The 144179-nt window shown below is 29.6% G+C and overlaps 1 protein-coding gene across 1 annotated transcript; it reads left to right on the top strand.

The window, feature by feature from the left end:
* Positions 1-24951: 24951 nt before the first annotated feature.
* Positions 24952-143096, top strand: LOC129989337 (uncharacterized). Its single transcript, XM_056097815.1, has 7 exons — positions 24952-25059; positions 59537-61180; positions 88070-88303; positions 112324-112424; positions 118502-118590; positions 120476-120683; positions 139407-143096. Exons 2-7 carry the CDS (start codon positions 60123-60125, stop codon positions 139664-139666), a joined length of 1950 nt encoding a protein of 649 aa, XP_055953790.1. The 5' UTR covers positions 24952-25059; positions 59537-60122; the 3' UTR covers positions 139667-143096.
* Positions 143097-144179: the final 1083 nt, after the last annotated feature.

Below are 144179 nucleotides of genomic sequence, written 5' to 3'. Positions count from 1 at the left end.
ACATAAAGAAACATTTTATGAATGGAATTTCCCCAAAATTTCTCCTGAATATTAAACATCACAAAGTTTGTTTAAAGAACATATACCAAATTTCATCTATCTAGTTCAAAGCGTTTTTGAGTATCTTTTTCAAAGGCAGGCAGTCAGATATTATGACAGAAATGTGTTTTTCGTGTAAGTAGATCTGAAATGTGAAGCGTCAAAACCTCGAATTCAAATTTTTAAAAAAGACAATTCTTTCTCAATACGAGATACGAGAAAGTAACAATCAGTAGTTCTGCGAATGTTTGTAAGCCCTCAGGTGTTAACAAAAATAAACTTGTGTGAATTAAGTTTTCAATTCATAAAAGTATTATTTTTAAAAATATTGTTTAGCTTTGAAGGTCGATATAATAGTTAAGAATAAACATCTTATTATGTTAACTAGCTGTCATCCTCTCATGCGAGGCGAATATAATTTATTTTTAACAAATAAAATGCTCTGTAATTTTCTGAAGGCTCAAAACCCCGTAAAATTAATTCTTTTTCGAGTTCGTATCTGCCGGCGGCTAAAAAGCATTTTCATCAATGCCCGATATTAAGTTCAGGGCATTTTGCCAAGATGTAAAGGTCAGAAAGGTGTACACTTTGAAAGTTTCGTTATTAAGATGCCAGAAGTGACATTAAGAAATGGTTCTTGCGACGAAAACGTTTGGATGTTCATTTTCATTGATATGCTAATACGTGAAATGAAGAATATTCAATGCATTAATTATTTGAACAAAAGAAGTTAGAAACTTGAATTTATAGCCGAAACGTAGCAGAATCATTTTATTTTAGATTTGATTTGTCTAGTATTAATTTATTTTTAAAATGTATACTTAATTATAAGGAGTGATAATTATATACGGAGGGTGCAGTAATAACGCATTTAATATTTTCATAAGAGGGGGGGGTAAACAAAAAATATCAGTTGAAATAATGAAAATAATTATTTAAAGCCTTTCTAGGGCCGTGGGAAGTAGGCTTCCCACCAAATTTATCAATCTTTGTTGAAATTTTGTAGTTTAGTTTTTTTTAACATAATAACAAAATAAACTTTACACTCTTACAAAAAAAAAAAAAAATAAAAAAATAAAATAAAAAAAAAAAAGAAAAATACTTGAATTTTTATCTGAGATAACAAAAAGCAGACCATTTTCATTTTCAATGAAAATATCGTTTTGAGAGGAATACTTAATAAGCTTAATTATGGAGCATTTATTGATTTCAAAAACATTTCAATTTTTTACGATGAGTAAATGCTATATTTAGAATTCGAAAGCCATTAGGATAACTAATTAGCGACGTGCTTTAATTGCAAAATGCATTTAATGCTAGTGAAAATTCCCCAAATTATTTTCAACACTTTTTTTTGTATTCACTTAATGATCAAGAAATGTAAATTTTTGAAAAATATGCTTTTATTATGTCTTAATGATCTGAATGTTGAATTGTTGATAAAGAGACATGCGGATATATAATTGATATTTTAATAATATTAGAATTAGTGAATCTATTTAAGCAATTTCATTTTATTTCAAAATAAAAAAATGATCAACAAGTTAATAAATATTAATTAAAATTATTGAATGGTGTTGCTTATTGAATGATAATTTATTGTATGAAGTGGTAAAAAAGAAAAGCTTTGTATATATTTATTGAAAAGTGGGTCAACGAAACGTAAGAAAAATTATGTTTTTATGCTTCTTTAAAACAACGTTATTAGTTTTTTTTGTTTCTGATTGCTATATCTGATGAACAGTTTTTAAATTTTGGAAAAAAAACAAGATTTTTACTATCTCATAGGAAAAATAATGTAACCCAGAAAACTTTGACGTTAGATGTTTTGATAACTATCGATATTTTAGATTTTCAAAAGCAGAAAATATGTTTTTGAAATTATATAGGTTTATCTGTCCTTTTTGGAACATATGTAAATGGATTCAATAATTCAAGCGCAAAATGTTAAATAAATGAGGTTGAGGTATGATTTATTGCCTCAGAATTTTAAATATGTACAAATTTTTGATTTAATTCAATAATGGCAAGAGACATTATGGAACATGTTTGTGGTTCTTATTCAAACATAAGGCTCCATATAATATTTAAAAAGTTTTCAAAGCATTGTGTAACATATATACTGGCTATCTGAAGAAATTGTGTTTATCTGCATCTAAATATGAAAAAAATATGATTTAGAATACCCACTAAAGTCTTATATTTTTTCTTCAAATTCAGAATATCGACAGCTATGGTTAAAAAAGAGGTGTCTAGATGCATTAAAATGACTATACGTCATGCTATAAAATCTTTTATAAAGTCAGTTGCATCTTACCAATAATCTGATATTCGTTTTACTTAATCAATGGAGTCCTATAACTTTATAATCAGCTCTTTTTCTTGTGGCTAGTTAAAAATGCTAACTTCGAAATCCTTCTCTGCATGGCTTAATAAAGAATTGTATCTCATTGCACAAAGCTTATTTTGGCATAGAAAGGCATCATGTTCATGACTTTAGCTATTGCCATTATGAATATAACATGGTGTAGTGTTCTGGGCATTAGTCATATATGACTCTATAAAAGGTCTTAGATCACTGTGTAAAGTATTTTTTGCTATATCTAAACACTATTTTTATAACTTTAGCTGTCGCCGTTCGGAAGTTGATGTGGTGAAGTGTTCAAAGTATTCGTGAACATTTTATATTTTTATTGCTTTTGCTTATCATCTCATTGCAAAAATATAAACAGAAAGTATTTCAAATATTTTTAATATTTATTTTATTGTTATAATTGTTCCAAATCCAAAATATATTTTACTTAGTATAGTTTAAATAAAAAATATTATATTTTTTTAATAGAATTAAATGAAAACGGTTAAATTACTTTATAGTCTTATTTTGAATGCTTTTAGAAAATTTTTAGTGATGCCATTTGTAACAAATTTATTTATTAAAATACTGACACAATCATTATTAAAATGTGTTTACTTTGAAACCATATCTTTAAAAAGAGTTTTTGCACAGTTTTACTGAGTCAAAGCATATGTTAAATGAACTTCAGTCTTGTATTTGGTGGCAATAAGATTTTCTTTTTACGAAACTTGGGGGTCTTGATACCTTGCTCTCTTTCGCTTGTCAATCCCGATGTTGTCCGATACTGTATACGATGTTCGTCAGTTCCATTTAGCAAGTATGCTTATTCTTTTCATGATGCATATATTTTCTGATTGGTCTACTTTTGATTCAAAACTTAAGCCCCGCAATGAGAAATTTATTTGTTTATATCTTTAATATATAGATATTAAGTAAATTTTTCACATTTTGACTACGACTTAGCAACTTCACGATCAGTGTTTCTTTTCAAATTATCAAATTTAAGCTGCGTTTTTCTTTACATTTTTTCTTCATATAATAATAGCTGGATCTGTATTACTATTTTATAAAACAATGCAGGATTAACACGTGTATTGCTTAGGTATTAAGACGATTACTAGCCGATAAACAAAAATTCTCCAGCGTGATCTGGGCGTCCTGGGTTCGAGTCCCGGTTGGGCATGGTTGTTCTTCCGTTGTTCTATCTGTGAGATGTGTGAATGGGCCCTCCTGTAAAAATTGGTTGTGTAAGCGAATGAGTGATGCGTGAGTAGCTAAGTAGTACTCTTGGCCCTAGTCGGCGCTACTAAAAAACAAAAGACGCTCCCCCACCGGCTTAAAATCGCTGTCTTCGTAACAGCGGGCTTGTCCATGGCAAGTGCCATAAGAAACAACAACAAAAAATTTCCATCACTCGAATAAGATAAACAAACTGAAAGGATATTCATTAATAGTGCCACAAACGGTGTCTAAAAGTTGAATTAACAAATAATATTGTTTTAAACTCATTTGATGTTAATTAAATCTTTACTTTTCCTTTTTTGTTCTCATTTCATCGGCAAGTGCAACATAAATACTTACTTCGACATAATGATAATTTTCATTATATATTTCAAATTATGCATGGATCATTTGACTTGCTATCTATCAATCACAAACCGAATAAAATTAAAAATTTATATAAATTTTTTAAAGTAAAAATGAAGTAATTTCTTTTTTTGACAGACGAATTAACACGTATTTTGGCATGATTTTGATATAATGACGTTAATATGTAACTGAAGGTGAACCCTGAATGAGCTTTGGGTTAATAGAAGTGTCAAATGTTAAATAGCAACACTCTGAATGTAGGTATTGTTTTCTGTTCTTTTTTTTATCCATATTATGTTTGCTTAGTTAGGAGATAACAGCCTTTGCTGCTAAAAATCACAGATTTTTCCAATTCAATCAATCAATCATGTCTGCTTCTTATCGTTATATTAACAATTATCATTACTATTTTGGATATTTTGTTCCTATTTGCAAGAACATTTGCTCTGTCTTTTAATATTTAATTTTTAGAATAAATATAATATTATATATTAAATTAAGATTTGTGGCATGTATAATTAATTTTTTCTTTAAGTGTCATTAATAGAGACCTCGGACAAACGCATTTACTTCAAGACAAACAACATTATTTTTGACAGCTTTTGTCAAAATAATTATGTTAATAATTCATTATTTTTTAAATATTTTTATGATTTTGTATGTGTATTGTGCCAACGATTTCCGTGGCCCACCAGGCTTCAAACAATATTTTGTGTTGTGGCGATTAAAATATCAATTTTAGGACAGGGATATTAAAGAGAATAGCGAAGACACTAAAAAAAATTTTAGAATCCTATTGGGAGATTTATAAAAAATCTGTTAGAAATGGGATTTTTTTTTTTTACAAATTTTTACCTTTACTTTCTTGTAGACGAGGTATACACAAAGAAAGTATTATACTTGAAAGTATCGCTTTTGAAAGTCCAAAACTCAATTTGGAATTATGTCTCTCTATTTGTGAACACATCAAATAAAAAAATGCTTTGAGTTAGACGGATGGATTTTGGTATATAGTTTCTTGTCTAAATGTGTAATTTGTCATCAAACTTTGAAAGAAATCCATTAAGAAGAAGTCTGTCTGTGCGCCAGTTTGAGTTTAAGTTAACGGGACAACTAGTAAACGATTAGAGCTAGATGGATCAAATAGAATCAGAGTTTAATTTGATAGAAAGAGTTAATATGTTGATTGTATAAATGTATCAAATTTGTAACCATATTCTTGAAAGGGTTGATCCTCTGTCGGTCTGTACTTTCACAAACATGTAAGCGCGATAACTCATACAAGCATTGACTATAAACAGATGAAAATAGGTACATGATCTTGTGACTTCAATTCTAGTTCTGTAACAAATTTTGTATTCAATCGATCGTAAAGAAAAGTCTAAAATATATAAAAGATGTTCTAGTGCTTGTATAATAGTGATTTCACAACGAGTAACCGCCGAAAATTGCATGCCAATAGGTTCTTTCGTTATTATTGTTCACCAATAGCATGCGTTTAATAATGTAGTGTATGAGAAAGTTCCGGCGAGATCACTCCCTTTGGTATTAATAAAATATCATGAATAATGTTTTTGCCAACCAACTATTTTATAAGTTTCATTTAAAGACCAAATTTTATTTCATAATTTTTCTCTTGACTTCTTAAAAAAAAAATGGATGTTTTAGCACGATAATGTCAGTTTTAATTAACTCAAAAAAATTTCGCCCACGAGAAAGTTTCGGGGAGACTACTCCCTTTGGTATAAATAAAAGATCAGGAATAATGATTTTAACCAACCATCTGCTTCTTTATGAGATTTATTTAAAGATCAGATTTTATATCATAATTTTTCGATTAACTTATTTCAAACGGAAAATAATTGAAGTTTTGCACGATACTGTCAGTTCTAATTAACTCACAAATTTCGCCCACGAGACAGTTTCGGAAAGAATACACCCTTTGATATTAATAAAAGATCAGGAATAATGATTTTAACCAACCATCTGCTTCTTTATGAGATTTATTTAAAGATCAGATTTTATATCATAATTTTTCGATTAACTTATTTCAAACGGAAAATAATTGAAGTTTTGCACGATACTGTCAGTTCTAATTAACTCACAAATTTCGCCCACGAGACAGTTTCGGAAAGAATACACCCTTTGATATTAATAAAAGATCAGGAATAATGATTTTAACCAACCATCTGCTTCTTTATGAGATTTATTTAAAGATCAGATTTTATTTCATAATTTTTTCGCTTAAGTTATTTCAAATTAAAAAAAAAAGGATGTTCTTGCACGATAATGTCAGTTCTAATGAACTCAAAAAATCTCGCCCACGAGAAAGTTTCGGGGTGACTACACCCTTTGGTATTAATAAAAGATCAGGAATAATGATTTTAACCAACCATCTGCTTCTTTATGAGATTTATTTAAATACCAAATTTTATTTCATAATTTTTCGCTTAACTTATTTCAAGTGGTCAGAAAATGGATGTTTTTGTACGATAATGTCAGTTCTAATGAACTCAAAAAATTTCGCCCACGAGAAAGTTTCGGGGAGACTACACCCTTTGGTATTAATAAAAGATTGTGAAGAATGTTTTAACCAACATCTTCTTTTTTATGAAATTTATTTAAAGCCCAATTTTTATTTCATAATTTTTCGCTTAACTTATTTCAAATGGGAAAAAATGAATGTTTTTGCACGATAATGTCAGTTCTAATGAACTCAAAAAATTTCGCCCACGAGAAAGTTTCGGGGAGACTACACCCTTTGGTATTAATAAAAGATTTTGAATAATGTTTTAACCAACCGTCTGCTTCTTTAGAAGTTTTATTTAAAGACCAAATTTTCTTTCATAATTTTTCGCTTAACTTATTTCAAATGGGAAAAAATGGATGTTTTTGCACGATAATGTCCGTTCTAATGAACTCAAAAAGTTTCGCCCACGAGAAAGTTTCGGGGAGACTACACCCTTTGGTATTAATAAAAGATTGTGAATAATGTTTTAACCAACCATCTGCTTCTTTATGAGATTTATTTAAAGATCAGATTTTATATCATAATTTTTCGATTATATTTCAAACGGAAAATAATTGAAGTTTTGCACGATACTGTCAGTTCTAATTAACTCACAAATTTCTCCCACGAGACAGTTTCGGGGAGACTACTCCTTTTGGTATTAATAAAAGAATGTGAATAATGTTTTAACCAACCATCTGCTTCTTTATGAGATTTATTTAAAGATCAGATTTTATATCATAATTTTTCGATTAACTTATTTCAAACGGAAAATAATTGAAGTTTTGCACGATACTGTCAGTTCTAATTAACTCACAAATTTCTCCCACGAGACAGTTTCGGGGAGACTACTCCTTTTGGTATTAATAAAAGAATGTGAATAATGTTTTAACCAACATCTTCTTCTTTATGAGATTTATTTAAAGCCCAATTTTTATTTCATAATTTTTCGCTTAACTTATTTCAAATGGGAAAAATGGATGTTTTTCCACGATAATGTCAGTTTTAATGAACTCAAAAAAATTCCACCCACTTTCATGTGAGTTTTAATAATCACAGACCAAGATAGAAATATGTTAATGTAAGCAAACCAAAACTTTCATAGAATTTTTCTTCGTCGCGTTCTCCAAAAGCAAACAAAATTAGATTTTTTTTTTATTTCCCATTTTTCTTTAGCTCTCTGAAAATTCGTATCCGCTGCTTGGTAAAGCTAACAACTCCCTTTCGTCGTTTACGTGGGCTAAGATAAGTGAGTTAAAGCAGTTTTTCATAAGGAATGGCAGATACGTGGGCTGAGCGAAAGGGGAGTCGAGGACATTTATTAAGTTATTGGTGTTCAGCGAATAAGGGTTGTTTTAGTGTGAATGGAAAGTTATATATACAATGGTTGGATGCTGCTCACTAAAGTCAGTCAGAAAAAAATAATGGATAGCTATGAAATTTAAAGACAGGAAGCTACTTATTTTATACCCTTATATGATAATATATTAGCTGAAAACTTTCTTTTATCATTACTTCAAGTGAAAGATGAGTTTATGGAATTTTGCTGCTTCCTTAACGGCCGCATATTTTCTTAATGAAAATTGTTTTTACTTTGCATTATATTTTCCCACTTATTTCTCCATTTTTAGAGCCAAATAACTCTTTTCTGTTTTAAGTAAGTGCAAGTGAATTGATTATTTTTTTAAAGATAAAAATAAACAAGTAATATATAAAACAAAATTTTTAAAGTCGATTCCTACTTCGATCTACAAATATATATTTTTTATTTTAATTACTTTTTATTAAATAGTTACAAAATTGGTGATAAACTTGGCGATCGTTTGACGACATGGCGACGGATTTTTAGACTTTGGCGACCAAATAGAAATTGCTGGACAAATTTAATTAATTATTTTATATCCGAAAGAAAAACTGTACTAACATCAAGTGTCATCAACTACAAGTTTAAAAAAATGTATTTGAACTTAAGTGGATGAATAAAAAATATTTTATTAACGGTTGAAAATTTGAACAAGATATATATATATATATATATATATATATATATATATATATATATATATATATATATATATATATATATATATATATATATATATATATAGGAATTGAAAAACAAGAACAACTAGTTCAAAATAAAAGATATTAACACACAAAACAGGGACAAAGAATTGAAATGACACATAAAGCTCAACAATGATGGGAAATAGTTGAAAAATAAAAATACATAATGAGTCATAAATGAAATGTGAGAGACGTCGACTACTGGATTATTTCAAAAGGATTCGTACTCAATAGCATTCATCAACATGAACGCTATCTTTACGCTCATGAAGCGTATTGAAAGTCGAAGTCTGGATAATGTTACAAAATATCATCCAATCTGGATAATATAGCGAATTTACAATATTGCTCCGTTGCGCAGTAATTCACCTAGTAAGGAAGATAGTCTTTCAGATAATAAAAAGTCTGCGAAAAGGATGCTGAGTCAATCATTTCCGGGATTGGCTATAGAAATGAAGGACCCAAAATAATCGTGAATCTCTATAATAATTCCCGTGGTTCGAGTTCTGGCGTTTGCTCTAGAATATTCAGTACCCGTCACTGAGTATATGAAAACTTGAGAGATGAGGTCCGTAATGAGTAGTCGAAGTTGAGCTCAAGTGAGTAGTTGAGTGAAGATTCTCTTTGAAGTGTTGATTTCTAGCCATTTCTCTTTGACAATTTTCGACATATTTGCTGATTTGGCGCTGGCTGTTTTCTGCAAGTTCTGTTCTGGTGGATATGGTTTACTAGCTGTGCATTCGACTTTTCGTAAAGAATTAAGTGTCTTTATCCGTTATTTTATCCTGTTAAACATTTTAGAGTACAATCCACGAGTATATTTTGATTTTTTCTTTAACAAATAAATTATTTGTGATGGTATTTTTAAACTATAGTAGTTTATTTTCTATTATAGGAGTTCCGAGACTTTCTATGGACATTTTGTAATATAATGCCTCCGATCATTCCTTTCTCTGCAGAGACAGTTATCATTAGTTCGAAAATCGAAGCAAAGAAATTAGGAAAAAAAAAAAATTTAATATAAAATGGTGTTGAAAGTTAGATGCATTCTTCCGACTTGCTTTGGGCATCTAAAATATGGGAATCAGAAATTTCAGGTATTGATGTTGGTTCTCACTTCCTGGAATGATGCATTAAGACTGGGGCCGAGTTACTTCGAATGCCTTGATGGAACGTACATCTTCTAGGATATTGTATTATAGTCAGTGTTGAGTATTTGGATTCAACTTTAGTTCTCGCCCTCTGTGCTCTCGCAACGATAGTCATTTAGGCATTTCGCACTCTTCAGGGGATCAGGATTAACTCTCGTATGATTTTCTGGGTTATTATGACTGGAACAATGCTATTGCACCCATTTACCTTTTTTTGTAAGTTATGTAAATATGTGAATCATATGCCCGATAATTTTCAGATCATCCAATATATGTGTAAGTTACTTTTTAAAGTTTGGTTTCCCACCTTATTTTTTAAGTTTACTTCAAGTGAAAATTCCAGTTAATTGCTCCATGCTTTTCAAAGCTATCGCCGCTTATTTATATTCATTTTATACTTTCTCCACCCGGCGTCCTGGCATAGGGTAGCTCGTCTTCCCTGTGATCTGGGCGTCCCGGGTTCGACTTCTGGTTTGGGCATGGTTGTTCTTTACCCTGTGTTCTATTTATTGATCTGCCCTGGAAAAAATCGCTGACTTTGTCAACGGGCTTGTCTATGGCAAGTGCCATGAGTAGCAAAAAGTTTAAGTACTTCTTATTCTCAAGTTTTCTCAAGTTTAAGTACTTTTTTTGCTTCAACATATTCAATGGCATCAATACAATCATTCAAATAAACTTCTTTCCATTTGTTTTTTCTGGATGTAATAATTAATTTTTGAACTTTAAAAATATTTTTGTTTGTAAAAAATAGAAAGTATAATGTATTTTAATGTTCTGTAAGCCAGATAATTTATTCTAGAGCTAAAAGTTTTGGTATAAATACATGTCGAAGAATATGTGCTCATGGAAAGAGGTTTTCAAAAATTTAATTAGAGTTTAATTAATCAAAAAATTGTGCAATATTTCGATATTCTTCCATGATAATTTCAGAAGATATTATTTCACAAAGATGGCTTTCACACCATTTTAGAATATCAGAAATTATCATTTTAAGGATATCAATTTAATTGTTGGTAAACATTATCCTAAATTCTGATAGTTTCTTAAAATATTTTTTGCGTTATTTTCAGTTGTACTATCCATTGTTGTAGTCAATTATTTTCACATATAAAAATGCATCTAGGAGTATCGACATTCATTTCAAATCAATTTTGGAAGCATTAACCGCAAGAAAGATATCCTTTGAAATAGGAAAGAGGACAGCAATGAAAAGATCTCATGTGCTAGAAAAAACATTAACTTAACCGTTGTCTTACATTTTCGAAATACACCAATGTTTTTTTTTGAAAAATTGATGTTTCTTTTTTACCCGTCTCATATAATCCTGTGTAATATCAATTCGGCTTGCGCATGGAGGAATTTAAATCATGATATATGTCAATCCATTTTTGATTTATTGTGTCTGAAGACAAAAAGTCATAATTACAATCGGCGGGAATGTTCGCCTCGACACTTTCGCTCATATTCTCTAATAAGCTTGTTACTACAGAGAACACCTTATATGATCCTGGCGTATAATAGTTAAGAAATATTAAATTTAGCTTAAATTTAGCATTTTTATTGAATTTATCGAGTTATCCTTGGCAAGTTATCCCTGGAATGCGTTAATAGTATCCAAAAATCAAATTTGTGTTTTAGATCAGTTTTCCTCGGCCGATTGAAGCAAAGATTTGATACAAAATTGCTCTTGTAGTCACAAAATCCCATACGTAATTTGATACATTTAAGTCTTTCTGTTTTTGAGTTATCGCGTTTACATGTTTCTGATAATGCAGACCGACAGACAATCAACCCATAGTTGTAGTTGGCTCAAATTTCGACAGGTGTCTACAATATAGATGTTAAATCTCAGTACAGAATTTTATCTATCTAGCTTTCTTCGATTTTTAGTTATTGTGTTAACTCTTTAAAGGGTCATTTTTTTTCTATTCATATTATGTTAAAATATTTTTAGGCTTGAAATTAGAATAAGAAAAGGGATTCATTTAACTTATTAGATGAATTTTATTTGATTAATTAATTAATTTGATTAATTAATAATTAAGTAACAAATCATGACATATCAAAGAGCTGAATCATCTAAGTTTCTGTCTTTCTAAAAAAAATTTGTCGGAACTGATGTCAACCTACATAATTTCATACAGAGATTGATAAATTTGGTGGGAAGCATACTTCCCTCGGCCCTAGAAAGGGTTAACTCATATTCGGATTGCCCGACAGACCGACTTGCTCTGAACAGATTTTGCTCAAAATTGGACAGAAATCTGCAAATTTGGTGTAAAGATCGAAAACAAATTTCAATCGTTCAGCTCAAATCATTTTGAGTTATCTTTCTCAGAGTCAGGCAGACAGATGGGTATTTTTCGAAATTGTGTTTTTCGAATTCAAGGTGGTCTAAAACACTAAGATTCTTAAAATATCACAAGTTTGAATTTTTCGACGATTACTATTCTCTATACTACATTTGCAAAAAAAAAAAAAAAAACAAAAAAACAAAAAAAAAAAATGCTTTCATTGCGGAGATTTGTTAATATCGTATTGATTCTTCAGAATCCAAACGATTTTATTTATTTTATTTTTTAACGATTACAATACTTTTCCTTTCTGTCTCTAACATTGATGAGAAAATACTAATATGTATGGTGATTTGTAGTTGATAGGTCAATATTGTCATATCAAATCTAAGATTCGTTTTACTGAATTAAAATCGCAAAGATTTTTTTTACTCAAAGCTGTCGTATTTATTAAAAGCAATCCATCTTCCAGCATTTCAATAACATTTTTTTTTCAAGCGATAAAAAAAAAAAAAAATATTTTGCTAGAAAAATGCAATTTCGAACTGCGCAATAAAAAATAACATCGTGAAAAAAAAATGTAATATCGTTCGGAACTTGCAAAAATATTAAAATATTCAAGCAGAAGTTTTTCTTTTCACCTGTTTTCCCAGGCGACTTCGAAACTTCGGAACTTATCGGATGAGTAAATTTACTCTGAATCGGATGGCAACATCTCTAAAATCGGAGCTTAAAATTTAATCGAAAGGAGATATTAAATTTTTTGAAGATGGATAAGATTTAAAAGGTTGTAGATATACATCATTGATTTCGAATATGTCACTTGGTAAAAAAGAACAAATCTTAAAAATATTGAATTTATCTGTAGAGAGTTTTATAAACCTGAATCTTATTCAAATTATATATAATAAATAAAATAATAGAATTAAAAAATGTTATATTAACATAAGCGCACTTTTATTAGTGCATTAAATTATAATTTAACAAAACTCTAGACATAAAAATAAAATCGTGAAATATAAATGAAATAATGAAAAGAAGATGAGTAGTTTATTTAAATTTATTAAATACTTTAATTTTTACTAAATGATAAGAAGCTAAATTTCCTGTGACATTCATCGTTGCGAAATTTTCTAAAAGCATTTCCAGCATTTTTACCTTTACAATTTTCTTCTGAACGTTCTATTTTTATTAAAAACTTTTACTTTTTAGCACACTAATAAAGTGTATTTTTATTTTTTTGTTACTTTTTGCTTTTGCAATATTATTCTTTAATGAATTTCAGAATTCATTATTTTAAATATTATCGGATCTTAGAATCAATTTCCTTAAAGAATCAATTTCCTTTCCGCCACGCACATAAAATCAAAATTAAATTTAAATTAAGTGATTAATTGTAAACTAATAATAATTTATCAGAAACATACATTTCAGAAATGCAATCACTTTCGGATTATTTCATTTCTTAAGAGAGATACTTAAGAGGGCACTTTTGCGATACTCTTTTTATTAGGCAAGTTTTATGTATTCTTTTCATATTAGTATTTATTATCATTTCAAATCGTACTATTTTGTTTAAAATCGGAACATGTAATTTTCTACATATTATCCCACCGGTTTCTTAAGTCCTCACTGTTATTTGTTACTTTACTCATATACTGATGACATCACAGAATATTGGTACGAGCACAAATCTTCCATATCTGAAAAAAGAACAGTACATATATGCATGCAGACTACGCCAGAATAATAGGAGTTTTTAAAAATAATCACAAAAACATTCATAATTGCGTTATATTTTATGAGAGCCTTGAAAGGAAACTAATATCTTGTAGGGACAGTCCATTTTCACCTATCGGTTATATTCCACAGAATGTCTCCGAGTATAGTGAAGGGGATTCCTACATAATGCTATCAAACCCTTTCCACATTTTCTGGATTTCGGACTTTTCGTAGATCCCCGAGCGGGTTTGTTATCATTAATGAAACTCCCGAGGCAGAGATTAACCAACTTAGAATCGTGTTAGGAGATTTTGGAGTTTTGAATTTCAAGCAAAATTCATGCTGAAATGCGGCAATCGATTGATAAGCAAGATTTATAAGTCCAAAATTGTTGTTAAAGTCCGCAATGGTATGAAGCCGATTGAATACAAATAATATGCTATAAATAATGGAATGGAATGCCAACACTAAAACACTTGCCCCATTCTTCATTTCGAACATGCTATTTTACAAACATTCGTTTTATCTGCTGTATTCTACCCCCGAGAGTACCGCAGATAAGAGGATGAGAAGTTTCAAGTATGGTGGTTGATTCTCGACGCCTTGGTGTTACAAAAATTATATGGGGTGACTACTTCCTACCGATGACGGTACGTACCTCCTACGGGAGAGGTTGTAGGTCGGTGATGTCTATTGGACTCAAACATAGTTCCCGTCTATGCTATTTCGGCGTCCGATAGCTAAATTTTTCCATTTGCCATGGCAGACCGGAGTTGTCGGCTATGATTGTCTGCTGTATTCTAAGAACTGATTCGTCTCCAATTAAAGTCAGAAATTGTGTAGAAATGATAGAATAGATGGACAATAGTGTAAAAGTGATACCTTTTTATCAAGGGGCCGCGGTGGCCTGGTGGTAAGGTCTCGGCTTCGGAACTGGAGGGTTTCAGGTTCAAGACCCGCTTCCACCGAAGAACCGTCGTGTAAGCGGGTCTGGTGCACACTAAATGTTCCGGTCAAACGTCCTCCCGCTGGTGTGGCATGGTGTGGAGAGGGGGGTGCCAGCTTAGGTGTCGTCCTCGTCATCTGATCGCGGTTCAAAATTACAAGGTCCGTCCCAAAATAGCATTAGTGTTGCTTTAAAGCAGGACGTTAATGTAACTAAAACTAAACTAAACTAAACTCTTTATCAAATACTATCCAAAGTTAATATTAATGTCTGCTATGGACATTTATGTGTTAATAAGTTATTATCTGAACTTGTGTGATTTCTTGACATCCAAAAGAGATTCTTAGATAGAAAAGACACTTGCTTTTGAGGAGAAAAAAAAAGCAACGATCTTTCTCTCGATTTCTGAATGTGGGCATTTATGTGTTAATAAGTTATTACCTGAACTTGTGTGATTTCTTGACATCCAAAAGAGATTCTTAGATAAAAAAGGCACTTGCTTTTGAGGAGAAAAAAAAAGCAACGATCTTTCTTTCGATTTCCGAATGTGGGCATTATAGGATGATAATATAATAATATTTGCTTATAACTACACTTAGTTAAATTATTTGCAATTGCTGGAGTATAAATTTTGTAAAATTGAGTACATAAAAACATTTTAGACCCAACTCCAATATTTTGTTAATAATTCTATATCTGTTTTATAAACCTGTGGTTTTAAATATCTGGCTTCAAAAAGTTTGTCTTGAAAGCAGAAATCCAACAACATTATTATTTATTATATAAGTAATTTTTAGTTTAAATAAAGACTCAGGGCCTATGCCTTGCCGAAGGGCGGGGACAAGCTCCTGATCAACAGTAACTAAAAAAATTTTTTCGATTAACTAATTAGTTTATTTATATTATAATATCCATCTTATATATCTAGATTTGTTATAAATTTCTTAGAATACCTGGATAAGTGCAGCTTATTGTTTGCAAATGATCGCATACAGTAAATTGCGGGATGCCCGGGAGTATGTTGTGGTGTTTAGGGAGGGGTTAGTTGTCGCGGGGCTGGTTTTTTTCCAGGGGGTGAGGCAGCTGGATGCTCGGTAGACTTATCTCTAAGTAGATGATATGCGTGATTAATCAGCAATTTTCTTCCGTAGATCTTTGAGTAGTGAGAGTTGACCTTTCAGTTATCTGCGGTATTCTGCCGTATTCTGTAATATTTATTAATCAGTTGATGTTAATATACCAAGTTTATTGCTACCTAGCTTCAAAAAGTTTGTCTTGAAAACAGAAATCCAAGAACTGAGTATCAAATTGAATAAATCTAGAATTTTTGGAAATCCTTTGTGTAGGTTCAAATTTGTAAAAAGAGGTTTCAAAAGACAACTAACTTTTAAAGGCTAAAATTTCATAAGAGATTAATAACTAAGGGTTATATATTCATTTGAAACTTACATGTTAAATTATTTTGATGGCCAATAAAAGTCCGCAAAATTAATATTTAAAAATGTAATTTTATCGCATCAGGATTATTAAATATTTTTTTTTTTTGCGGGAATATTTTTTCTTGGATACAAAATTAAGAACATCCAGTAGAAAAATGTAATTATTAATAAGTTTTTACTATATTACTCAAGGATATTTTGCAAATTTAAATAAAATACTTTAGGACGTAATGATTTTCCTTACCATTTTTCGTCACAAATTTTAAGAATTTTAAAGAAAAAAAATTTGGGGGGGGTGGGTGGGTGGGTGGGTGGTTGGGATGTGCCAAATTTTTTAATGAGGTTATAATTTGCAGTTTAAAAATTTTAAGTTCTTTAAGTATCATATATTTACATAAATTTTTTAAAAAATGTAGATTGTAACATTTTATGAATTTCGAATTCTGCGAATTGATTACCAATGAAAATTTTCTCAAAATGCAAGCCATCATATTACCCTCTAAAATCAGGAACTATTTCAATAATAGCAAGTATAACAGATATTTATTACAAGGCAGAAAAAAGTTTCATTTTATAATTTAAGATCTTTTGATTTTCTAAATTGATTGATAAGAAAAAGGAGTTAATGTTCTAAGTCACAATTTGGTGTTCTTAAATCAGTAATATTGAAACCCTGGATAATATAGCAGATATATACCGGAAAGTTGAGAATATTTCTTTCTACAATTAATGCACTTCCATTATTTCTAAATTTTTTATAATCTATATTTTTTTTTAAATTCGGAGTTACCGTAAAATTTATATTAATCATTATATATTTAAAATATAAATTGTCAAATATTTATTTAAATATATGTAAATATATTGTTGAAAATGTAGATTTTAAAATTTCTGAACAATTGACATTGCGAATCATTTAATGACTCATAAAATCCTGATTGAAACGAAAAATCAACTCGTATGGGTCTTAAACAAAAATATTTACATCATACTTCATCAGATTTTGGCTAAACGGTAAAGAACCTCAATCTCAGCAGTTTACGAACTTCCAGTTCAGAGAATTATTTTGAAAGCCCATGACAATTTCGTTAAAACGCGATGCCATAATATATAATCCTTTTAAAACTTCAGATATTTAAATCGCTGCTTTATCTCTCTTTCGTTTTAAGCAGTCTAAATGCGAAACATGATTTTGCAATAAAAATATCCCAGCACCGACTCTCGGCGGGAAGAAGAGGATCGAGTAATTAAAATCGCTGGGGGAAAAATCGATAATCCTTCCGAAATCCTTTCCATGTACTCCCGCTTTCACTCTCTTTTTAATGAATGAGACTTTTATTCGCTCTCTTGATTGGACTCTCGGAATAAAGACGAGTGCAAGATTTGAAAGACGGCTCGTCTCATTAGAATGAGAGGAAGAACGATTCAACTAACTCTCGCTTTCAGCCAGTCGGGGAGGCTTTAGAAATGTAAGGAGGTGCAGTGGTAGGAGGGTTTATAAAAAACGCCACTAGATGTAGGTATGTATTCAGAACCGTGGGTTGAAAAAAATAAAATGGTAGCAGTATTTACAATTAATGTTTTCTATATCGTATTTGAAGTATAAGAAAAAAAAGGTGTTATTGTCAACAAAATTAAATTTCGAGATTTTGATGAATCTGATTGTTTTAGATCACCCTGTATTTACAACGTCATACTTCGGAACGATTTAATCTCCAGTTTGTGAAAAGAATAGAGAAAATGATAACAAAATTTATTGTGGTCTTTAAATTGCAGATATCTATCAAATTATAAACGATAACCAGCTACAGAAAGTCTATCTGCCTCTATGTTTTTGAGCAATGGAAATTTTTTAAAATAAATACAATTAATGTTTATATAAAATATTTAAGAAATATGTTTATATATAAAAAAGAAAATATTTTCTTTTTAGTATAAAAAAAATCAGATTTCAGGATTTTGATGAATCTGAACATTTTAGATCACCCTGCATTTGACATGCAATGCTTTGGAGTTATTTGGCAGTCAGTTTGTGAAAAGAATAAAGAAAATGATAATAACATTCATTGTGGTTTTTAAATTGCCGATATCTATCAAATTATGAACAATAACCATCTACAAAAAGTCTATCTGCCTCTATATTTTTGAGCAGTGGACATTTTTAAAGATAGACACAATTAATGTTTATATAAAAATATTTAAGAAATATGTTTATATATAAAAAAGAAAATATTTTCTTTTTAGTATAAAAAAAATCAGATTTCAAGATTTTGATGAATCTGAACATTTTAGATCACCATGCATTTGACATGCAATGCTTTGGAGCTATTTAACAGTCAGTTTGTGAAAAGAATAAAGGATAATAACATTCATTGTGGTTTTTAAATTGCAGATATTTATCATATTATGAACGATAATCAATTATGGAAAGTCTATCTGCCTCTATGTTTCTAAGCATTGGAATACTAAGAATGAAAGAAAGAAAAATAAAGGCACATAGAGTTAAAAGAATGCGGTTTTATTAATAAAGTTTAACGTTTTATTTATAAACCCATATAAGATATAATTTATTTGCTACATAAATTTTTTATTTCCAGAATTCTACCCAATTATTGACAAAATCTAGATATTGGAAGCCAGTCTGCTTTAAAGCTCTTGAGTAGTAGAATACGAAAGAAAAAATAAAACCTCAAAGAGTTGCATGAACTAAATTAAAAATATGGCTTTATTAGCAGAATCATAAATTTGCTATTCAAACAAATTGACTAATACCAGGCATACATTAAAAATTTTCTGATATGAATACTTTAATTGCAGAATTCTGTCAGTTACTATGAAATTTGTCTACGAGAAGTTTTTCTATCTCTACTTTTTTTGAGCATTTGAATACTTAAAAAAACAAATTATGAAACATTAGAAGCTGGATAGATGAAATTAAGGATGTGGCTTTTTTCTCAAAAATGCATGGTTTAAAATTCTCATAAGTTAACTTTATAAAAACCTCATAAGCTTAAATTTTAAGTATATTATTCCCTCAAACTTGATATAATAATTTCTTAATATGTTTCGAAATTCCTGGACTAAGGAATAAGACCCCCCTCCGATCATTTAAAACGCCTTTAGAATTGTTTTAATTTTTTATAATGAAAAAAAATTTAAATTTTATTTCATTTTTTTCAATAAAAAATTAACTGACTAGAAAAACTACTTATGTTTGTTCAAAAATTAGGTAATATATTTTTTAAATTATTTGAACAGTTTTGAACCAATAATGACATGAAATTATAAATTAAAAAACTTTGCTTTAAACTTCTTTTTAACCAAAAAATACTTTCGGTTGCCAATTAATATATTTTTACTTTCCCGTATACGTAATTTAGAGAAAGCATAGAAATCGTCAAAAAATTCGAACTCGAGTTTCAGACCTTCCTGAGCTCGAAAACACATTTTTGGAAAATGTCCGTCTGTCTGTCTGTGACAAAGATAACTGAAAAATAGTTTGATCTAGACGGCTGAAATTCGGTATATGGATTTAATACCAAATTTGCAGATTTCTCTCAAATTTTGAGTAACATTTGCGCAGAGAAAGAGTCCGTCTGTACGGTTATTCGAATATGAGTTAGCATGATAATTCCAATACGAAGAGAGCTAGATAGATAAAATTCGGTACACAGATTTAACGTCTATAGTGTAGAGACCTGTATAACTTTGAGACAAAACGAACTGCGGGTTGACTGTCTGTCGGTTTGTGTTTTTATAAATAAGTAAAGGAAATAATTCAAAAACTCAGATACTTAAATCTATCAAATTTGGTATGGGAATTTGTGACTGCAAGTGCAGTTTTGTATCCAATTTTGGTTTTAATCGGTTGAAAAAACTTGTTTAGAACACCAATTCAATGTTTTGATACTATTAACCCGATGCAAGAGATTAATTCCTAAAAACTCTCCAATGATGACACAATAGATTCAGTATAACGGTTAAATTCAATCCAAAAGTTAATATTTTGTAACTATTGTACGCCATTACCATGTAAGGTGTTTTCTGGCATGCCAAGTTTATTAGAGAGTATACGAGAAAGGTTTTGGGAGACCACTTCAACAGGTTGATTCGTTGGTTTCCTTTAATATATTTTACGCAAAAATTCAAAAATGTTAGTATTTTAACATTTCTCCAAACATACATCCTTAACGTATTCGCATACCTAACTTTAGAAGCAACATAGACAAAATAAAAAAGAAATTCTAAGTGATGTAATGTATAACGAAGAATTAACTAGTTTGATCGTTTTTACATCTTAATAAAAACATTCAAAAATTTGCATACAAATAATGTACATAACATTCGAATATAAAAGAACATATGGGACATTGAGAATTGGGAGTTGTGGTCTCTTTTTGAATTGGATGAGCAAAACTATACATAAAAACAAGACGCGTATTATGGTTTTTAGATCAAGTTCTTATCCACAGACAGATTCTATTTCCTCCTATCTTACAATATCTACGTCACAAAAACGAAACCACTTGGAAAAGAAATATTTGAAAGAATGATTTTTCGGGCAACGAATGCAAATGTTTCCAATAACATAATCTGATTTTTTTCCGTTTCTTAGTTTTTCCAGTTTCAGATGCTTTTATAAGCGCTAGATGGCGTTTTTTATTCGTCAAGTGTATTGCTTCAAAGCCATAAAAAAGATTCTTGCGTTTGTACTTGCTCTAAAAATTGAACTCTTCAGCCCTTTCCGAATAAAGTTCTAAAATAAACTGGTATTTATTTTACTATCCAAATGTTTAAGGCCAGGTTCTCTATAAGAATGTATAGTTGGGACGAACCAGATAGTTTTTTATGGTATTCTAAACATTAATACTGATTGAAAATTTAAAAATATAAGCGATAAGACTACTAAAAAAGTGTAAGAGATATGACTGCTAAAAGAGAATAAGAGTAAGACTGCTAAAAAGTTTAAGAATAAGATTGCAAAAAAGTATAAGAGATAAGATTGCTAAAAAGTATAAGAATACGACTGCTAAAAATTATGAAATAAGACTGCTAAAAGTGTAAGAGATAAGACTTCTAAAGAGTATAAGAGTTAAGACTGCTGAAAAAGTACAAGAGATAAGACTTTTCAAATTTGTAAGACATATGACTGCTAAAAAGTATAAGAATAAGGCTGCTAAAACAGTATAAGAGATAAGACAGCTAAAAAAGTACAAGAAATAAGACTGCTAAAAAAGTGTAAGAGAAAGAGATTGTAAGCACTATACAACGTCAACAGAAATGTTTCGCGTATTAAATATCAAATTTTCGCTGTAAACTTACATTTAGCCCAACAATCTACTGCATTTTCTTTCTTTTTTGACATAAAAAGCATTTTTTGAAACAATTATAAAATAATGAAGAACTCTGGAGACACAGTGTTTCAAAAAGTTTTATATACATTTGCAATTGAGACAAGCCCTCTTGAAATCATTCTTTTAAGGCAAAAGATTCTAAATTAAAAAAATAACATATTTTTGTGAGAACTCTAAATTTCAATGAATTCATAACATTCTAATTTCATTGTTTGACATATGAGAAATTCAAAATCACTTTTAAATTTTACACCGTCATAAAAAGTTAAAGCACAACTAAGCAATGACAAATTTTATTTTATTTTAAATGTTAATATAAATTATTCTTTGTGCCCATTAAAAATATCGGGGATTTATCATAGAATACATGTCAGCTTCAACTTGGACCATTCATTGATATAAATACAATAAGTTAAACTAAAAGCTGACCTTTAAGCGCTTTGGATCAATTTGCAAATAAATTAAAGCAGATTATTTTACAAAAATTTAAAAATTGTCTTACAATAACAAGTAAAACATTATAAATAAAAGATTTTAATTATTTTTAGCATTGTTGTAACTCTCTGAGAAAATATGTTTTGTGATCTTCAAAAATCTCGAATATGCAATGCATTTATTAGCATTCAAACATTATTATTAATTGTGGGAGAAATTCAGAATATTAATTTATAAATAAATCGCAAAAGGCAGCTAAAACTGAAGCCAAAATGTTTTGATCCTCCAGCTGCGTATCCCGCGATTTCCGTGGGTTGGCATTTAGTTCATTTTCTGTTGCATCCAGGGTTTTTCATAGTTTAGAGTGTTTATTTTTACGATTACAGATTTTTACTATATCATATTATTATTATGTAATATATAGTATCAGTTCAATTTGTTTGAAAAATATTTGAACTAAAAAATTACGCAGTCAAAAGCTTAAAGCAATTTTTATTGCTGACTAAAATCCTCTGTGAAAAAAGAATCTCGTAGCGTCATTGCCGAATATCAGATTTTTGCTTGGTGTATCACTGAGATGAAAAATGGACCAAAATGGAAATTGATCTTTTAAGCTATATAATTAATAGTCTATTAAAAGAAGTAAAGAAAACTCATTACATCGTTAAATGCAGATGATTTTATACATATTTATAAATTTCATTACAATAACATGCAAAATAATAGTGAGTAAAGTATTTTATCCTTTTTCATGGAATTATTTAAAATATTAAGACGTATACAAAACAAACAAATAAACGAAACTTAAAGGTGGGAAACAATTGACAGAAAATAAACTTGGAACGTATCCAAAAGCTCAACAAACAAGTAAACAGTGACGATTTAAACGAAATATATTTTGACAGCTCATCTACTTTTTGCCGGCGGTTTTCGGAATGACCGAAATTCATTTATTTTATGTCAGAAGATATTACGGATTGCATTTAGAGCATAAATTCCATTATTTGTTTCCCCTGAAGATGTGCGGTTTTTGAGGACTTAAAACTTTGCTATTAAAATATTGGTCTAATGCTGAAGGAACAATCAATTTGTGAAAGGACGTAATGTTTAGGTTTAATAATAGTAGTTTATTCTTACGAAACCATACATCGTTACTTATAAACGCTGTATACTATGCACAATGAATTAATCGAAGTAAAGGACGATCATAAAAACAACAGATTGCCCATTTGAATTTTAATAACTCAAAATAAGCATTCTAAGCCGGGGAAGTTGTTGATTTGGCATCCCTTCATAGCATTGAAATATCTTGGAAAAAATGTGTTAATTATAACGAACTTAACTTCAGAAGTAAACGATATTATAGATTCATAATAGTATTTTCTTATTATTATTTTTGAGGTTTCTAAGTACGGTGAGTATGTATGTTGGATCCTTATTTTTATACCTATTGGTTGAAAATTCGAAACATATTCCAATTTTAGTAACATGACCGCATAAAAATTCTATGTATATAAGTAGGTGTGTTCTTAAGTTATCATTTTCACATTCATTTTCATATTCATAAATTGTTTATTTGAGTTAGAAATGGAGCGTGGTATATATGTTGAAAACCACAACTATTTTCCTTTACTTACGAGAAAGTAGTACGTTTACTATTTTATAGTATTCTATAGCTAAAAATTAATATTTAGATTTATACGGAAAATTTAGTTCTATACTGCTGAAAGGGACGAGACCCAGTCCTTCACAGCGTCTTTGAAATCGCCGTCCAAGGTCCGATGCTTGTTGAATCCCTCGAGCACAGAACTATTAACTCCGATGTGTACTGCGAGACACTTTGAAGACTATCCAGGTCCATCAAGAACAAAAGACCGTGGCTATTCAATGGAGGGTGGGGTTCTGCTCCATGATAACGCGCGTCCACACGTCTCCAAAGTCACACATGCGGAGCTGGCCAAGTTCAAGTGGGAGCAGCGTGACCATCCGCCCTACAACCCGGACATGTCACCCTGTAATTTTCATGTCTTTGGTCCCCTGAAAAAACATCTGAAAGGGAAGTGCTTCAACTCGGACGGCGAACTCAAGCACGCTGTGAAGGACTGGGTCTCGTCATGACCCAGGAATTCTGGGAACAAAGAATCCTTCGGCTCGTTAATCAATGGGATTGTTGTGCTCAGGCGTATGGTGTATGCTTTGAATAAAGTCTTCATTTATACCCACAGTGTCATTTCTTACCTTTTCATTTGAACATCTCTTGTACCATGAATGTTATAAGCACAGAAGTACAAAGTGGCATTATATTATATGTCATTCTATTAAGTATAGACCATCCCCTTTTGGATAATAATAAGTATAAAGTACTCTTGAAATATAAAGTTACCCTTTATATTCAGGAATTAAGTTTAATTAAGAATTATCAAAAATGTTTTGATTCTGTATTCGAATAAAAACAATTTGAATTACGTATTTTCCATTAAATTTTAATAAAATAAAGATAGGTATTTCTAAATGCTCTCCTAGTTTCTGATGAAATGACAACCGAAAGATGACAGTAAAAAATTTATTCGCCATTCTTGGTTCTACCTTCCTAAAATTTATTTTGCTCCTAAAATGTATATTTTGTGTCACTTTCTTAGAGGTCTGCTTTTATGGATGACCGTTTACTTCTATTCATTTCTCTTAACATTTTTTTCATCTCACAGCCTTCTGAACCTTACGTATGATTAATATGAGGGCATTTTTTAAAATATATATATTGTTTTTCACTTATAAATCTCTAATTTATTCTATCTCCTTCTTTTACAGTCTCAAGAGGAGGGGAAAAAATTCCGAGTTCAATGGCTGACTCACACTTATGCGTCGAATCTCCAATTGAGGTGTTCTTTGACTTCAAAACCAGAGATTGTCGCCGTTTTCCCGAATAAAACATTGTGTAGGTGTATCGATCGGTGACGTCACGGTGTCACGTGCCGAAATAGGCGTGGCCGGGCACAGATTCAGCCAGCGTCTTACTACAGAGCGCCTGATATTTGTTGCTTTTGTCCGTCTGGTTCACACGTGACACAGAGCTAGAACCACTTTAGTGCGTGAGAACAGCGATAAGTCTTGTCAGGAAATCGCTGAACAAGACCCACAGGAAAAGCAGAACTTACAGGTGAGACCAGTATGGCTGGAAAAAGTATTAAAAGGATGAAATGATTGTCAATTTGTTAATTGTGGTATAATGAGTTTGTGCATGGTTACTAGCTGGGTGTGGAATTTGATATTTTTTTTGCGCAAAGCTTTGATTGCTTTTATTCAAGAGAAGATTTATTTACAAAGTTTTTTAGAAGCAGAGATTTATGATCTGATCTGAAATATTTATGAAAAGAATGAATATTATTTTTGTGGATTATCTTGGGTTATTTATTTTACGAGTATGCTCGATAGATATTTTATAGATTTTTCTTATGAGAATTGTGATACTGCATACAAATTTAAAAGTATTATGGCAAGACCATTAAGTATCAATGCCATTTTTTTTTCTTGTAAGTCATCTAATTATCGTTAAATGTTCAAGCGTTTGTTTAGTGTGGCTAATATATTTGTAATACTTATGAAAAATTCGCTAAAGAAACAAATAAGACTCAGAGCCAGGAAAACGAATATTTGCCTCTGATTAGAAATTAATGATTGTTTTGAACATGGTTTCACATTTATTTGTGATGTAATCAATGAAATAAGTAAATTTAAGCCATTTGAATCAAATTCAAATTGGTGATTTGATCAATCAATCGTTTGAAATTAGACAGTAGGAATTGTTATATTCTTTAGAGTGATTTCATCACTCAAATCAAAAAATAATTTTAAATTACCGTTTGCTGTTGCAGAATAACGCTCATAGGTAGATATATTTTAGGACATAGTAATAATTTTTCTTAGGACGAGGTATTGAATAATTTCATATATACTTATTTTCTCTTGGATTTTAGATGTATTTAAATCCTTTTAATGGTGTATCTTTTCGAAGAATTTAATGTTAATTAAATAAAATAAATTATACCTTTTTTAACATGTCCTTTTCAAAGAAAGCATGTGAAGTACTTAACACAAAAAAAACTTCTTTGAGATAAAATTTTTTTTTAAATATAACATAAATAGAAATACATTTTGTATGTTTCATTTATTTTAATCGTGATAAATAATAGTTATTTAAAATAATAATTATATAGAAAATTTATTAAGATATATAGTTTTTTTACGTCCGATTTTACAAAAATGCTCTGACATTAACATTTTCTCATTTATAAATATTTTTCCAATATTATTTTTATTGCTTTTTTTTATAAAATTGTACGTTTGTTTTATTGAGTATTTTTGTGAAGCAAATGGCATTTATTCGAGTGGTTTACATAAGAAAATATATTTATTAATATTTTCATCACAAGCATTCACTTTTATTTTAAGGTGTTTCTAATACTGTGTGGACTTAAGAATATATCAGTTTTGATAAATTTTATAAATTCTTAAATAGTTTTGGATGTCATTCACATTGGAATTCTTATAATATAAAAATTTCCACCAACGTGTTGATTCTAATAAAATATTTCCTAGTGTTTCTTTATATATGACAATTATTTGAATAGCTTCAGTAGATGAAATATTTTGATGAAAAGAAATGTTTTTATTCTGCATTTTTCAATTTGAAGAAAAATACAATAAATGTACTAAAAAACCCTTATAAATAAAATAGTATAAAATTTTTATCGATAAATTAAAAAAAAGTATAGTTCCAATCTTTTATTTTAGATTTGTTTGGTGGCAATACCGTTAATTAACAAAATATTTGTTGCTTGAAGTCAATATTTCCTCCTTTATATTTATAGACTGGCAGATAATTATTTTCAATTCTTGTTTTTAATGTGCAAAATATAATATAAATTCCTTCAATCTATGATTAATAGTATTGAAAATTAGTTTTGATCTGTAACCATGCGCGTCAAATGAGCATTTTTTTTCAAATTATTTCTTATATCCTATTTTTTTTTAATGTGATTGTTTCTGTTCTCCGAAAAAAAATCATGATTATGTTTATTATGTTTTTATTATTATTCTGAAATTTTCAAAATTTCACATCTTCAAAGCTGCGATTATTATGGATGTGCTTTTAATCAAATTTAAATGCTTTGAGGCTTAATGCTTTAACCTTGATATTCCCTTTAATGAAATAACTTAAAATTTACCAATGAGGAACTCAAAAATTTTTATTGATTAATAAATGCTGTTTTAAAGTATAAATACATGTACCTTGTAGAAATTGGTTTCATGAAATCTTTAAAAATATGTCTGTAGTAAACTTTCAATTAATTCATTAATAGTATTAATTTAGATCAAATATTTCAGATTCAATAATTGAAATATGCATGGTTATTGGATCCAATTGCAAAAGGACACAGTTTGTAAACAAAAACATTTGGAGCTGTTACAAAAAAAAATTTAAAATTTCGCTTGTGTATTCAATAATTACTCAATGTAACTTCCCCTGGTGGCATTGATAACAAATATGTGTTAGTCCCTTTTATGCCGGATCCTGTGAAACATGTTCATAGCCAATGGTGCATATTCAGTGTGTATTTATGTGGTTACTTATATTTTCTGTAAAGTATCCTGAGACTCTACTTTTTACTCGATTGCGTTTTTCAGATTTTTTTTGTTTACTTTCTTTGTTGCTTGAATTTCACTTTGCCTTTTAGTAACTCGAAATAATTGCATGATAATACCGAAGAATACATTTTTTTAGACAAATCATTTTTCAAATCACGGAAAATTCATAACTTTAATCTCAAGTATCTCCTCCAGTTTTACAGACAACTCCATGAAATTTTTTTCCTGTGTTTTTATTGATATACAGCATGCATTTTTCCAATTGGAAGTGGACTGGAAATTTTCTAATTAGGATTTCTTTTTGGCCGATGTCCTTTATTTGCTGAGTTATTTTTTTTTACTTCTCTATTTTGCGGCTAGGGGGAACTGCAACTTGTTATCAATTATAATTATTTCAGCATAACTATAGGTACACTCTCCTACCCTAACTATACGAAAAGCCGTTCGAATTCAAAATACTTCACTGATCAGTTCTGACTGAGTAATTCAGTATATAGCACCCTGTATGTATACTGAATTTAATATCTGTAAATGCTGTTACATCTTTCTAAAAAATGAATTTGGTGAAACAGATATTTAGTACTATAGAAAATGTGACGTAGTTTCTGTGAAATAATTCTGACGATGAATCTATGTATAATTACACTTTTAAAATAAAGTGATAGGTTGAAATCGGTTAGTTCTTATGAAATGTATAAAGATATAAATTGGCATAGTTTTAATTTTTATGTGTGCAATTTATATGTGTTTATAATGGTGCTAATTGATAATGCTTATTGATGAATTGCTCTTTTAAAGCTTTAGTTTATAGAGAAATGAAAATTAAGTTACATATTTGTCGGATTGAGAATCGCTGAAGGGTTATTTTCTTCAAATAAAATGATAAATCTAAGTTGACTTTGGTTTAAATAAAAGAATAAAGCGATAAATTGGCTCATTTTTAATTCTACATATATATATTTTTAAGTTCACCATTTACTAATGAATTATAAATGAGTCATCTTAGAAAGGTGCTAAATATTTATTTATGATTGAATTCAGAATAATTATATAAAGCTCTAGCATATAATGAAAATGAGACTGCATATTTAATAGATTAAATTAATCGAAATGCTATTGAACAAAAAAGATCCAAAATCCGAATTATCTGAAATTCATATCTACTCTCCAATTTTTACAATTCCTTTAGCTATAGCCTTTAAAAAATCTTTTAAATAATTTTCACAGCTTAAACTAAAGGAGAAAGCATGAAGGAAAAAAAATCGTTTTAGATCAACTTTTATTCGAAATATTGCGCCTCTATTTAAAAACATAAAGTCGATGAAGGTTTAATGAAATGCATCATATCAAAAATGTTTAAAAATGGTTTATATTCTGTCTGGGTTATTTTTCCAAAAAATATTTAATAAAAATGTTATAATGATTAAATTTCAAAATTTTGTTATTTTTTTTAAAACCAATAAATAGAAATAACACCAAAAGTCAAGTACGTAATATAATTTAAATCGGAGCCAATATCTGTAAATGTTGTTTCACCTTGTTTTCAGTAGACCTGTGACAAAACAAACTTTGTGGGATTAAGAATTTATAACTTAGTTGGAATGAGATACATGTGACGATGAGTCTATGGACATTTACTTTCTGTAATTAAAGAGATATCTTGTCATCTGCTCCGCTTTTATGAAATGCAACACATTGGGGATATTTTAATAGGATATATGTATGTTTTGTATTTTTCTTTTTAAAATCTGCCCAATTTAAATGCAGTACTGCAGGAAATTCATTTTCTTCTTTCTTCTTCTTTTTAAAATAAGAAGTTGCAATACCTCAGATTTCAACAGCCGCTTTGTGGTTATCTACCGTTATTGAAGTTGAACAATAATTGTGAAAATTACTAAATTACTATTATCTTCCACTAATTCTAAAATGAAAAGCAGAACCGTAACTATACAGTTCGCTTATTTTAACCAACATAGAATTTCACACTTATTTATTTAAAATAATAATAATTGTTTCGTTTCACTTTCGATATGCATTTGTTGTCTTTCAAATAATTTCCACTCATTTCCCAAATATTCATCTATTTCTATTATATGGATTAATAAATTCAGTAATTACAGCTTATTTTGGCATAAAGTTATTAATTTTTATAGGTATAGGTTAATTTTTATAAGCCATAAACCTCAATGCAAGCTATATATATATATGAGGTTATATTCCAGGTGAGGATATATATATATATATATATATATATATATGAAAATATTGTTGTGCGAAAAGTTTTAGCTGAAAACAAGGCACATTTAATCCATTTATGATGATTTTTATTCTTTATATTCTACGATGTTTTCTTCAACATAGCAAATAATAACCATTAATAGAATAGTTAACAAGATGTTCTCTTCTTCCACGCTATCATCAACTTGTTGTTGTTTCATTCCTGTGTTTTTTAACTTTCCGTAGTATACAGTTAGAATACACTGAAAATGCCAAGAATAACTAGATAATAAACTTGGGAAAAATAAGTAGATTTGCAAGAATTTCTGCTTTTTGGATTTTCCTGAGATAGTCTATTTTCTTTAGAAATATTTATGTTTCCATCTATCAGTTAAAACGATAAATGAAGACAAGAACGATCTCGGCGGTTAAGATTTCGTAAATAGTCTCTTCGCTTAAATTAAAGAGTTTCTTCCATCAACTCCCCCGTTCGAGTAGGTGCAAACGTGTAAGAAAAGCCGAAGATTTCTTAAGCTTTCTTTAATAGAGGTGTTATTTCTTTTCTCCCTTCCCTCCCCCCATAAAATTATGAACTTTATATAATGTAACGAATGTACAGCATAGCATTGGCGGACAATAGATATGAAATACTGACATGAATCTAGTATTTAGACTTAATCAATTATATAATATTTGGCAGCATTTTTGGCGATTAATCTCTGACATGCAGTTAATACAGTACCCTAAAACCTAATTACCCTTTTAGACTCCAATTGAAATAAAAATTTGGCGTTTAACTACAAATGTAATCCCAAGTATACATATCAAATTTCATTTATACAAGTCATTGCATTTTTGAGTTATTGCAACGATTTATGTCTCACATGCGTGAGAAAATAGACAGACGGTGAATGCTTTTACAGATTATATTCATAATTTGGTAAGAATATTTTTTTTATGCTATTCATTTGTCTAGCTCAAAGCATTTTTCAGTCATCTGGTACACAATCAGCCAGACAGACATATAGATGTAATCTTATAAACTTGTTTTTTCTGATCCAGGAATATTTAAAATGAAGAGATTCCTCAAAAACTCGAATTCGATCTTTTGTGACAATCAATTACAATATTTTTCTTTTGCAAAAAATTTGCAGTTTAAAATTTGGATATTTTCCCGGATGTGATAAAGGCAATATAAAAATTTTAAACATCATGAATAAATTTACTAACATGATCTTTAAACTACAATCTGAAATTTTCTTTTAAGTTCTGAATAAATATGTCAAAAGGCAGATTGTCAGTCACCTTGCCTTTCTGGTATATTTGCTAAATTTAGACAATCGTCTGTATCGACAACATAAATTAAATTATCTCTGTAAATAAGAAGGAAGAATGTCTGTGTGTTGGCATTCTTCAAGACAGATTCTTTGATCTAAAGAAGCCAAATTTTATCCAGATATGCTTTGCAGTATGAAAATGTACCCCTTAGAGATTCTTTAAAAAATACTTTAATAAGAATTTGAAAAATTTAGCGAGATTCTAGTGTTTTTTTTCCATTACTTAAAATAGCTCAACGCCATTTAAAATTCAAAAGATCCCTTTTAAAGAGATGCGAATTTAATTGTTATACAAAATTGTTCAAAATGTTGACAATTTTTAAAAATATTTTATTTTATTTAATTTTTAAAAGAAGATTTCATTGTTAACCTGAAATTCAAATCAGTTTCTTATTCCCTATTTAATAAGAAACCAATTCCTTATTTCATTGTTCTGCTCAATACTTAATCATGTGGTTTTTTCCCCATTGTTGTAAACTTTGTATGATTTACTTCTCGACTAATAATAAAGATGAATGTATTTGTGTTGGCGCTCTACCGACCATATTTTTCAACCCTACTACCAAATTTAGCACATATATACCATAACAGGAGAAAATGTAAACCGAAGAATTATTTTTGAAATTTTAATTAAGATTTTATTTAATTAAAACCAAGATTTTATTTAATTTTGAAATTTTACCTCGAAAACTTCTAAAAATAGTATTGTACAAAAATGAATGTTTTGACCGTTTTAATATTAAAAAAATTATCTTTTTTATTAATTCCAATTAAATTTTATTTTCTGAATTTCGGCAATTATTTAAAAAAAATATTTGTTTTCCTAATATTCAAAAATATTTTGCATTGTTGTCTTGAAATTTAATTTGCTTTTTATTGTTTCATCAAATATTTAATCTGAGATTTTGTTCCTTTGACAAAATCACAGATTAAAAAGAAATCTATTTAAAATTAGAAAAAAAAATATGTTTAATATCTATGTAGTTTTCAAGACATAAATTAAATTGAAGTTAAAGAACCGCGAATGCTAGAAGAAAGTTGAATAAGAAATTTACCTTTTTAATAACCTTATGACGTCATGGGACTGGTTTCCAGTAGAAATGCTCATGTACGTAATAAATAGAATTTAAGTCAGAAAATTAAAATAACACAATTCTAATATACGACGATTAGCGTCATCATGGATATGAAATTATATTTAAACGATTTATCTGAAACCAATGTAACCAATATTTCTGGCACATCAACTTGTTGCTTGAGGCGGCTAGTATGGAGTAAGAAAGTGGAAACAGTTCCATGAAATTAGACGGCCCGCATAATTCTGTTTTTATAATGTTATGTTATGGGAATTGATTCCATTCATTTAGTTTATATGCAGAGTCAATAAAACATTTCGAAACTATTAAAATAACTATATTTTAATACTTACCATAATTCAAAGCTTAAAAATTTTTACTATGGGAAATCATGAAAGTGAAAGTTAGCGAACAGTTGTTTACCTTTAGATATTAAAAATTAAATCCTTTAGTCGCAAAATCAGTATTTATATTGCAGCGATATAAGCGTGCAAAAATTGAATTATTTTTTTAAAAAAATGCATGACCATGTGCTTAAATTTAAGCGTAATCAATTAATTATTTGGGCCACAAAATAAGCAAATTATGTTATAATGAAGTAGATGTTGAAGGTAAGTAAATGTTGCATCATTTTTTTGGAGTAAATGGTTGCAGTTAGAGAACAAGTGTTTAAAATTAGACATCATTAATAATATTTGGACCGTTAAAAGTACAATTTGATTTCAAACGATATAAATGCAGTGATGTGTATGGATTTAATTGTTTTTTTGGAGAAAGAGTAACTTCACTGTAGTTAGAGAAACATATAATTGAATTTAGATTTACCATTTGAACATTTTATCAAAAAAACTCATAGTTCACAACTGCTTTGTTGCAAGAAACAAATTACTTTATCATTTTAAATTGTTATAAAGTTCATATCTCCTTCATCTAGATAATTATATTTTCCAAATTTTATCTATTTATTTCATATTAAATATCTTTGTTTATATCCGAAATTATTAAAAGTCTTTGGATATCTTTAGAAATCGGCTATTGCCATTTCATACAAAATTGTCTTGATGGAATTCTGCATGTGAAATGTATTATGTCTATGCACCATTTAGTAATTATCGCGTGCCAAATTTCATAATTTGGCATCTTTCTATTTTATAGTTTTAATACCTACACACACATATATACAAATTTCCTTTAAAGTCCTTCTAATAGACATTAACTAGAGAACAGCGATAGCCACTGTCCCAAACTTGGTGTCTAGTTATAGTAAAGTGACGATGGTTATACGGTATGATTGATTGCAGCGCTACTTAACGGCAAATGGCGGATTTAATGTTCTTATATCGAAATTGGTAAAAGATAGGGAGAAAATTAATTACAAAATTGTAGTGTCTTCAGCTTAGTGTAAAAAGATTCTGAAGCTCAATAATGCTTAGAACGAAATGTTTAGAATGGGCATTTGTTTGGTTGCGATTTCTAGTACTCTTAAGGTAGAAAAGTGTTTGAAATGAAACAGATGAATGAATCAACCAATGCTTTTATTTTCTATGTTAGAAAAGCTCTGCACTATTGGGTTGAAGTTTGTGTTTCAAAAGGTGATCTTTCTTCCTGTTGTCGCCAGTGGATACATTACAGATTTTGAAAATAATTACCATGCATGTGCTTTTATATGTTTTGTTCTTATTAAGCTGAATTTGATAATTAACCTTTCTTACTCTTTATAAGCGCTCAATTTTTACTTATTTCCGCATCTTGTACCATTTACGAGTTAGAAATATTAAATCCGTTGACTTACGTGAGGAAGCGTTGTAATTGATCTCACCGCATAGAGCACTGTCACTTTACTGTGCTTAGACATCAAGTTTCTGTCAATAGTTATCGCTTTTCTCAAGTTTATGTGGAGTATATTGACTTTAATAGACTCCATATAGACAGGAATTATTTAGGCAAAATGTTTTTTTAGATATAGCATGGAAATTTGAAAATAGAGTGTCAGTTCAACTAGCCCACGGTGCAAAATTACGAGATGCGTCTCAAAATGTTTCAAGCGTATGGCGTTAATCTAATTAAATCATATTTACCCATTAGCTGTCACAATCCCTATTTGGAATTTTACGCACACCACTCGGAGCCAAAAATATATTTGGTACGCATGACAGTTCAGTTTTATTCTATGTATACACTCATACGCGAGCGCGGGCGCCAGTCAATACTGTGTGCAGCAGACAGAGCGTATTCTGTGCTTCGTTTCTTAGCAACAATCGAACAAATTTGAAATTCGTCTGGAAGTTGAAAAGAAAAGAATTGTGATATTTAAAGTATTATATTTTCTGTTTGTTTTTTATATTATAATGAAATGTCATGCATAAATATGTAATTTAGAGTTTATATAAGCGATCTCTTACTGACACAATCGTCTGTTTTTTATTGAAATGATTTTATTGATTATTTTATAACGATATCCTCTTTCAAAAATGTCAAATATTTTCAAAACAAAACATAATTTGAATATAATTACATTGTGCCATAACTTTTTGTGCATATATATAACTTCTCCAGCCAAAATGTTTTAAAAAATGACTAGTAAAGTAGTAAAAAAGTAGAATTTCGTGAAATTTCCATGGTTAAAAGAAGCAAAAAATAGCTTAATAATGCAATTTTTTTAATGGACTTCGAAAAAAAACCCATCGTAAGAAGCCCGTAAAGATATCTGGGTATTAATACTAAATCCTCTATGTCTGTGGAGGGATTATCTGATAAAAGAAATCGACCAGATAAGAGCTCTCGCAGAGGCCCAATAGAAACCTGTCAAGGGACTACTCAGTAATGAGTCATCCTTTTGCCATAAATTGAAAAACAAAACTTTTAATCAGCTCTAAACAATGACAGTCAGTTTAAGTGAATTCAGCCGAAATTAAGATAAACTGTCATACTTGAAAAGAATTATATTTTAAAAAATAGTTGCTGATATCCTTTGTGATAAAATTCAGGTTACAACACAAAGAGATTATGCAAACTGTTTAATTTTCTAGAAATCTTTATATATTCTTGAAAAGTCTAGAAACACGTAACTTGTTTTCCACTTATGATTAGGTCGATAGTAGCTTTTGATGTACTGATAATCTAAATTGTTAACTTAATATTATTTTGAGATTTTCGAATACAAAGTATACAAAAATTAAAGGTTTGTTATAGTCATAAATTAAAACCTAGACATTTTGATGAACTTCAAGTGAATGGAAGAGAATTTCCAAGTTTGATAAATCAATTTCATGTATCCGAAATAACAACTCCTAAAATTAAACTTATATAACTGTATTTTGTTTTATCTCCACACATTTCACTTCCATTTATCCAAAATATTAATTCTTAAAATTATTCTTGTCTAAATCAACATTTTAATGAATCTTCATTTGTTACCTTTCTATATATCTAAAATAATGATTCTTAGAATTAGGTTTGCCGAACGACATTTTGATGAATTCCACTATTTTGCTCTTACATGTATCCAAAATTTCAAATCTTAGAGTTAAGCTTTTCTATTTCAAAATTTTGATGAATCTATATGTTGATTGGTTCATGTTTCTAAAATATCAATTATTAGAAATTTAACTAATTTCAAATTTTGAATATTATTTAACTAATATTTAACTAATTACAAATTCTGAATATTATTTAACTAATATTTAACTAATTACAAATTTTGAATATAATTTAACTAATATTTAACTAATTACAAATTCTGAATATAATTTAACTAATTACAAATTTTGAATATAATTTAACTAATTACAAATTCTGAATATAATTTAACTAATATTTAACTAATTACAAATTCTGAATATAATTTAACTAATTACAAATTTTGAATATAATTTAACTAATATTTAACTAATTACAAATTTTGAATATTATTTAACTAATATTTAACTAATTACAAATTTTGAATATTATTTAACTAATATTTAACTAATTACAAATTTTGATGAATCTTCATGTATTACACTTCCATATATCCATAATATTGATTCTTAGAAATAAGCTTGTCTAATTCGACAATTTGATGTATATCCACATGCTTCTCTTCCGTGTATCAAAGTATCGGAATTCTGCTTCTCCCTGACAACATTTTGATGAATTTCAATATGTTGCACTTCCAAATATCAAAATTTTATTTTTTAGGATCATGGTTGTGTAACTTCTTTTTTTTTATGAATCTCCATATATTGCTCTTCGATGTGTCGAAAATATTAACTCTCAGAATCTCAGAATTATGCTTGTGAAACACAAATATGGAACAAGCTGAACGAAAGAAGCATAATATGTAGTATTTGCTCAAAATTATAGAATATCACTAAAAATTTTGATTATATCTACTGCAATATGTTAAATATATGAAAAACGGTAAATGGTTTTAATACTAAAATTGCGGATAACTGATTAAAATTTGTCAGCAGTTTGATCTCTTTCAATATCCATTTATATGTTAGTGTGAGTACACCATAACTCAATTTTTATATTAAAAAGGCTCGTACAGCACTGCCTATGACGTGATAAATGATGATAAAAATTCACAATAGGTATAAATTAAAATAAAACTAAAAACCTTCCGCAAACAAATTTTCACCTACCATTTTAACAGCATTTGTTTAGAATTGTCAACCAACTTTAATGACATGCTTCATATCTCACCAAATGAAAGAATTTTTTAAAACCGTACTTGTACAATAAATATAGAGCATTTTGAATAGTTAGCTAGGGATGCAAATGGCGAAATCGGCCCACCTGTTGAGGCTGGGTAATTTGTCAAGGCTTTATTTTGAAGCATCTTTGAAAAAAATACGATGAAGGGCAGGAGCTTTGGTAGATGATTTTAGAAGTTATATATCTTCAAGTGAAATAAAAATCAGTAAAATTTGTAGTGATTGAAGATTTGGAATTTTTTATACTTATTCTTTCACTTTAGAGAATGTAAAGTGAAATACTGTTTGCAAGATTTCTAACAAAAGAGGGGAACGGCGGGTGACGGGAGACTAATGATAGTCTAACTAGAAGTCATGAGTTTTATACGAATTTAAAATGAGAAAAATCGTTATAATAGTTGGCCCTCAGAAAATGTGTCTTTTTTTTCTTTATATATGTTTAAACGAATTTTACATCATTTTATAAATAAATTGTCTTTTTTTATGATATGAATATAAGTGAGAAGAATTTTCCCTCAAAATTTTGGCAACCTTGAAAAATATATTCTTTTAGCAATTTTCTAAAACAGATTTCATTATTGTAATAAAATTCAAATCTTTTATTAAATTTTCTTTTATCAAATATTTAATCACCTGATTTTCCCAGATTGTTAAAAGCTATGTATGGAAGATTCTATTAATTATCTGCGCAATTTATATGGGGAATAAAAAAGTGAAGTTATGAAACTATGAAATGCAACGCAGATTAGAATATAAACGAGGCCACGAAGTTTGATTCTTGATTTAGAGAGATTCATTTATCGAATTAAACCAGCGGGAGTGATCACCCTAAAACTTTCTCGTAAACTCTCGAATAAAGGTGTTATCATTTAGAACGCCTTGCTTGGCATTGCCGTACAGTGATTATGAAATATTAAATTCTGCTATGAATTCAAAATTTGTGCTGAATCTTTCGTGTTATCATTGGCGAGTTATTTGGCGATTAATCCCCAACATTCGGTTAGTAATATTCGAAAATCGAATTTGTGTTTTAGGCGAGTTTCTTTCTACTGCTTGTCGTAAAAATGTTACCCGGGTTTACACTTGAGGATACAAAATCGCATACCAAATTCCCTATGTTTAAGGCATAGCGCTTTTGAGTTAGTGCTTTTAAATGTTTCTAAAAGTACGGACTAACAGACGGTCAACCCATTGTTGGACTTGGCTTAAAATTTGATAGATAGATGTAAAATATACAGATGTTAAATCAACGTACCAAGTTTCAACTATCTAACTCTTTTCGTTTTGCAGTTACAGTGTTAACTTATATTCGGTCAGCCGGACAGAATTTCTCAAAATGGATTTTGATTAACATTTGATAGAAATCTACAAATTTGGTGTATTATTAAATTTCATCTTTCAAGCTCAAAACATTTATAAGTTATCTTTGTCACAGAGAGACAGACAGACAGATGGATGTGCATTTTCAAAAAATGTGTTTTTAGAACTTAAGGTGATTTAAAACAAGAAGATTCATCAAAATCTCGAGTTCAAATGTTTTGACGTTTACAATGCTTCCTCTATACTCCGTATAGGAGAAAGTAAAAAATATGTGTAAGGTATTTATAGCATTTATGTTATCATAATTTGGAATTAAAAATGTTTTGTTAAGGACATCATAAATATCAAAATTTTTTTATAAGAAATTTAATTGAAATTAAACGTTACGAGTATTGCTGACGAATTGTTTGTCATAAGCAGTTGATGGCCACATATCGCTCATCGCCATAAGCAACTATTATACAATAAGAGTTTTATTAAGTACACTTATATATAAAGCTCAGTGTGTGTGTGTTGGCTCTCTACAGAAAAGACCATTTGACCTACAGCTACCAAATTTGGTACGTGTATACCTTAGAGGTAGGGAATGTGCACCTGGGGTCCCTTTTTTGAAATTTTAATTAGAATTTTAATTATTAATTAAAAACTTACTTTCCCACCAAAAAAATCTTTTCATTTTCCCCACCGCCAAATGAGTAGGGCTTCAGTTTTTTTCCCCAACAGCAATGAGGCTAGGGCTAACATTTTTCGGCCGATTATTTCAAACGATTCTGTTTATTTTCTTAATGTTTGATGCATTTAAAATTAAACATTGTTAATGAATCGATCTTTCAGATTCATTCTGAAGTGCTTTTGAATTAAAATAAAACAGATTAAAGGAAATTAAAAATTTGTAATCTACATAGCGTTACCCCAACTGGCATAGATAAATTCACGCATTTGCGTTACTGTAACTGGCGTTGAAAATTCATGCACGCGCATTGTGTTCTGATTGTTTACATTTGAACGGAAGCGGACTCGATTTAAATTATTTTTAGGTTAGTTGTATGCTTTTGTAATTAAATTGTATTTATGTTATTTTAAGTTCATCGTTTTTTAAGTAATTTTTTTAACCTGTTTTCGACCGATTCTTTCAAACGATTCTGTTTATTTTCTTAGTGTTTGATGCATTTAAAATTAAACATTGTTAATTAATATACCTGCTGAAGATGAATCTGAAAAAATTTTGTTGACAAATTCTTGAGATATGACATAAATTAAGAAAGATATTCTTTTTAGTGCCCATAAGGTTTAAATGCTCAGTGACTCTGTTTTCAGTAATCATATTACAAAAAAATGCTTTGTTTCAGTAAAAAATATTATTATATTAATTACAGATTAATCCTTTCCACTTTAATTTAAAGCATAAATTCTACGGGAGCTAACAGAAAATTGGAGAGATACAGATTACTCTACGACTGCAGGCCTTTATAATATTCTGCGTGAATTGAAATTTGAAGTTTTAAAATATTTTAATGAAGAAGCTATTAAAGTAGGAATTACATAAAATAGTTAATTATTAAAATTTTAACGAAATTTAAGATTGGCGGACCGGCTGGGCGCCAAAGGCGGCTAGTAATAATAATAAAGCTAAATGTTAGTCTGTAACAGGGAATGGAACAAAAGATTATCATCCAGTATAAAGTAGTAACCCTTCCTTTTGTTTTCTACTAAGAAAGACTAAAGTTGGTTTCTTATCTCTAAAACTATCAGTAGTCCACCACAGAAATTCTACTAACATTTCAACTCAACATTTTCTATTCTTTTCGTCTAATATTCCACCAGTAGTTCTTAAGCCTCCTGGGCTATCTATATTGAATTCTTTTTTTTTTTTTATCAGACTAAAAGATTGAATTCCACTTCACTGTCCATGTCATGTGCTTTTGTGCATATTGAAATCTGAGGTTCAGGTGGCGGGGTTTCAATTTTGGCTGAGTTTTCATTTTCTTTCATTTCAGCCCCAGGAATCTTTGAAAAACTCGTCTTATAGTTCGAGAGTTCACATTTCGCTGTATGGTATCTACCATTCAACTTAAAGAATCACAATAATGTATGGCGGTTTTAACATTTTGGATTTTCGAATTCTCTATTATTTTCGAATCAAAACCATTCCTTTTATATTTTCTTTAAGTTTGAAGATTCTTTAGAATTTTTTTACTGTTTTTTGTGAACATATCACTTGTATAACAATTTTATGCTGAGTTTTCTTGTGTAATTCTGAAGGGTAAAATTTTACGAACCTGCTGTAAAGTGAGATTCACTCCTCGAGGCTCTCTGTTTTTTGGATTTGAACTAAGAAACATTTTGTAATGTCTTGACAAATTTAATAACATACATATTAAAAATTTCAAACTATTCTAAATGAAGTTTATAAGTTATATGATAAAAGTTTTTTTAGTTAAAAATCGAAAGAAAATGAGGAAGAATAACATTTTAAATAAATATTATTGAAAGAAATTTGATAATTTAATTTTTATTTTTAATTCAAAATGTGACAGTTTTATTGAGAAAAAAAAATATTATCATTATTGATTAAATTTTTGCATCATAAAATGCATTTATGCAAATAAAATATATCACTATCTAAAGTTTAATATCTTAGAGTATCCATTTTGTGTTTGTATTTTATCGTTTGACTCATTTTAAAAAGTAAAAAAAATTGCAATTGCTAATGGCAACATTGCATTTTTTAATTGAAAAATGAACTTATTGAGTAAGAATGTTTGTTCTTATTCGAATGAAAAAAAACGCAATACACAGCCTTATATATTTGTTTTTATAATTTTATCCTGATTTCATGCAATAGTTAATACTTTAAATTCATATAAACAGTGATTTTTTAAAAATTTATTTGAAAGCCGTGTTAAATTTAAAATATTTTTCAGCATTATTTTATTAAAGCGAAATCAGCCTAAATCAAATTGTAAATGAAATGAAATGAAAATTTCTGATATTTATAATTTTCTGCATCAGGATAGTGAATAATTACTTGTTTATCAAAAGACTGACATTTAATAATATTTTGCCAGTGCATAAAAAATGCACGCAATTTCAACTAATTGCCCATGGTGCCAATAAATAACTATCAGGAGTTAGTTTGGGTTTCCCCAAAACTTTCTCGCATACTCTATAATAAATTTATTATGTCAGAGAACGCCTTACATGGCACTGGCGTACAATAGTTATGAAATATTGATTTTTGGCGTGAATTTAGTATGTTTACTGAATTTGTCCTGTCATCCTTGGCGAGTTATTTGGCGATTAATCTCTGGCATCGGGTAAATAGTATTTGAAAATTGAATTTGTGTTTTAGGCATGTTTTCCTCAACCAATTGAAACAAAAATTTTACATGACTTCACTTATAGTCACAAATTCTTATGCCAAATTTTATATATTTGAGGCATTGCGTTTTTGAATTATCGCTTTTATTTATTTCTAAAAGTACAGACCGACAGACAGTTGGTTTTGGTTCAAAATTTGACAGATGTCTACACTCTAGATGTTAAATTTGTATACCGAATTGTATCTATTTAGAATTCTTCGTTTTATAGTTATCGTGCTAACTTATATTCGAACAGCCAGACAAACGGACTTCCTATGAACATATTTTGCTCAAAATTTGATAGAAATTTGACAGATGTTTACACTCTAGATGTTAAATTTTTATACCGAATTGTATCTATTTAGAATTCTTCGTTTTATAGTTATCGTGCTAACTTATATTCGAACAGCCAGACAGACGGACTTCCTATGAACATATTTTGCTCAAAATTTGATAGAAATTTGACAGATGTCTACACTCTAGATGTTAAATCTGTATACCGAATTGTATCTATTTAGAATTCTTCGTTTTATAGTTATCGTGCTAACTTATATTCGAACAGCCAGACAGACGGACTTCCTATGAACATATTTTGCTCAAAATTTGATAGAAATTTGACAGATGTTTACACTCTAGATGTTAAATTTGTATACCGAATTGTATCTATTTAGAATTCTTCGTTTTATAGTTATCGTCCTAACTTATATTCGAACAGCCAGACAGACGGACTTCCTATGAACATATTTTGCTCAAAATTTGATAGAAATTTGACAGATGTCTTCACTCTAGATGTTAAATTTGTATACCGAATTGTATCTATTTAGAATTCTTCCTTTTATAGTTATCGTGCTAACTTATATTCGAACAGTCAGACAGACGGACTTCCTATGAACATATTTTGCTCAAAATTTGATAGATATCTGCAAATCTGTATAAAGACCGTATACCAAATTTCAACTGCTTAACTCAAAGAGATTTTGAGTTATCTGTTTCACAGACAGACAGACGAACATTTTCCAAGAATGTATTTTTTGAACTCAGGAAAGTCTAAAACGTGGAGATTCGCCAAATCTTGAGTTCAAATTTTTTGACGATTACTATACTTTCTCTATGCTACGTACACGAGAAAGTAATAAATGGAGACAATGTTTATAGAAAAATCCAGAAAAACAAAGTAATTTGTGTATGAAAGAGTCCATGGAGACATTTTTTACCTGCCTTTGAAAGCACTGGAAACATTTAGCTTGGAAAATTATCTGTTAAATTTTTGTGAACTTAGCTTTATTCTGTGTACGATAAGCAGTTTCTGAAAGAACCATTCAACGTGAAGCTCTTTATCTAAATGCTCCAGGAGAAGTTATAATGTCATCCAACGTTAAATTAATATCACTTATTATTAATGACAGAAAACCGGAGTAATGCAATTATTATAATGACGGCTCAATGAGAGTAATTATGATTCAGCGTAGTAATTAAGTGTTAGAGGAGTGTAATTTGCAACATAAAATGTGATATTTACGCTGAAGACAATTTACAAAGAACATGTTTCTCACTAATTATCTGAAAGATACACGGGAAAATTCTAAGAACGCCATAAAGTCTGAGCTTCAAGGCTTTGATTAAATCTCTGGCTTGAGATTTTTCGTCTGTAAGGTAATAAATTATGACCAGTGAGTATTAGAATAACTTGACAAGATCATAGGTTTTGATGTTAATTAAAATGTCAGAGAAAATGAACAATTCTTACAAGGGAACAATGAATTTTGGATCGATTAAAATAAGAGAATTTTTAAAGTCAGCTATTTTTAAATTTTATGTGCATAAACATATTTAAAGTCATGAAAATGAGGAATTTAATTACTGTTGATTTTCATGGCCAATATTTGAACACATGGTAAATGTAGCTAATTCAGAATAAGAGATTTTAATACAGGGATATAACATAATTTCTCGTTTTTTTTTAGAGCATTGTGAATAAGTTTTTAAAATTTTACGTAAAGAAATTTGGAGGATGGGAATTTTTTTTTTTGATTTAATGTCAGCAAAAATTAATGCAAGATTTCTGCATTTATTCTTAGAGATCATCTTAAAAGAATAATTTTTATACGATTTTAAATTTTAAATTTTATTTTTTTCAATGATATCAATTTGTTTGTCTTGAAGTATTACCGAAACTTTAACAATCTTATGAATATATATATATATATATATATATATATATATATATATATATATATATATATATATATATATATATATATATATATATATATATATATATATATATATATATATATGTGTGTGTGTGTGTGCGTGTGTGTGTGTGTGTGTGTGTGTGTGTGTGTGTGTGTGTGTGTGTGTGTGTGTGTGTATTAATTGGAACAATATTTCACATTATTGAAATGAAAGTCTATTTTATTTCAATATTTCACTAAAACTTTAAAATTCGTATTTTTTTTTCTCTTTAAAATACTGTATTATATGCTGAGTGACCGCTTGACACTTATACGCAGATCGCCCATAACTTCATGTTGTTGCCAGTATAGGGCGAGATAGCTACAAAATGGGTCTACTTGACTTGTGAGGTATCAACTGAACCCTACTAGGAATGGATATTTCTAGCAGGATAATGCTTCCTGTCATAAAGCTGACATTGTCCATAGTTCGAAGAGCATGGCATAGACTTTGGCTTAGTTGGCCTGCCTGATCACTAGATCTTAATCCAATTGAAAATCCGCGGGGCGAGATGAAACGAGATACCAGGGTTCTAAATCCAGTGTCATCAAAGCTTAAGGAATTGGGAATTTCACTTAGTCAAATTTGGACCCAATTTCCTAATAACTCTTACCAAAATCTCATAGAGTTCATGCAGTATGAAAGACAAAAAGATGGTCCAACATTGCATTAAGGGGGTGGTCTAATAATTTGATCATTCAGTATTTATTTTCATGTCTTACAGTCCAACTTCCAAAATAAATTTATCTTTCAAATAAGTAAACATTATTACCATGATACTTTTCTCCAAATTTATAATTAAAAAAATACTTCTCCATTAAAAGTCAAAAAGTAAAATTCCATTCCTGAAAAAAACCTGCTTCCTTTTTTTACATAAAAAAAACATACAATTTGAAAAAGAATATAATACCATGGGTCTTGATACTATTAAGAAGTTTTATTTTGCAGTAAAAAGAAAAGTGTAATACTGTTAAAATGACACGATTCCATCTTATTTTGTGTATCATACACTTGAGTCCTATTTTGATGCTAAAATTAATATTTTGATAGAATTATAAACTTTTAATAAACTATACACAAGATATTAAATTGAAATCAAACACGGATAATATTTCGAGCATTAGTCAACTGATTATCATAGGCGGCATTATGATACAATAAAAAAAAGTGCAGAATTTAAGGCTTTACAATTTTAATTTGCAATATTGTAGATAAAATTGTTTAATATTTTAGAAACCATCATTGAGATATAACATAAAGTCTTTCTTATAGAATCGTTTGTTTGCAGCCGTTTTATGTTAACTAAATAAAAAAGATTTATTTTGGTGGAAATATAAATTTTTTAATATTTTGTATTCATAAGAATATTACAAACTAGCCACCTTTGGAACTATCTGTATCTCTGACATTATTGGTTATGTTTAATTTCAGTCAAATACCTTATAACATCTATGACAACGTATTTTGAAACCTCAAATTGGGAAACCTATTAATGTTATTTTTATAGTCTACGGTAATTCTCTTTATTGTTTAAATGGACTCTCAAATGAAAATAAAGCCCCATAACATCATGATGCCATTATAACCAAAATTAATCTATAATTTGTGTTTACGTGATACCTTCACTAAGACAGATTAAGGAATTAATGGAATGTTGCAAAAACCATCATTCCTCTAAAATCGCTTTATGCTTAGTAGAGATTTCAACCATAACAAGACAAAGACTACTTTAGAAAAAATAGACCAGGTGCTATTTAGAGCATATTCATCTGAGTTCACAAAATAACGTCAGTTTCCATTTATTCTCTTTCTTTATTATAAATGAAGTTTCTCCCAGTTAGGCAGCTTCGGCAATCCATCTTTGAAGAATAATGACTGCAGAGGAAAATATCAATAACTGCACAACAATTTGAAGTATTATTTTTCATACATATTCCAACAAGAAATATTGTTTAGAAATATTATAAGATGTAATGGGAACATAGTCATGGTTAAAATACTAAATAAATAAATAAATCAGAGCACACAAGCATCGTCATCTTTACCCAAGGGCACAACTCATATTGGAAAAAGAATAACATCTTTCCACTTTACTGCTCATTATATAAAAATGAATGTCTGTATTGAAATATTTAAACAGATATTTTTTGAATGTAACAAGCTTTCTTCCCCAGAACGTGTTTAGAAAATAGAAAAATCTTCTAACAAAAATCTTGGAAATACCGTTTTAAAAATAAAATTAAGTACCATATAGAGGACAGTCGTTATTGTTCGTCAAAAAAAACTGTCGTTTTCCTTTTTTGTTCTTTTTAGATTTGTTTAGATTGTTCATTTCATTGTCAGAGAATAATGGCAACTGGATAAAAAGATTAATAAATGTTCCAAAAAGTTTAGTACAATTTCTTTTTATATTTATTCCATGAAAAGGAATAACGTCCACTAGATTCTCAATAAAAGTTATTTCTCCCCAAAAATTCTTTCTTGCAGTATTTTGCTATTCCCACAATATTAGAAACAATCATTCAAAGAGCTGGGAAATTGTTGTTTTCAACAAACGTTACACTTCATATCGAAAAAGAGTAACATCTTTCCGAACCATAACACTTTACTGTTCAATATCTTGCGTGATGCCTGTACCAGCATTACCAGATGCAACAAAAACTATCCTTTCCCCAAAAAAAACCATTCTCCAGAGTAGAGATTTCGCCAAAAACAGGAAAAATCCGCCTCAACAAAAAAAAGAGACCAAGCACCGTTTAGAGGACAGTCATCAAAGTTCACGAAACAACTCCTGCTTTTATTTCTTCCCTTATTATTTTTTTTCTGTCAGTGCCAATCCTTTCAGTTTGAACAGATTGGCCCATTCATTCCCTTAGAGAGAGCTCTCCGGCAAAACCCTTCCGCATTTTTGTTGTTGTTGTTGTTGCTGTTGCTGTCCTCTTTTTTTTACGAGGTCGTAAAATCCCCCGGGAAAAAAAGGACCTCTCTAAATATACGTGCGTTCCGTTAAGAGTGGGTTGTTATCATGAGAGATAAGAAGCCCAGCGGGGAAGTTTTATCATCCTACAATTTCTGTGATGGACGCAGGAAGACGAGCTCTTCGCTTTCTCATTCCCACTCTTTAATGGAATGGGCGATTCTGCCTTTTCGAATCGGAATTGCCTGAGTGGTTTTTCGGTACAGAAGACTACTTAGCCGTGCTTTGGCGGTGCGGAGTGAAAATTCTCAGAAAAAATATGGAGTGTTTCTGAAAGTCCCTAAGGGAAGACAATTACTTGAAATAGAGTAGTGAGATTGTTAGAAAACAAAAATAAATTACGCAAAAGAATATCTGGAAGTGTTTTAAGATTATATAAGCGAATATTTAGAAAATCGTTTGTAATTATTCTGAGATAGTTTTTAATAGAATGGTAAGGATAAAATATATAAAATCGTTTGCTATAATTCTCAGAAATAGAAATTAGAAAGAATTAGAAATAGAAATAGAATTGTAATGATATTTAAAAAATCGTTTGCTATAAGTCTCAGATAATTTAAATAGAATGGTAAGTTTAATATTTAAAAAGTCGTTTGCTATAATTATCCAATAATTTTTAATAGAATGGTAAGTATAGTATTTAAAAAATCATTTGCTATTATTCGCAGATAGTTTTAAATAGAATGGTAAGGATTTCTGAATTTTAATCCTGTAAGCTTCAGAATCCATGAAAATGAGTTGGAGAGGGAAAATAGTTTTGGCAAAATCCATAATTATAGAAATGAATAAATAAGTAATGTAAATAAAAAAATAACGAAATACTGGATAATTCTCAAATTGTTTTGAAAATTAAGAAGTGATAGAAATCATGGCATAAAAGTCGATTTTAATATTAATATTTTTCTTTTTTTAAATATGGTACTGCATATAAGTTGGTTTTAATTAGTAAAATCTATTGTACCCCTCGCTGCATCCCTAGTGCGAAAAGCGTTTAAAACTCTCTACAGGGAAGAACTTTTTGATCTATAACTATCAAACTTCGCATATCACGAAATCCGAAGAGTGTAAATATTCATTAAGAAATGCTTTTTTCCCAATTTTTTTTCAAAAATAATACTATAAAATCAAAACATAATTGAAATTCTAGCATATTTTTTCACAATTCTTTGGTGCATATCATCGTACAAAAATAGTTTCTTAAACTACTTTAAATCAAAGAGAAAGCCAATTTTACGATGATGTCAATTTTATTTCCATTCAATATTTTTATAATTTAAGAAATTTATGAATACGACTTTTCATTATTGCAATAACGAGAAGATTTAAACTAATGTAAGGACAAGGAATTTCATTCTAAAACATAATTCTGTTGTGACGTGTAATTCGAATATTGGTGTAAATCTTCAATCTTTTTCAGAATTATTATTCGGGTGACACCTCTCTTGTAAAACAAAATTAAAAAATATCTTTCTTTCTTTTTTCCTTTATTTCCTCTCTTTTTTTTATCTTGAAAACTTGAATCCAGTGGTTAGGTAGATTTCTTAAAGGATGCCTACCTATTTCAATGGTTCTCACGGCAAAACAAGAAAATTCTTACAGTTCTCCTAACATCATGGTCCCTAGAACCCAAAACCAACCTTCGTCTAAACGTTCATATATCTCTATCTCTATCTATCTATGTATATATATATATATATATATATATATATATATATATATATATATATATATATATATATATATATATATATATATATATATATATATATATATATATATGTATATATATATGTATATATATATATATACATATATATATATATATGTATATATATATGTATATATATATGTATATATATATGTATATATATATATATATATATATATATATATATATATATATATATATATATATATATATATATATATATATATATATATATATATATATATATATATATATATATATATATATATATATATATATATATAGTTGTAAGATATGTAAAAAGTTCGTAAAAAAATGGGAGTTCGTAAATGAGCCATCTAAGGGTTGGAAATGATGGAAACTGTAATCATAATTTTGCTATGATTTCTTTCATATTGAAGATAGAAAAATAAATTAAGTTACGATAATTAGTGCCTCATTAAGACAAATAACTTTTGTATTTAAAGTTTCTCAACAGCTGCAATTGCTTCGAAGTTACGGGCTAAACGTAATTTTGATTGCTTCTAACATCAACAATTTATGTTACCAGTTTTCGACTTTTCTTTTTTTCCCATAATGTGAAAAAATTTTTAATGCAGTAAAGATTAAAAGCTTGAATAAAACCAACTAAATAAAAAATAAAGGAGGACAAAGATTTAATGACAATATTATGTAAAAACTTCCAGCTTAAAAATTTCCAGAAGATGCGTGTTTTGTAGTTCATTATATATGTATATACAGGGTGGTCCAAAAAAACTTCCTCTATATATGAAACCCTAGCGGCCTATCCGCTCAACCAATCGAACAAAAATTTCAGACATGGCTGTTTCAAGGTATGCGCTGGAGATTTTGATGATTCTAAACAACGCAGAACTCACGGTTACGGTTACAGTGAGAGAATTTTGAAATTTTTGAATGGCAACACCCACTTTTTCCTTGCACAAATTGATCAGCGTGTTGAAAAACCACAAATGGCGTTGGAACGATTAGCGTGTGACGAAAATTGCCGCCGTAAAGCATATGCAAAGAAGAGCATTATAAAGGATTAATGACAACACAGAAAGGAAAGAGAAAAAAAGTTTTTATTGGAATGGAAAGTTATAATTTCAGGTTTTCAACGTGTTCATCTTCGCGGGCGACAACGCATTGCATTCGGGAAATTGTGGACAACAATGCCGAACGTAACATGAAAGGATGAATCTGCATAACTCCACGTGTTATGACATCTTGCAATTCTGACACATCTCGTAGACCAGGCGTATACACCTTAGATTTCAGATAACCCCAGAACCAGAAATCCATAGGAGTGAGTCGGGGGATCGCGGTGGCCACGAAACTGCAAAGTTACTAGAGATGACACTATCATCAAAGTGTTGTTGCAGCACTGGTCGAACACATTGGAAGACGTGTGGAGGAGCCATATCTTGCATCCATACAATGTCCCTAATGACATTTCGTTGCTGCAATTCAGGAATAACGGAATTCTGAAATTGTGTCAGAATTGCAAGATGCGACATCTGGGCTGGCATTACTCTCTTGAAATTTTCTGCTCGCACCAGTGGGAGGGTGTTTGGCCCGACGGATTTAGCATCCACCAGACCTGCTTGCCCGACGGTTCTTCGAGGGAATCGTGTCTCGAACTGGAGGCCCTTCGGTTTAGAAGCCGACACCCACCAGGCAACTGCGGCCTTCGCATTACCTGTAATAAAACACGCTAGACGATTGCACGTAATACATTAAATTTAATACGTAATATTGTATACGACCTCGATGTACGAGGAGAGAGCCCGTGTTAGAATATTTAATTTGGGTTGAGATTTAATATAATGCTAGTATACCTATGACATTCCACGCACAAAAAGATTGATAACCACATCATTGAGCTATTGAACGACGGTGGCAAATTAGTACTATATATTAGTACTAAAGGCAAATTACTAAGTCGGAGACAAATTACTGGTATATAAGTTATGCTAAAGGTTTCGTGTATTTTCCCCTGGGAATTGGCTGAAAGTTTTGCTTAATCTTTTAATGAATAAATTCAGAATTCAGAAGTTTATAACTATTTTATTAAAAAATCATTCCGAATTTTTAAAGCCAGGAACTCTCTATGTTAGCTCCAGGCATAAGATATTATTTGTTTTCATTTGATATAAGTTTTTATGACCTTTGTTTGCTTTAAAACAAACTGAATGTTAGTATTGAAGTCATCTTCATTTAAACTATGGATTATCGCAATGAGTAATTGTTATTTTTCACCTTAAAGTAATTCGAATTTATATCATTTTTTTTTAGTTGGCGGTTGTTATTATAAAAAGAAATAAAAGGTGAAATCAGAAATTTATTTTATGAATGCTTTTAATCTTTATAACATTCAAAAGGAAATTTTTACTTCATTATTTTTTTCCATTTCGAAATGGTTTCAGTATAACTTGGATATAAAATTTATGCTATGATATTTTCATCCGATTTTTCCATTGCTACTATACAATTTTTATGACAAGTTAAATGAAAATTCTGTAAAAAGAAATCAAACTCCGTAATCAACGTCTGTAAGAAAAATACATATTGTGTTTAACATAATGTTAATTTTATTTTAATCGTTTGATTGAAGCTAACCTTAGAATATAACCATATTAAAAAAGTATTCTTTGAGTTAAGGATGATTGGAAGAACTTGACACCGAGAGGTATTAAAAAAAATAAAAAATAAAAATTATCAAAGCGTAAAGGATGAAGGCAAAATTGAGCCTCTCTGAAATAATTTATTAATAAAGCTAGAACGAGTAGTCTTCCTAAAACTTTCTAGTAGAAACTTTAATTAGGAAATTATCCCAGTGAAAGCCTTTGATGACATTGACGTTCAAGAGTTAAGAAACGTTAAATATTCGTATAAATTTAGCATTTTCGAATTATAGCATTTACTTGTTTCTAAAAGCACAGACAGAACAGACAGATAGTCACAGGATTTGGCTCAAAATCTGAAAGGTGTCAACATTATAAAAGTTAAATCTGTGTGCCAAATTTTATCTATCTAGTTTTTCGCATTTTGTAAGTATCGTGTTAACTTATATTCAAACAGCAGGACAGGCAGACTTCGACTGTATAGATTTTACTCAAAATTGGACAGAAATCGACAAATATTTGACATAAAATTGCATTTAAAGTCGCGAAATCACGTACCAAATTTGATATATTTAAGTCACTGCGTTTTGGAATTATTGCGTTTACGTGTTTCTGAAAGTATAGACGGATAGACAGTCAACCCCCTGGATAGATTTCGCTCAAAATTTGGTAGGCGTTTATACCAAAGCTGTTAAATTTGTATAAAGAATTTGATCTCTCTATCTGTCTTCGTTTTGTAATTATAGTGCAAACTTATATTCGAACAGGTGGACAGACAGATTTCCTCTAAGCGTATTTATCTCAGAATTTGATAGAAACCTAGAAATTAAATTTTAAGCTTGTATACCAAATTTCATCCGTCTAGCTGAAAGCGTTTTTGAGTTATCTTTGTCACAGACAGACAAACTATACCGGCATATTCCAAAAATGTGATTATTGAACACAGGGAGGTTTAAAACGTAAAGATTCGTCAAAATCTCGAGTTCGAATTATTTGAGAATTTTTTTTACTAACGTTTTTCTATACTTCGTATATGAGAAACCAAGAAAAAAATCATCGGTGTATATAGCTAAATGTGCTTCTAAAATAAATTAAAAATATAGTTAAATCCATAAAAAAAATCAGTTAATAAGTTTTATAGGTTGTTAGAAGTAAAAAAGAGAAAATGGAAATAAAAAGGTAAAGGTAAATACAAAAGATATAACAGTAAATAATTAAATACAAATAATGCAATGAAAGTGAAAGTTCACTGAAATAAGGAAACTTAAAAGGAAATAAAAGATTTTGCAAAAATGGTAACATTGGATAAATACGCCCACCAGAAGGAGAAAATATTTCATATGGCATTCAAAAGGAAAGGGAATACAAGGTTTTAGGAAAATAATAATTCTGGATGAATGCAGTCATAAAAATGGTAACTGTTTCATGCGATATTCAAAACATGTTTTAAAGTATATTTTGAATATCGTGAAATATTTAAAAAAAATTCTCAAAAGATATTTAGAAATTATACTCCATTAATAGCTTTTTGGTAAACAGACGATATTTTTTCGTCTCTACGAAAATGGAATTTCTGTTTAATTTATGTTATGAATTTTAAATTTAGGTTTCGCTTCCATCAAAATAGGAAATAAATATGTAATAAATAATACGGTTGCTAATAAAATAAATTTTGTTACATATTTTGTAAGTAAATTCTATTTCCATGGGTTTTTAAAAGGGGTTCCATTTATGTTCATGTCGAATGATATTTATATAATAATCTCAGTGTGAAAGCATTTCGTTGTTTTCAATGAAATAATAGTGCAGCTTGCCTATCAAATACATACAGTACATAAATGTGCATGTATTTTTAGAAAGACATTTTGGAATGTTGTTTCCGTCTTTTGCTTTTTAGTGAATCTAGTAAATGTTAATATTTTTCAGGAAACATGTTTTAAAAAATTGTAAACTTAGATTGAAAATGTGATTTGAATTTGAATGCATTTATGTATTTTAATATTTTCATTTCTGAATTTTAACATTTGCATATCTGCCTAGAAGGCTTGTACTTTTTATTTTCTGTTTTCTGATCTTACTAAAATGTTAAGGGAACTGAACTCTGTGAGAAATTTCAATAAATATCTAATTAATCCTCAAAGATCGTATCTTAGAATCACGTCAATGATCGAGTAAGTAATTATTTTTCCTCTATAAAATGAAAAAAAAAATGCGCCCTTAATAAGAAAATTTTGATTCTTTTCTACTATGTTGCGAAGAATACAACTCTGATGAAAGAAAATAAAAACGTGGCTTTCACAGATTTAGCCAAGATGCCCGATTTTATCGGGAGAGAATGGGAAAACACCTTTATTTTAGATTTATTATTTTATTATATTATTTTATATATTATATTTTATATTATATATAATATATATACATAAATATATATTATATTTTATATATTATTTTATTATATTATTATATATTATAGAGAGAATTCTTCTCTTCCAATTATATTTTCAAATTAAGATCTTTCAACTTTTTGTTAGTCACTGTCATAGATTTTCACTTAAAATTGGCGAACAATTTCTTCTCAAGTTCAACCACAGGGAAAATCTTTCCAAAACTTTGTTGCACACACGCTAATACGCTTGTCATGCCAGAGAAGGTCCTGCATAACACTGGCGTACAACAGTTGCGAAATATACATATTTGGCGAGAATTTTGCACTTTTACTAAATCTATCATATCAGCCTTGGCGAATTCGTTTGGCTATTATTTTGCGTTAATGGTGACCGAAAATCAAATTTGCGCTTTAGACGCATTTTTCTCAAAGAGTGAGACAAAAATACATTTGTAGTCACAAAATCCCATGCTAAATTCTATATATTTAAGTCACTGCACTTTTGTATTATCGTATTTACATGTTTCTGGAAGTATAGATCAAAATACAATCAACCCATTGTTAGTTTCGGTTCAAAGTTTGGCAGGAGTCTATATTACAGATGATAATTTTGTGTACTGAATCTTATCCATCTATCTTTCTTCGTTTTGTAGTTATCATTCTAATTTATATTCGAATGGCCGGACTTACTATGAACAGATAGACACACAGACCTTTTTCAAAAATGTGTTTGTCGAACTCGGAGAGGTCTAAGGCTTGGAGAATCGAAAAAAATCTCGAGTTTGAATTTTTTGAAGAATTTTATATTTTCTCTATATTACATATATGAGAAAGTAAAAAAAAAAAAAATATTCGCTAATCCTTAAAATATTCACCACATGAGTATCGTATTGGCTAACGAGAAAAAAAGAAATTTGACATTTAGAGCATTAAATTCCATATTTGCAATTACTACTCTTATTTGTTTATCTTTTGAAAAGTGATAATATTTGGGTCACATAATGAAGTGCGTATCTGTTTGACATTTCCACAAATGTAAGGTCAAGGAAGCGGAAATCTCAACCCTCGTCAAACTGTAATTAATCAGTGTTAAAATAATTATTAGTGCATGACAAAGGATGGCATGTTTTTTTTATATAAAAACTGTATTAATATAGAAAAATCCTGGTTAAATGTTAAATATACCTTAACATAGATATTTACGGTTATTTTAATTCAATTTTTTTTGATAACTACTGACTACAACTTATTTCTGAGAAATGAAATGAAAATATTACTTTAAATTCATTCTGCAAATTGAAAACGAAAAATCTCTTTCTTTACACAGTCTACTAAAAGATCATGCAAATCTAGAAATGAATAGAGGATATCTTTTTTTAAATAAATAGCAACTGCACGCAACGATGCAAAGTAATATAATCAGTTTAGTTAAAGTTAAACTGAATGGATAACTATTCAAATCATTTCGTAAGAGAAGCTACTAAAAATAAATGGTAAATAAAAATCCTTTTCTTAAGTGTAATGCTTTTACCCAAATGATGTAGAGAATACCGTTAACTTCGTTTCATGCATGTCATAGAAAACTGGTATAACTGTTCTATTCTCGACTTTTCTCTCGTTTACATAATATACATAATACATAATTAATACAAAATTAATACATAATTTACATAATAAGAAAGTATAGCAATCGTCAAAAAATTCGAAATCGATATTTTTGATGAATTTTTAAGTTTTAATCCTCCATGATCTCGAAAAACGCATTTTTGGAAAATGTCCTTCTGTGACTAAGATAGCTACAAAAAAGCTTTGATCTAGACAGATGAAATTTAGTATACGGTCTTCATGCCAAATTTGTAAATTTTCCATCAAATTTTGAGCAAAATCCCCTTAGGGGAAATCTGTCTGTCCGGCTGCTCGAATATGATTTAACACGATACTACAAAATAACTCAGGCAGAGAGATAAAATTCTATACACAGAATTAACATCTATAGTCTAGAAACCTATAAAAAATAAGCCATATCTAACAATCCTATCCTATCGTGTTTACATGTTTCTAAAATTATAGAACTATAACTTTATGTTTCTAAAATTATAGAACTATAACTTTATGTTTCTAAAATTATAGAACTATAATTATTTGTCGTTCGGTAATTTTAGAAACCTAAACACGGTAACTCAAAGTCGTAATGACTGATTTTGTATTTACAAATATATTTCTTTGTCAAATTTTGATTTCATTCGGTTATGAGAAACTAATCAAAAACATGGATTCGATTTTCGGATACTATTAACAACATACCAGGGATTCATCGCCAAATAACTCGCCAAGGAGAACCTGATAGATTTAGTAAAAAGGTTAAATTCCGTCAAAGGTTAATATTTTATTAAAGTTGAACAATTATTATACACCATTGCTATCTGGGATAAAACAGCTTTATTTGAGAGGGAGCAAGAAAGTTTTGGAGGGACCATGCCGTCTTCTTTCATATACTTATAAGACATGGTATGTTACGAATTAATTTCTTAATACAGAAGTGAATCTGAAACACATTTTGAAAAATTACCTTTCAAACTTATTGAAATCAAAATTTGATGAAAATCTGTAATTTAAGCTTAGGTCTGCAAACAAAGGCCGCATCCAAAATTCTTTAGCCCAAAATTTCATATATCACAGATCTAATAAATTTTCATTACTTTTACGAATCTGTAACATTACTTCCAAGAGCTTTTAGCTTTAAGGCAGAAAAAATAGTTTTACTTATTCTTCTGATGGATGTAGGATCAATGACTCCTGGTCGTGGTGATCATTTGGCGATTTTGGCGATCGAATCGAAAATTTCAGAAACAATAAGAATTTGGCGATTGCTCTTTTAGAACACAAGATTACGTGATTTTTCTAGAAGTTTCTTTGATGTAGTCAATCAATAGTGAGTCGGCAAATGAATTCTTCTCAAGTGAGCAATCAGTTGAGAGTAGTAGTTGATTCGGGAGACATGAGCAATTGAGCTAAGTCTGTCTCTTGCGAATTCTCTGTGAGTCCCTGTTGCTGTTATGATTGTTTACTACCGATTTGTTGCTTGTATTCTGCTGTTTATTGCAAGTTCTCTTCTTGTGTATACTTCGGTTGTGTTTTTTTGTATGCTTATTCTTGCTTTTGCGTAAAATAAAGTGTCATTATTTATTATTACTCCTAATAGACTCTGTTGTGCTTTGAATTTCGGTACAAAATTTCCATAACATTACCTTGTTCATAGGTGCAAAAATGCATAGCAAACAGGTGGTATACCAATGAAATAATTAGAATAAAATAAGATATATATTTGTACTAATGCTCTTAAAATTTAAATCTAGATAGTTGAGGCTTTCAGTTACCACATTCGCATTTGTAGGAATATACGCTGATGGATTTCGCACAAATTTTGACGCTTCGAAAAGTGTCATTTTTCTAGTGGCAGTATTGATTTATTAAATTAGTGTATATAGGGCCAGACAGACAGACTGATAGAATGACCAAACTTCGAATAATAGATTTGACCCACAATTTGATACAGTTCCAAATTTTCGTTTAAACGCATTCTAAATTTCATCTATCTAGTTCGATTTTTTTCTGAAGAATGTTCTGATCGACCGGGAGCCAGCATGGCACAGATGGTTTCTGTATCCTTCTAAAGGTCTAAACAATATATTGATTTTACTAGAAAAATGAAGATATAAAAACCAAATTCTTTACAAAATCTGCCAAACGTTATTTGTCCTATCGCCTGCATGTGAACAGTATTAACTTGATTTATTCTGATTTGGATCTTATAATTTTTGAATGCCTGAGCTTAAAAAGTAGAGCAATAACCAATAATAAAATATTAAGCAAAAATTATCTATTAAGTAGAAAAATAAGAAAAAAGAAAAAGAAAAAAAATAAAGAAAAATAAAAATAAAAATAAATAAAAGAAAAACATCTCTGTATTAACACAAGGAAAAATAAAATTTTATGTGTCCATCCATTTAAATTGATTTGTTCAATTTTCCGCTTTATAAATAATTTCATTTCATCATTTCACTCATGATAAGGTAGGTTTTCAAAAATAAATAAATAAATACTCTGCTCACTTGTGTGTTCCTACAGAGAAAGCATTATTTAAACATTTCTAAGACTTAGTTATCAGTTAATCGATAAATTTTAATTTGATATTTCATATCAAACATCTCTGGAATTCAATTTTCAGTAAAAAAAATTAGATTCTATAAATACTATAAATATGAATTATGAAATGTATTAGTGATTAAGAAACAGAAAATAATATATATTTTAAAATGTTATTAGGGTAAAATGGAATTTTTTTTTGATAACGAAGCAAAAAAGCATATGCGTCAGTTTATAAGTAAAATTTGTTCCCACATTGATGGCATTATCATCCTAATAATGATGCGAATAAGCCTTATGCGAAGCGACCTTATAAGATTGAAAAACTGTTTCTGCATCATATTTTCGAATGAGCTCTCCATTTGATTACTTTCATTTAACTTTAGTTATTTCATATCGTTATCAATTTCCACATCATCCAAATTCTACTAATGGTGCCTTAAAAATGAGCTTTTTTTTGTCTTCATAACAAAAAAATAATGTTTTTTTTAAACACTTTTTGTTTTATACACACACAAAAATGTTTATGAGTATTTTTAACCTTATTCTTATTTTTATCTATCTCTTAAAAAAAAAATATATTTTTTGTAATATTGAGATGCGTGTAAGCAAGTGTGGTAGGTAGAATTGTTTTGAAGTATTTATTTTAAAATTTAGATTTTTGAAATTTGAATTTTTTTTATCATTTTTTATTTAGAATAAGGGATGCTTTTATTATGTACATAAAAATAAAAAAATGCTACACTTTTGCCTAATTGCATAGAAAATTAGCTATTTTGATTCTAGATTAATAGTTTGGAGTAATGCTCCATTCCTTTTTTTAAAAAAATCGAAATTTATAATTGACTCTCATTAATTTCCTGATGAGCTGCAGTGCTGAAATTTTGAAAACATTTGTTGTTCCGTGCGGAAACACACTGATTAATTCTGAAAATACAAAAAATATGTACTCCTAGGATTTAATTAAGATTTTATCAGGAATTATTATTAAATTTGGAATGTATACGCGTGGCGCCATCTATTTTTGAATTGAGAAAAATATTTCCAAGGATTTCATGCTATTGATATAAATGGATTATATAGCAAAAAGTAGAAAAAAAGGGCACACACTATCTCAACAAAAAAAAAAGTCAATATTTTTATTTTTATTTTGTTCGGTTTTGTTGCTTTTCATTGACTTCAAATGGTAAAATAAAATATATTTGTCCATTTATTATTTCAGAACTTTTTTAGATTTTTATTTGCAATTGCAAATATATATATATATATATATATATATATATATTCACACATATTCGTCATGATAAGTCTATGACGTTACATATGTTTATATATATATATATATATATATATATATATATATATATATATATATATATATATATATATATATATATATATATTTATATATATATAAATGAGGAAACTGTACATGAAATGAGCGACAAATTAATTATTTTTTTAGCATAAAATGAAAATGAGAAGTTGCTAAACTTCCACATTTTTTCATTATTAAAAAATATTGTTCAAATTAGTATTAAATATATATGGAAAAAACATACGAACTTTCCGGATAATGTATCTCAAAAAATCCGGAAATGATATTTCAGATAAAAAATATTCATATTTTTCTAATATAACATATAATTTAAAGAATTTTAATGTCAGTTGAAATATATTTGGTTTTAAAGAAGATTTTTTTTTTTTAAATATCCAGCGTCAAAACTATCAAAAAAATTTTTTTTTAATAATTTATGAGATAAAAAAGCAATATTGAGAAAATTTAACGCCCTTTTTTTTAAAAAAAAATCTGCTCTTTATAAATTAATAAAAGTTTTATTGTGATTTTAAGCACGTATTATAAATTTGACATTAAATGAAATTATCTTTTTTTTTTCAGTGCATTTCTAGAAGTCAGCATGGTTGCAATCCGTTTCGTCTTCACCGCATATTCTAAGCGCAAGACCTCCACAATAACATCTTGCACTTCGCATTGCTGTGAACTGTGCGCCAAAATAACTGCTGCTACTCGAGCTTTGTATCCAAATGATTTGCTGTGAACTCAATGCTTTATACTGCTATGCTTACAAAACTTTTCATATCTCCAAGTTAGCTATAAGCAACATGGTCCTGTATCAACGATAACAACTATGTAAGCAAAAGCAACACAGCCTTAAGGACAACATCAGCAATAAAGCAATAGCAAATAATGGTTTTCTACACAAAATAAAATCATAATAACAACTATTTTTTCGAAATAACTGAATATTATAACATCTTCAAACAGTCACACACACGAAAGTAATTTATTTTTTAAACATTTCCATGAATGCATATGAAAACATTAACAAAGAATCATCAAAGACCAGCATTCATTTTACAATATTTTGAAATTCATTTTATTAAGATTCGTCATTAATTGTCTGTGATGCAATAAAATATTACATAAATTACTTTCAAACCGATAACAACCTGCTTCAGAAAATATGTCTTCAATCCCTCAGCAAGAACCAATGAAGCCAGCACCGAAATCACCCATCCCCAGAAGTCGGTCCGACTTCAGTTATGTAGGACTGACTCCCAAGGAGAAAAGGTGGACAACTGATTTCTCGCTGCTTCTTCCTCCATTTACAAGAGATACATCTGGTTATTCTCGCTTAGCAGAATCCCCTGTGACATTGCAACCGAAACCTAGGAACCAGGCGGTGGTGAAATTGAGCAAGAGCCCGACTCTCGACCCGAGTGTGATCCAGTCTGAAAAATCCAGCGAAACCAAATCTTCTGGTAAAAGTCCTACCTCAGAACCTGGTACTTCCAGAACTAGTTCAAACGATGGCAACTATAAGACCTTCAAAGACTCTAAACCTATTGGGCGAAGCCAAACAATGGAGCCTTACATCGCCAATGGCGGTATCTCATCAAACAATAGCAACGAAAGCAAGCGTACTATATATTGTAAGACCATGAGCCGAAGTCCAACTTTAGAGCCTTACGCGACCAATTGCACTTCGATAAGTTCAAACGAAAGTAAGCGCTCCATTGCCTCCAAAACTTTAAGTAGAAATACAAATTTGGTGAATCATCTTCCCAAGTGCAGTTCTTCTTGCTCCAAGACTCCCAGTGAGTCGAAAACTTTGTATCCGAAAATGGAATTAAGTCCTATAGGTTGTCCAAAGACTGCCCACAGATTGAGTCCTCTAACCAACCCTTCTGCAGGTGAATGTAGTCGACATTTGTCGTCCATTCGGAAGAGTCCAACGATGGACAGTAAGACTCTTCGTTACAGCCCTTTGCTGAATCAGCAAATAATCAGCAGAAGTCCCACTTTGGATCCCAGTGTCTTGAACAGAAGTCCTCGGTGTTGTCATGCGACTGTTACTAATGGCCCAGTGGGTTCTAGAGGTTCGTTAGTTTCCAGAGGATTATCGCCTGAAGTTGTGAGATCTCAGTCTCTAAGATCGCTTCGAAAAGGCATGGACAGAAGCCCGTCAAAGATGAGGACATCGGAGAGTGCACAAACTGATGTCTCATGTTCCATACACAAGTAAGAATCTTTTATTCTCCTTTTTTCCTTATCTCAAATTAACAATACGCCGAAATAAAAGAATGAAAATATTATAACAAGACATATTTAACAATATAGGATGTTCATAAATTAATAGGTAGGGTAATTAAAAGAAAAGAAAACGAAAATAATTTTATTCATCGGAAATAAAAAAATAATAGTTGAAAGCTTAAATTTACCACAGTTATAACTGTCAAATATGAGTCTCTGTCAATATAAACAGGTGAATGTAGTCGACAGAAAGAAAAATGGAATCCAGAGGGGTGGGGGTTGACTCATCTTACATTTTTTTCAGCATGTCTAGTGCGACGCTTTGAAAAATAATATATATACGTGCCTTAAATTTGTCAGCATCAGTTGGCAGAAATGGAGTTAACACCCGCGGTTAGTATAGTAACAGAAAGAAAGATCTATTATGTGTCATACATGCATATCTGCAGGCGTTTTAAAGTTTTATGCTAGTCATACAGGAAAAAATGTGGGATAAGCAACTGTATCTCGATTTTCTTTTCTTTTCTTTTCTGAAAAACTCATATTGAATATTTATATTATTTTTGATTTCCGAGAATAAAAAGGTTGCATCTAGTTTTATTTCCTTTTAACCTTTTCTAAAATCATTAAAAGTATACTTCTCACCAAATTCATCCTTTTTTTTAATAAATTGATGTAAGGTAACATAAGTTCTCTCAAATTTTTTAAGAAGAGAGAATCATAGATATTTAAGTTTCTTTATTTCACACAAAATTATGTGTCTTGATTTGTTAACTAACTTTTAATTAATCGAATTAATTAATCAAATTAAATTTATTTAATAAGCTAAATGGATAATTTTCTCTCAATACAAAAATTATTTTAATATACTGCGACTAGAAAAAAATGGCCGATTAATGGGTTAACCATCTGAAAAGTTGGAATATTTATTTGTGAATCCCTTCTTTTTGAATGTAGCACTTTGCAAATATTTACACTGAAGTGCCATAAAAACTGGTACACCAATCTAATATTGTGTAGAGCCCCTACAAGCATGCTGAAATGCCGCAACATGGCGTAGCATGGAGTCAACTAATTTGTGAAGATATTCTGTAGACTGTTTACACCATGATTTCACAATGCCATGGGAGTGCGAGTTGGTGGAGATCTGATAAGGACATCGCGTTGCAAAACATCCCAGATTTGCTCGATAATGTTCATGTCAGGGGAATCAGATTCAGAAGACTGCTCCTCAAGACACTCAATAGCTACTGTAGACCTGTGGGGTGGCGCATTGCCATGCTGAAATGGTCCACGTTCGTTGGAATGCACACAGGGCATGAATGGATGCAGGTGATCAGAAAGGATATTAACGTACAGCTGACCTGTCATGGTCGAGTCTAGACGTATCAACTATCCCATTTTATGCCAACTGTACCCGCCCCATATCATCACAGAGCCTCCACCAGCTTGAACAGTTCCTTGTCGGCATGAGGTATTCATGGATTCATGGGATTTTCTCCACACCGTTACACGGCCACCTGCCCGATACAATTGGAAACGTGATTCGTTAGACCAGACAATGTTTTTACAATCATTAACCCTTAACTGGGGACTTGTGGTCTATGAGACCACTAGCGATGGATTTTCAGTCCCCTCTATTCTATTTTTAGCTCAATTGAATGGATTGACTCTGTAGCTACCTGTTTTATGACCTTCAATGCACGTGTACATTTTCAACCGATTTCAGCGGATGCTTTTTAAAATAATTCAGTTATTTCTTTGTGCGTGGTCTCTAAGACCGCACCTCCCTGTTAGCGTTCCAGTCATAAACAAGGCTTAGCAGATGACGCTAAAACTTGGGCGCCGAAATATCATCCAATTTACTGATCCTATTATGAAGCAGGGCTCCAGACACTTTTAAATAAAGCAGAAGGTGATTTTAGTGATAAGGCTAATCGTGCAGAAAAGTTTTTCGATGTAAGCTCACGTTCAACTGATTCTGATATGTGTGTTCAAACATAATTAATTTGTCTAGTGATAATAATGTATTTTGAAAAAAATTATAAAAAATATCAATATACCAAGAGATATATATACACATTATATAGGGTGATTTTTATACTAGTTCTAAACCTGTATGTTTAAAATGCCCTAGAAAACCGTGCTATGAAAGTCACACAAGCGGATAAAATAAGTGCAGATTTTACTCATTGTCAATTTTTTTTATTTTTCTTATAATTGTTGAATTTTACATTATATTGTCTTCGATATACCTTCATATACTGTAAAAATAAATATGATTCAAAAAGTAATATATATATATATATATATATATAATATCTCAAATTACTATTATATATATATATATATATATATATATATATATATATATATATATATATGTTTTTTCAAGAAAATTATTTATTGTAACATGTAATTTGAGAAGAAAATGTATGTTCAACGAATTTATTATTTTCAATGGGAATATGTTTTGAAAAATTTCTAAAACATATTTATATATCAAGAAAAATATCTGCAAAATACATTGGCAGTTTTTCATACTAATAAATTCATTAGAAAATTTAATTTGAGTGTAAATGAAATGCGGTCTAGTAGACCGCACCTCCCCAGTTAAGTTCTAAAATATCACCTCCCCAGTTAAGGGTTAAGAGTCCAATGACGGTGTTGATGAGTCCAGGCAAGTCGCAGAGCTTTGTACCGCAGAGTCAACAATGGTACACGAGATGGTCTACAGTTTCGAAAGCTAATATCAATTAGGGTACGTTGCACGGTGCATACGCTGACACTTATATATATATATATAAGTGTCAGCGTATGCATTATTATATATATATATATATATATATAATAGTTATTTTGGAATAAATATAGTTACTTTGCTTCATGACAAGTATGTTACAAAAGTTTTAAAAATCTTTTATACTAGTAAAAGATTAACATCATATGTCAATAGAAGTTTATTGTACTTTAAGAAATAAAGAGTTGAAAGATTTCCTTTAAATATAACTTTTCCTGTCGCTTTCTTTCGTTTCACTTGAATTTTAAAATATCTCTTTTATCTCCAAGATATTCGAAAAAGGAAAGATTTATGCTACTGAAAGTGGACAAGTCTTCCGTTTCCCAATATTACAAACATTGACAGAAATAAAAGTCTGTACTTATCATTGTGAAAGGATTTTTGCATTGTTGTTGGCAAAAATCTTGTATTGCTCTTTTCTACTTGAAAAAATCTTTATAATACTTCTGTAAATATTGAAGAAGGGGCAGTTGACAGACGCATTTTTTAAAGATATGCTAAACGAAAGTCTTGTAAAATACGAAACTGTAATAGTTTTATAATTTTTTTAATTCTAAAAATAAATCGGTGTTATCATCGGTGTTAAATCGGTGTTCTAGAAATAAATTGGTGTCTCATTTATGTGTTAAGACACATAAATGAGACAATTTCATATCTATTTTAATTTTTTAATTCTGAATTTAGAATCATTTAAAGATAACATAAAATTGGTTCTGAGCTTCAAAATACTATTAGATTAAATAGCTGATAATTTAAAGATTTCTGATGGGAATAATGCATTTAAAAACGTTTTTCACTGTGATAACGATAAAATATACAAATTTGCATAATTTCTTTTACTATAATGAAATAACAATGAATACAAGCAAATGTAAAAAGAAAAAAAAATCCTCTGTTTTTCTTTTAAGTATCCTAATTTCATGCGAGTTGGAGCTTTAAAGCATAATTTTCATTTCTCATAATTTTTTTTTCTTGAAAAAAATGTAGGGAATTAAAGAAAAATACAAATGAGTCGCTATTATAATAATTAAGCCAAATGCAAATTGTTACCCCACGTGCAAAATGCTTTTTAAATGCTCTAATGCATGAAAACGAAATCTTGCTTCTTTCTTTGTGAAATCTTTCATGAATTTTTTTTCTTAGCCTGTTGTTTTTAAATTTCATTTGTATCCGACTTCAAAAACCATTATTTATTCTATTTTTTATTGTATAAACATTCAGCATCTCCACGCTTGGCAAATTCTAATTATGTTGGCGATAGGCATAAACTTTCAATTAAATAAAAAGCTTTAAAGGGGTTAAAGATTATTTTGATATTGTTTAAGTTAGTAAAAGCATTGCTCAAAAAATTATATTGCCTATATTTTTACACAACTTTTCGATCTCATTAGTCATATTTAGTAAAATGTTAGGAAATTAAGTATTTAACTTCTGAAATAGCTTGTATTTGTATTTAAATTCATACTGTCTTATATATTTTACTCCACAAAAATCGACGCACTCTATCTCTAAAGTTTTGCGTCATTACTTTAAGCTAATCACTTCATTTGACATCTAAATATACATGTATTTAATCGGAATCGTATGACTTTGTCTATACGATAATGTAGATCTAATAAGTGATAATAAAGTGAACATATTTGCTTGTTTTTACGATGTGTCTTTCGGGCTGCCTTTGGTGTTGCAGCTGTAGATATTGCTTTTACTATAAGCGTAGTAGGACGAACCTGGAAATTCTGTAACTGTACATATGTTCTGAAAATTTGTTTGACCTAATAAATGTTTTTTTTTATGTATTCTTTCTTCATTCGTGTTGCCACTGAATAATTCTATCATTCTTTGAAATTCCACACAAAGGGCACAATTTTTTATCTAGCATCCAGAAGAGGTCTTCCATAAATAGATCTATAAGTTAAGTGACCATGTCTTATATAAAGATTATGATCTTTTTGAATCTAAATAGAATATGCCTAACAGGGGTCCTTAGCCACTTCACTTACTATCCCTATTTAAAACAACATTGCTTTAATAACTATTTCATATAAATTTCAATTCTTTATGCCAGAGCTTACCGAGTTTTGATTCTTTGAATTCAGACCGTTTTAAACCGTTTCAACGGTTGTCTCGTACTAATCAACTGAACTGTGTTAATTATAATTCGTAGAATTTCGATTGGTTTTTAACTAATGTTAATGATGAATAGTGGAATGATTTTCTGGATCTCATTCCAGAAAGGTCTGAAATCTTTGCGAACATTCAGAAGCTTTAGGATGGATCGGGAAGGGGGGGGGGTAAGAAATAGTGCATATTGGTTAAACTTCAAATCTAAAAATAAATTAATTAAAAGTTAAATTGTTTGAATTTGATAATTAATGATCACTTAGAAATGGAGGGCTGGGAATGAGAATCAAAGGTTATTAAATTTAAAGTTAAGTCAACCATCTGACTCCAACCCGTCACGAAGGCACACGGATTTAAACCATAAAACTGAATGAACGGACCGCCGCAACAGCAACCTTGGAGGGAACTGTGGTTGAGTCCTAAGGGCCATCACCGGCCACGGTAGAACCCTCCCCTAAGGAAGTACGTCCTGTCATCGTTGAGAGGATTCAGATCCCCCACCTATTTGTGTACCATCCAGGGTGGCGAGATCCAACCACCATGCCGGAAGCATCTCATCCTCATTTCGAAGTGCCCCCCACGGGAATTTAAATTTAAATTTAAAATTAAAGTTAAAGGGAATTAGAATCAAATTTAAGGTTAAGTGATGAATTAAATAATGTTATAAAATATTTATGCAATCTAATATTTAGAATTTAATTAATAAAATTTATTACTAATTTATGCAATCTAATCATGCAATTCAAAATAACTTAAATAATCATAAAAAGTGAGATTTGAAGACTATATAATGAAATTTTAGTAAAATATTCAATATGAAGAAACGCGGCATAAGTAAAAAAAATATAAAAATATTTGATTTTTATTTTACATATAAATTATTCAAGCTATCTTAAAGTTAAAAATGATTAGCAAAATAAAAATTATTTTAATTAATAAATATTTTATGAATAATTAATGATTTTTTTAATTAATGTTTTTTTTTTCAAAATTCCTTTATATTTTAAACTGCAAATGACTAAAACATGAGTGAATGAATTTATCTTAAAAATCTGCAGTTTATTACACTTTCAAAAAGTTTGGCAAATGCATACCAAATTTATCAAATTTTATAGATTTTCTTTTGAAATATCGCGTTTTCCTGAAATCAATCATAATGATAGCATTTTGAATATATAGATTTTAATAGAAATAAGTGACCTGTCGATGGATAGATAGACAGTTAATATAACACATTTCAATATTATTTTTGGAGAATTTTGCGATAAAAATAAAATTAATAAATCTATTCTTATTTTAAATATCACGATTTACGGTTTCCTTTTTATCTGTTACGTGTTATTAAAATTGCTGTATATATAGTTATATCTTATATAAAATAAAAATGATGATGGCTTTTGAATTTACAAGGTTAGTGCATTATTTAAAGATAATAAAAATAAAATTCGAATTTTTGAGAAAAAAACACTTATGCAACCTAATCAGATACATTAAATATAATGAATTTCTTTAGTGCTTAGCTTTAACATGTTATCTATTCAGTCTTAAAAAATATCCTTGCCAAAACTTTGTGAAGCATATCAGTGCTACAAACTATTGAAGTGCATCACTTTCCGAAAATTTTCAGCACTTCAGTATATCTTGTTTAAGCATAAATAGTGCATTATTTAAAAATTATAAAATAAATTCGAATTTTGAATTACCTATGCAATCTAGTTAGTTACATTAAATATAATGTAATTTCTTTAGTGCTTCGCTTTAACATGTTGTTGTTGTTGCCTATCCCCAAGATCAGCAGGGCTAGATCAGGTCCATGATATTGTACACCTTAAAGACGTCCAACAGCATCTGTGGACTGTTTGCATATCCCGTCTGGTAAGCCCCAGGCAGGCAAGGATGTGTTCAGGTGAAGCCTACACCTTAGAGCAAACGGTTCAAACATCAAAGCACTTGGAGCCACCAGGATATTTTAATGATCTAAGACTGAGAAAGCGAGTGAGGGTGGTTTGAGCTTTAACATGTTATCTATTCAGCCTTAAAAAACATCCTTGCCAAAACTTTGTGAAGCATATCAGTGCTACAGACTATTGAGGTACATAACTTTCCGAAAATTTTCAGCACTTCAATATATCTTGTTTAAGCATAAATAGTGCATTATTTAAAAATAATAAAATAAATTCGAATTTTGAAATACCTATGCAACCTAGTCAGGTACATTAAATCTAATGTCATTTCTTTAGCACTTCACTTTAACGTGCGGTCCATTTAGGCTTAATATAAATACCCTTATTAAAACTCTTTGTAGCATATGAGTGCTACGGACTATTAAAGTGCATCACTTTCTGAAAATTTTTAGCACATCAGTATTTCCACAAATACAATGACATTAATCAAAATGGTTGTATGATCTTTCTCCCATGCAGTAAAACTAGCCATTCATGAAAAAAGTTATCAGTGTGTATTTTCAGTGATATACAGGATATCTAAAATATACATACACTCCGTCAAAAAAAAAATATCCGAATGTTTTTCCGAATCTGCAAACACTAAAATCGAGCAAAATCTGTGTGTTATGTGATTTAACTTGCACATAAATCGCACTTACATACGAGGGCTTCCTCTTAGTTATTTTTATATAATCTTCGAAATTTTGTAATAAACAATCCATCGTGTTCAGAAAAGTCTGATTATAAAATATAAATTAATATGAGGCAAATCAACTATAAAAAAAAATTATGGTGTGTATGTGTCAGGTGTGTTTTACCCCAAAATCTCTTCGCTTAGCTCAAAATTTTTGAAACTTATCTTATTATATTCTTTATAGGTATCCGAAATTGTTTTATTTTTATTTCTATGATTTCTAAAAGCACAGTTAAATTAGAAATAATATACCGGAAGTGAGACTTTTGAAATCGGAAATGAGCATTTAAAGAGCTATACAAGTGCAATTAATTTTAAGGTGTAGGTACACACTTGAAGATTTTTTTTAAATTTTAACTTTAAAAATCCAGTTTTTTCACAGTAAGTCATTAATATATGTTTAAACTCATTTCAGTGAGAAAAAACTTTATTGCACTAATTATTAATTCATTAAAATAATATTTAATGAGCTAATTAGCCTATTTTTGAGACATGATATCTTAAATTCTAATTTGTACAGACACACAATTCTAGTTGGAAATGATGCCTAATATTAGTCTTGATGTTGTCTGCCTCAAACAAGTTATAAAAATGTATAGTTTTTTTTAAAACAATTTTTCATCAACGATGAATAGAAAAAGCGAGATTTTTTCTGTAATTTTAACTTTTAAACAGCTATTAAAAATTTATTTCTTTAAATATAACTTTGATTGAGGCATAAAACATCCCCTATTTCATACAGATTATTTTGATATATAAATAACTGTATTTGGTTCATTTCTTGTTGAGTTATGATTGTTTGAATGAAGCTGCATAGTGGGAAAATATGATTCTTCATAAAATGAGTTTTAGAAACACCGTAACTAGGGTTTTTAAAGAAAGCACCTCAAGGAAAATAATTATAACTCGAGAAATATTCCAAATATTGACAACAATTTGGTATCGTTTGAAAGCTAAAGGATCAGAGAATATTACTAAACAATAAAAAATATTCGATATTTTGGACGATTTTTGAAGTTTTAAGTGTGTACATACAACTTAACTTCTATTTTCTTTTTTCAAGCAGTATAATCTTAAAAATAAAGAAATATGTTTTGAAATTTCAATTCGAGTTTAGAATAAATAAGTTATTTGCCACTAAACTTTAAAAATTAAGTAACTAAGAAATAAAACAATAAGGAGCACATATTTTAGTGCTAATATTTAATAGCTGTTTAGATCTATAACCCATTCCCAAATATTTAAAAATATCCACTGATACTTGAAAACTACATGGGAATTTCAAAGAAGAAATTTGCATAAAGAAGTCAATTATTGCCTATTACAGCATTATTCAAAAATAATCTAAAAAGCTAAAAGGAAATGAAATTAGTTTAAAATCTAGAACAAGAGAATTTTGATGCAAATGTGGAGAGTTTTAGGTTTCTAAAGTAATTACAAAAATTTTTGTACTGCATCAAAATCTTTAAATGCATTTTCTGAGAAAGCGTTGTTGTTTTTTTCGTGTTTTTCCTTTACTGTAAACATTCTTTTGAAAAACATTTCTAACATATTGAAATTAAATTTCGTCAAAATATTTTACTTGCTTCTAGCCGTTCCATGAATTTGAATCCAATCTTTCGGTTCATATTTATTTAATTTACCGGACTTTCAGTGAAATTATTCGATTATTTTTTAGAAAAGTTTAGAATTTTCTTAAAAAGGTGGAATATTTCCACAACTTTTTAAGTTACTGTAAATCTTTTATTTCGAAACAGAGATGATTATATTTGTTATGTATGATTCAAAAATAATAATAATTAGAAATTTAATAAAATTTCCTCTGAAATTTCGGTGAAATACTTCGGTTAATTCCCTGTTAAAATATTATTGTTTTATTAAAATATTGTTCATTTATAAAAAAAGTGCTCCAAAAACAGAAACTCTGACATTCATTAATACATTCCTATTTAGTGTTCAGGTGTAACAGAGTTAGGTGAAAAGACAGGATATCATATTAAGTGCTTTGAGATTGCTTCATTTTTATTTTCTCGTATATGAAGTAAAGAGAATGTATTGTAATCATCCAAAAATTCGAACTTGAGATTTTGACGAATCTCCGCGATTTAGTCTTCCTTACGCTCAAAGACACATTTCTGGAAAATGTCCATCCGTCTGTTTTAGATAAAGATAACTCAAAAATACTTGGAATTTTGTGTACAGTTTTTCAATCAAATTTGCATATTTCTATTAAATTTTGAGCAAAATCCATTCAAAGAAAATCTTTCTGTTCGGCCATTCGAATATAAGTTCACACGATAACTGCAATACCAATAGAATTTGTTGAATAACATTCGGCACTAAACATTCGGTCAACATATATAGTGTAGATACTTATCAAATTTTGAAACAAATCCAAATTGTCGAACTCTACTTTCAGAAATATTTAAAACCACAAATCAGAAATACAATGACTCAAATATATCAAATTTGGTATGGGATTTTGTGACTACAAGTGCAGTTTTGTGTCAAAACTTTGTTCCAACTGATTGGGAGGAATGTGCCTAAAACACTAATTCAATTTTCGGATAATATTAACTGCATGCCAAGGAATAATCACCGAAAGTCTCGCCAAGTATCACACGGTAAGTTCAGAAAAAATGCTAAATTCGCATCAAAGGGAAATATTTCTTAATTATTGTATTTAATGCCATCCAAAGTATTCTTTGGGGTAATACTTTTACAGAGTGTATGCAAGTAGGTTTTGGGAAGACCGCTCTTGTTGGTTGTGTAGAATATTTCGTTGCTGAAAAAGCAATGCTTGAATTTTTCGCAACTAATTACGAATGGTTTTGACTTTTTTCGCGTATCCATACCTGATGTGAATATTGAAATTCATCAACATTATCAGACATTATAATGTATGTTGTTGCTTCTGATGGCACTTGCAATGGACAAGCCCGCTGTTTCGACGTTAGCGATTTAGCCGATCGAGAGCGTCTCTCGTTTTAGTAGAGCCAAGAGTACGATTTTGCTACGCACGTATCACTCATTCGCTTGCATATCCCCTTTTCACGGGGGGGGGGGGGAGCACATTCACACAACTCACAGATAGCACAGATGAAGAACCACCATGCCCGAACTGGGACTCGAACCCAGGACGCTCAGATCACGGGGAAGACTTCCAAACCCTATGCCAGAGCGCCGGCACGATAATATATTGAAATTATGATGAAAATCTGTTGCAACGAAGACTATTTTATTAGATACATTACTGCTAAAACAATGTTTACTATAATTTGAACCAAGATTCGACATTGCATTCTTTCATGCTATCTTGAAGGATAAATAGAAGAAGTATTACAACAATATTTATCATTACTGTTATTACTCTAATATTCTAAGATTCGTCTTTTCGGCTAATTTTTTATGAAGAACCGGCCTATATTTTTTATGAAGAACCAGTGCAGAAAGAGAAAGAATCAGAGAGAGGGGCCACTCTGAAGCTTCCTTACATACTTCATACATTATTAACTAAATGTAATTAGATAGCAATAGTTACTATAGAATCTAAGAAAGATATTTGGCAATTAATCGATGGGATGCAGTTAATGCAGAAATACCAGAAAAGTAAATACGTATTTGAGACACCATTTATCCGAAGGTTAAAATCCAAATTTCGACACAGACCTGTAAATATAATCACAAAATCACATATCGATATTTTTAAATCATTGAGTTTTTGCGTACTGCAGTAACAGATTGAAAGAATGTCAGTCTGTTGAGGAATGAGATTCCAAATTTGATGCATGTTTATACTTAAAGGATTGACTTGGATAACAATTTTTTTTCATCAAGTTCTTTTCGTTATGTAATTGCTAACTAATAAACGGATAGTCCTACAGACAGATTTCCTCTGAATGGAATTTTTTCTCACAGTTTGATAAAATTATTTATTACTTATAAGATTTCAAATTACATTTTGCACTTTTCATTGCATATGTGAGACATAGAAATCAAGTTGCAATGCAATATATTATACAATTTCTGTGTTTTCTCTATAGTCCAATCAAAATTCAAAAGGGTTGATGAAGTTGTTCATCATCTTCAGAAAAAGGAATAGACAGTGGGAAAGACAAAGCAGGTCCGCGTGCGGTGATGTCAGTAATCTTGAGACCAGATAAAATAATAGGTCTCTTGTTCAGATTTCGAATTCTATTTTTCGGTATTTATTACATATGAGCGAGGCATGAAAGAAATGTTGTTACAATAAATTTTGATATTGATGTGCCTTTTCTACATCAATCTTTTGTCAATATGTCATGCTTTCATTAGAAGAACGAGAAAGAAGAAAATTATTTCATAAAATATTAGTTACTTTTCAGCGACGTAATTAGGTTACTTATTTAAATTCTGAAATAATGTTTACAGTTTTTATTGTGTATAGTAATTTTTTATAACTTTAGAAAAGCAATTCTAATGTATTTATTTCGTGCACCTCGGAAACGGTTGATTTGGATCAAATTTTATATTTATATGGGGGTTTGATTTTTAAATTTATCTATATTGTTGCTTTTCCTGCAAATATGTGACTTTCCTGCTGACAATGTCATATAGCGCCATCTCGTACATTTTTGTGGTACTTGCATTATTGCCATAGGATGATAACCTACTGGCACCTGAAAATTTTGTGAGATGCCATTAATGTGAGATGAGGTAAATTTGAAACATATTCATATGTAATCGGTATGTGATTCGTATCTTTCAGATTGTGATTCGTATAAAATAAAATTGTGTGATTCGTATATATAAAAAAACCCCCTGCAGGGCTAAACTTGGTTTCCATATTTTGTGTAATCAACATAGATTCTGTTATTAAAATGGATCTTTTTACTAACTTTCGCTATCCTAACACTTTTGTAAATTCAGCATTCTTTAGATCTGACTTTCCTCCAGTTTATTGACAGAATATTATATTTCAATAACATTTTCGCTTAAAGAACGGTTAATTTTTTTTATGTTGTTAATATTTTAAATGTCAACTATTTATTAAAGACATATCAGGACCATGCAGATTTTTTTCCTTCATTTCTGGACGAAAAACTATCCTGCCTGTTACCTTATTTAATTGAAATGTTTGATCACTTAAGAAATAAATTTAGTGCAAAAAATGATATGCAATTTCTTTAAAGATATAAATCCTATTATTGCATTCCATTCACCAATTACATCTAATAGATTATGTAATGTCTGTCACAATAATGGGATTAATGTGCCAGGCATTACATAAATTTACTACATTAAAGTTGATTGCAAGAATACAGTAACCGATTTTATATTAAAAGCAAGGATATTTACTTCTTAACTTAATGGACAGCCTTTTATTCATTCCAAAATAAAACAGAAGGGTTATATTTCAGCTCCGACCCCTGACATTTCCATCGTCGCTCCTTAAACAATGTATCAAAATTTCATGAAGATCTTTATTGACCTCTTCACATAGAATGAAAGCTTTTCAAATTTTCATTTGCCTAGATGGAGGTTCAATATTCCTCGAAGTTCCCTGAAATATTTATGGGTAAAATTTATGGGGAAAACCGTGTATCGACGTAGAATCTTAAGATTATTACAGCAATTTCTTCGCCTTCGGCCATTTTGTGAATCCGTAATGAGTTAGTCCTAAGAACTCTTTGGCCTTGGAGACGTTGCCGCTGGCGAAGGGCCAACTCGGGGATCCCCCCCCCCCCATCAAGTCTTTTCCAGATTGAATTATCGAAAAACTAATTATGGTTGTGTATTTGCGTCCGATTTTGTTCACAATTTCAGAGCTTCAGTCAAACTAATTATTCCCTTCAGACTGATACCAAAGAATAATGTTGGGAACCTAATTAATTTCTGGTGGAGCATCTTGTCATGACAGATGTTTCTTTGCAGACATTTAAGACTGGCAGCTCAGGCTTCAATATTATGAAGTAGATTTTTTTTTTTAATTTTTTTGTTAAAAATCTTTGAATCAAGGTATACTGATTTTAAATAGTTGACATTAGCACATTTGCGGCGTGTGGGGGGTAGAGGATTTTTATCTGTGTAAAGAAGAGCAATTCACTATGTTCTTTTCTATTCGCTGTTTCAGTGCATTGTAATAAATATGTATAACACAACTACTGAGAATGCATACTTTAAAGTCTTAGAATTGGCATGCATATATTTAGAATTATAAGCATTGCTTCATACTTTAAATTCTGAGAAATGCAATGCACACACACACACACACACACACACACACACATACACACACACACACACACACACACACACGCGCAAGCACGCACGCACACGCACACACGCAAGCACGCAAACGCACGCACATATAGCGCTAAATCATTTCTGTACAATGGAAATTTTCTTGATATAATTTGCAGTCATTTGAAAATAGCTTTCACCTCGTTTGTTGATAATCTGAGTGATTAAAGAAGAAATGTATGCATTATCTTCGATATTATTTCAGCGAGTCCAAGCAAGGTCACTGGAACGAAATGCAGCGAAGCTATCCCGCTATGAATATGAAATAAAAAGTGAACGTGAAACCAAATTCGCAGCATTTTAACGGTCCATAAAAGGGTTCCCCATTTGCTGAAAAGAGAAGTTGAAATCGAAATGAAAGAAATGTTGAGCACCAGTTTATGAAAACCAAAATTATTATTATTGCATCCCATGAGCACATATGAAACCATTCCAACTCAGAAGTTAAAGTATTTTTTCAGCTTGGACTAAGTGTGTAGAAAATAAATTGATAACTGCGGTCAAAATGAAATGATTGGATGTATTTTTATATGCGTGTACATTTGTTGAATTACGTTCAGTTCTACAAAAAATTGTATCAATGTTGTTGTGCAAGCATATTTTAAATTCTGAAATGAATTGTGGTGAATATCTATGTTGAGCTATATTCACTTCTTTAAAGCACTAATTTTTACACAAAATTCTGTGAAAATACAGCACATATCCGTATTTAATTATTTATCTTCATATCTGTAATCACTGTGTTTGTGTTCATGAGTCACTACTTTTACATAATGTGCAAGTACAGACTACTAGATGTTCAATGATGGCCCCAGATTCGATATCTCTCTTGAATGCAGATGCATTCAGCCGAATTCTATCTGTCTAGGCCTTTAAGTTTTGCGCTGTCATATCCGCTCATTTGTGCTTTGACAAATAGATAAACAAATGTCTCCTGAATGGGGTTCTTAAAATTTGATAGAAATTTGCAATTAAGTATAATGATTTCATAGTAAATTTGTTCTATTAATCTATCTCAAAGTTTTTTTTGAGCTATCGCAGTCACAAACAGACAAATATAATTCCAGCCAGCCGGAATGATGTCCCCAAGACTTTCTTGCAATAAAAGTGTTTTCCGAGAATACCTTGCATAGCATTGGCGTACAATAGTTACTATATATTAACTTTTGGCTTGAATTTAACATTTTCGCCAAATCTATCGAGCCTTCCTTGGCAAATTATTTGGCTATAAATCCCTGGCGCGCAGTTAATAGTATCCGAAAATCGAATTTATGTTTTAGATGCATTTTTCCCATTCGATTGAAACAAAAATTTGACCCAAAATTATAGTTGCAGTCACAAAATACCATACCAAGTTTGATGTATTTAAATAAAATAATTTTGGCTATTTTAGTTATTGAGTTTAAAAGTTTCTTAAAGTACAGATCGACAGACAGCCAACACCATTCTAGGATTTGACTCATAATTAGAGAAGTGTTACTACAGATGTTTATTCAGCTTACCGAATTTTATCCATCTAGCTCTCTTCGTTTTGTAGTTAAAGTGTTAAATTATATTCGAACAGCCGGACATACAAACTTCCATTGAGCGGAGTTTACTCAAAATCTGATAAAATACTAAAAATTTGGTGTAAAAACATTATACCAAATTTGATTTTTCTAGTTCAAAGCGGTTTTGAGTTATCTTTGTCATAGACAGACAGACAAATATAAAGCCAAAAATGTGTTTTTTGAAGTCAGGGTGATCTAAAATGTGGATATTCGTGAAAAGAAGTTTGACAATTACAATACTTTCTCTATAATTTGTATACAAAATAGTTTTTTTAAAAAAAGTTATTTTTAATTTAGAATGAGAAATGATTTACTTAAGTTCGTAATTGAGCAGTCTATATAAGTAATTATGATTTGTTAGGGTAACAACACTGTCATCTGAAGTTTCCTACCCTGCTAGAATGCCCATTTTTTTTCACAGAATAATATTTTTTAGAAGTTAAATAAAATCACCGAATGAAAATATCATATTCGTGTCTAAGACTTCGCTTTGTTTTTAAGTGTATGTCAGTATTTCTTTTATAGAATTCATCCCTAACTTGATATTTTCTTAGTGTACCATATTATTCGTTTAATTTTCAAATTATTAGTGACCTGTTTTGTTTACTAACGACAAAGATTTTTTAATGGTGTCCTATCCTCGTTTGCTAAGTATTTCTCTAGAATTTTTTATGCTAATAATTTTTACTTTCTAATACACTAATTATTTTAATCGTCAAAAAATTCGAACTCAAGATTTTGACGAATCTTCGCGTTTTAAACCTCCCTCAGTTAAAGAAATTCTCCGCTAAAATATTCCATGTTAATTTCCTAATACTTTTTTTCCATTGGCTAAATTTGGCTAGACACTATTTATATCATATATAGACACTATTTATATCATATATAGACTATTTATATCCTATCCAGACTCTATCTATCTATATCATATCTAGACTCTATCTATTTATATCATATCTAAACTATATCTATCTATATCATATCTAGACTCTATATATTTATATCATATCTAGACTCTATCTATCTATATCTATATCATATCTAGACCCTATTATCTATATTTATATCATATCTAGACTCTATCTATCTATATCTATATCATATCTAGACCCTATTATCTATATTTATATCATATCTAGACTCTATCTATCTATATCTATATCTATATCATATCTAGACTCTATCTATCTATATCATATCCAGACTCTACTATTTATATCTATATCATATCTAGACTTTATTTATCTATATCTATATCATACCCAGATTCTATTATATTTGTAATCACACTCTTAATTGACTGAACTCTGAAAATCAAAATCGCACATATATTTTGCAAATTTTGAGTAATAAGAAAAATGTTCGGAATCTATTAACTATTTATGCCAGAAATACACTGCTGTAATTCTGGGTTTACACTCGGCCAGTTATAATACGGCTAGTTGGCAGCGCCTGCGCAGAAAGGAAAGGGACTGATATATGTTTGCCACAATTTCATACGATAGATTCCAGCATTCCATGCTTGGCTGTAAATTACATTTTGGTGTCCCTGAATTTTTCTTTTTTCACTGCGTATCGTATTAAAATGAAAGATATTTACACAAAGAGAATAAAAAATAAAAAAGGGTTAACATACCAGAATTTGGAAAACTATAGAAAAGAAATGACAAATGAAATAAAAAAAAACACAACTTCGCATCAAAAAGAACAAAGAGCAAAAAATGTCAGAATAAATCGATGATAAGTTATCCATTTTTTCAAGCCTCAAAAACCGCCAAATTTTTCAAGCGCATGCGCAGTAACAAAAAAAAAAAAAAAAAAAAAAACAATGCAAGTTGTTGTCCGGTCTGGACAATCACTCGCCATCGAGAGAACAGCATTTTTCAGCCTTCGCTGCATTCAGCATGCGCTGCCTGCTGGTCATCTTATAAATGACCGAGTGCAAACCCGGTATAAAAGACATTTTGAAGTGCTTCAGAACAAAACCATTCCAAGCACACATGGATACGATATTTTTTATTTAAGATCTTTTTTCTTGCCATAATCACAAAAAGCTAATTCATGCCGGAACCTCTTCAGTCATCGCAGTCTTTTGTTATTTAGCCGCTGGTATCAGCAGTTTTGAAGTACTCTGAAAAAAATTATTCTACTCGAAAACAAAGGAAGAATATTTATTTTTTCATATAATATTAATAAACTAAATAATTAGAACACCAAACATAAAATTTACTAATTAAATATTTTGCTTTCAGAAAATTATGAAATTCACATTTATGAAAGCATATTGGAATCCATTTGTGCTTTTATAAAATCTTAGTCGTAGTTTTCAAACAGAAGACGAAATTGTGAATTTCTAAAGAAATAATTATGAACATTTAGATATCACTGCTACGAGATAATAGAGTTTAAGCATTACATAAAATGTAGAAAAGGAATATTAAAGTATTAGTACATTTTTAAAGAGTGAACGTGCCAAAAAATTTGCATAAATATTCATATATAGTTTATGCTTAATCTGGATTTTCTTGTTTTATTATTTATTCTTCAGGCTTTAAAGCTAAAAATATCATCAATATTTCAAACTCATTTAGTACATTGTAAGCAATGTTTTTAACGCTATTACCTTGTAGCAGTGATATTTAAATAATTAATTTCTATGAAAATTTGTTTAAATTTTTGAATTGACTTTTTTCAGCAATCAGTAGTAAACGGTAGTAATAGTAATGGTTTTCTACTGTGAGATTTTTTTCTACTTTTTTTCCCTAATAGGAAAATATTGTTTTTTATAGTTTCTAGCTGTGATTTTTTTATTCTTTTAGTCAGAATTTATTTATAATCCGCTTCCATGAAAATTTATAATCCATTTAATTTATAAGAATTTTTTTTTGTAATCCGTTTTTATGAAAATTTATTATCCATTTAATTTATAAGAGTTTATTTATAATCCGTTTCTATGAAAATTTATAATCCATTTTATTTATAAGAATTTATTTATAATCTGTTTCTATGAAAATTTATAATCCATTTAATTTATAGGAGTTTATTTATAATCCGTTTCTATGAAAATTTATAATCCATTTAATTTATAAGAGTTCATTCATAATCCGTTTCTATGAAAATTTATAATCCATCTAATTTATAAAAGTTTATTTATAATCCGTTTCTATGAAAATTTATAATCCATATAATTTATAAGAGTTTTTATTTATGGATAATAAGAATTTATAATCCATTTTATTTATAATCCGTTTCTATGAAAACTTGTAATCCATTTTATTTATAAGAATTTATTTATAATCCGTTTCTATGAAAATTTGTAATCCATTTCATTTATAAGAATTTATTTTTAATCCGTTTCTAGGAAAATTTATAACCCGTTTTATTTATAAGAATTTATTTATAATCGATTTCAAGTAATCCGTAATCAAATTAATTTTTTTTTTCTATGGGAGTTTTTTTCTCTACTTTTTTTATGATTTTGTGGAGTTTTTTCTTAACATTGCTAATTCTCAATTTAATAAAAAAAATTTATACTATTATGTATACTATTATGTAATTCCTTTGAACGTAAATAATGTACACTGTAATGCTCATAGAACCTAGAACCGCTGGTCAAGCCTCTGGTCGAAACCTTATCACCAAACCACATGTTCATTGTAGCCTCAATAGTTCATATAAATGAACACATCAGTATCATTTTTCTATTTACATTACTATTCATTATTATTGAGGTAAATAAACATTTAAATTCAAAAAATAAACGAATTTACTTATTTTGAACTTTATAGAAGGAATCAAAGGAAAGCAAAAGACGAAAGATCTGTGTCTCTTTTCTGGTTATGGTTAGTCAGATTAAAGGCTCATTGCTTTTTGTAATGCATTTGAAATTTTTCCAGAAGTGGTTAATTAAACTATCTAAATGCAAGATTATTTTTTATTTAACGACTTTTCTACTAAATATAAGTTCTGAACTCATCATATAAAAATGGAGAGGCTTTAGATATGTGCAATTTTAAATGATAATAAATTTCTGTAAAAATGAGCTACTTGATCCTAGAAAATTTTTACTAGTATCATTAGTAATTTTTCGAGACTGACATTTGGTATCTCTTCCATGTTTGGAGCAATCGTCGGGGAGTGAATTTTCTTTACAACTACAAAAGAATCCGCAAGAATGGTCTTCCCAAAACGTTCTTGTATGTTCTCTAATAAAAATATTCTGTTCTTAGGGGCAAGATCGGGAATACCACAGGCGCTCAGATATTTCTTTTTAGAATTCCACAAATTAGAGTTTCATGTTTCGAAGCAATAGATGTTATTTCGTTAGCTGAATGCTGAAAACTAATACTCGTGTATTAAATGCGCGGCATTAACAAACAACAACTGAGAGAAATCGTTCTTCGGCGTGATTAGAGCTTTCTTATTGATTCCAGCAATTGATCACTGGCATGCGATTAATATTGTCACGTAGATACTATAGTATAGAACTCAACGACACACACAAGAGGTAGAGCTAAACCAATTTATTAACTGAACTCAGAACAGAGAACACAGTGACTGAAAAATCTTCTGCTTTTATGCTAGCAGAAAAAGTTTAAGAATACTTTTCTGGAGACAGTAAGAAAAATCCAGAACACTTGTCTGGTAAACTAAAGAAATGTCCAGAGTCTTCTGGAACATGAAATAAAGGGAAACATAAAATCAAGGAATTAAATATTTACACAGACTGCTAATCGCATCGTCTCTAGCGGGATTCGAACTCACAATCTCTTGATTATGAGACCAGTGCTATGACCATTCGGCCATGAAGAGTCGACTGCATCTTTTCAATATAACAGAACAAGAAAATCAAGTACGTATTTTGACCACCTTCTTTTATTTGGCAAATGATTGCAATTATAAACGCAAGATTACAAGCCAAATATTATTGATTTAAGCCATTAATGTGTCATTGCATTAGGTGATGTGCAAGAACAGACTAATAAATGTTCAATCCCATGACGCATTTGGCTCCAAAATCGATACCTGTCTTCTATGTAGTTGTTAAACTTTTCAGCCAAATTCTATCTATCTAGGCCTTTGGGTTTACGCTATTGTGTTCACTTGAACTTGGGCAGAAGGATAGAAACACTTCACCTGAATGGAGTTTACTTAAAATTTGATAGAAATCTAGAATTTAGCGTAATGGCAGAGCAAGTTTGTTCTATTGGTCTATCTCAAAGCGGTTTTAAGCTATCTCATTCACAAACAGATAGATGTAATTAATAACAGATAATTAACAGACAGACATAATTCCAAAAATGTGTTTTTCAGGCTCAGGGAATTTTAAAATGTGGAAATTCGTCAAAACCTTGAATTGTGTTGACGATTACAATACTTTCTTTTTTGAACACTTCTTGCCTCAGAAAGCAAAATGTGTGAATTGTATTAATATTAAGTATAACTGAAATTCATTTAATACAGTTAGGAAAGCGCTTCTGTAATCTAGATTTACTAAGAAATTGGAAATAGGCAAGTAAGAAAAAAATGGCTAAATACTTAGTTTTAAGTTTGAGCATTTTTAATAATACAGCTGGGACTGACGTCGGTTAAATCAGTCAAGTGGAATCGTTTGAAGTGGCGAGGAAGATTGGAGCGGAGCAGAGGGATTTAATTTCCGCCTTCCCATTTAATATGGGATATATATCATGTAGCTATACAAAAATGCACTTAAGTGTACTTTTAAATTGACATTAACCTGACTACTCCCTTAAAATTAAATAAAGAAATATGTATTTTATTTATTTTTTGTTCCCCATAAACTTAAATTTGTTTATTTTACCCCTCTAGGTTTTTGAAAATAACGTTTTTGCCTTATAGACAATTTTTGCTGTAAAATATATAATACTGGCAATTTCCTGCTAGTAAATTGTCAAAAGAAATGTATTAGAGTAATACAGTTGAACATTCAGATTTCTCAAAGAAACGTTTATAGAGCGAATACTTTTGCAGTGATGATTAACTGTTTATCGAAAAATTAAATTGTTAAGTGCAAATTCCATTAAGTTCAATATGACAGCCAAAATAAATAGATAAGATATTTATTCAATATCAGAAAATCATGTGGCAACCTTGTCCAATCGAGAGATTTGGATAATTGTAGTTAGTCTCGCTTTGAATTTAGCACAGTTTGTAAGCATTGATGGTAAAAACCACTAAATATTGTTTGTAATTCACTAATAAAAATTTAAGGTTAGATGAAAGCTTCTAAGAGACATTGTCGTTGTCAGGATTAGCATTCTAGATTTTCATTCACTATTAGATTGGTATTAAGATTATTAGATAAATATTGTAGATTTCCATTCAATACTAGATTAGTATTGAGAATGCTAGATTAGTATTGTAGATTTCCATTCAATACTAGATTAGTATTGAGAATGCTAGATTAGTATTGTAGATTTCCATTCAATACTAGATTAGTATTGAGAATGCTAGATTAGTATTGTAGATTTCCATTCAATACTAGATTAATATTGTAGATTTCCATTCAATACTAGACTAGTATTGTAGATTTCCATTCAATACTAGATTAATATTGTAGATTTCCATTCAATACTAGACTAGTATTGTAGATTTCCATTCAATACCAGATTAGTATTGAGAATGCTAGATTAGTATTGTAAATTTCCATTCGATACTAGATTAGTATTGTAGATTTCCATTCAATACCAGATTAGTATTGTAGATTTCCATTCAATACTAGATTAGTATTGTAGATTTCCATTCAATACTAGATTAGTATTGTAGATTTCCATTCAATACTAGACTAGTATTGTAGATGTCCATTCAATACTAGATTAGTATTGTAGATTTCCATTCAATACTAGATTAGTATTGTAGCTTTCCATTCAATACCAGATTAGTATTGTAGATTTGCATTCAGTATTAGACTAGTATTGTAACTTTCCATTCAATACTAGATTAGTATTGAGTATGCCAGATTAGTATTGTAGATTTCCATTCAATACTAGATTAGTATTGAGAATGTCAGATTAGTATTGTAGATTTCCATTCAATACTAGATTAGTATTGAGAATGCCATATTTGTATTGTAGATTTCCATTCAATACTAGATTAGTATTGTAGATTTCCATCCAATACTAGATTAGTATTGTAGATTTGCATTTAATACCAGATTAGTATTGTATTGATTTCCACTCAATATCCGTAAAAAATGAAATGACATTTGGTAGATGCCCATTCTTCTGGAAAATGCAGAATATCACTTTCGGTTTTGTGATATGTAGTTTATGATTTTTTAATGGCTTTCAAATGGTTATACAAGATGTTTAGTTACAGAGACATTAATTAATGATACCATTATAGCCTTGTATAAATGCCTCCACACCTGCATTAATTCTTAAAAGATTATTTTGGCCAACGAACTTTTGTAGTCTTCATGGTATATTCCATAAGAGCTAGCTTATATTTATTCATTAACCCCATGAACCCGGACTAGTCCCAAATCGCCCAATTCGACCAAGCCCTCACTTGGGCGTATAGCTGAAATTAAGAAGTCAAGGTTAATTCCCGATCAACCACGTATATGGAAACAACGATTCTCTTCTGTTTTGGTGCACGAAAAATTATTTCGGATTTTAAGGCACTGGACCTCTTAGAGTATCTAGACCCAGAGAGTTAACCTTCTTGAAAATTCTATCTTAAAAATTCTTCAGATAACAAAGTTACATGAGTTCCTCTTAAAGAACAGTAAATCCACTTAAAAACTCATTACTTTCAGATGAAATTATCGCATTATTAGAGGATTAAAATAGGATTTCCGAATTGATTTTTATAATGAAATACATCGATTATAAAATATAAAATTCCTTTTGTTTGCTAGGAAGTAATTTGTCTTGATTCTACTTAACAAGATGTGTCGAAGTTTCGAGTTTTAATGCAATTTTCCTAATATAAGCCCATTAAAATGATGGCGACACTGCATCGTTAACAGTTTATTTTAAAAAGTTTTAGTATTAAATATATATGATTGAAATATAAAAGTATGAATTTGTGTCTTAACCGTCATAAATAACCGTATTTCTGGTTGAGAATTATAAAACTGTTTCAAAAGTATTTTCTCATTATATTTTTTTAAGGAACGAAGGTTAAGGGTAAAGTCAAAAGATGGTAAAGACTAAAGGATTTTGCTTAATATGAAACAATATGATAATTTTGATGTTTTAATTTCTTAAAATATGTTTTAAATGTAGCCTATCAGGAATGACTTTAAATGAATTAAAGTTGATTGGTTTAAATTTAGCACAGATTGTAAAGACTAAAGCGTTTAGTTTAATATGAAGCAATATGATAATTTTGAAGCTGTAATTTCTTAAAATGTGTTTTAAAGTTAGCATATCAAGAAAGATTTAAATGAATAAAAGTTGATTGGTGTATTTTCATAATTTTAAAACGTATTTACTCTAAACTAAAGAATGTATCTATTTACTCGAAAAATGTATCTACTTGAAACTCTTTAACTAAAGAATTTAGAACAAGTTCAAACGATTTTCATTATTTATTCAAATACTTAAAAGCTTGATTTTCTTCCCTTGTGGTTAGCTAAGAAAGAGAAATTCTATTTAATGTCTGTGTTGTTTACAGGAGAAATAAAAATGTAAAGGCATAATGTTGTGAATGTTGGAAGATAGATTAATCTGAATACTACATTTTTAATAGCACTGTGATATTGTGGATTTGATGTCATTAAAATAGATAACATATACTATGAAGAGAATTCATGTAAGGCTATTAGAATATTTCGGTTTTGATGTCTGGCATCATTTGATGCTAAAAGTACTTTACCGGGGTTGGGAAGTCATCAACATTAAATTATGCATGAGAGATTTAATTGGAAATCTTATAATGTTTCTAGTGAATCACTAGTCTTAGGGCGAAATATAATGAATAATTGATTTTATAAGAGGCTCTTACCCATTTTCACTCTCATTCTCTAAACGACTCAATAAAAGGTATTGTGATTTTCTCAGACTCAAAATCAGCGCTCGAAGCCATACATAACGGTAAAACAACAATAGCGCAAGAAATTAATACCCTTCTCCATTTACTAAATATACTTTGCACTCTCCAGTGGATCCCAGCTCATGTTGGAATTGAGGGGAACGAATGTACAGATGCCCTTGCAAAAGAAGCAAGCGACGAAGACCAACCTCGAGTGGTCATCTGTGCAGATGCGAATGCTGCCGCCAAGTGAAGGATCTACAACCAGCATCTTAGCAAGGCAACAATCCCCGATCTAAACTGCCCAAGAAACCTTTCCTCTACATTAGCTAGGCTACGTACTGGACATTTCAAAGACATGAAGATCTCACGAACAAATATAAAATCCTATCCCATCTGCAATTATTGTCCCCATTCGCAACTAACTCCAGATCATGTTTTTGACTGCCAGGCCATTATCGGTTCCCTCTTTCAACTTGGAGCACCCCCAATCGAAATCCTCCATAGCCATCGGGCTCCAGAACTTGCAGATCTTGTCACCAAGACTTTTGGAGGACTCTAATCTTTTGCACTAGAACTGTATGCATAGACACGACAATAATAACAACAACAATTGATTTTATCTAAAACTTCTATATACATAAAAAGCTAACGTACGCGGCCAGAAATCACTCTTATTATTTACTATTGAATGGCAATATTTAAATATATAAATAAACAGTCACAAGAGATTATCCTGACAAACTCTCTAATGAACATTTTTACAACTGCATTTAAATCATGCTTCGCTTAGCTAATTAATAGAGCTATAAAATATTTTCTTAATTGTTTCAATGACTCGCTTTAAGACCGAAAGCTTTATTCAGTCAGAGGAAAAAATGTAGAGGAAATCAAAATTATAGAAATAGGCGCTAAACAAAGTTTAATCGAGCTTTAAAATAGCCTTAACTGTCAGCAGATGAATGATTGATATGGTTTTCCAGTGGAAATTCATATTCACGTCTTGCAAAATTATTGGTACAGTTCTAGAGACGGGTAACATTTGGCGATTTTCCGCCAAAATTTTCTTGCCAAGCCCCGCGGAAGCTGTAATCTTCAGAATTTTATTTTTCAATATTATGACTATTTTCAAGAGACACTGGCGACTTTATCTTTAAAGTTTGGTGCTAAAATTTGGCGGTAACCATCCCTAGGATTTAGCCAAATTATTATCTCCCAAGCATGATTTCTGTATCATCTATAAAATTACCTTTTTAATGATATCAATTTCATCTCTGTACAGTTTTTACTTTATTGTATAAGTAGTGTAGAGAAAGTACAGTAACCGTCAAAAAATTCGAACTCGAAATTTTGATGAATCTCCACTTTTTAGGCTTCTCTGAGTTCGAAAAACACATTTTTGAAAAATGTCCTTGTCTCTGTCACGAAGATAACTCAACAACTCTTTGAACTAGATGAGTGAAATTTGGTATACAATTCTTATGCCAAATTTGTAGATTTCTATCAAATTTTGAGTAAAACCTGTTCAGAGGAAATTTGTCTGTCCGGCTCTTCGAATATAGATTAACACGATAACTACAAAATGAAGAGAATTAGATGCAGGGAATTAACATTTATATTCTAGACACTTTTCAAATTGAGCCAAATCCGTTGTGTGGTTGACTATCTGTCGGTTTGTACTTTCTGAAACCTACAAGCGCGATAATTAAAAAATGCAGTGAGTTAAATATATGAAGTTGGGATGGGATTTCGTAACTACAACTATAGCTTTTATATATTTTTTTGTTTCAATCAATTGGTAAAAACACATTTAAAATATAGATTCAATTTTCGGATGTTATTAACCGCATGCCAAGGTTTAATTACCAAATAACTCGCCAAGGATGATATAATAGATTCAATAAAAATGTTAAATTCACGCCAAAGGTTAATATTTCGTAACTATTGTATGCCAATGCCATATAAAGTATTTTTTGTATAACAACTTTATTCGAGAGAATGCGAGAAAGTTTAGGAAGACCATGCCTCTTAGTTTAATTAAAATTTTCTAAACAGTCTGCTTTTAATGTCATAATGAAATTCAAATTCATCCATGAAAACACACAATCGCATACTTTTGCCAATGTTAAAGTGAATATTTAAAAAAAATATTTTCTTTTAACTCTAACTACGAAGTAGGATTTTTGCTTCCATTTTCATTTCGTTGCATATACAGTTTTTAATTTGCCCAGACAGAAATTTATAGTAGACTGATTCAATGAAAGCTATGTCTTTCAATTATATCAAAAACCAAAGTGATATTTAATAAATATACCTTCCATATTATTCATTTAAAAGACTAAAAAAATGAAAAATCTGGAGGAACAAGCTGGTCGCCAAAGGCCGCTTGTACATATGAATTAGAATAATTCACATACTTAGTTTTAATGTAAAAATTTTATTTGCTTAATGAAATACAGCATTTCTAACTGACTCTTCCTTCAGGCACTCTTCTGTGGTGGGAACAAACGAAGAGGATGTGCATCGTCTGCGGAATTTCAGCCTCACTCCCAAAGGGGTGATCAACTGGGGCGACTCATTCCGCTCCCACTCCCTCACCTCCGTTCCAGGGCTTGACCTCTTCCCATCCAGCAGCAGCCAGTGGGACGCCGCATCCACCAAATCCTACCCGATGACAGCCTCCAATTCACACTGGAACTGCGCCAGAACTCCGCAAAGGTAAGAAAATTATTGTTAAATGGAAGAAAAGGATTTTGTAAATATTGTGCAAGATCAGAAATTATTGGACAGATTTCGGCATATTTAATTATACTATGCGCACTAATGGTTGCAACTTATGAGATATTTCTAAACGTTTTATTGGTATAATCAAACTTGCATAACAAAGATTCCCATTAGTAATGATATCATAATCAAGTGACAAACATCATTGCATATGTTATTTAAAGATGCATTTGAATTATTTAGAATGAATGTGTTTATCTTTGGCCTTATAATTACCTTATTTTTTGGTCTTATATTTACATCTTATTGTATTTTAATGAGTTAAAAAATCAAATATAATACATTGTTTGAATATTATAACACGAAACACTTATATATGCTATACGAAAACCTTTTTTCCACTAAATAATCTTGAGTCATCAAAAACAGGAACATTGAAGGGAATCTGGGAACATTTCATCAGTAGAAATTTGAAAAGAATTTGGTAACTTTCAATCAATCGAAATTTGAAAAGAATCTGGGATTTTTTCATCAATCGAAATTTGAAGAGAATTTGGTAACTTTTCATCAACCGAAATTTGAATGGAATCTGAAAACTTTTCGTCAGTCGAAATTTGAAGAGAATTTGGTTACTTTTCATCAACCGAAATTTGAAGGGAATCTGGGAACCTTTCATCAGTCGAAATTTGAAGAGAATTTGGTAACTTTTCTTCAATCGGAATTTGAAGGGAATCTGGGAACTTTTCATCAGTAGAAATTTGAAAAGAATTTGGTAACTTTCAATCAACCGAAATTTGAAAAGAATCTGGGATTTTTTCATCATTCGAAATTTGAAGAGAATTTGGTAACTTTTCATCAACCAAAATTTGAATGGAATCTGAAAAATTTCGTCAGTCGAAATTTGAAGAGAATTTGGTAACTTTTCATCAATCAAAATTTGAATGGAATCTGAAAACTTTTCGTCAGTCGAAATTTGATGAGAATTTGTTAACTTTTCTTCAATCGGAATTTGAAGGGAATCTGGGAACTTTTCATCAGTAGAAATTTGAAAAGAATTTGGTAACTTTCAATCAACCGAAATTTGAAAAGAATCTGGGATTTTTTCATCATTCGAAATTTGAAGAGAATTTGGTAACTTTTCATCAATCAAAATTTGAATGGAATCTGAAAACCTTTCATCAATCGAAATTTGAAGAGAATTTGGTAACTTTTCATCAACCAAAATTTGAATGGAATCTGAAAACTTTTCGTCAGTCGAAATTTGAAGAGAATTTGTTAACTTTTCTTCAATCGGAATTTGAAGGGAATCTGGGAACTTTTCATCAGTAGAAATTTGAAAAGAATTTGGTAACTTTCAACCAACCGAAATTTGAAAAGAATCTGGGATTTTTTCATCAATCGAAATTTGAAGAGAATTTGGTAACTTTTCATCAACCAAAATTTGAATGGAATCTGAAAAAATTCGTCAGTCGAAATTTGAAGAGAATTTGGTAACTTTTCATCAACCAAAATTTGAATGGAATCCGAAAACTTTTCGTCAGTCGAAATTTGAAGAGAATTTGGTAACTTTTCTTCAATCGGAATTTGAAGGGAACCTGGGAAATTTTCATCAGTCGAAATTTGAAGAGAATTTGGTAACTTTTCATCAACGGGAATTTGAAGGAAACCTAGGAACTTTTCATCAGTCGAAATTTGAAGAGAATTTTTAAAATTTTTATCAACCGGAATTTGAAAGGAATTAGGTAACTTTTTATTAGTCGAAATTTGAAGAGAATTTGGAAACTTTTCATCAACCGGAATTTGAAGGGAACCTGGAAACTTTTCATCAGTCGAAATTTAAAGAGAATTTGGTAACTTTTCATCAACGGGAATTTGAAGGGAACCTGGAAACTTTTCATCAGTCGAAATTTAAAGAGAATTTGGTAACTTTTCATCAACGGGAATTTGAAGGGAACCTGGAAACTTTTCATCAACGGGAATTTGAAGGGAACCAGGGAACCTTTCATCAGTCAAAATTTGAACAGAATTAGACAACATTTCATCAACCGGAATTTGAAGGGAATTTGGTAACATTTCATTAACAGCTGATGTATTCTGGTCATTAAAAATTGACTCTAATACTGCTAAGCAACACACTGGTATACGTATTTATTCATAATTTGTCAAAAAGTTAAAAATTATCCAACAACTTACTTAAGTAATGTTAAATAAGTAATTTCTAAGTAAGACAAATGGATATTAAATATGTTATAGAAATCAAAAATCTGATGCATTTTTAAAAGCATAATTTAGTCTTTAATGCTCAAAGTAAGTTCATGATATCACAAAAATTTGACGCAATTGATATTTCGCACAGTAAAAGATTTCTTCTGGCTGTCACGTGCAATAATTGCATTTGTGCGGTAGATATGAAATTTGAAATTGTATGGATCATTAAACATTCGTAGGACTCATTAAACTTACATAGGAGCCATTTTATAATTCGTATAGAAGTCATTTTATATCGTATGAGTATAAAAGGACTCCTTTACTTGCTCAAACGTTTTTATTATTAAGCCTAGAAATTAAATAAGTGGCATCTGCCTTTATTCATTTCATCTCCATTCCTCACTCTTTTTTTTTTTTAATTTTTTTCTACCTTTTCTATTTTATCCTTTATACCCTATTTTAACTGCCTTAAGAATAAGTAATATATTTAACAGCTGATTCCTTATATTTCACAATGAAATTGTGAAAGTAAATATCAATAAAAGAAATCGTCTCTATTATAAGAAGAAAACTATTTCTGAAGTCAGTTTAAATATGCCGTAAATGGTATGAAATATAACCGCTTTCTTGTACTATGAAACCCTTGGAAAAATGAGAAAAACGGAAATTAAAAAAATTAAGACAAAGGTAAAAATAATATTAAAAAAAAGAATGAGTTAAGCAAATTGAATGAATAAAAGCTGATTCCACTTATTCAATTTCAAGGGATAATAACGAAATAGTACGAGCGAATAGAGGAGACATTATATACTCATAGAGTATAAAATGATTCCTATGCGAATAATAAAATGGTTCCAACGTGAATTACCCTTAGCAAATAACAATGGTAATTTTTTGCAATCTTTGTTGGAGCTTATTATAATGATATTTCTCATTACTTCAAACTGATTATCAGTTCCTCATACTAATAATAGAACAGCTTCGGTTAAGTTTAGTTTTATTAATGTCCCGATTTTAAAGCGACACTAGGGCTATTATGGTGCGGACCTCGTGATTTTGAATCGCGGTCAGATGACGAGAATGACACATGAGCTGGCAATCCACTCTCCAAACTTCCACACTATACCAGTGGGCGGACGTTTGGGCCCGAATATTTGGCGTGCTGTTGACTCACTTACACGCCGGTTCGTCGGTAAAGTCTCTAACCTCAAACCCTCCGCTTCCGAAGACGAGAACTTACCATCAGGCCACCGTGACCCTTGGAACAATTGTGGATTATTGTTACATGTTATATCTCATTTTCGAAACATTTCATGAGATTTTCTTTCCTTGAATTCGATATTTTTATCAAAACATTCTATATTCAATGCATGTTCTTACTATTTCCATAAAGTTCCTTTTTACCTTTTTTGTTAAGAAAATAATTAATTACAAAAGAATATTGTATCGAATTATTCTTCTCGACTCTATGCTATTTTTGTAACGAAAGCTAAATAATCTCAAATTACAAATGTTTCACAATAAGCTACTAGCTACTCAATGTTTTCACTATTTTCAATCAAGGAAACTCGTGCAGCAAAAACTGTAATAATCATAACATTCTGTGACATTTTTAGTAAAGGCATAAAATTCGTTTTATTCGATTACATGCGAAGATTATTATAATGTAGTACCTCATTTTCGTTGCATTTTTATAGGATGTACTTTCCTTGTATTTTGCGTATTTATCAACAAATTCTGTATTCATTGCATTCTGTATTCATGCTTTCTATTTCCAGAAGATTCCTTTGCCATTTTATAAAAAATGTTATAATACAAAATAATTTTGATTCCAAGCCAGTTATTTCACTCGAAATTTAAATAATCTCTTATTACAACCCTTTCGTAATAAGCACCTAATAACTCAGAATTTGACAATGGAGCCAATCTTTCCACTAGTTTTAATCTAGAAATCTCGTGCAGCAAAGCTGTAACAATCCCACCATTCAGTGATATTCTCAATAAAGACTTGAAATTCGTTTTATCCAATCACTCTTGGCACGCCAACATTCACTTTGTGGTTACACCTTAGATGACTGGACCTTTAGAAAAGAGTGCTTTTAATAGAAGAAAGGAACCATATTTTGCTCCATAACCTTTTTGTAGACTAACTCTATAGAGTGCATTATATGTTCAGTTATATAGAAAAACCAGCGGGAGTTGTTTACCCAAAGCTTTCTTGCATATTCTCTAATAAAGTTGTTGCCCCAATGAACAGCTTGCATGACATTTGCATACAATACTTAGGAAATATTTTCCTGTGGCTTAAATTTAGTACCTTACTGAATTTATAGTGTTCTATTTGGCAATTAATCTCTGGCATGCTATCAAAAGTATCCAAAAATCGATATTGGGCCTCAGAAGTGTTCTTCCCTTCCGATTAAAATAAAAATTTGTCATTATATTACACTTAAAATCTGAAAACCAAGTACCAAATTTGATATATTTAAGTCATTGAGTTTTTGAGTTGCCGATTTCACTTATTTCCGAAAGTACAGGCTTCCCTCAAAATTTAGTAAGAGTCTAAAATAAATATGTTAAACCTTTCTAGATCTCTTCTTTTTGTAGTTCAAAAAGCCGGACAGACAGACTTCCTCAGAAAGGAGTTTGCTCAAAATTTTATAGAAATGTTCAAATTGTGTATTAAACCTTTATACCAAATTTCATCCTTCTGGCTTTAAGCATTTTTTTTAAAATAATTTTTGCCATAGACAGATCGACGGACATTTTCCAAAAATGTGTTTTTCGAGCTCAGAGAAGGTTAAAACGAGGATTTTCATCAAATTCTCGAGTTCGAATTTTATGACAATTACTGTGCTTTTTTTATACTTCGCATACGAGAAAGAATTCTCAGTCTTTTCTCTAAAGGCATCGCCGAAGAAGGAAGTCATTGACCTGACATCCGCTTAGAGACTATAAAGAATTTACGCAAATTTCCTTATCCAGCGATGAATTTGACGAGGCAGGGAAGTAATAAATTCATAACAATATATTTCTTATTTGTTTTATCAAAATTAATAACTTCTTATACTGTGTTAACAATAAAAAAAGTTGAAATTTAATAAAATAATGTAAGAATTCAATTTAAAGAGATGAAATAAGTTTAAAACTTAAATTATTTTAAGTATAACTTTTTTATTACTCACTCAGCCCAACCAACCATGCAAATTGTATACTGACTTGCCAGTTTCTGCTTCAAACGATGGGTGCAGGATATAAATCGAGGGCATCCTTAGTGATAATTTATTTTACGTTTTCTGTTTCTCCTTTGAAATAGGAATTGATCCACCAATACAGAATAATTTGCATGAACGGTATGCCTGGTTCAGTAATGAAAGGGTTAAAGTATCATTACTAGTAAAGAATCATGCTTCACCTTGGCTCGATATCCGGACAAAGTGAATGAAAATCATTTCTACAATAATATGGGATTTGAAGATGGAATTCTAAGAGCTATCAATGCCATGATTCAATCTCTTCATAGGAAATATGTCTTTTCATGGGAATAGAGGTTACTCGACAACCAAAAGATTACTATGCTGTCAGGAAAAGAGAGAATCCACTTGCTTATTCGGTAGTTTTTCATCCACGCTGAGATTTCATAATGTCCACTTCCATCCCGCGAGAGAATTGAAATATAATTATTCAACATATTTTAACATAAGCAATGCAGATAATACTGCTACTTTTTAAAGCATTTTAATACTGATTTTAAAAAACACAACAAAGAAAAAACAATGCTAAAGTAACATATATACAATTCCATCCATAAATGCTACAAAAGTAATAAGTGATTCTTTAAATGACATTCTTTCTAATTGGTGGCTTTTAACAAAATGCTCCACCTTAACTTTAAAAACTCTAATTACATGATAGAGAAAAAGTCGACGCTATTTCATGAGAACGAATATTACCTCAATTTGAAAGAAATAAGTTCCCATAAATATTTTTATAGCCACTTTTAAAAAGAAATAACCATAATTCTTAAATCTTGGCTCCGTTTCAAAAGCTTGTCAATATTTTTCGTCGGTTAATATTTTGGCCAGTGTATTCTTTTATGAAGCGAAGCAACATCATTTGAAAAATAATAAAAATTCGCAATCGTCTTTTCTTTTCTTGATCAGTTTTTTTCTTTAGAATTTTATTTTCAAAATGGTATTTATTTTTAAATATTGAAAAAACCTACACTTTTTTTCCCACTTAATTCAGAGAATTAAAGTATTTGGAATAACTGTATTGGTATAAGTAATAGAATATAAAGCATTTTTTTAAATTGAAAGATAAAAAAAGAATATGAAACCTCTCTGCTATGTAGTCCAGGAGATGAAGTCTTTCTTTTGTCTTTCAATTTTTAACATTATTTGATTTTATATAGCAGCCTTTGCTGACCAGTTGGTTCGCTTAGAATATTGGTTGTGATTAATTTTAATTATAACATTGAATCATGATGATGTTCATGATTTTCTCAACAAAATATTTTTATGAATTAGATTGTGATAGGCATTAAAGTCCTACTATTATAGATTGTACATCTGTTCTGCTTATCTTGTATTTGATTCTTTCTGATAGCGCCGCGTCCCATGACATCATAGTATTAATGATTACATAACTGTCTGGGTAATACATCTTCTGATTGGCTTAGGCTTTCGCAATATTTTAGCATCGCATTCAATTCTAAACTTTGCTGACAAAAACCAGAGTCTTTCTACTTTAACTTTCAGCAACTAAAGAAAATCCCGAGTATATCATATATTTGAAAAGACAAAGAAAACGGTATGAGTTTCGTTCCAGCAATGAAATGTATTACTGAAAAGTTTGCAGTTTTTTTAATTTTAAAATATCAGCAAAATAATTGCGTTACAAACTAAATGGTATCATTAAAAATAATTTTAAAACTTTTAAAAGGTATAAGAATCTTTTTTGTGCAGTAAAATTTGTGGAATTTAAAAAGAAAAAGTTTCAATATCTTGCTTACTGTTTAATCAATTAAAATTCGGAAAAAAATTCCACACTGAGATAGGCATTTCCATCCTCTAAAGTTCATTTCTGCCAAATTTGATAGTACTAGGTCAAAAAATCTGTACTGCAGATTGCCGAAAGATATACATAATAATTTTATTACTATACAAAATTTTGTTACTTTAAATTTTTTATATGAAAATATTTTTTAGCATTTAGTCCTCTGAAATACCGGAATATTATCAGTATCTTCTCTACATGCAAACATCATTTAAAAGTTATTTTGAGTAGGATTTTTTTCAATATAAATGTAGTAAACAGAGATACACATTTTTTAGTAATGACTTAAGTAAAACAATCTGTAAAGAATATCTAGAACTTCTAGATAGATTTTATTTTTATAATATAATCTAAGAGGTAGAATGCTTTCATATGAGGTGGGTATTTTTGCCTGTAAAGAATTACCTATATTGCTACCTGTTTCCTTAAATTACTACCTGTAAAGAATGTCTAGAACATCTAGATACACTTTATTTTTATATTATAAGCGAGGAGGTGGAATGATTTTGTATGATATGGTAATTTTTAGAAGAAAAGAAATACTAATACCTGTTACCTTAAATTACTACCTGTACGGAAAGTCTAAAGCTTCTAGTTACATTTTGTCTTTAGGTTTGTTACATTGTTTTGTTACATCTAGTTTTGTTACATTAATTATAAGCGAAAAAATACAATGCTTTAAAACGAGGTGGGAATTTTTACTTGTAAAGAACTACCTGTACTGCTATATGTTATCTTAAATTACTACCTATAAGGAAAGTCCATAACTTCTAGATACACTTTATTTTTATATTATAAGCGAGGAGGTGGAATGCTTTAGTATGATGTGGTAATTTTTAGAAAAAAAAAAGAAATACTAATACCTTAAATTACTATCTGTAAGGAAAGTCTAAAGTTTCTAGTTACATTTTGTCTTTAGATTATAAGCGAAAAAATATAATGCTTTAAAATGAGGTGGGAATTTTTACTTGTAAAGAACTACCTGTACTGCTATATGTTATCTTAAATTACTACCTATAAGGAAAGTCCATAACTTCTAGATACACTTTATTTTTATATTATAAGCGAGGAGGTGGAATGCTTTAGTATGATGTGGTAATTTTTAGAAAAAAAAAAAGAAATACTAATACCTGTTACCTTAAATTACTATCTGTAAGGAAAGTCTAAAGTTTCTGGTTACATTTTGTCTTTAGATTATAAGCGAAAAAATATAATGCTTTAAAACGAGGTGGGAATTTTTACTTGTAAAGAACTACCTGTACTGCTATATGTTATCTTAAATTACTACCTATAAGGAAAGTCCATAACTTCTAGATACACTTTATTTTTATATTATAAGCGAGGAGGTGGAATGCTTTAGTATGATGTGGTAATTTTTAGAAAAAAAAAGAAATACTAATACCTGTTACCTTAAATTACTACCTGTAAGGAAAGTCTAAAGCTTCTAGTTACATTTTGTCTTTAGATTATAAGCGAAAAAATATAATGCTTTAAAACGAGGTGGGAATTTTTACTTGTAAAGAACTACCTGTACTGCTATATGTTATCTTAAATTACTACCTATAAGGAAAGTCCATAACTTCTAGATACACTTTATTTTTATATTATAAGCGAGGAGGTGGAATGCTTTAGTATGATGTGGTAATTTTAAGAAGAAAAGAAATAATAATATCTGTTACCTTAAATTACTACTGTAAGGAAAGTCTAAAGCTTCTAGTTACATTTTGTCTTTAGATTATAAACGAAAAGACATAATGCTTTAAAACGAGGTGGGAATTTTTACTTCTAAAGAATTACCTGCTATATGTTATCTTAAATTACTACCTATAAGAAAAGTCTAGAACTTCTAGATACACTTTATTATATATTATACACTTTATTTTCATTTACACTTTATTATAATATTATAAGCGAGGAGGTGGAAAGCTTTAGCATGAGGTGGGATTTTTTTCCGTAAAGAACTACCTGTACTGCTTGCTACCTGTTGCCTTAAATTACTATCTGCAAAGAAAATCTAGAATTTATAGATACATTTTATGTTATAAGTGAAAGGTGTAAAGCTTTATCGTGAGGTGGAAATTTTTTTTCAGTACATCATGTTCAGGTTGAGACAAATCGGCAATTTTCTTTACAATTGTAGGCTAGCTCTTTTTACAGTATTTTTTTTTTTTATTTTCATTTATTTTACTGTATTTTTTTCTTAGGTTAATAATTGTGGAAGATGGTGAATAAAGTTTCGTAAGCTGCTAGTGAAGATATATATTTCATATTTGATTTTCTAAAAAAAATGAACAAAATCTTTGCCCCTTGATTTCTGTCTGGAATATTTTATTCAATGAAAAGATTCATCTAATTCATCAGGAAGAGTTTATTTCTCATAATGTGCTTTTAGAATATTATTTTTTACAGATTTAATTTATTTTCTCACGAAATATATCTGATAAATTTATATTATAAAAACATGAAGTAGTATTTTGCTATAATTGGTATAATTTTTTATTTTATTTAAAAATATTCTTTAAATGTATTATAACAAAATTCACTCTGAAACAAAATGTGTTTTTAAACAAAGATGAAGTGCTATATTCTTATTCTCTAGTTAATTTATTTTCTGACATAATATATTTGAGAAATGTATATTATTTAAAAAAGGAAGTAGTATTTTGTTGTAATTGATATAAATTTTTTTGTTTTAAAGATCTTCAAAAAATTCTTTAAATGTATAACAATGAAATTTATTCTGAAACGTAATGTGTTTTTAAACAAAGATGAAATGATTCATCGCTAAAGAAAAGTTTGGAGGGGGGGGGGTGCCAGCGCAGGTGTCGTCCTCGTCATCTGACCACGATTAAAAATTACGAGATCTGTCCCAAATAGCCCTAGTGTTTGCTTTTAGACAGGTCGTTCATATAACTAAATTATTCGCTAACGAAATTTCTTTAAAAAAAAGTTTAAAAAAATACGGAATAAATCTTAGGTTAGAAATGCCCAGCTAATAGAAATGGCACTTAGTCAGAAAAACTGACAAATCCTTTTTCTAAAACCAATAAATTGCTCTGAAGAATCAGTCAAATTCTGTTTTGGAAAGAAATGTGATATATCACACTATATATTTTCGACCCACTACTTAACAACTGATATTATAAATAAAAAAGAAAAACAATTCTTTTAAAAGCTTGCTTTTTAATGCTCTAAAAATGCCAAAAAAACTATTTATTTATTCAAAAATCTGAAAATAAAGGAAACATAAAAGTGTCTGTGGCTAAAATAAAATCTCTGAAGAAGACTAGAATTCTATTAACATTCTTAATTTACGTTAGACTCATTACATTAATTAATTTACATTGATTTACATAATAACTCGTTTTATAAAAAAAAATGGCTGAATATTCATACCATATTGTTATTAGTGCCAGTGTAATTTATTTGCTCTTTTTTGCATTCAATTCTATATTTTTCACAAAGAAATATTTTAATATTTTTGTATATTAATTAACTTGTATTTTTTCGAAATATACTGTATATAAGTTGGTAGACTATCTGTACATTGCATGATGCGATATGAAAATATATGAAACAATAATCTCTGCAGCTCAGCACTATTAAATCTTCAGTCACCAAATTTGGCACATAGTTATTTCTTTAGTAGTAAGCGCTCACTAAAAAGTGTTTTTATGGTTTTATTTAAATTTGGAATTTTAACGATTTTCTTCAAGAATTTCAGAATATATAATTGCACAATAGCTAGTTTTCCTTCACTTTGAAAACTAAAAAATAAAATTTAAAGATATTTCATTTTTTTCTAATTTTAATAAATTAAAAAATATATCTTTAAGTATTTTCTACAACAATACTTTTTATTGTTTTAGTTTCTGAATTTATACCGAAACTCCTCTTAGGTATCAAATACATTAGGTTTGTACATGTTATCGTTGTTATAATTAAGAGTAAGTTTCAAAAATAAAATGAATACAGATCAAATCAATCCTGAAACATTATCATTCTAGGTATCTAGCAAAACAACGTCTAACTTGTGCTTCGAATCTCTGGAAAAAATTATTTAAAATATTCTTCTAGTTTTAATAATGTTTTTATTCTTCAATATATAATATAATTTTTCTTGTAATTATCGTGTAATTTTTTAATCAATTTTTCTCTCGTTCCTCAACCCTTTAAAATGTCATTTTTTTCTAATCATATTATTTTTAAAATATTTTTAGGCTTGATATTAGAATAAGAAAAGGGATTCATTTAGCTTATTAGATAAATTTAATTTGATTCATTAATTAATTTGGTTAATCATTAATTAAGTATCAAATCAAGACACATCAGTTTGTGTAAAATAAAGAACTAAAGCATCTAAGTTTCTGTCTTTCTAAAAAAATTTGTCAGAACTAGGGATTGCAATACCGGTATACCGGGATACCGAATACCGGTATTTCGAGCCATTTGTACAATTTCGTGATACCGGTATTCACAAGTTTAAATACCGGTTTTTCGGTATTTACTAGAAATTTTTAAAATTGTCTCCACTATATGTTCAGGTATCGCGAAACATAGCAAAATAGTATACGTTTTTGTTTTTATGTCTCCCTAACGGGCGAAATTAATTAGCTAATTAATGGCTTAATTAATTGCTTAAATCTAAATTAGTGAAACATTGATTATCCCTGAAAGAAAATATTGTAACCATAACGACTGATGGTGCAACAATTATGAAAAAAGTTTAGGAGTAATAGATGTATTATATCAAAAAAATAAAGAACAGAAGAATCCAAATACTGTGGATATAGAAATTTCGGATTCCAACTTTGAAAATAGTAAGAGTGAGAGTGATATTGACAATGAAGATAATGACAATGTAATTGTTGAAGAAGATATTGCTAATGAGGATGAAATTTTAACCTATCAAGAAATGCTTCCTATAATTTATAAAGTTCGAAAAATTGTTAAGATATTTAAACGTTCCCCTATAAAAAAGATATATTACTAAAATATATACTAACTGAAAATAAAACAGAATATATGTTAATATTAGATTCTAAAACACGTTGGAACAGTTTACTCTAATGATGGAACGATTTTTGAAACTGAGAAATCCAATCCAAATATCCAATAATCGACTTAAACCTGTAAATTAATTTTTCAGATAGTGAATTCGACTTAATATCCAAAACTATATCAGCTCTACTTCCAATAAAACTGACTATTGAGACATTATGTCTGAGAGATTCTAATTTATTAACAGATAATGCAACAATAAATTTCATGTTGCAGTCATTGAAAGAACAGCACACATCACTATCTGAAGAATTATATATTACATTGAAAAATCGCACAGAAGATAGGCATACCGAAATAGAAAATGTCTTATGGTATTTACATAATTATAATGATGTTAAAAATGAAAATGAAGAAAAGAAAATAACCAATTCAAATCTGATTAAGTTTAGAGTAAATTTTCTTAAAATTTTTTACCCACAAACCTATCCACATTCAGAAGAATTCGGTTCAATTATCGAAGATTATGATGTCACTACTGTCGATAGTGAAAAGGAATTGTCTCTTGAACAAAAATTAGAATTAGCGATAAATAAAAAAATTTAAACGAACCAAAATACAATACAGAAATCAGCTATATCCAAAATCATCCGACGAGAAATCGATTTATTTTATTTGAAGATAAGGGATTTAGAGATAAATACTTGGAAATATATCGCGCCTTGCTAACAGTACCACAAACTAGCGTAGATGCCGAAAGAGCGTTTTCGACAGCTGGTAATTTTTACTCAAAATTAGTTTTCAGGCTTCATGACAGTACAATTGATGCATTATGTTTTTTTAAGATCACATTTGAAAAATTTGGAATAGTACCACAGACTGAATAGTGATATTTACACTTTTTTTTATTTAAATAAATAAGATGTTCCTTTACTTTTTTGTGATTATATACTGTTATAATTTATAAGTTATAAATTATTTTTTGTGACATTTACACTCTCTAACAAAACTGGCAAATAAAACAAAGAAACACCTGTGTTTTCTTTCTTTTTCTAAAATTTCTAATACCGGTATTAAAACCGGTATCCTGGTATTAAGATTTAAAAAATACCGAATACCGGTATTGAAATTTTGGTCCGGTATTGCAATCCCTAGTCAGAACTTATGCCAACCTACATAAATTCATACAAAGATTGATAAATTTGGGAGCATACTTCCCACGGCCCTAGAAAGGGTTAACTATCGTATTGAATCAAAGCTAATAAAACTATTGCCTATTAAATTAGGATAGTATTAAAATGTATGATCGTCATCTTGTACATAGAACTGTACAGATCTTTTCAATTTTACTATATTAAGAGGATATTAAAAGTTCACATCGTTGCAAACATGGAATAAAAAAAGAGTTAACTTTCCAATGAGCGCCTATGTGAAAGGCAGACTAGTGAAGAATTTCGTTTCATTTCTTTGTAATACAAGACGTTATGGAAACAGGCCTTTGGTTTTCTTACATTTTTTCCTGAAGAGCTATTGGTAAATGTTTGAAATTCGAAGTTTTAATGGATTGCTGCGAATTTGCTATTCTTATTTTAAAGATATACGCAACTGTTGAAGTAATTTTTTTACTGTGTTCTCTTTTTTGTTGTTGTTTTAAGAATAATGTAGTTGTAATCAACATCTACCTTATTAATTCTACATCTATAAAGAAAAACTACTTAAAAAAATATACATACGACTGTTGGTAAACGTTTTTATGAACAGCGGGAGTATTCTTCCCAACACTTTTAGCCCTACTCTCTAATAAACTTGTCATGCCGGAGAATGCCTTACATGGCATTGGCGTACGATATATTTTTTGGCGTGAATTTAGCAATTTGACTGAATTTATCATAGTCTTTTCTTGGCGAGTTATTTGGTGATTAATCCCTGGAATACTTTAACAGTATCCAAAAACCGAATGTTTGTTTTATACATGGTTTTCTTAACCGAATGGCACAGAAATTTGACACAAAAATGTAATCGTAGTCACAAAATCCTCTACCAAATTTCATATATTTAAATCATTTCGGAATAGAATTATCGCTTGTATATGTATCTGAAAATATAAACCGACAGCCAACCGCCTGTTTCATTTGACTCAATTCTTGATAGGTGTCAACACAATAGATGTTAAATCTGAATGCCAAATCTTATCTATCTAGCTCTCTTGGTTTTGTAATTATCGTGTTAACTCATATTCAAACAGGCGGACAGGTGGACTTCCTCTGAACAGATTTTGCTTAAAATAGAAATATGCAAATTCAAATACAGACAGTTGAAATTTGGTATATACAGTATACCAAATTTCAACTGTCAAGCTCAAAGCGTTTTTGAGTAATCTTTGTAACAGATAGACACACATTTTTTTATAACGTATTTTTCGAATTCGAGAAGATCTAAAACGTAAAGTTCGTCCAAATCTCGAGTTAGAATTTTTTGATGTTTACTATACTTTTTGTATACTACAGGAAAGTAAAAAACTGCTTTATTTATTAAATACAGGAAAGTATTTATATAAATACAGGAAAGTAAAAAACTGCTTTGAACGAAGAGCGCCAACTTTTTTACAAAACGAGTTAAACTAAAAGTGATAAAAAGATAAGAAGAACTTTATTTTAAGGAAACGAGTAATATGTCATCAAATAAAATATAAAAGGCTGCAAACTTACTAAAATGACAAAACGCTAGAATTACTAGCTATAGCTGTGAAATTTCTCAGAAATTTTTGTATTCCAAAAATATTTTTTTCTGCCTGCAACGATGCAGTAAATCTAATATGATACTAACTTCTTGTTTTTTATATCTAAATTTCATTTCTGTATTGTTATTATAGCCTCATATGCCAAATGTAAAGATTTCATTTGGAATTTTGGCAATTTCATTTATTTTACTTTTATGTCATTCAGCTAATTCTTTGTTCATTTTATATAATTTTTGTATTTTATAACTACGTTGCTTCAATTTTTTTTCTAAATGAAAATGGTCTAAAATAATTGTATTTATTTACTTTGCATAATAATAATCTAATTTTTACAAATAATTTCTTAAAAATTTATATTTCATCATAAAAAATTTTGTCAATCACGACCTGTCATAATCAAATAAAGGGCACGCCCACCTGGAAATAAAATTTAATAAATAATAACAAAAAACCATAAATGCACGCATAATTGTAAATATAAATTAACAAATGGTTTCACAAAATAACATATTTGTTTCAACTGTCTGATCGATAATTTTTAACGATTTTTTGTTGTTAACTTCCTTGAACGAACATTCTTTGTACTACCTGGATGATAATGAAAACGTCCAATGCTATATAAAATAATAGCTCATTCATTTATTGAATCTCACTTAATTTATATTCCTTTGTTTTATATCCATTTCATTAGAACCTATGTTGCAGTTTAACTGAAGGATAAAATATTGTTTTATGACTTCAGAAATTAACTGGCAGCAATCATGAATGATTTACATCTAAGAGCTGCACTATCTCTTCTCTGTTTATCCAATAAAATGCTTCTTAGCTTTGTAACGAGAATGCTATACGCCAGCAACCAATAAGCGTTTCCACTGGTAACCAATCATACGTTTAATGTGCTATAGGTCGTTAAGTCGCATTAACACTCGATTAGGCATCTGCTGGTGGAATTCGGAACCATTAACATTTTCCGTAATTTGCCGCCATTTCCATTCAATGATGTTGATGACAAAAGGATAGAACGCTGAATTGGAAGATAGCAGAGTTGTATCGGCTGTGCAGTGAATTTTCCTCCTACATACGTTAGGGCTTGAATGAGATTTCTGAAAGAGAAGATTGTGTTTCAGTTAGTAATTATGAAGGACAATTGTTCGATGTAATTAAATGTAGGTGCAGTATTGTTAATTTCAAGTGTGTCAGTATTCAGTTTAAAATTTTATAAAGAGAATATATATTAATTACTACATCAGTAAATTTTTAGTTTGTTCAGTTTTTAAAAAATTGTTCTATTAATTCCCCTTGAGAATTTTAGTTTTATCTACTAAGGAGACAGCAACTGATGAGTTTTTAATTATTTCAAAATTTTTTGAGCGGTGATTCATCTATTAGATAAAAAGAAACCTTGATTTGTGTAGTTACTATTTTGATTTAAATTGCAAATTTATTTAAAACAGCTGAAAATATTCTTACAGGAAAGTTTCTGAGGAATCCGTGTGTAAGTTATATAGTGAAACAGCACCAGGCTTAATAATAAGTGATGATGCTTTCTCTAAACGAAAATATGAATTCAACTACCAAAACGCAGATGAAGTGTACAAAAAAGCAGCACTTATAATAATCAGCATTATGCAATCTTAAATAGGTAATGAAAGAGAGAAATAGTGCAAGACACTCAGAGAGATTTCGTAGGACAGAGAATTCGCTAAACTACTTGCATCTCTCGATTTGTCTGCTACTTTCAACTGACTTTACTTGAGCTCAGCTCATTTGCCGACTCACTATTGATTGAGTCTTTAGCTCTATCTCTAGGACTTTTGTGTTTCAGAGACATTGTAGAAATGTTTCTAGAACTCGAGTCCTAATGGAGTTATAAAAATTCTTGCAGTTTCTGGAACATTTGATTTTGTCGCTAAATCAGTTGCCACGGCTGGGTGTCATTGCCTCAGCATTTATTCAGAATCAATCAGAGATATCTGTAAAATTATCTTCCTTATCAAGAGACGTAATGAGCTTATAAAGAATATTACAAATTCGTAGCCATATTATTTTCATAATTTTTTTTTTAATTTTCTAAATTTTTGACTAACAAAATAAGAGCAAACCAAAATAACAGTGCTCAACTTAACGTATACTCTTATAATGTAGAAAGTTATTAAATTTATTTTTCCGTTATAGAAAAATAATCGAACCTAATTTTCATAACAAAATCTGCGTAAGTTAAGTTGTTTCATGTTTATTAATATAGAAGTTGTAAACATATTGTTTCAAGTTTTTAAGATCGAAGCTTCTGATCAAGTTGTTTTATGGGTGCTATGATTGAAGTTCGAAATAAAGATTTCGCTCAATTGTAGATATACTATAATTTTGAATTTTAGCCAACTATGAATTCTTGATTAGAACAAACAAAAATATAGCCGCCATTTTTTCGTCGTGGTACGGATTTTGAAAAGTTTTGTTTAATATGAATGTTCATGATCACTAGGAATGGCAACAGTAGTCGTCTGCCCATCCTCATCTCCATTTCAAAATCCATTATACACTTTGTCAGAGCTCTGAAGCTCAGAAACTGGGTCATTTTCCGATCTTAAAACTAGTTTTAAATTATATGTAGTCCGAAATTTATTTTTTTGCTGAGTTACAGATTTAAATTCAATAAACCACGCAACAATCTTTGCCATTTTCTGCGAGGAAGTAATACTAGAGATAGACACATAACTTCATTAATGTGACGCCATTTAATGTTCTGTTCATTTAAAAGGGAACTTTCAAAATATAACCTTGAGAGAAAAAACATTTGCGTATCTTTGTTAGTTTATTTTTCATGATTTTTATAAATTGAAAACTTTCCTACCTTATAGTATAATAGACTAAATATTTGATCTGAAGATGTTGACGAAACTTTAAGTTTAAATGTCTGAGTCTAAAATTTGTCCTGTCTGCTAATAAAATAACTCATAATAACATAAATCTTGGGGACTGAAATTTGGTCCTCGATATTGTACTAAAACTGGCGATTCCCATTAAAGTTTGGTTGAAATAAATTCTTTGGAACTTTATACCGTTGCAATTCTACCTGAATGGTTCATAGTTGAATCGAAGTTTCAATTTAATACAGCTAAATTAAATTGTTGCTTTTATGGAAAAAGCAGAAAACGACAATAATAGAAGGAAGGCTTCCAAAAGATGTAATCCTGCAATGAAGCATGATTGGTGAATGTTTATCATAATAAAATCACAACAGGAATCTGATTACAAAATGTATACAATCTTATCTAAACGCATACATATAATCAATAATGAAATTATAATTAGTTGTTGCCATCGAATATTTTGTATTTAAGCGCAGTTTGATACTTTATATATTACCAAGTTTATTTTTGGTTATTTTTTAACATATAAAGATACTTATGGAATATTCTATATGTCGAAACATTCTCGGTCTTTTTTTTTCGAAGTAGATATGCCATTAACAATAAAAAAGAGTTTTTTTTTATACTTTTTTACTTTGTAACAATGCATTTATGAATGTTTTTGCCATAGTGAATTCATAATGAAGATATGCTTACAAAAGCTTGTATATAACTTCGTATAAAAATATGCATAAAAATATAGAAATTTGAGTTGGCTGATTCCATTCAGGATTCATTTAATATTAAACAATATTTTGATACTTTATATATATTACTAGTTTATTTTTTGATAATTTTTAAAATATAAAATTCTTATGGGGTATTCTATATATAAACAATATCTAGTCCTTTCTGATTTAAAAAGAAACAAGCTTGGAAACATCATACACCAATTTTGAAAGATAGGTTTCTAAAAATGGGGATTCTATGAAGAATTATTTACAGAAAAATGTTTAGCCATAATAAAAACATACTAGAAATCTACCAATAAAAACATTCACACATTTATAAAATACTAGCCGCCTTTGGCGACCAGCCGGTTCGCCAATCTTAATGTTCGTTAAAATTTTAATAATTAAATATTTTATGCAATTTCTACTTTAATAGCTTCTTCATCAAAATATTTTAAAACTTCAAATTTTGATTATCATATAATTCATTCATAATATTATAAAGGCCTTCAGTCATAACGTAATATGTATATCTCTCATTTTCTGTTAGCACCCGTAGAATTTATGCTTTAAATTAAAGTGGAAAGAATTTATCTTCAATTAATATAATAATATTTTTTACTGAAACAAAGCATTTTTTTATAATCTGATTACTGAAAATAGAGTCACTCAGCGTTTAACCTTTATGGGCACTAAAGAATATATTTTTTAATTTATGTAATATCTTAAGAGTTGGTCAACAAAATTTTCTTAGATTCATTATGAGCAGATCGATTAATTAACAATGTTTAAATTTAAATGCATCAAACACTAAGAAAATAAAACGAATCGTTTAAAATAAACGGTTGAAAACAGGTTTTAAAAAAACTACTTAAAAAACGATGTACTTAAAACTATAAGCATATACAAAAAATATATAACTAACATAAATACAATTTACTTACAAAAGCATGCAACTAACCCAAAAATAATTTAAATCATCCATTGATAACGTTGTCATGGCAACAATCAGAACAGAATGCGCATGCGTGAATTTTTTTCGCCGGTTACGTAACGCAAATACGTGATTTTTTCTACTCCAGTTGGGGTAACGCTATGCGGATTAGAAATTTTTAATTTCCTTTATTCTGTTTTATTTTAATTCAAAAGTACTTCAGAATGAATCTGAAAGATTGATTCATTAACAATGTTTAATTTTAAATGCATCAAACATTAAGAAAATAAACAGAACCGATTGAAATAATCCGCCGAAAAATTTTAACCCTAGTCTCATTACTGTTGGGAGAAAAAAAAAACTGAAGCCTTTTTCGTTTGGCGCTGGGGATAATGGAAGATTTTTTTGGCGGAAAAGTTGGCGGTGGGGAAAATGGAAGATTTTTTTGGCGGGAAAGTTAGTTTTTAATTAATAATTAAAATTTTAATTAAAAATTCGGAAAAAGAAACCCCAGGTGCACATTCCCAACCTCCAAGGTATACATGTACCAAATTTGGTAGCTGTATGTCAAACGGTCTGGCCTGTAGAGCGCCAACACACACACACACACACACACATTGAGCTTTATTATAAGTATAGATATGGATATAGATATGTGTGAATTATATAAAAATTTTATCCATACTATATAAAAATATTATATTAACAATATTGTTACTAGAATTATCTGTTTCCATTCACTATTCATAATATAGAAAACTTCGATATTTTTTTTATCACGAATTTATTTTCGATGTTTGTTTTTATTAAGTTTAAAGACATTTGTCGGACATCGTATGCACTGAAACTTTCTCAATCTTTCTTTCAGATATAAACAGAAAAAGAAAGGAAGAATTATACGTATTTCAGTTTTACCTTGTCATTCTCTAGCAATTCTTGTCTCATGCGTTAAAATGTCATTACGCACTGCTCTGTTGGAGTGCCATTAGTGAATGAAATATTGCTACATTAAATATCGCTCTGCTCACTCGTCTGTTCTTTTTCTGGGTTCGTTGGCTTTCACAGTGTTTGGGGTTTTGCTAAGCTAGAAACTTATATTGTAGCACAGAATCACTATCTATTGTAACTATTCGAATAATTTTATATATTGAAATTTAAATAAACATGAATTTTTGAAATAATATAAAAGGATCATAATAAAGACGTGAGGTAGACAAAAAATTACGGTATAAACACCAAATAGTAATTTTTCAAAGGCGATAAGTAATAACAGATTGCAACTCTAACGGTATTGTTTAGTTAATATTTGACAAATATTCGGCAGATATTGGTAAAATGTGTACCATGATCTTTAGTTTTACCAAGTTGTGTGAAGCATTAGGACAATAAATGTTCATTACAACAGCTAAAGAAGTTTTAGAATATGTTGGCATCATTGGGTACAGCGATTTAAAACTTTAAATTTATTTCTGAATGTACTATGCTCAAAATCATGAATGTAATTTCAAAATTATGAAACAGCGCTCTATTTCGTATGTATCCACAATATGAGAAGTTTTGTTTTAGAAATTTCACAGCTCATAAATTAAAAACATGTTACTAATTAAAGTACAATGGTTCTAGATCAGGTTAAGATTATGTTTAACGAAACATAATTTCTTAGCATGTAATAATGAGATGCTTTTTGTGAAAACGAACAACAAAAATGCAACATTTTTCGTCAGTAGATGGCAGTGCTCTAATAACTCAGGATATCTTTCCAGATATCCTGAGTGTAAATGATTAATCTGCAATTAATATAATAATATTTTTTCCTAAAACAAAGCATTTTTTTAATACTATGATTACTGATAATAGAGTCACTGAGCGTTTAAACTTTATGGGCACTAAAGAATATCTTTCTTAATATATGTAATATCTCAAGAATTTGTCAACAAAATTTTCTTAGATACATTATGAGCAGATCGATTAATTAACAATGTTTAAATTTAATTGCATCAAACACTAAGAAAATAAAACGAATCGTTTAAAATAAACGGTTGAAAACAGGTTTTAAAAAAACTACTTAAAAAACGATGTACTTAAAACTATAAGCATATACAAAAAATATATAACTAACATAAATACAATTTACTTACAAAAGCATGCAACTAACCCAAAAATAATTTAAATCATCCATTGATAACGTTGTCATGACAACAATCAGAACAGAATGCGCATGCGTGAATTTTCTTCGCCGGTTACGTAACGCAAATACGTGATTTTTTCTACTCCAGTTGGGGTAACGCTATGCGGATTAGAAATTTTTAATTTCCTTTATTCTGTTTTATTTTAATTCAAAAGTACTTCAGAATGAATCTGAAAGATTGATTCATTAACAATGTTTAATTTTAAATGCATCAAACATTAAGAAAATAAACAGAACCGATTGAAATAATCCGCCGAAAAATTTTAACCCTAGCCTCATTACTGTTGGGAGAAAAAAAAACTGAAGCCTTTTTCGTTTGGCGCTGGGGATAATGGAAGATTTTTTTGGCGGAAAAGTTGGCGGTGGGGAAAATGGAAGATTTTTTTGGCGGGAAAGTTAGTTTTTAATTAATAATTAAAATTCTAATTAAAAATTCGGAAAAAGAAACCCCAGGTGCAAATTCCCAACCTCCAAGGTATACATGTACCAAATTTGGTAGCTGTATGTCAAACGGTCTGGCCTGTAGAGCGCCAACACACACACACACACACACATTGAGCTTTATTATAAGTATAGATATAGATATAGATATGTGTGAATTATATAAAAATTTTATCCATACTATATAAAAATATTATATTAACAATATTGTTACTAGAATTATCTGTTTCCATTCACTATTCATAATATAGAAAACTTCGATATTTTTTTTATCACGAATTTATTTTCGATGTTTGTTTTTATTAAGTTTAAAGACATTTGTCGGACATCGTATGCACTGAAACTTTCTCAATCTTTCTTTCAGATATAAACAGAAAAAGAAAGGAAGAATTATACGTATTTCAGTTTTACCTTGTCATTCTCTAGCAATTCTTGTCTCATGCGTTAAAATGTCATTACGCACTGCTCTGTTGGAGTGCCATTAGTGAATGAAATATTGCTACATTAAATATCGCTCTGCTCACTCGTCTGTTCTTTTTCTGGGTTCGTTGGCTTTCACAGTGTTTGGGGTTTTGCTAAGCTAGAAACTTATATTGTAGCACAGAATCACTATCTATTGTAACTATTCGAATAATTTTATATATTGTAATTTAAATAAACATGAATTTTTGAAATAATATAAAAGGATCATAATAAAGACGTGAGGTATACAAAAATTCACGGTATAAATACCAAATAGTAATTTTTCAAAGGCGATAAGTAATAACAGATTGCAACTCTAACGGTATTGTTTAGTTAATATTTGACAAATATTCGGCAGATATTGGTAAAATGTGTATCATGATCTTTAGTTTTACCAAGCTGTGTGAAACATTAGGACAATAAATGTTCATTATAACAGCTAAAGAAGTTTTAGAATATGTTGGCATCATTGGGTACAGCGATTTAAAACTTTAAATTTATTTCTGAATGTTCTATGCTCAAAATCATGAATGTAATTTCAAAATTATGAAACAGCGCTCTATTTCATATGCATCCACAATATGAGGAGTTTTGTTTTAGAAATCTCACAGCTCATAAATTAAAAACATGTTACTAATTAAAGTACAATGGTTCTAGATCAGGTTAAGATTATGTTTAACGAAACATAATTTCTTAGCATGTAATAATGAGATGCTTTTTGTGAAAACGAACAACAAAAATGTACCATTTTTCGTCAGTAGATGGCAGTACTCTAATAACTCAGGAGATCTTTCCAGATTGTTTTTATTATTAAGTAAAACTGAATAATTGTCAGAGTATAGTGCCGAACTTTTTTATTCCAAAAATGCAATAACAAAACCGCTTTCAAAATATAATTTTTATGAAATGCGATGCATCACCTAACATTAATCATTCAATTCAAACTTATTTGGAGCGCCGTTTCACACAATACCGTATAATAAATACATCGTTATTTTCGAAAAACAATGCCACCACGATCGCCTGAACTAACACCATGCAACTTTTGACCTTGTATGTTTTTGAAAGACTCTTTGTTGAAGCCAGATGGCAGGCGAATCTGACAGTCTGATCAGAAGGACAATATTGCGATTCCCATGGGCTCAATCAGGCAGGTCTTTTTGTAATGTGTAGTTTACAAATCAGAATGCGTGATTGAAAAAAATGAAGAATTCTTTCAGCTTTTGTAATACTGTTTCTGTTTATTTGTCATAGCACAGTAGCATTTTTTTTATTTCTGTTCGTTGATACAAATTGCATCGCATGTGGCATTACATCTTTTCGTTTTCTATTTTGTTTACAGACGTATATATTTGGAATATTACAAGTGCAATATTACAGATATGCCTTTTCATCATTGTAGGTATAGGGTAGCTATCATGGGAGCCGATGAAGTGGGCAAAACCTCCCTCATTCGACAGTTTCAAACATCTGAGTACATCTGCGCCTTTGATACCAGTTACGGTGAGTAATTTTAAAAAGTAATTTTAAACAGAATTTTCTGTTTAATTACTAATTAATTTTAAACAGTAAATATATCAGTAGTTATATTTTAGCGTATTCAAACAATTTTAAACATTGTTATCTAATTATCATCTGCGGCCAGGAGATTTGCCGGGTATGATAAATAATAATATAGGTTGTTTACTGGATATAAATAATTTCAATTCATTCGCTTTAATGTACTTTTTTTGACAAAGATTCCATCAAAATATTAGACTATAAAATCATGTTATTTTAATAGTCTTAGATACCGGGTGTTTCAAAAATGACCGGTATATTTCAAAAATCAATAAAAACTAAACGGGCAGCAATAAAAATACACCGTTTGTTGCAATATGCTTGGGAGAACAGTAGATTTTCAGGCAGACAAACTTGCGAAATTAGTTACAATTTTCAACAACAGATGGCGCTGCAGTCTGGAAAAAAATCTAAACTACGATATTTTCCAAATATCCACCATGCGCAGCAATGACATGGCGTAGTCTCGGAATGAAATGAGCAGAAACCCGTGTAAACGTCTCAGGCAGGATGGCTTCACATGCAGAACAGACGTATTGCTTCAGTTCAATTGTTTCTGGATTGTGGCGGTTCACCTGATCTTTCAAGTGTCCCCGCAGAAAAAAGTCACAGGGGTTCATATGTAGCGATTTCAAAATTTTTCAAACAGATCCTTTATTGTATCGCTTTCGGCTCTTTGGTTACATTAAACTTTCGTTGAAAACTTCGTCTTGTTGCAACAACACTGTGTTCTACGCGGTGGAATTCCAACACCAGAAAAATTCTTTGTTCTAAGGAATAAACCATTTTCTTACAACAAACTTACAATCTGTGAACAGCACACGCTGAAAGCAGAAAGACGACTTACAGAATAGCGAACACAGACTGCGTTTTCTTCTATATCTTTCAAATCGCCTGCAGCGCGATCTGTTGTTGTAAATTGTAACTAATTTCGCAAGTTTGTCTGCCTGAAAATTTACTGTTGTCCCAAGCATATTGCAACAAACGGTATATTTCTATCGCTGCTCGTTTAGTCTTTATTGATTTTTGAAATATACCGGTCATTTTTGGAACACCCGGTATGTTCTATAATTATAGAAAATTATTGAAACTATTTAATGAATATTGATAATATTTATGCAAAGAAGTTTTAAAAAAGTCGAAGTTTGGAGCACCTAGGTTTCTAATATTGTCATAACATAATTCGAACGTGTAATATTTCAACTTCTGTTCCTGCTCTTAGAATAAAATAATTATTGTTGATGATGTTTGCATTTTTCCTGTAGTGTTAAAAAATAATAATGATAAAAAAAGAATGGTCAGTTCTCTTAATGTTTATTGTAGGTACATTTTGCCAATCTGCAGGGATTTTTTTGTACAAATATCCTATTTTTTGTTATCTGACGTAACATGGTTGTCATGGCTGATTAAATTTTGTTTCTACATTTCCATAATAGAATGATATTAATCAAACTTCAACAAAATAGAACGTGTTTTGAGCTGTAGCTTTGTGCTAATGATACTGGGCATAAGCTGGATTCTAATTCACTGGTTCAGAATCAATTTTCAATTGAATTTTCTTCTACCCATTTTAAATTTTTTCTGGACGTAGTTCACAATTACAGCACACGGCCTAATATAGCTCTCGCGTCACTTCAAAATGATATTCAAATTAATTTTATCTTTGAAATTTTGTCCATTCAATAAATCAACAAACAAATCACCTTAATTGTGATGATGAAACAATCTTATCTAATTAGTCAAACTGCAATCATAAAAATATAATTTTATTTGCAAACGTTATTGTTTTTTTTACAGTCTAATGTCACTAAAGACGTGGTGCCATTTCCAGAAATGGTAATCATTCATTCCTTAGAACTCCTAACCACAACTGCCTTGTCATGAATTTGAAGGAGCATAGAACACCTGATCACCCTAATTTTAGTGATGCTATAACTGTGCTTCAAATTGTATTCTACAGGAAATACAAAATGCACTAGCGATCACTTTTATTAAATAATTAAATCAGTCCATTCCAATTTTGTGTTCCTTAACAGATTATGACCTCTTAAGATATACACGTGCATTAAAACTCCACTTATGACTCAAAAATCACAGATTTTTTGTAAATTATTGAAAAGTCTGAACCTTAATTTTTCCAAAACTGTTTTTACTTCATCTCTACTATAAATAAAAAGTAAATTATTAGTATTTTAATAGAATTTTACAGCTAAAAATAAATATAAGTAATAAGCAAAGAATAAGTTCTGTTTGTTTTTTTTTCAAAACTTTCTAAAAATTTTCCTTTTTCTATTTCGTGTCTTTTACCATATATATTATACATCAATTTGGTATGTTTTCAGCATAAATTTTAGCTATTAATCTTGACGAACCAACTGGTAGCCGAAGTTGACTCATAATAAGTAAACTAAAAATTATGAATTTTTAAAAAATTGTTAAAAATTATACATCAAAATGTTTATTAAGTTAAAAATGTATTGAAATATTAAATTAAATTGGCCATTTTAATAAAGGAAATACCACATAGTAGTATTGCTTAAGACCATAAAATATGTAATTTCGTTACTATGGACAGACAGATTTCTTTTTCAAAAATTTCGTCTAAAACATGACAAAAATCGACAATTATAGTGTAAAGACTAGATACCAAATTTCATCTTTCTAGTTCATTTCGTTTTTGAGTTTCAAATTCACCGTTAAACAAATATAGTTCCAAAAGTGTTTTTTTTCTGAGATCTAAAAAAAAAAAAAAAAAAAAAAAAAAGTAAAGATTTATCGAAACCTCAAAATCAAATTCTTCAACAATCACGCAGTTGTTCTTTTTTATAGTTCGTGCATTAGCATGCAAAAATTTAAAATAAACATACCCCGAATTCCATCCCTTTAAATTTTTTTTTCTTTTAACAGCCTTTATATATTCTATAAAACTACCGCTCAGTTAATTATGATCCCAATCCTGCTGGAATGTCATTAGCATTTGATACTTTAAAAAAAAAATATCTTCTCTCTTTTGTTGACGATGTTAATAACTCCATAATTCCATGGCTGGTATTTGTTTTTTTAATCTCAGGTTACTTTTTATCTTGTTTAAAAAAATGAAAGGAAAAATCTGCTTGAATATTGATCTGAGCGACTCACAAAGGCCAGTAGCTCAAGCGTTTTGTATTTCTAAGCAAGCGAGTGTTGCTAAAAGGTTGCCATGGATACCAAAGATAATATAGGGGGCTTATGCATTTGTTAATCTTTTATTTAAACGCGGGTTATTTTTTGATTTTCGGCGGCATTCTTTTCCCTATTTAGAAAAAGAGAGGAGTTATTTTAGGTCGTTCAAATCTCCGTGGTTTGTATTCTTTTATCGTTTGTTATTCTTTCGTGTTCATTTGCTACATTTTTATGAGGATCAGAAATGCTGAATGGAAGTTTATAATCTTATCTTCTATCTTTAGAATTTATAGATTTATGTTACTTCTAAAGATTTTTAAATCGTTTTCAAGAGCTTATAAATTTTTTTACATTACGATACAAACAGAAATTTTATTTTGACAGACTCTAAAACATGTTCATAAAAGAGAATTGCATTTCGATATATTGTATAAAGGAAAATAAAGCTGCGTTCCTATATGATATAAAAGGACAAATGTATTTTGATTGGCATTTCATTTATATTTTGCTACTATAGAGTATTCTAAAGCATTTTTAATATTTTTCCATTTTGTTGATAGTCTAAAAGCCCAATTTTATTTGTTGGTTATCATGGAAAATTTTATTTTCTTACATATGAGGATTCTGACGAATACTTTAATATGTCACAATCTCGGTGACAAAAAAAATAACCATTTTTTCTGGATCTTCATTAATTGAAGTGAAATTTTATATTAAAGTTACTAATAAATCTAAATTATTTTTTAGCAATTAAAGTATTTGATGATATAACGTGCAATTGCATTTGTTTATGTTGACAGACAGTTTTATTTTGTCTACACTGAGGATTTAAAAGAATCTGAAATAATTGTAATTCCATACTTGTTGATGAAAAGGACCATCTTTATATATATATATATAAAGCACTAACGTACCTGATAAAGGAATTAATATAATGAAGTAAAATCTAATTAATATAAATGCAAATCTAATGTAATAATCTAATTAATCTAAATGTAAATCTAATGTAATAATCTAATTAATCTAAATGTAAATCTAATGTAAAAATCTAATTAATATAAATGCAAATCTAATGTAATAATCTAATTAATCTAAATGTAAATCTAATGTAATAATCTAATTAATCTAAATGTAAATCTAATGTAAAAATCTAATTAATCTAAATGTAAACAACTCAATGTATAAACGCTTCAGACTGCTTCATTTAACGCTTTTACTGCTAAACTGAATTGAGCGCGTTCGAGAGTATTTGCTCATAATTCTGTTAAGTCAAAGGGAAGAAGATATAAAAGAAAATAATAGGCTTCAAACAGAAAGCTTAGTCTTGCCCGAAAATAGGCTTAACTATCGCTCAATGGATAATCCTTATGATTTGCCTATGAAAACTGTTGTTCGTATCTTCTAAAACGATTATCATACAAAAATAGTTCTGGTATTGACCCTAAACTAAATAAATTGTATTTTAACGTACATTTTAAAAAAATTTAATAATACGTTTTGATTTAATTTATTAATCGTTCTAAACAATGTTTATAAATATTATGATGGAATTCAAATTTATCCATCTAAACATTGTGCTTTTTATAAACAAATATATATGATACAAATATAAACAAATATATATGATACAAATATAAACAAATATATATGATACAAATATAAACAAATATATATGATAGGAAACAAATTTATTCATCAATGGGCTTTTAACTCCATAGTAAGATTTTCAATTTGGATTTTATGTCATAATAACGAAAACATTTCGCGTAATGAAAAGAAATTAAAAAATAATTTAGTTAATATTAATTATTTAACAGCCTAATAAGTAAATGATTTGGGCAAATAAGTTGGTCACCAAAGACAGCTAGATGTATTAAAGATTCTAAATTAATATATATGTATCAACGAGATTAGTTTATATTTTAATAGTATATATTCAAAGAAGAGAACACTCATCAAATCAAAAGAACTCTTACAATGAAGAGCAACTGTTTTGTTTAATTATTTTCTTTAAACAAAAAATATTTTTTTTAAAATTAAATATTTAAAAATTAAAACTTTTATTTTTAAACATTCGTATTTTAATCATTAAATAATAAAAGATTTTTTAAACTTCTTACTAAATGTATTAAAATTCTATTTATTTTGTAGATACAAACTGAAAATTTAAATCTGGACAAAATTATTTATTTGAAGAGAAAAACAATCAGTTGTCTGAATTTTATTCATTTAATATTCGACTATGATGGGCTCTAAAGTGATCAGTATTTGTCTATGAGTTTCACCATTTGATTTAAATTATCTAATAAAGAAACATTTTATATACCATTTTGTTTCGATTCTTCATTCCTCTAAGGGGGCCGCGGTGGCCTGGTCGTAAGGTATCGGCTTGTGAGGCGTAGGGCTTTAAGTTCGAGACCCAATTCCACCGAAGAACCGTCGTGTAAGGGGGTCTGCTGCATGCTAAATCCGTCATGCCAAACGTCTTCCCGATGGTGTGGTGTGACGTAGAGATGGGGGTGCCAGCTCAGGTGTCGTTGTCGTCATCGGACCGCAATTCAAAATTACGAGGTCCGTCCCAAAATAGCCCTAGTGTTGCTTGACAACGGGAGATTAATATAACTAAACTAAACTAACCATTCTTCTAAGTAAATAAATTAAAAAAAATACCTAGAACCTTTATGAGGAACATTATTAATTAAACCATAAAAATAGTGCTTTTTGAAGAAACCGATTTTTTCTAAATTTTGCTTTTATTTAGTAATTAGTAATATTTTTTTATTTGTGGTACTTTTTTTTCTATGCATTTTTCCAGTTTTTCTCACTCAGAATTTTATCTAAATTCTTTCATTTTTCAGACATCTACAAAGAATACGCCATAACTGTGATATTAAATAAAGAAGAATCCGAATTAGAATTCATAGAATACCGCTTACCTGATGAAGAGGTGGGAATTTTCTTCCACAGTGTGTCTCTTTTTCTAGCATTATATTTACATACATTATACTTTCATTTTCTTCTCGTGTAAACTTTTAATACTCGGAAGTCCACAAAAACATTAAAATGCTTTCATTTGTTTCAATTTTATTAACAATTTTTCTACTAAAAATATGAACATATTTCATTATATTTTTTTAAAACATGATTATGAGTGAAACTGAAGTTATTAACTGAAAGTCATTAAAAATTTAAAATAATTTTAAAAATAAATATAAAAAATATGTATGAAGATTAATTTTATTTTCATGGTAGAAATTCCTTTCTGAGCTTATAATTTTTTTAGAATCAAAGTAACAAGCAAAGAAGAATCATTAATAAATGTCTTTTTTTTAAATATTTGCATAAATTTAAAAGACAATTAATAAAAAATTATGCAATTTAACCGTTAAAAATATGGTTAAATTAACTACTATTTTTTCAAAATATGAATTCGAATAAAGAGTTAAAAACACTAAAAATAAAATTTTCGTAATTTGCCTATAAAATTACTATCACATTAATGCTATTAATAATAACTAGCAAACAACATTTTACTTGCTATGTAATAAACATACATATATTTAGCTAAAAGTGTTTTGATGTTCCAAAATCCGTCACTTCTATAATAAGAATATAATTGGTAGGCTTAAATACGGTGGCATCACTTGTATTTTTCATTGCAATTATACTTTATAATAACTTTAATAAATACAATTTTCAAAGCGCACAATTGAATCAAACTCATAAAATGTAACAAAAATAGTTCTAAAAAATAGAAATCTTTTAAATTTTTGCCTTTTCTACTTTATAGTCTTCAATATATAATTTATTATTTTAATATTATGAAATTTGTGTCTTAATTTTGTTAAATTCAGTACTAGGTGGTGGCTTTGCTTTGAATTAAAATTTAAGTAAACTAATCGATTAATTCATAATTAAATTATGTAGATATTAAATTTATATATTCTAAACGAGAAGACAAAAGTGTTCAAAATTTCTAAGCATATCAGGATCAACTGAAAAAAATCAATTATCATAGCTCGTTTTTATAAACTTGAAATAAAATATATTGAATAAATGTGTATGAAATGAAATTCACGGAAGGGTTTGTTAATTTTTTTTTTTTTTTTTGCCTAACTTTCAAATATGTTTTCTCAAATATATTTTAACTCTCAAATATGTTTTAGTAATCAAAAGTTAAAGAAGATATTTTAGGTTGAAATTCCGTGCCAGAGAGAATATTTAATTTATTATTTCTCTATCATTTTCAGATTCATTTTAGAACAATATTATCCAATAATTCTGCATAGAATTCTTTTCCTAATTTCAGATATTTTTATTTATCATGATTTGAATGATGCTTGTCAAGATAGATTTTTTCACTTTATTTTTCTCGCTTTCGAATTTATTACAGCTCTGTAATTTTGAATACTTTTATATTCAAGATGACAATACCCTCTTTTGATACTTTCAAAAAGCGGTGCTAAAATCTGTCTGTTAATTTAATTAGATTTTCATTCCAAACATGTGGCGCCATCTAGTATTTCATTTTTAAAAGATTGATTTCAAAAATCCTTAATATTAAATATTCACTCCAAATTAGATCCTTAATTAGATTTTCATTCCAAACATATGGCGCCATCTGGTATTTCATTTTTAAAAGATTGATTTCAAAAATCCTTAATATTTATAACAATGAATTACAAATTAATTACTAAAAAATTGTAAATAATCAATATATAAAAAAGAAAGTTACTTTTCAGTGCATTCCTTATAGTGTCTTTTTTTTTAAAAATTTACTAAAATTATATCATATAAAATGTTCATGGGATTTCATCACTTTTTTGTTGCAGAGTGAAGAAGGGGGGGATGAAGGAGCCGAAGGATGGAGTCCTCCTTTCGCGGATGCCCACGTGGTCGTGTACTCAGTGACCAGCAGGAGGAGCTTCCAGCGCGCCTTGGACGCACTGACCAAGGTCCAGCGGCTATTCAGGAGAAGTGCCGTCCTGCTTGTTGGCAATAAATCGGACCTAGTGAGAGTCCGAGCTATCACCACAGATGGTGAGATTCAAATGATTTCTTTTATCTATAAAAGTATATTCTAAATGTATGTGGTGAAAGCTAATAAACCAGTTAACAACTACGCTACCCAAGCAATTGCTTTTGTACAGAGGTCATGTTACTGAGCTGCGAACCACAAGGTCCCAGGCTCTATCCTCGCTCATAACATCCGCCACATTGGTGACCCGGACGTGATACTTCAACCTTCGTACAGCTGTTGCGGCGCCATCTACCCACAGCAACACAAAAGTCGTCAGACTCACTAGACGCAGCAACGCAAAAGTCGTCAGACTCACTTGGCGTAACAGCATCAGCAACCAGTCACCTACAAACGCTCACCATAACGCTTGGCTCTACTCAAATGGGTACAGGAGCATTAGAATCAACAGCTAATACATCACCACTCAACAGCCATATCGTTCGTCTCACCTCCGACTCACTGGAGGGAGAGTCTGTGGTGAAAGCTTATAAGCCAGTTAACAACTACGTTACCCGAGCAATTGCTTTTGTATCGTGGTCATGTTACTGGGCTGCGAACCACAAGGTCCTAGGTTCTACCCTCGCTCATAACATCCGCCACTTGTATATATTTCTATAACGTGCTCAACTGAATGAAAATCAGAAAACCTCTGAGTACCAGGCGATTAATATTTCTGAATATTTGGAGTGATGGTATTTTATACTTCATAAAATGCGTTTAACGGATACTAGATCAAAAAATGTCTGAATGCAATGAGAAAAGAAAGATTGGAATCAATGAGAGAAAAGACGCTGACTGGTGTCAAGATATTTTGTATCTCATTTAATGCGTTTATCTGATAAAGAACCAGAAAATTTCTGATTATAAGAAAGAAGTAATTCAGACCACCATAAAGTAGAGTTATATTATATGATGGGCCATATAATGCTTTTAACTGATAGAAAGTCAGAAAAATTCTGAATACATTGAGTGTAGAAATTGATTACTTAGAATGCTTTTACGTTTTTTTACGTCTCATATAATGCGTTTAACTGTTAAAGAAACAGGAAGATTTTGAATACAGGCAGGATAGAAATTCTACATTTACTGATGCTATGTTATTTTATGCCTCATATAATGCGTTTAATTAATAAAGAATCAAGAAACTTCTAAATAGAATGAGAATAGAAAATCTAAATACAATGATGGTAGATACTTGATTACTTACACTGATGTTACTTTATTTTACGTCTAATAGAATGCGTTTAAATGATAAAGAATTAGAATTACTGATAAAGCTCCAGAACTCTACCAATAATTACACTAGGGTGAAAAAAAAGTAGAAAGAAGATAGATGTTTTTAGATAAATAAAGAACATTTAAATATCTCAGAAGAATTTAATGAGCATACTTTAAAGCCTCCTTACAAAAGGATAACCGTACTTGAAACTTGAAACAAAAAAGTGCAAATCAATTACAGCAAAAATTCAGTTTGGACTTCATCAAACTTTGTGAAAATGTAGGACAATTATAAATAGCACTTCAAAAGACTTATTAATAGGAAATTCTTTCATTTTAGGCTTCGATTCCTTCAAAAATTCGGTTTGTCATCAAATTATATAAAGTTTGAATCTACGTTTGATAAACATTTTCCCATACATAATGCAAAGCTCTCCGAAGCTTATCTAAAGATACAAACTGCTTGTTTCTCCGTAAACGCGACGAACAATTCATATCTATATGTTCTCCTGGATTTCAAGGGGATCCGGAATTTTTTACTGCAAATAAATATTTAACTCCATAAACTGATGCTCCATTATGCTTAAAAAATCTAGTTATTTCCGCTTAGCTCAACGCCATAAGAAAAGACATATAGACTTAGATATAATCTGTGTGCTTCCGCTTGTCACTTAGGAACACTTAGATTAGTGTTCCTAAATGATGAAGAATTAGAATTAGTGTTCCCACTTAGGAACATTTATCCGATTGCCAACCAAAGGATTGAACTTCATGCACCTATATAGCAGATAGAGTAAGTCTTTCTGACTTTATCGTATACATAGTATAGATACAGTATAGTAATCGTCAAAAAATTCAAACTCGAGATTTTGACGCATCTCTACGTTTTAGACCTGTTCGAGTTCGAAAATCACATCTTTGGAAAATGACCATCTGTCTGTCGGTAAAAAAGATAAGTCAGCCATCTGACTCTCCGACCCGCCCCGAAGGCACACGGATTTAAACCAAAAAACTGTATGACCGGACCGCCGCAACAGCAACACTGGCGGGAACTGTGGTTGAGTCCTAAGGGCCATCACCGGCCATGGTACAACCCTCCCCGAAGGAAGTACGTCCCGTCATCGATGGGAGGAGTCAGATCCCCTACCTCTTTGAGTACTCTCCAGGGTTTTCAGATCCACCCACCATACCGGAAGCATCTCATCCTCATTTCGAGGTGCTCCCCCTGGGGTTTGGTGAAAAAGATAATACAAAAACGCTTTGAGGTAGATGGTTGAAATTTGGTATGCATTCTATATAGAAGTAAGTCCGGCTGTTCGAATATAAGTTAACACAATAACTATAAAATGTCGAAAGATAGAATTATATAAAATTCGATTCACAATGTTAACACCTACAGAGTAGACAACTATCAAAGTTTGAACCAAATTCAACAGTGGGTTGATTATCTGTCTTTCTGTACTTTCAGAAACGTGTACATCTAATAACGCAAAAACGCAATGACTTAAATATACCAAATTTGGTATGGGATTTTGTGACTACAAGTGCAAATGACTACGGCACAATAAAAGTGGTATACGGTCTTTATAAGAAAACTGAATTTTATCAAATTTTGAATAAAATCTGTTCAGAGAAAGTCCGTCTGTCCGATTGTCAGAATATAAATTAACACTATAATTACAAAACGAAGAATTCTGGATAGACAAAATTCAATATACAGATTTAATATCTATAGTGTATATACATATCAAATTTTGAGCCAAATTTAACTACGGGGTGATTGTTTGTAGGTCTGTACTTTCAGAAACGTGTAAATGCAATAATTGAAAAACGAAATATTTTAAATATTCGAAATTTAGTAAGGGATTTTGTAAATACAAGTGCAGTTTCGTAAAGAATTTTCATTTCACTCGATTGATAAAAACTTATCTAAAACACAAATTTGATTTTTGGCTATTATTGTTGCTGTTGTTTATGATGGCACTTGCCATAGACAAGCTAGCTGACGAAGTCAGTGATTTTAAGCCAAGGGAGCATCTCTTGTTTTAGTAGCGCCAACTAGGGCCAAGAGTACGTCTTATCTAGCCACGCATCACATTCGCTTGCACAACCCCTTTTTACAGGGGGGCACATTCACAAATCTCACAGATAGAACAGCTGAAGAACAACCATGCCCGAACCGGGACTCGAACCCAGGACGCCCAGGTCACGGGGAAGACGCGCTACCCCTATGCCAATATGCCGGCTTGGCTATTTTTAACGCATGCCAATAATTAATGATTAATCGCCAAATAACTCGCCAAGGATGACACGACAGATTCAGTAAAAATGCTATATTTACGCCAAAAGTTAATATTTCGTTAACTATAGAACACTAATGCCATGTAGGGCGTTCTCTGGTAAGATAAGTTTATAAAAGAGCATGCGAGATATTTTTAGGGAGACCATTTCCACTGGTTTCATTACTGAGACAATATCAATAGCATTGGTAGCCATCTGGGCCCTCTAGATTAAATTTTTCTCATCATGAAATGTAACAGAGATTCATTCTGAAATCCAGAACTTCGAAGGTTTAGCCCACTACCATCTGTGTTGAATATGCATTTCAGTCTATTTAAGTTCGTTCTTCGTTTTTCTAAACACAAATATTTTGGAAATTTTTATATAGTTTTAGTTAGTTCTTCTGCATTATTTTGATCTTTGGCAACAATTCAATTCCTTTTTTTTAATTCTTCAATGATTCTTCTCTGACCGCATTGTGTCGGTTTTTTTAGGTCTGCCAATCTTCTTTTTGGTTCCCAGATTATTTGGATTTCTTATGAAGTTCGAAACAATATTCGGATTGATCAGTCGATGGCGCTTAATATGTCATCATTTGTGTAGGCGACAATATGATCTTTATGATACTCACTTAAAGAGTTTCCTCTGGACACTTTAAAAGATGAAAATGAAGACTTTCAATCAAATAGTACGCTTTTCTTGACAAAAACTGTTAAAAAAACTTGAAACGCCGCCCACTTTTTTAAGTTTTTCAATACCGTTACCATATCATCTATTTCATCATGTGTCCTGTTGTTTTTCACGCCCACATAATCATTAAGTAATGATTTTTTTATTTTAATTAGTGGTAGATAAAATCTTCTTATTTAAAATAAAAGAAAAAAATAGTCAAACAAATTTTTTTTAAATATTGTTTAATTTTTAACATAAAATTCTGATTAAAATTTTAAAACAAAAGTCGACCGAGGTGTTCCCACCCTTCAAAATATATTAGTACCATCTGCTGTTACTTTACATCAAACGATATGCCTGTAGAGTGTCAACTCGCATACACATTTTCTTTTTTTATTAATAGAAATGCATTAAATATACACTTATTTTTCCTATACATAATTCAAAGCTGTCTGAAACTCAGCTCGAGATTCAAAAAGCTTACTTTCTCCTGTAAACGTGACGAACAATTCTTGCCCATATGTTCTCTACAATGTTGGGGTCCTGGATTTTAGAAGCCCAAAGCAAAATGCGAACATTTCGTATTCCAAATAAGCTTTTAATCACATAAGCTACGTGAATTGATGCTCCGTTATGCTGGAAAATCTAATCATTTCCACCGAACTCAATGCTGTAGATACGGAAATGTGAATTTAGGACTTAGATATAGCTTTTGTGTTTCTAACTTTCCATTCAGGAACACTAAATTTGCCCGACTCTCGACCAAACAATTAAACTCCCGCCTCCCATTATCAGGGAGATATAAGTTTTTTCTTCATTACCAAGAGAATACTAATAGCATTTGTAGCCACCTGGGCAGTCTAGATTAAAATTTTCTTATCAGATAATATAACGCAGGTTCATTCTGAACTCCAGGACATTAAGTTTTCAGCCCATTGCTATCAATGTTCAATGTGCCTTTCAGTCCATTTAGGTTAGTGTTTCCTTTTTCTGAATATAAATTTTTGGAGCTTTCTATGTAGTTGTAGATAGTTTTCCTTGAAACGTGTATGATACCTGCATCATTTTGAGCTTTAGCAACACTTCCGTTCATCTTTTTTAAAAAAATTTCAATGATTTTTTTTATCTCTTTGAGTAAGTATCTTAAGTTTTCCAATCTTCTTTTAGGTATCCCTATTATTTGGATTTCTTGCGAAGTTCGAAACAGTATTCGGATTGATATATAACTGGCGTACTGTCTCTCTCACATCTTTGTCCTCATTTGCGTAGGCGACAATGTGACCATTTTTGAAATGCACTTAAAGGGTTTCCTCTAGACCCCCCAAAAAATGAAAACGACTGCTTTCAATAACTTATTAGATTTTTATTATCAAAAGCATTTAAACAAAGATTGAAGCGCCCACTTTTAAGGTTTCAAATTTCTTTACATCTTCCAAAATAATTATTTTAGCATGCATCCTGATTTTTTCACCCCCCCCCTTCCCAAATCTTTAAATATTGATTTTTTTTATTTTTGCTTGAGGTAGATAAACTCTACTCATTTAAAATAAAAAAAAATAATCAAACAGATTTTTTTTAAATTATATCAATAAGACCAAAATACAAAGCATAAGTTACAAAATATGACTGTTCTACTTTATACATGTAATGTAGGTATAATTCTAGACGCAGATGATAAACAGAAAATTTCACCTCAAACTTTCAACAAATTTAAAAAAAATTGCTAAATTAAATATTTGATGTAACAATAAAAACGGCTTGAATTCTACTGCAGCAAAAGAAAGAAAGAAAGAAACTGCAACAACAAAAAAATATTTATGAAAATTATACAAAACAAATTGTGGAAATTCAAGGAAAAATGCAAGGCAATTAAATTAATATTACTGAAAAGAAAACACTTGGATTTTTATAAAGATGTGAACATCTTTTTGTGTAATAATATCTTAGAGGATAAAGTGAAGATACACCAAAATATTGCTTAAATCTAATTAAAATATTAATTAAAATTTCAAAACAAAAGTTGGCTTGAGATGCCCTTCCTCCAACAAAAATATTTTTGCCATTTGTTGTTGCTCTGTATCAGACGATTTATCTGCCTGTAGAATGTCAACACTTTCACGCATTTCTTTTTTTTTTTATTAATTGAAATACAATGGATTATTTTTTTCTTATACATTAACACACACACACACACACACACACACACACACACACACACACACACACACACACACACACACACACACACACACACACGCACACGCACACGCACACGCACGCACGCACACACACACTCAGATCTCAGATATATATATATATATATATATATATATATATATATATATATATATAAAGAGCGAAAATGATAGATAGATATTTGTTACATTTTGAGGTCAGCTGCTAAATATAAAAGGCTTTCAAATTAAATCAATAACAATTGGCCGTGTTTTGTTTCCGGTGAAAAATGTTTAACAACGTTTGCTTTAGAAGATAAAGACATGCTTAAATAAGCTTTTTGAAATTATTGTGAAGAATAATGCCATCCCTTTCGTAATGCATATGCATTAATTACTTGCCACTTTTAGTAACCAGCTGGTTCATCGGAAATATTGGTTATGTTTAGTTCAAAGTATGCATATCTTAGTATTCATAATCCCTCCAATGAAATATTTTAAACATGAAATTGCAACAGATATCAAAGATGTGTTATTTTATTGGACTTCCATCTGTTCTGTTCATCCTGATAAAATATGTCCAATGAAACCATAGTATTGTTAAAAATGTAATGAATCAGAAAATCTATTTTCTAACATTCTCGGAACTGGAACTTTACTTCCTTTTTTCTCAAGTAAATCATACAAATGTTAAACAGAATTCTTTTTGCTTAGCTTTCAAAGATGAAAGAAAATCACGTGATTAAATATTTGAAGGATCAATGAAAATGGTTTGAATTTCAGTTTAACAACAACAACAAAAAAAAACAACCTTTAATTGCAATTCATGAAGTTTCTACAGTCTTATACCGATTTGTTTTTTGTGCACTACATTTCCTTAATTTTCTATCTATATTTTATATGTGTCCAACAATATCCCAAAGAAAGGTGTTTAAAAAGGAACGTATTTTTTTTTACTTTTATTGGATTGTGAAATTGAGCCTTAATTGTAAATATAATAAACTATCAAAACTTCTGCTAAAGGCATGCTTTCAACTGAAACGTACTCAACATGAAAAAATAACAGAATGTTCATGTTACGGAAAAAATGACACTATAAAATATTAATTGCTACAATGGAAACGATACGAATTTCACATAAACTATGGAATATTTTTCTACAATGTATAGTTAACGAATTTTTAAAAAATTAACTGAAAATAGTAAAAAAAAAAAATGAGTAGTATTCAAAAAATTGAACAATGACTTGAGTCTTAAAATGTAATAACATCCTGTTTCTCCCGTAATATTTTTGGAAATTACTATGAGAAAGCTTGAAAATTTGAAATAGTTTTTAATTAATTAGTAATCTAATTAATTTTAGTAATAATAATAATAGTTTTTAATTAATTAGTAATCTAATAAATTAAATTAATAAGTAATCTAATTTCAAAACATTCTCTTTCTATTCCCACTTTCCAAAGTACATATTTTGGTATCTTGAGGTCAAATGTTTCGATTCTGTAAAGCAAAAACACACAGACAGATACGCACAGATTCTTCTTTATTATTAGAAGAGATAGAAACAATGCATTAGATATATAAAAATGCCTTAATAATTATCCCTTACAAAAAACATCCGAATATTAATTTAATTATGTATTACTTATTAAAATAAAGAAATCTGTGAAACAGACCTTTTTCTTCTAGATGTTTTTCTTCTTAATTTTGCACACATATTTAACTTGATTTTTTTTGACAAATTTGTTGGCTTTGTTTAGAACTGCTCAGAGACATGTGCGAGAATATAATTTGCTTCTCTTAAGAATGTCAAGGATATAAGTTAAGCTTAATGATTTTATCCTTACAAAATTATTCCTTCGTGGAATCTGTTTGTTGTTTGACAAATGGAAAAAAAAATTCCGAGGAAGAATATTTTAAATAAATATTTCATTTACGTTGAAACAAATAAAAGCAGTTTATTATTAAACACTTTTACTTAATTTCATATGTTTCATTTTTCTAAAAATGAAATCTGTTTATTAATTTTTCACTCATGTAACACCGTACTATTTTTAAAATTTTGTATATTTGCCTCTTCTTGATTATATTATTTTAATATTTTCTGAACTTAATTGATATTTAAATCGATTGATTTAATTATTATTATAATATGTCTCGGTACCAAAGTGGTATCATCTGGTGACGAATGTGAAAAAAAATTGATTCTAGGAATTCATACTATTTTAAAATGAATTGCCAAGTTTTAGGCTAAATGGTGAAAAGTAATGAAGCAATTTCTTCTTTTATATTCACCAAGGAAACTGTTTTTATTCGAACTTTTTTATTCTTTATTTGAAAGTTCGTTTCACAATGCTCTGAAATGGTCAGCATTTGAAATATTCTTTATAGCTATGGTTTCCCAGTATAATATTTTAATTTTAATTGGGCAAGACAGTAAGAATTATTAAGACTATAATTTGCTATCATTATCTCTTTCTTTTTAAAATTCAAATTTCATTACCATAAATAAATACCATTGTTCAACGATTTGGATTTTGAATCAAGAATCACCTTATGTCACACATTATAGAATAATACAAATAGTACCTATCCATTTTTAGATTAAATTTTATATCAAAAAATTTGCACTAGTACTCTAAGAAAACTACTTGAAAAATTTTAGTAATATGTCTATTAACTATGTGCCGACAAAATTTAAGCTGCTAATTTTTTTTCACTTAATTGATTTGAAATATATTGGGTATAGAAATATAAAAGAGAAGAACATAAAATATTTATATATGATGTGGAAGTTTTCCAAAAAATATTTTTTATAAATCCTCTTTCAGAAATATTCATGGGGGAAATTTAATTTCCGCCAGATGATTGTCATCGATTCTTCTACAACAACAACAACAAAACCTATTTGGTTCTGTTAGATTATTTCCTTGCAGACGATTTTCATTCTCTGAAATAAATTAAAATTGTTCTGATTTCAAAACGACAAGAATGGCAAAGAATTGAATTTCGTATCAATCTGCATTTATTTTGTGAATAAATTGGAAAACTTTTTTTCTCAAATGAAGTTCAAAATGCATTTCGATAAAATAGAAATAATAATAGGGATATAGTGAAAGTTTAACTAATCTTTTTCATCGGTCTTTATGAACTAGATTCGATAAAAATTTGTTTTACAGAAAGAAGATTTAATAAATCTAAAAGTTCTTAAAACATATTTTTTAATTAAAAGTTTTAATTTTTAAAAGAAATATTAAATACTGATATTTCAAATTAATCATTTGATAATCTTTGAAGAGATATTCAACTATTACACTTCCAGAAGGTGGCATCATTTTAAATTTGGAATGGATTTCCAATCGTAATTTGATTGTTATATCATATGAATTAAACATTATCAGTGAAAGTAACCAAATACTGAATATTTTCTTTCAAAATAGAAAAATATTAATTAGAAAATATTTAGAATTTCGAAAAATCATTAAAAAGGTTAGCACTGTGAAATTCTGGTTTATCTTCAAAAAAATTGAAGCCATTTTAAGTATAATGCAAAATTTGTTGTACACTGTAATTTCTTTTACAAAATTTAAATCTTATACTTAGGAATCTAAAATTAAGATTCCTAAGTATAAGATTTAATTATCATCGATTAATTAAGATCGATTAAAAAAATTTGATGTTAAGAGTTTTAAATATCATATACTGATTTATGCATTGTATAGATTACTAACTTGAAAACTCACTTTTTGTAAATTAAAATCCACTTTATAAATAGAAACCGGTAATATTCATTGTTAAGGTGTAAAAAAATACAAACTATTTATTAAAACTTTAATTACCAATGAAATTTGTTTGAGATTCATTTTCAGAATTAACTTCGAATTAACTAAAAAATATTACATTGCATTTGATTTTCTTTCAAGTGTTAAAAAATAGTATCTCCTTTCCATTTTTTCATATTCTTTCCTGTTTCATTCTCTTTCAAGTGTTGAAAGATTACATACATTATTGCAAAAATTAAAATAGAAATACATGTTTCAAACATTATATTTCATTTAATTAAAATGTTAAGCAAATTCAGAGGTAAAAAGATTATTATTTTTATTATCATTTTGGCTATTACTTTATAATTGCAGGGGAACAAATTTTTAGAAAATAAAAAAAGGAAAGTTCCTTCGCTTGGCTCTATTTAAGAATAACTTGTAATTTGTTGTCAAAAATGATTATAATTCTGTGCTATATAACGAAAACGTTTTACAGTGGATTAATACAAATTATTTTTAAATATTTAAAAATCCATTCTATACATATGATTTGCCTCTGATGCAATTTGATTTCCCCCAATTCTAGTTTCGTCTTAAATATCTTAAAAATTGCTAAATCCAGAAAATTTAAAGCAGGTTTAGATCTTAAGTCCAAAACATCGTGAAGTTGATAATATTTTTGGCTTGATTATTTATTTTTATTTTATTTATTAAATTTACTTCTCATCGTATAACAACAACATGGGCACAAAAATATCATCGCAATGCTCTTGAATATAAACAGAAAAAAGGAATTGAATGCATTTGAATTTCGTTATTTACTCTTGTTACTAAAATTGTAATTCTGTATCAAATATTGATTTAAATGATCAGCAAAAGAAGTCCAAAATATGTATTCTTTTTTCTACACGGTATGGAATGCACATTACTATTTACTGGGTCAAAATAAAATTATGCCATTCATAATGTTCATTGCCTTGCTCGGGATTCATGCTTTTCGTTTGTGAGGGAATATAATATTTATATTAGAGTGTATGCGAGAACGTATCAAGGAGACTATTCGGGCTAATCTTTGCATGTGAATAGGCGTATGAAAAGAAATGCATAAAATCATGAAACATTTTCATGATATTTTCATTCGGTTTTAATAGTAACACAATTTTTAAAATCTTTGTAATTGTCATTCTTTCTATATTTCGCTTCAAAATATAGTGAAAAAAAATCTAAATTTTTAAGACTTTTTTTTCTTGTTATCGATATATTTAATTTAGTATTTGATGAATATATTCAGTTTGCTACTGTTTGAAATACCATACACCCTTATGAACGGAAGACTTGTTAATAGATTGAATTGAAGGTAGAATTGATTTTTAGTTATACTAACGTCCCGTTGCAAAGCAACACCAGGACTATTTAGGGACGGACCTCGTAATTTTCAACCGCGATCAGATGACGAGGATGACATCTGAGCTGGCACCCCCCTCTCCACACCACACCAGTGGGAGGACATTTCGCCTGACGGATTTAGCGTGCAACAGACCGCCCCTTACACGACGGTTCTTCGGCGGAATCGGTTCTTGAACCTGAAACCTAACTGCTCACGAGCCGAGACCTTACCACAAGGCCACCGCGGCCCCTAAGGTAGAATTGATAATTCATATTTAGAAAGCATCCATAAGTTAAGCAAACGCAAATAATTATTATTTTTGAAAAAGAAAAAAGAACAAATATTAAGATTTTTATTTCTATTCAACAGGTACATTCTAGAATTAATTTTTAAAACCAAAGGAAGGGTCTCCCGACATTTTCACATACACTTCCCAATAAAGCTGTTATTTTCCTATTCCCTAATATAAAAGTTGTTGGCATTGACAAAGGGCGCAAGTATAAGCAGTATTTAAATTTTTATTTTCAGAGTCACAAATGCAAGCGTTTTATGCTTTGTAAGATAACTGAAAGTGAATTTGGATGCCGTTTGTTTACTTTCTCGTTCTTTACTGCTTCAAATTAAAATTAAAATTAGATACAAACTATAATTTTATTATTGAGCAAAAGCACGAATATCACGAGTGCTTAGATTTTTATTTTCAGATTTTCAAACGTAAGATTTTCATGCTTCGTAATCTGTCAAAATAATTGGATGTGCATTTTGGATAAGATTTCTTCTTTCTTTCTTTTTTAACCGCTTCAAAATAAACTTAAATTAAACACAAACTAAAATTTTATTAATTAGACCCGATACCAAATTTCATTTAAGTTGTTACTTTTTTGAGTAATATCATTTATATGTATGCAAACGAACAAACCGACAAATGGTTGAAGGATTATTTTCCAAATTTGATACAAATGTACAGTTTAAATAATAAAACTGTAAACCAATTTTTTTCCTACACTTTATATTTTTAATTATTATTATTACTTGTACTCGGGCGGGAAAATAAACGTGCTACCTGTAAATACAATTCATTCAAAATTTTTACTAAAAATTATAAATACGATGTAAACACATACTAAATTTTATCCGTCAAGATAAAAATATTTTTAAATTATCGTTTCGAAATAATTCCAAAAACGAGCGTTTCGGACAGAGTCAAAAATTCAAATTCAGAGTCAAAAACCAGTCAAAAATTTCAGATGTATTTTTTTTTTTTTTTTTTTTTTTTTTTGGCATTTGCAATTTATTTTTTGGTGATTCAAAATAAGAAACGAAGTTTTTTTAATCCATCCTAAAAAGTATCTTCTTTTATATCTTTTGGATAAATCTTCATTTTAATATATAACTGTTCCTCTTCCTTTTTTAATAACTTTTATTCAATTTCTTGTGAGATAAAAGTATTTCTTTTCTTGGCTATATTTTTTTGCTTTCAATACCATTGCTTCACGATCGGCAGGTGTGACGTCATCCAATTTTGCACATTTCTCGATAGTCATTCGCGTGACTTCTTTGACATTTCCTTTTTCATATCAGAAAATCCTTCACCGCCCATCTCTTTTTGCAATTTGTAAGATTTCTGTGGTCTTTGTTCTCAATCGGTGGAAATCATTTAAAATTTCTGACAACTTCTGTCGGTCATGTGCAGCGAACCGCATTTGAATTAAATAATATTGAACAGAAATAATAAAAATAATGCGTTTGTAAAAAACAGTAGCCTTTTGCGATCCTAAGTAATGAATATTAAAAAATCGTTTTTTCAGCACACTAGTCTATTTGTGTAACAATTGAAATTAATTTTTATTTATTCAGCATTTAATAATTTATTTTAGGTTTATCTTTCATTTTAATAAATTTGTAAAAATATACATGTTTTTATTTATTTATTAAGACTGATGACTGCACGGTATCTATATTTGAATAAAATTATATTCAAACAAACACTAGATGTTTAAAAGTGCTGAATTAATTAAAAGAATGTAAGAAAATAGATAGTACCTGGCCAATTATACTTGACTAAAATGATCGCATTATTTTAATGTTAATTTTTTTCTGTTAATATTTTTATGATTCACAAAATTTACATTTTTGCAAAATCCAAAATGTGAAACTGCTCTGTATATTCAATGATCGTATGACAAACTTCTACAGTTTTTTTGTAGCATTTTCAAGTTAGTGATGATATGACATGCAACAAACGAATTTCTTGTCAACAAAGGGTAACAACCTTTAAAAGACGATTTTTTTTTTTGCGAAATCACGGAATTTTTTTAATTTAATATTAAATTTAATTATATTAAAATTAATATTTTTAAATTTATTAAAAATTAAATTTAATAAATTTAATTTTCAAGCAGGTTTCTTTATAAAAACATTAGAATTTTGTTTTTAAGACTATTATTTCAGGAAGTTACACTGTATTTTTATATTTACACTTACGTAAGTTTTTAGCACTATTTGCATCTTAACATGCTATTTTCTCAAATTCTAAACTTTGATAGAATTTTCTTAAAAAAGCGTCATAAATTAAAATGCAATGCATATTTTATGCTCAAATTTGGTATAATAATTTCTCAATATGTTCTTCAGTTTCTGAACAAGAGGATAAGTAATCTATTCATTTAGAAATATTTTATAATTGTTTCAGTGCCTCACAATTCGAAAAAAGTTGAAGTTATCGCGTTATTTATCAGTCAAACTCCAATATTTAAAGAATGGATAGAAATACTGCTTATTTTTTAATTCAGGAATTAGATAATATATTTTTTAAGCTATCAGCAAAATTTTAAGAAAATCATGTGATAAACCTCGAAACAAGAAGATGTTTGCTTTATATCTCTTTTCGGTCAAAAAATGCACCGTTTTTCTAATTTGAAAAAAAAAATCCCACTTAACTCGCATATTTTGGCTTCATAGAAATTTTTTTTTCATTATTTTTCATTCAAATATTCAAAAATATAAATATTTTCGAACGTTTTTCAAAAAATTCTTCCCGAACTTGGTCACTTTACATATTTATAATTTTATATTTACTAAGGAAAAATGCATAAATTAATCTATCTATTCTCTGTAAACGAGTTTTTAACGATTATATTTATCTATATGTTGTATTTGGTCTTTACATAGAAAATAAAATTCATCTTCACAATAAAGCCAACTTGAGTATGGAACTTTTTTCTTTCTTTTGCAAATAAGAGTAATGTGGTTTGATTGATACCTACTTGAGGCCATCAGTAACAGAGCATTAGGACTTCTGGACAATTATTTTTTTACCCACTTATCTTCCGGCGAATATCATGTCAGATCTAATTGCGGCATATCAATTCTTATTTGTTCTTATTCTCTATGGGATCAATTACATTATTGCCATTTGCCCTGAATGTTGTATTTCCGCATATTCCCAGTGTGTTTATCCTTTCTGCAATGCTTGATTTACTATATCCCGATGGACCGTTATAGTTTTATATACATAAGTTTTTATGTTGATTCGGTTAGTCTGTTATAAAGAGAAGAAAGTAAGGCTTATTCAGATATTTAATCGCTAAAATTTTGACAGGTAATGTTGTTTCATTTAATCTTTCACTTTTTTCGGGTTCTTACAATAAACTAATTACCGTTTTAATTCGAAAGTAAAATTTCAAGACTAAAAATTGAGCAATATGTTGAAATTTATAACCAATACTACTGAAAATCAATTTATGCAAAATTAAATATCTGATTTCACTTTTTTTTCCAAAACTAATTGCATTGTACACTGTAGAATCGCGCATTTATGACTTTATTTTACATAATATAAAGCTACTAAAAAAAAAGAAAATATTTTAATCGTCAAAATTTCCGAAAGAAAATTTTATGAATCATAAAATTTAAGCCTTCTTGAGTAAGTCAATGAAAGAAATCTTCCGAAATTTTCTTCCATATTCTCTCCCTCTCTTTTCCCCTCATCAAATTGTGAATTTTCCAGTATATGAGAATTGCGTACGAGTTCCCCAGATATCTAAAGTGTATCCAGTTTCACTCTTCCAAAACTAATTGCATTTTTCACTACAAATTCGCGCATTTGTCACTTTTTTTATGTAATAGAAAGCAACAAAAAAAATACTGTAATTGTCAAAAATTCCGAATGAAATTTCGATGAATCAATATGTTTGAAACCACTATGAGTAAGTCTTCAACGTAAGACATCTCTCACAATTATCTGCTATTTTGAATTTAAGAAAAGGTATTAAATGTCATCTGTGCCTCAGATTTTCATTTTCCCACTCATGAGAGTTACCCGTGAATCCCTCACATAAATTCATATTGAAAAGGTGTCCAATTGCACTTTTTCAAAACTAGTTACCTTTTTGTACTTCAAAGTATAGACTATTGTTTACATAATATAATGACTATTTCTTACATAATATAATGGCTATTTTTTACATTATATAAAGCATGTAAAAAAAGAAACTATTGTAATCATCAGAAATTCCAAAAGAAAATTTGATGACTCAATAAGTTTAAAATTTCCTCGAGTAAATGGATCACCCAAAAATGTCTTCCATCCTCTCCCTCCCCGATAAAATTAGGGAATTTTGTCAAGGTTATGACGTCATCTGTGCTCAGAGTTTTATTTTTCTGTACATGAGAATTGAAGATGAGTCCCCAAAATATGTTTTTGTGCTTTGTAATACAGCAAAGAAAACCGAATGTAGATTTTGGTCATTTCTTTCGATTGAAACCAAACAATCACAAGAAGTTTAAATTTCCTATATTTAAATCATTGTTTTTTCGAATTTTTAGTTTAGTTTAGTTATATTAACGTCCCGTTGTAAAGCAACACTAGGGCTATTTTGGGGCGGACCTCGTAATTTTGAACCGCGGTCAGATGACAAGGACAACACCTGAGCTGGCACCCCCTCTCCACGCCAGCGGGAGGATGTTTGGCATGACGGATTTAACGTGCAACAGACCCCCTTACACGACTGTTCTTCGGTGGAATAGGGTCTCGAACCTAAAACCCTATGGCTCACAAGCCGAGACCTTACCATCAGGCCACCGCGGTCCTTTGTGTTTTAGAATAACCTCGTTTAGGTGAATGAGTAATACAGAAAGTTAGTTTTTTTAGTAGACTTGCTTTAAAATTCAAAACGTGATAATAATTATATTTTAAATCTTAAACTTGTATTATAAATTTTATTTATCTAGTTTTTTTTAGATTTTAAAGCTATCATGTTCACTTAGACAACCTGACAAACAAGATTTCTCTGAATAGATTTCGTTCAAAATTTGATTGAAATTTACAAGTTCACTAAATTGACCCCATACCAAATTTGTTTCACTTGTCTAACTCAAAGTGATATTGAGTTATTGCATTTACAGACAGACATGCACAACTCTAAAATTGAGATTTTCGAACTCAAAAAGCTCTGTAACATTGAAAATCGTCAAAATTCTATATTCAAATTATTTTACGACTACGGTACTTTCTTTGTGTATGCTTCGTATACGAGGAAGTAAAAACTTAAAAAGAACATTTTGGAAATGTCTGACTGATAGTAAACGTAATCTTATATTTAACAAATTATTCAGTTACTGCGACAGTTAAAGACACAAGGTAATGAGACTGCATTCTAAAACATAATTATTCAGAAACCGAAAAAGTTGGAATATGTTTGCCTGTTTGTATTCCTGTGAACACAATGAACTCAAAAATATTATAAAAGAGACTGATGGAATTAGGTATCGTTTTATTATCCAAAATTGTAGATTATTCCAAAATCTTAGATTATTCCAAATATATCAAATTGTTGGTTATGTCTATTTGTCTCTCAGTATTGTTTAATGTCCGACGTAATCCGTCATAAATTTTCTATTGTTTATACGTAAGAGTGAATACCATAGCTCACAAACATGATAAGATAAATAAATAAATTTTAGTGTAAGGTCTTGACTCTTAACTTTATTTTAGTTATTAATAAAGTTGATTATTAATCTTATTATAGTTATCAAAGTTCATACATATTCAACCGCTCGGTAACCATATTGTCTAAAGACACAAGGATGTGATCATGGATTCTAAATTTGTATTTTATATCCATTCAATAAATAGTAAAAGATTTAAATACTACTAATAACTATAACAGAAAGCTAAATATAAAATATTTAGATATACAACAAATGTGAGTTTTTTTTTCTACGTTCAATATAGCATATCAAGAGATCAGATGTGTATCTTTAAAACATTAATTTTACAACGTAAAGTTGTACTATGATTTTTTTGGTAGAAGCATTAATTTTGGCACTTATAATTTTGCCAAGAAGGATTTTGACTGAAGCACTGATTTTACAATCTAAAATTCTGTTATGAAAGGTTTTGATTAAAGCTTTAATTTTGCAACGTAAAATTCTGCCATAAATGATTTTGATTGAATCATTTATTTTACAACCTAAAATTCTGCCATGGATGTTTTTGATTGAATCATTTATTTTACAACCTAAAATTCTGCCATGGATGTTTTTGATTGAAGCATTAATTTTGAAAAGTTAAATTCTGCCATGAATGGTTTTGATTGAAGCATTTATTTTACAACCTAAAATTCTGCCATGAATGGTATTGATTGAAGCATTAATTTTACAACCTAAAATTCTGCCATGAATGGTATTGATTGAAGCTTTTATTTTACAACCTAAAATTCTGCCATGGATGTTTTTGATTGAAGCATTAATTTTACAATCTAAAATTTTGCCATGAATGGTTTTGATGGAAGCATTAATTCTACAACGCAAAATTCTGCCATGGGTGGTTTTGATTGAAGCATTAGTTTTACAATCTCAATTCTAACACGAATTGTTTTTATTGAAGCATTAATTTTACAAACTAAAATTCTACAATGAATGTTTTATTGAACCATTAATTTTACAACGTAAAATTCTGACATGAATGGTTTTGATTCCAGCATTAATTTAATTTTACAATCTAAAATTCTGACATGAAGGATTTTGATTCCAGCATTAATTTAATTTTACAATCTAAAATTCTGCTATGAATGGTTTTGATTGAAGAACTAAGTTTACAAAATAAAATTCTACCATAATTTTTTTTATTTATTTAAGTACTAATTTTGCCTCCTAAAATGCTACAAGGATTTTTTCTGTAAGTTTCTTTGGACATGACTAAGATTTAATAGCAATGGGATCAAAATGAAATATTTTCTTTTGCAGATGGCCAAAGTGCAGCTAAGGAGCGTAACAGCGTTTTCATGGAAACCTCTGCCGCCATCAACCACCAAGTAGATGAACTTCTCGTGTCCACTCTTACTCAGATTCGCGCCAAGTGCAAGTCGCCTTTCGAAGGATCGTCAGCCCCCTCGCGATGGAGCAGCCCCCATTACTCTCTCTCCAAAGCTCGGGGACTCATCAAGAAATTCCTGAAGAAAGCCTGCTTCCAGTCGAAGTCATCCGACAATCTACAACGGTTGTGAGACCGTTGCGAACAGTGCCTTTGACCGCATCTTTTTAGTTCTTCTGTGACTTGCTTGATTGCAGTGGATCGAATGTGCAGTAGTAGCAAAATTGTTGAGTAGTTCACATGTTCCTTTCATTTGAAACTACGCCATTGATGTTTTGCGCAATAATATATTTTACATGGCTGAAGGTATTAGAAGAAACCCAGAAAAAAAATTAATAGCATACACACATATACAAAATACACAAAAATTTGATGCAATTATCTGCCCTGTTTGTGTTTAAAACTATTGATGACATCACAAATTCTCAATATTTTAGAATTAGAAGTCTGCAGTCACCCCCGCAACTAATTAATGATATAACGTGCTTCTATGAGCTTTAAGAATATATAAAGATTTTCATAAAATAAAACGTTCTTCGTCTTAAATAGAATTTTATATTAAAGTTTAGTTTAGTTATATTAACGTCCCGTTTTAAAGCAAAACTAGAGCTATTTTGGAACGGACCTCATAACTTTCAACCGCGGTCAGAAGACGAGGGCAGCACCTGAGCTGGAGTCCCCTTCTCCAATCTTCCACATCACATCAGCTGGAGGATATTTGGTAAAGACGGATTGACCGTGCACTAAACCCGCTAACACGATGGTTATTCGATGGAAGTAAGTCTCGAGCCTGGAATCCCATCCCGAAGACGACACCTTACCGCCAGGTCACTACTACCCTGAACTTGATCTTAAAAAATGATTTTGTCGAATTAGAATGTGAGTATTAATGACTTGAGTTTAAAATTAATTTTTGCTGAATATATCAAAAATTTTTAAGCAAAATGAAATTACAAACATTTATCAAACTACATTATCAATGAAAAGCCATAAAGTATGTTTTGTGCATCTTATGGGATAGAAAGTGAAGTCTCTGTGAAGTAAAAGAGCCTTTGTTTCAACCAAGAGATTCATTATTCAGGATGATAATAATTAGAGTTTTAAATGAAATTCTCTTGAATATATTAATTATTTTCAAGTACAAATGAAATTGACATTAATCAACTTACATTACCAATAAAAAAACCATAATATATGTTTTTGAGCATCTTATGGGCTAGGAAATACCGTAAACTTCGAGGGTATTTGTTTTAGCCAAGAGTTTCATTATCCAGGATGTAATAATTAGCGTTAAAAACAAATTCTGCTGAATATATCAATTACTTTTAAGCACATTTCGAACATATCCAGAACTATTGAATGGAATTATTAGATTAACATCAAGAATACACATTATCAATTAACAGCATATTGCACCTTATCTATTAAGAAAGAGCTCCACGGAATAGAAACGTCTACTTTGTAACTAAAAGTTTGATCATTCAGCATATTAATTACTTAATTGTATAGAAAATATCAGTCATTTTGATTCTCTATGTGACTTTTTTAATACTTCTTACTTAAACTGTCTTTGACTATAAAATAGGCATTTAACTATAACATTGGCTTTCATTTTGAATGAAAGAGATAATGCAGAATCTTAATTTCATACGTTATTAAGTGCGTTAATAACAAATTAATTTCTTCCAACTATCATATCTGGAAAATAAAATAAAGTCGGTTTCTATGACAATGTACGTTGATATCAAATTATATTAAGTAAATTACTGACAATTGAGCTTTTGAAGTATATCATGCTTTGAAAAATTAAATAAAATCGGTTTCTATGGTAACGGAATTTTAAGTCAGATCGTCTTCTTGTCAAGCAGATGATTATCCTTTGAATACTACAAATAACGCATGAGTAAATTGCAGAAAAATCCAAAAATGGCTATAACTTGTAGTAAACAATAAGAGAAAGAAAAAGTATGCATATGACGTAGAAAGAGGCTTAGCATTTCGCTTGCGCATGTAAAAATCTCTTTTTTTGTGGCTTGTGTTGATCAAACAGACAACATCCAATACATAATCCTTTTAACCTCGGATATCTCAAAGCACCGGATACAACTAGCATTCATTCCTGAGCGTTCTATAGCTGCATACATGTGCAAATGTGGTTACTAATTCTTCTGCATTTTGTCTCTAATTCATTGGAGTATGTTCATGTATGCTTTAATACGGGACATGTCCGTTACATGCATATCTTAATTGAATGAATTGAATAAAACTATGTAGAGGAACGAAATCTTTATAATTTCATTATGAGGTAAATGAAAATAATAGACGAGTTTCAGAAACAATTATTTAATTATTTTCTAAGTTCCACATTTCAAGACAAAACAAACACGAGCAAGAAAATACACACACTCACTTAGAATAAATCTAATAAAGACCTCCAAGAAGGATCGTACACTTTGATGTTAATAAGATAACGCCATCTGGTGTATCAAAAGAGAAGGTAGTATAATTATGTAACCGCTACAAGTATAAATAATTTTTTCCACTGTGCAAACGAAATTGCAAATTTTGTTTTATCTTACTTTCAAAATTTTTCTTCCTATCCTTGCTTACAACAAAGCCATGGGCATTCGAAATCCATGCAATTATTTTAAATAACACTGTGCATAAATAACTTTACGAAAGTTAATTTATCGATGATATAAATAGAAATTTGAATATTAGAAATTATTTTTTACATTTGATCCACTGCACTCATTGTGTTACAATTCGAACTATCGAACATTTTCATAAATTAGTAGTTCATTCTATGATCAAGCGCATCGATTAGAGAACATGCCTAGATAGAAATATATTGTTACTATACCTGGCAAAAAAAATTTAAACAAAACACAACGTGATTTTTTGATTTCATGTGTTTTTGTATGCAATAAGCTTATATTCCTAGACTGTAAGAATTGAAATACATAGATTAAGAGTTGTTCATAAATGTACTTTAAAATATATTTGTTAAGCAGTAGATTAAGAGGATTTATAGCTAGTTAGAGATTTCAACTTTTCTCGCCCAATCATATCACCCGACTTAACCCTAGAACCACAATGCACGAGTTGATAAAATGCAGTCTTTTTATTGAATGCAGCTTCCTCGATACATTGTTAGCCAGTTTTCCCACAGATTAGCCTCATTTAGAAGGTATGGAAAATTTTTAATATTTCCCCTTTCTTTGTGTCGTAACATTAGTATTTATAATGTTTAATCATACGAAACATTCTTTTAATTGCAATTTGTTGAAAATGGCTATTCTTTTTCCTTTTGCATTATGTGGATATTATTTATATTGTTTAGCTATATGAAACACAATCCTAATCTTTGATTTATAAATGCAACATTCTTCATATACAAGCAGCCAGTAGACATTAATCACGATTTACTTAATTCAGAGAAATGTCAAAATTACATTTTACTCAAATTGGCCTTATTTAGCATGTTTGGTAAACATGCTAAACATGCTTATCGAATTCATCTTTGACAGATTTTAAACTTCAATTACGTTTTATTATTATTAATTGACCTAATAAAATGAAATTTTTAACAATTTAATAAACTATTAAAAACTAAACAATTTAATGAAACAAACATTTTAATAAGTTGTTTTTTACACAAGTTAAATGTTTTTCATTTTAGTTGTAATTTCAAATGTTCATAAGCAAACTCAACTGATAATCTTAATGCGATAAAATTTCACATTTCGCTTTATTTAACACATTTTGCAAACTAAATTTTTAATCCGAAATATATTTGCCCTATTCCTTAATAATACTAAACTGTTAACCATTATATACATAAGCCTTCTTATAAAACCTAAACTATGATACATAAACTGATGTAGATAAAATACACGTGCAATAAAATTCCTACTAACATTAAAAAATTATTGGGTTTATTGTAGTAAATGCCTTCCTAAAGAAATAAGGCATTATATTTCTTTTAAAAATGGTTAATAAAATATTACGCATTAAAAGAGCGGAATTTTATTTGTTGACATACAGAGAGACTTTATTTCATATTAGATGGAATTCAAATTAAAATTCTAAAGTTTTACTAGAGACATATGCATGTGTATTTTAATATGATAATCAATTCCCTGTTTTTTTATTGTTTTTAATATCACATGTTGAATTTGTTTACATTCAATTACATGAAGTAAAATACTTTTTTAAAATCGATCTGAAATCGGTATTTTGGTTCAATTTTTACGTTGAGATATGTCAGTGTTACTTATAGTGCAAAACATGAGATATTTTACTTAATTTGAAATGACAAAAAAAAATTATTATATAAAATAATAAGATAATTTATTTTAGTATAATCGAGCAATTGCAGCATAAATAGAATATACAAAATTTAAATATTTTAACACTGTAATATAATTAGATAATAATTTCTGCAAACTTATAACATTGTTTTAAATTTAAATATGCTAAAATCTGTCAGAAATGTTACATAAACTTTCCCTTATTACCACCATATTTATTTTTTTTCTGTCTCATTCATATTATCTGTTCAGGGATTCTACAATAAACGAAATCAATTTAACGAAGAAAATTCAATAACTTTTACACATTAAGCAGTTTTGTTTCACGTCTCT

This window comes from Argiope bruennichi, chromosome 10 (genome assembly GCF_947563725.1).
Source record: "Argiope bruennichi chromosome 10, qqArgBrue1.1, whole genome shotgun sequence".
Taxonomy (NCBI): Eukaryota; Metazoa; Arthropoda; class Arachnida; order Araneae; family Araneidae; genus Argiope; species Argiope bruennichi.
This window is presented reverse-complemented; position numbering and strand designations above follow the sequence as displayed.

What these genes read in the sequence shown, in the direction of transcription:
- LOC129989337 (XM_056097815.1), top strand. Translation starts at nt 60,123, where the DNA reads ATGTCTTCAATCCCTCAGCAAGAACCAATGAAGCCAGCACCGAAATCA. An exon ending in TGCGCCAGAACTCCGCAAAG is followed by an intron (nt 88,304 to 112,323) that starts GTAAGAAAATTA and finishes TCATCATTGTAG; the next exon opens with GTATAGGGTAGCTATCATGG. An exon ending in CGCCTTTGATACCAGTTACG is followed by an intron (nt 112,425 to 118,501) that starts GTGAGTAATTTT and finishes TTCATTTTTCAG; the next exon opens with ACATCTACAAAGAATACGCC.